This window comes from Muscardinus avellanarius (assembly GCF_963383645.1).
Source record: "Muscardinus avellanarius genome assembly, chromosome: 8".
Classification (NCBI taxonomy): domain Eukaryota; kingdom Metazoa; phylum Chordata; class Mammalia; order Rodentia; family Gliridae; genus Muscardinus; species Muscardinus avellanarius.
Window position 1 is genome coordinate 14,693,362 of NC_137794.1, and position 127,264 is coordinate 14,820,625.

Here is a 127,264-nt window from a genome sequence, read left to right on the forward strand (position 1 = left end):
AAAAAAGGGAAGAGAAAGGAAGAGGGGAAAAAATAAAACCAGAGAAATAAGTTCCCATCATCCACTTTTAGGGCCAAACGGAAAACTTAGTGAGCTCACTTTCACAAATATACCAGAACTGAAGCTAATGAATGGGTTCTCATTAATGAATATTAGCAAGTCTGTTTTTCACTTTGTCTCACTCCTCAAATAATTAACCAATAAAGTCAGTGTTGCTTGAAAGACTATAGGAAAACATCAAATACACGCATAATCTTTCTTCAGGTTTTCAGCAATTTTTTTTTTTCTGGGTCTGGGGATGGAACCCAGGAGCATTTGACCTCCAAGCTACACCCACTGCCCTATTTTTTATTATTTATTTTGAAGCAGGGTCTCATTAAGTTGCATAGGGCCTCACTAAGTAGCTGAGGCTGTCCACAACCAGCGATCATCGGGTCTCAGGCTCCCAAATGCTGGTATTACAAGTGTGTGCCAGCACGCTCCGCTATTCAGCAATGTTTCTTTAGGTTTACAGGAACCAGGAATGCCTGTTGACCTGTGCACAACGAAGAAACTATTTCAAGAGAACTGACTACTGTAACGATTAAAGACCATTCGCGAGCCCACCTGGCTACGAGTAAAACTGGATTCCCTAGAAAAGGAAAAAGATTAGTGTAAGAACTAATGACTAGTCAAGAGTTCATTTGGCTGTGGGTAAAACTGGACTCCTTAGCCCACAAAAGCGTTTGCTTCAGCAACCCTTGACAAGATGGAATTGGGGTGAAAGCCCGCCATCTACCACCTGCTAGCTTAATGCCAATAAAACTTTCTTCTTCTTCTTCTGTCCCTGTGTCCCTCAAGAGTTATTGACTGCATAGCGGTATGGGAGCTGGGCTTTCACGGATATAACATCAAGATACTCTTCGACATCCACGGTATCTTCAGCGCTCTACGAAGGCTGCCGGGGCGCATGCGCCGTGCGCGGGATCCTGTTTCGTGCTTGGCCTCCCACACAGTGGGTGGAGAGGCTGTGCCGAGGCCCAGGGAACTACAGTTCCCAGCGTGCTCCGCGACGCGGGCCTGCAGCGCGGAGCATGCGCAGGGGCGCGTGGGGGGGATTAGCGGCCCGAGGAGGGCGGGTCCTGCTCGCCGGCGGTTCTGCGTCCCGCACTGCCTGCGGCGTCAGCGGCGTCCGCGCCCACGCAGGGGCGGGTCGCGGCGGCGCCGGGCGGTGCAGGGCGGGAAGGGGAGTCGTGGCGGCGGCGCCGGAGGGGGCAGCAGCGACGGCCGCGGCGGCGAGGACGCCGGGCGCGGTGGTGCTGTCGGGCCGTCGGAGCTATGGAGGACCCGGGGCCCGAGGTGAGTGCCGTCGTGGCGGCCCGGGCGCCGCCTCTGCGCATCTCGGCCGGCCCGGCCTGCCTTCGGGCCTGGCGCACGGCTGCGCTCCGAGCCTCAGCAACAATGGCCGCGGCCCCCTGTGGCCGCCGCGCAGGCCGGCGCGGCCCGGCGGGAGCTCGCACCCCGCTCCCGGAGGAGGGAAGGCCCGGCCGCGGCGCCCCTGGGCCTGGCGTCCCCCTCCGCTCGACGCCTGCGCCGACCCGACTCCGCGGCGCGGCTGGAGCCGGGCTTGCGGGCCCGGGGCTCAGCTCTGGAGGAGCTTTTGTCTGCGAGGCTCCTGTAGGAGAAGTCTCTTCTGCCAGCGCGTGGCTGAGTCGATAAGCATGCTTTGGCTTATTTCTTCTAGATGATGGACGCTATCCCCCCAGCCGGACCCGAGGCATCTGCACCAACACCGGACGAAAACGAAGATGACATTCAGTTCGTTAGTGTAAGTAGCTGCTGATGACCGGCTTCTCCGGTCAAAGACTGTGGTAAGCCTTCGTGTGATCACATCTCACCGGGCCATTCATCCCTCGGCAAACAGGGCCGAATGGCGAGTAGGTACCAACCACTGTGGATGGAGCACGGGGTAGGGATAGGACGTTTCTCACAAGAGCTATCTGGGCACCCAATAGCCATCACAGCACACCAAACCAAACCTGGCCTGAAGGCGTACTGTGCACTCGATGACACTTCTCATGCCTTCACTGAGATCCACTTAATGCTTGGGACAAACCTGTGATGTCTTTAAGATGTGTTTTGAAATGGGGCAAGAGCAGGGCCACTGGTGAGGGAGGGAGGAGGAGCAAGAACTTGGGTTGGGGCCTGCACTAACCTCTGAGGTCATCATGACAGCACAGTGCAGCTGTGGCTCACAATGAAGACTCCTGCATCTCCAGGAGCATGCTGTATTCCTCTGTTCCCTTTGGGGCTGTAGTTTCCAAGCATTAATAAGTGTAAACAGGCAGATTCTAGGGCCCCACTGCAGATCTACTGAGTTTGAAATTTAAGGTGGGACCTAGGAATCTTCATTTCAGAACAAGTGCAGGGCACACAGATCTTTGAACACATTTAGTAGGGCATTGGTTTGGAAAAAAGGCATTAGATGGTTTTCCTCTAATTATGTTCTCTTCTGCTGCATGCTGCTCTCCAGGAATACTGTATTTAATTGCAGTTTTGTAATAAGACTTTGCTTTTTACATCCATTGGGTATTTATCGATGTTGTTGGCCAATTCTATAAAAAATAGTTATTAAACATTATCTCCCCGATATTGGGTCATTTTGATGATCCATTGTTGTACAGTGTTTTAATGTGTTTGTTGGGAAGAGAGTCTTACAAGATTTTTTTTATTTTTTCCTCATTGCCAGTGGACATAATACTCTGTCCCCTCCCCCTTTTTGAACTTTTAAGGGTTTGGGATAGGAGATGAGCACATCTCTCTTGCTGTTTTCTTCACTGTGCATTGAAGTATGTTTTTATTTTTATTTATTTTTATTTTTTACTTTTGGTGGTACTGGGGTTCCTGGAAGCCCTTCTGCCTCTGGGCTACACTCCCAGACCTATTTTTACATTTTTATTTGGAAACAGGGTCTCCTAAGCCAGTGCGCGGCTTCGAACCTGCGCGATCCTCCTGTCTCTGCCTCCCAAGCGTGGGGATTACAAGCGTGCGCCACCACACCCGGCTTGAAGTATGTTTTTAGAGGAGAGTGTTGGAGATTGAACCCATGGCCTCCTGCAAGCTAAATATGTGTCTGAAGTATGTTTAATAAGATTCCATGGCTCTTTACAACAAGTATTTCAGGTTATTGTCGAATCTTGTTAGATTTGCGAGCAAAGTATTTACCTTGATGTTTCATGTAGATAGGAATAATACTACCCTTTATTAACCTTTGAGAAAAACAGTCATGATATATAAAATAAGGTTGAAAATATACTTTTGGTTTGTATCCAGTGGAATGAAGAATTGTATTATAGCTTCTGACTAGTTAGGTTTTGTTTATTTGTTTTAAAGGTAATTTGTGAATTGTATTTTAAATGTAAACATCTATTTTTAACTTTTCACGAAGAATAAAGAATGGCTGGATATGTTAGTGCACATCTGTAATACCAGTATTTGGGAGGCTGTAACAGGAGGATTACAGGTTTCAGGAAGAGCCTTAGCAACTTAGTGAGACCTTGTTTCAAATCTAAAATAGGGCTAGGTTGTGTCTGGGAGGTAGAGCACCCCTGGATTCAATCCCTTGTAGTAAAATTTAAAAAAATGTGCAATCAGTTTATTGTATGTTCAACTTGATATAGTCTCATATTTATCCCTATTTCCAGATACAGGTTCAGTGGTTGGATTGCTTTAAGTGGAAATTGAATTTTATGTTTTAAGTGCAATTATGATGCCAGAATAAACCTATTTAAAAATTTCCCTATGTGATTAAGTGGTATCACTTAAATGACAATTAGTGAAAGCTTAATGCTGTTTTAAAATACATTCAGAGACAGAATTCTGTATCTGTCACCCAGTCTTACTCTTGACTCCTCCAGATAATGCTTATCCAGTAAAGATGAAAAAAGTTTTCTGCTTGAATTCTTGAGATAGTACATTATGATGTTACTTCTTCGTTTTGTGGTTTGGATTTCTTAGCTTGTTACTAATCTAATTTTTCTACCTTTACTCCAAATGGTGACTCAGCAGACATTCTGTGGTGTGCAAAATATAGAACCTGAAGTCAAGCACATCATGCTGAAGGAAAGAAATGATAAAATGAGTCCTTTCACTTAAATTTTATTGAACTGTATTGAGCAGTGCACAATTCATTAAATACCCTTGTTCAGTTTTTGGAAAGGCAATAAGTAGACCTGTGTGAACAGTGTTCATATCAAGAAACAGAACATTATGTTAACAAAAACCTTTCATTTAGGTCTGCTGCTTGCATTATCTGTGTAGTAATAATACTCCTTTATTCTGTCATCATCATCATCATCATTTCTTTCTTTGAAACAGATCTTTGATTTGATTTCTTCCAAAAAATTTAGCTAATAGCTGTTGATAGACTTGTTCTCAGTGCCACTCTACATGTAAAGTTATAAGAACTGTCAAAGGAGTCTATTTTAATCTTCATAATAGCACAGGAGATTTAGGTATTAGCTGAGATTATTGGTAGAATATAAAATGATAAAAATGTTAAAATAAGCCAGGCATGGTGGCGCATACTTGTAATCTCAGCATTTGGGAGGCTGAGACAGGAAGATCTGGGTTCCTGGCCAGCCTCCGCTAGTTAGTGAGGCCCTTTGCAACTCTGTAAGACCCCTTTTTAAAATAAAGCATAAGCTGGGCGTGGTGGTACACGCTTGTAATCCCAGTGCTTGGGAGGCTGAGACAGGAGGATCAAACATGTTCAAAACCCAACCATAGCTACTTTGTGAGGCTTTCAGGAACTTAGTGAGATTGTTTCCAAATAAAGTATAAAATAGATCTGGGAGGATAGCCTGGAGGTAGAAAAGCCCCTGGTTCCACTCCCAGTACCACTAAAATAAAATAAAATAAAAATTAAAAAAAAGTCAAAGCATAAAAGAATGGAGCTGGAGGTATAGCTCAGAGGTAGAATGTTCCTGGGTTCCATCCCCAGTACTGCAAAAAAAAAAAAAGTTAAAAAGTTAAAATAATAATAAAAAAATCAAGACATAGCTTCATTAAACTTAGCTGCAATAGAAGAAATTCATGCAAAAATTTGAGTGTCTTTTGGCTGATTTTTTTTTTTTTTTTTTTTTTTTTTTACTGTAATTCACTTATTAAAAAGTGTTCTGCTGGAGCTGGGTGTGGTGGCGTACACTTGTAATCCCAGCTTTCGGGAGGCTGATACCGGAGGATTGGGGTTTGTGGACAGCCTTAGCTACTTAGTGAGCCCTCTGCATCTTAGTGAGACCCTGTTTCAAAATAAAAAATACCAAACAGGACAGGGGATGTAGCTTGGAGGTCAAATGCCCCTGGGTTCCATCCCCAGACCTCCCCCCCCCCCAAAAAAAAAAAGTGTTCTGCTGGGTATGTGGTGGCGCACACTTGTAATCCCATTACTTGGGAGGCTGAGACAGGAAGATCTGGGTTCATGGCCAGCCTTAGCTACTTAGTGAGGTCTTCTTCAACTTAGACCCTGTTTCAAAAAAATAAATCGGGCTGAGGATGTAGCTCAGAGGTAGAATGCCCCTAGGTTCAGTCCCCAGCACCACACACAAAAAGTGTTCACCAATAAATGTATATTAAAAAATAGTGGTGAAGGTCACAGTCTGCAAAAGTCACGAGTTAGGTAGCTTAGATGTATATAGAGTAATTGGAAAAAGATTCTACCCTCAAATGTCAGAATGTCAGTGTAGGTGATGAGATGAGAGAACTGAGTAAATAGATCTAATAGAAAGTTTTTTTGTAGAGTGTACATAGTGCTTTAGAAGGGAAGATAGAAAGGCTTTGCAGTTTGTCACTTTGGCATAGGTGATGATTAATGGTTTGTGTTTTTTATACTTTTATTTGTGCGTTATAGTTTCACATCACAGTTATTTGTGTTTAGAAGGGAATTTTGAGTAGAAGAAAAAGAGATGAAAATAGATAAGCAGGATTCTATACATTGGAGGATAAGGTATTTATTTGATAAGGTATTTACTTGAGGTACTGGGGGTTGGACCCAGGGGCATTCAACTTCTGAGCTACACCCCTAGCCCTTTTTTTTTTTTTATTCTTTATTTGAAACAGGGTCTCACTAAGTTGCAGAATACATCACTAAGTAGCTGAGGCTGGCTATGAACCTGTGATCCTCCTGCCTCAGCCTCCCAAGTACTGGGATTACAAATGTGCACCACTTTATTTGTATTATTATTATTTTTTTGTGTGGGTCTAGGGATGGAACCCAGGGGATTCGACCTCCAAGCTGTAGCCCCTGGCCTATTTTTCTATTTTTTATTTTGAAACCGGGTTTCACTGAGTTGCAGAGAGCTTCACTAAGTAGCTGAAGCTGTCTGCAAACATTGATCCTTGGGTCTCAGCCTCCCGAATTCTGGGATTACAAGTTTACAAGCGTGCGCCTCCACGCCCGGCTTTTTATTTCTATTTTTAAAGTGGGAGAGGAAAGGAAAGGTCAGATGATATTGATCTTGATGCCACACAAATTTTTTTTGTTTTTATTTTGTTTTGTTGTTTTTGTACTGGGGATTGAGCATAGAAGCATTCTACCTCCAAGCCATACCCCTAGCTATTTTTATTGTTTGATTTGGAACTAGGTCTTGCTAGGTTGCTGAGGATGGTCTAGAACCTGTGACACTCCTGTCCAAGTACTGGGATTACAAGCACGCACCACCATGCCCAGCTAAATTTGAATTATAAAGTAAGCAATTAGTCATATGACATTTATTGAACTGATAGGACTGTAGAAATAAAATAGGTTCCTAACTTCTCTACATGGAGGAAAAAGTGAGTTATTTAGTGTTTGGGGTTAGGTTTTTGCCTTTATGCTTAAATCTATACTCATTGTTTTAGAGAATTCTTTTTTAAATTAAGCCACTTTTCTTTTTTTTTTTTTTTTTGTTTGTTTGTTTTGTGGAACTGGGGATGGAACCCAGGGGCATTCTACCTTCAAGCTACACCACCAGCCCTATTTTTGATTCTGTATTTGAAACGCAGGTCACTGAGTTGCAGAGGGCCTCACTAAGAAACTGAGGCTGCCTTGAACCCCATCTTCCTATCTCAGCCTCCCAAATGCTGGGATTACAAGTGTGTGCTGCCACGCCTGGCTACTAGAGCATATTTTAATGTATTGATACTGCTTTTCAAATAGAGTGTTGTATTGGCTTTGAGAATCAGTTTTTTAAGTACAGGAATGAATGTTTTTATTTTGTTAAAAATGTATTTTTAAAGCTTTTGGTAATAACTATGTTGTCATGCCCGTGCATTTCCCTCTGCTGCTAAATTGTGCAACATTGGGAGTTGAATCCTTTGCGTTTGGTATTGGTTTAAGAGGGGATGAAAATGACATCAGTTGGCAGTATATATTCAAATAAATACCATTATTGGAGGACTACATGCATTTACACTTGTTAATTTACACTTGTTAAAGATCAGTAGTCATTATAGATAGTAAAGGCCTTTTTCCTGGCCAGGCGTGGTGTGGTGTACACTTGTAATTCCAGCATTCGGGAGGCTGAGAGTACATCCTCAGCTACTTAGTGAGGCCTTTTGCAACTCAGACTGTTTCAAAATAAAGAATAAAAAATAGGGCTTGGAGTATAGCTGGAAAGTAGAATGTCCCTGGGTTCCATAACCAGTACTGCCAAAAAAAAAAAAAAAAGTTTTTTTTTCTTGATATTTATATTATCAACATTACTTCTTTGGGGGAAATAAGTAATTTTTGGTCATTGTTAAAAAGAGCTTCAGAAATTGAGGCACTACGGGTAATCCGTTTTCTCTTACTGAAGGAAAGGAAAATGTGTTACCTTAGAAACTTAGAAAATAAGCATTTATTTAATAAAATAGGATTTGTACTTTGAGGTACTTCAGAGTTAGAGAGACCTCATGGCCAATTACATGTTTAGAGAAGCAGGTGTAGCTCATTCAGTTTTACCATTTGTTAAATGGGGTAACAATTCAGAATCTCATATTGTATAGTACTGGTGGGAATTGGATGAGATAATGTACTTGAAGCTTAGTACAGTGCCTGGTACAGGGCTCATTAAATCTTACTGAGGAGTAGCAAAATAAATGGAGTACAAAATATTTTGATTTCTTACTCATGATGGTGGAAGTTTTTCTCTATCCACAGTGAAAATTAGCTAAAGTGTACTTTATTTGTGTATAAGTAATCTTTTCTAAGTGAGGCATGGTGGCACATGCTTGTAATTTCAGTACTTGGGAGGCTGAGACAGGAGAATTGTGGACAGCCTCAGCTATTTAGTGAGGCACTTTGCAACTCAGTGAGACCATTTCAAAATTAAGAATAAAAAATAGGGCTGGGGGTGTGGCTCAAAGGCAGAATGCCCCTACTTCCATCCCCAGTCTCATACACACACAAAAGTAATCTTTTCCTTTGGGTATTGGTGTTTGTTTTTCTATCATTTCTTTGTCTTTTTGACAATCTTTAATGTATTTCCCCTTCTCATTCTAGCACTCTATTACTTATAAATTGGTAATTTTTTTTTTTTCCCGTGGTGCTGGCGGTTCTTTCTACCTCCGGGCTATACTCCCAGGCCCATTTTTATAATTTATTTGGAAACAGGGTCTCACTAAGTTGCTGAGAGCCTCACTAAGTAGCTGAGACTGGCTTCGAACCTGCGAAATTCTCCTGTCTCAGCCTCCCAAGTGCGGGGTGGGGGGTGGGGGGTTACAAGCATGTGCCACCACACCCAGCGGTAATTATTTTTTGAATGAGAGGCTGGGCGTGGTGGCGCAGGCCTGTAATCCCAGTACTTGGGAGACTGAGTCAGAAACCTCATGAGACCCTGTCTCCAAATAAAGAAATAAAATCAGGCTGGGGTTGTACCTTGGAGGTAGTCAGTACCAAAAAAAAAATTGTTGAGTGAATGAATATTCTGACTTGTTTGTTGTCAGTTTTTGATTTTTTAATCCTGATTCTTTGATTCTTTTGTCTTAATTATTACAAATCACATGAAATTTTCTTTCTTCAAGTTTAAAAATGGAAGCCTGTTAGTGCAGTGATTTATTGCAATATTAAGTTTGTGGTTGTCTCATCTATTCTTACTGGTCTTTCTATTATTTCTACAAGCTATTTTGTTTTTAGTGAGTGGTTCTTTTGTTTGTTTACAGTGTTGAGGATGGAACTCTTGGCCTTTTACAGGTTATGCAAGTGCTCTTACCATAGAGTTAAAAGCCCCTTGCCCTGCAATGACATCTTTTTTTTTTCTTTGTGTGTGTGTGTGTGTGTGTGTGTGTGTGTGTGTGCGCGCGCGCGTGCGTGCGCGCGCTTACTGGAATTAAACCTAAGGGCATTCTACAAAAGCCCTTTTTATTTTGGGGGGGGCAGGGTCTAGCTAGGTTGGTGAGAGTCTTACTACTTGCTGAGGCTGTTCTTGAACCTGTCTCAGCTTCCTAGGTACTGGGATTATAGGCATGAGCCAACATTCCCTGCAGTAGCTACTTCTTAATCCTGTTTTGCTTTACTTGTGTCCTGATGGCCTTCTTTCCTCTCCCTTTTTTTCTTTACCTACATTTTGTTCTTGAAAATTCTAAAGCACATTTTTTGGAGAGAGCAATCTAAGGTGATTATATGAACGAGGAAAACTATTTTTTTTAATCTTTTACTTTCTTCTTGAGTAGAAATATGATTTTGATATCTCAGTACTGGGGTAAGTTTTAGTCTTAAAATAGGTGATACATTGCTGGGCATGGTGGAGCACACTTGTGCTTGGGAGGCTGAGACTGGAGGATTGTACAGGTTCGAAGCCAGCCTCAGCTACCTAGTGAGGCTCTCAGCAACCTAGTGAGACTCAGTTTCCAAATAAAATATAAAATAGGTCTGGGAGTATAGCCCAGAGGTAAAAAGTCCCCTGGGTTCCACCCCCAGTACCACAAAAAAAAAAAAAAAAAAAAAAAGGTGATATAGCTCTGTTGACTACATTGAGAATGTTTCCTTTTCGTTTTTCTTTCGTTTCCCTCTCTCTTTTTCCCTCTCTTCCTTTTTTCCCTTCCCTTCTTTTTTTCTCTTCCCTCCTCCCTCTCGCCTTTCATTTTTATAACTTGAATAGGAATCCTAATTCCTTTATTGTAGTTCTCTCTGCCCAGAAGTTTAGCCCCTGGTTTGCTTGCTTGCTTGCTTGCTTTCTTTCTTTCTTTCTTTCTTTCTTTCTTTCTTTCTTTCTTTCTTTCTTTCTTTCTTTCCTGGGAATGGAATCTTGGGGCATTCTATCTCCAAGCTACACCTCCAGACTTATTTTTTATTCTTTATTTTGAAACAGGGTCTTACTGAGTTGCAAAGGGCCTCACTAAGTAGCTGAGGCTGTCCGTGAATTGCGATCCTCCTGTCTCAGCCTACTAAATGCTGGGATTGCAAGCGTGCGCCACCACACCCGGCACATACTCGATTTCTTAAAAGAATAATTTTACTGATGATCTTGTCTACCTTATTCTCTCCTTTTTTTTAAGAGCCTGTGCATACTATTTTCTTCAGTGTTCCTCTTTTTTTATTTTAATTTTTTTGGTGATACTGGGGTTCCTGGAAGCCCTCCTACCTCCGGGCAACACTATACTCCCAGACCTATTTTTATACTTTTTTATTTAGAAACAGGGTCTCTTAAGCCAGCACGGCTGGCTTAGAACCTGCACGATCCTACTCTTTCCGCCTCCCAAGCGTGGGGATTACAAGCGTGTGCCACCACACCTGGCCAGTGTTCCTCTTTCAAAAGGATTTTAAAATAACCTGTTGCCAATTCAGTGACATCTTGGTACTCAGTGTTTTTGGCCACATTTAGCACTGACAGTTTTTGATTGATGTAATATTGTTTCAGTTTAGTTCTAAAGTTTAGTAGTCTTCTAGAGGAGCAACTCCCAAATCTCTCTTTCCAGGTACTTTCATACTCCCCAGTTACAGGTTTAATTTACAGCTGTTGGCCAGGAACCTCTGTATACCATGGATTTTTCAGTCTGTTATGTCCAAGGACATCAGTTTTCTGTTTCTGTATTCCAAATTTATAAAAATAGCAATAGTATTCTAAAAACCTGGGTTTAAAACCTCAAAGGTCTCTTTGATTCTGGTTTTGTTTTTCCTTACTAGCCGATCTTTTTCCCATTTTACTCATAATGCCTTGTATATGCACAGAATCACTTTTTATCATCACTGTTTGTTCTGCATTATTATATGCTCATATGATTAGGTATGTGGCCTTCCCTGCTCTTCATACTCTTCTTGAAGCACATCTCAAGTTGTTCCCACTTTATTATTTATTGATTCTCTTTCGCCTGTAGAATAAAATCTAGGCTTTGAAGCTTGGGTCTGGTCTAAGAAGGTGTCAGCATGAATGGGAAAAGGCTGGAGAAGAGTCTGAGTTTGATGGTTTACTCTGTAGGTCCCTCTATGGTTTTTTTTTTTGTGTGTGTGTGTGCAACTGAGGGTTGAACCCAGGTCATTCTACCTCCAAGCTACACCGCTAGTCTTATCTTTTAATTCTTTATGAAATACGGTCTAAGTTGCAGAGGGTCTCACTAAGGTTGGCCCCAAACCTGCAGTCCTCCTGTCTCAGCCTTCCACTCCATGTTTTGGGCTTGTATATATTTTCTTTCTTTGTGATGCTGGTGATTGAACTCAGGGCATTCTGAATACAAGGGAAGTGCTCCACCACAGGGCTACATCCCAGCTCTTGTTGTTGAATACCCTAACCCTAACCTGCCTGAGCCCAGACTGTTGATACCCATCCCACCTGAAAAGTATTGGATCATGGTGTCTGTCCTTTTAGCACTATTCCAGTACTGATTTTTTTTCCCTCCTCAAAGCACTTAGCATGACTTTAAAATTCTGGGGGTATAGGCTCTTTCTTTTAAATACTCTTGAGTTTTTTTTCTGTATCTTTTGTTCTGGTTATTTTATGAACCTGTAAGGTTACCTCTTCAGAATGTGTCACAGCTATAAAAAATCAATTATTTTAAATGTTAGTTTGCTTTAACTGTGCATGACTTCTAAATTTGCCTAATTCTATTATAGGAAGGACCACTAAGACCTGTTCTTGAATACATAGATCTGGTCAGCAGCGATGATGAAGAGCCTAGCACCTCTCATAGTAATGTAAGTACATAAATTTTATTTGCATTTCTTCACTTACGTCAGTTAAGATACCTTTTGTGAAGGGAGTTAACAGATCAGCGATAGATATCTTTAGGAACTCTTGTGCCTTAGAGAATGGCCTACTTTTGTTTGAATGGGCCATAATCTGTAGTTTAAGGAGTCTTTTGCCCAGAGCATTTTCTATTTCCAATTTTGTTTCTCTACTTTAAATGAGGATGTGAAAAGATACATATTTACTCAAGGAAGTTGTAAGCCTTGGGTGATACATGATAAAATAGAAATGTAATAAAAACTACAAGTTTTTTTTCCTCTCCATTTCTTATATTCTCCTCTGGTACCCAGAACTGGATCCTTTTCTTCCAGAACCACAGAAAATTTGTTTTGTCTTTGAAGAAATGATATATGAAGATCCTTAAGGAAATGGAATGTGGGAAAATGTTTATAGCTGATACATGACTTGAGTCTTCATCCCTTTTAACCTCCTCTTTCCCCCACATACTTAAATTACTAATCTTACCTGTGACTTGTTGGTTGTGGGTTTGATCTATAAACCAATACTTCCTTACTCTGAGAATTGAATTAATTGAATCCTTGTAGCAAACTTGCCTTTGTTTTGTCTTTGCTGTAGCCCAGTTTCTGTTAGTGGGCTGCTTTATTGATGGGGAACTTTTGGCTCTTGCTCATGGTCGCCAGAAGGCTTCTTGCTCTGTGAGATAGAGGATTGAGACTTGGACTTGGAATCAAAGTACCTGGGCTTGGGACCCAGCTTCACTCTTTTCTAATTCTGAAAATTTGTATAAATTAAGTACCATTAAAGCCGGGCGTGGTGGCGCACGCTTGTAATCCCCGCACTTGGGAGGCTGGGACAGGAAGATTGCGCAGGTTCGAAGCCAGCCTCAGCTACTTAGTGAGGCTCTTGGCAACTTAGTGAGACCCTGTTTCCAAAAAAGTATAAAATGGGTCTGGGAGTATAGCCCGGAGGTAGAAAGCCTCTGGGTTCCACCCCCATTACCACCAAAGTAAATAAATAAATAAAGTACCATTGACTTTAGTTTTTTTTTTAATCAAGTGAGAATAATACCTACTTTACAAGGTTATTGTAAGGATGAAATGAGATAACAAATAGGCCCTTAAAACTAGAAACCTAGTAGGAATATACAACTGGAAAGTTTTATTCATGGAGAGTGAATGAAAAGTTTTTTTGTTTTATTTTGTTTTTAAGGGGCTTAAAAATGACTCCAAGCCAGGCGTGGTGGCACACGCTTGTAATCCTAGCACTTGGGAGGCTGAGACAGGAGGATCGCACAGGTTCGAAGCCAGCCTCAGCTACTGAGTGAGGCTCTCAGCAACTTAGTGAGACCCTGTTTCCAAACAAAATATAAAATAGGTCTGGGAGTATAGCCCGGAGATAGAGAAGCCCCTGGGTTCCACTCCCAATACCACACACACACACAAAGTCTCCATGGAGTTTTAGAAAACTTTTTTTCTTCTCAGTGAGGCTTTCCTTGAGACTTAAATGTGTTCAGTGGGGCTTTTTATTTTATTAATTGTTCTTACCAGTGGTCTTGCCACCTCATCTTAGCATGGGGCCAAGCAGCAGGCCAGGGTAGTACCAGTTACGCTGAGCTTATTTTTACTCTTTACTTTTTCATAGACAGAGTCCCATATTTATGCCCATAGTTGATACTTGTGATTTTAACTTCTGTTATCTTTTTGCTCACCTGTAGTGGATTGTGTCTTTCTTTTTATTTGTGATAATTTAAAAATTGAATTCTACTTACTGGACATGCATCTCTGCACTTGAAAGTTAACATATTAAAAGCATTTTTTTTTCTTCCTTGGTTTTCTTATTCATGTGGATAACCCAGAGAATGCCTGAATCTAAGGTGCCATCCTCTGAGAATCATCGCCCAGAAATGTGCTCTAGCTGCAGTGGTCCTCTTCCCATTGGAGACAGCAGCTCCTCCTCTGGGAGTTGTGCCAACAGTCCACAAAGGACAGTTTCTCAACCGGGCTCTGTTGAGAACCCATTGGAGAACCAGAAAAATGATCAAAATAATTCAGATATTAAAATCTCTGACCCAGAGATACTTAAACCATCACAAAATTATCAGACTCTGCCTTCGTCTACACTTCTGGTCCCCCAGGAATCCTTGGCTTCTTCTGAGGTCAAAGAGGATTTACCTATAGAGTCATCTTCAGCTCCACAGCATGGACAGGACGCCATCCTCTATCTCCAGACGCAAGTGGCTGAAATGTCCCGAGTGATACGTGATCTGCAGTCCAGGAGCTGTTTTAGATTCCATCATTCTAGGCCAAGTGAGAACTCCTCAGTTCCTTGGGACATTTCTACCTCCAAGGAAGAAAATTTATCCACCGTTGAAGAAGAGGCTGATTATAAATCCCCATCAGCTGATGACAAAGGGCAGCAAACTGACCCCACCCAGTCTAGTTTCACAGGTCTTTTGAAGAGAATGGAACAAAGAGGTGTTATAAAAAGGGTAACTTTGCAATCTGAAGTGGAATCCTACGAAGGAAAGCCTGATTGTGTGAACTCTAAAAAACGTTTGGTTCCTCCATTGCATCCTCTTTTGAGAATTGCCACCACTGAGGTTTTTAAAGACCCTGCTGATTGCCATCCTTCTTCCTTCATGGGACACAGGGTATATCCTGTGGCCAAGGACACCTCTCCTTTCCAACCAAATCCGCCAGCTGAGGGCCCCATTGTAGAAGCATTAGAGCACAGCAAAAGAGGAAATACAACATCACCTCTAGATTCTACCTCAAAAGAAATGGAAGTCATGGGTTGTAGGTTCTACCACGCTGCCTCCATTGCAGCTCGAGCTGCTAGTTACATGGCCTATATGACTCAGTATCAGCGTAAGCTCTGGGAAGATATGGAGGATCTGGTTCATGACCCAGAGTTTGATCGTGGAAAAGCAAGATGTATAATATCTGATGGTATGGATGCAGGTCTCTGGCAGCTTTGTACTACTAGGGACATAATGGACTCCGTAGTCAGAGTTATGGCCATGGCAATAGACTACAGGAGACAGGCCTGGCTCCGGCTGACATCTCTCACCAAGAAAACCCAGGAGAAGATTTCACACTTGCCCTTTGATGGGACTTCCCTTTTTGGACAAGATGTGAATGCTGTTGTTGCAGAAGAAAACAATATTAAAGAAAATGACTATAAGGATCACAATAAATACTATAATCAGCATCGATACTTTTATAGTCATGATCAGAAAGCACACTATCACAATAGAGGATACTCCAAAGGGGATTGGTATAAATCCCGAAACCACCCCTATAGATACAGAAAAAAGGGAGACTCTCCAGAACGCCATGGCTATAAGAATTAATAACCTGCTCATGTTTAGCAAAGTAGTCATCCAAGATCATAACTGTCTTACTTGGTACCACCCCCCAAAACCCCAGGATCTACAGGTAGGAGGTCGTCTCAGAACTGAAAGCATGCCTGAAATGACTATGGCTAGTCTGAATCCTAGACTTTGGGGATGAAGTATATAATTTTTAAAAACTTATACTTTATTGGCCAAGTGAGCAGTGGAGACTTTCCTGTAAGGAGGGTTGGACAGAGGTTTACTACTATTTCTGGTCTAGAACATATCCAGAGGAGAGTACTCAGGAATCTGAATCCTCTTGTGATTTAAAGAAAATATATAGATTTGTTCCTCAGGAAAATCTTGTTTGTAAATTGAGGACTAGCAGATTTTGGATTGGAAACAATCTACTAGATTTTTGTTTACCAAGACCAGAAGTAAATCCTTCATTTTTAGGTCATCAGTGCTTCCTTGTGTAGGCTTCAGCTTGGGAGAGCTTCACAGAAACGACAGATCGTTGTGGTCTCTGTGTCAAGACTATCCACTCACCAAGAGTTCATACTCCTTTCAAGCTCTGTGAGACTTCAGAATCAGCCATGAAGCTCTGTGCCAACTGGAGTTCAAAGCACATTTTGCCAAATCCAGTTTGCTTCTAATCGGGATGGCTAGATGTCACAGGTGCACCATGGGCACCAGCTGGAAAAAGACTTTACTACGTGTAAAATTTCCACAGTAACTGTCTTCATCGAGACTCTGATGGCCATCATAAAGCTACATATGAGATAATTGCTTGTCATCAATCCTAGTGGTCTTTGACCTGTCATGCTCTCACGTCAACAAGGTGTGAGACTCAGTCATAGCAGTTGTCTCTTATAACCTGGGCCTTTCACCAAGACGGCCTTCTTAAACCTATCTTCTAATTCTTTTGAGCTTGATAATGCATCACACTCTAAATACAATAAAGATACGCACATCAGTGCCCTGGAGGTAAAGAATATTATTCACATCATCCAGGCATGCAAATCTGAACTCTTTAAGAGCAAGAATTCCAAACACGCCTGACAGTCTGGTCCCTTTTTCAAAATAGAGGGATGCCATCAGTATAGGTTTTTATTGAGAACTTTAGATTTGAAAGCATAACTGTGGGTGTTGTGAAGAGAACAAGCTACAGAGTTCTGTTTCTGGATAACTAAATGATATTTGTTTAATGATTTCTTGAAAAGCTCAATGGAAGAGACAGTTTACTTTTTTGCTCCCAATAATAGATCTCCACCATATTGGAACTGGCAGCAGATACCTCAGTTACATGTCACAGTATCTTCTGTTTAATCTCACGGCAGTGACTGGTGTACCAGCCCTTAGATCCTTGTCTTCAGTATGACTTTGGGAAGAGATAAAATGTCAAGTTTGAGGGAATATCAGTACATCACTTAGTGTTATTTGGCAACCAAAAAGATTTTTTCTTTACATACTTAGAAATCTTTACCGTGTTGGTTTGTTAAACATCTTTGTTTTTTATCTGCTTGTTTAAAGTGTTTTGGGAATACTCTTGGTGGAATATAGCACTGTTTTAAGGCTGTGTGGTTTGTTTCTCTTTGCCATAGATCTTGTTCAGTTCATTGGCATTTTCTGTAATGCCCCTCTTTTTAGTAGCTTTTTAGAAGCTCTTTCCTCTTCCCCGTCGTAACCATATCCAGCACCCTTATTTTTATCTACCTTTCTTCCTCTTTCTATTTGTGCTTAGAAGTTGAAGGCACAAATTTTCCTACTTGGGAGCAGTTTTATTTTGTGAGGTAATTTTAGGATATTGTATTGGTCTTATTTGTTCTGTTTGTGCAATATTAAGCCTATACTAGTCTTGATCAAGATCATATAGCCAATTTAGCCAGGTTGTTTGTAGAGTTAATATTTATCTTATTCTTCTGTATTTTCCAGAGTTTACTTACAATTCTTTGGGTCTGTGCTGATGCTCTGCAGACTTAGAGACTGACCTCTTAGAAGTCATGCCTAGATTTTTGTAGCTCATAATATCTATTGTACCAGTGAAGCAGTCTGCCTTTGACACTGGCACTGTAGTTGTCTTCTGTGGAGGGATTAGCCCTGGGATATCACCAGAGAAAGACCTTGGAAAGATTTTGTGTGGTTGCACATAGCACTCCTCACTAGTTAAGTCTACTTCAGACTGTTTCATTCTCCCTTTTCTACTTCTTCACTTTCCTTCCCTGAATTAGATGGGATGTCACAAACTTGGTGATTTTGAGATACCCCAATTTTCCAAAAGCTAAACCAAAATAAATGATGTATGAAGATGTGATTCTCTGACACTGCTTTGGCATTACCACTTAACATGCTTCTCACATGCTTCTTTTCTCCCCTCTTAAGTTGTGAAGAAACACATAAAACTTAGCACTTTAACCATTTTTTAGTAAACTATATTCACCTGTGCAGCTCTTTCTTAAATATTTTAAAGACAACATTGCTATTCTTGTGTACTATTTAGGTTTCTCAGTAATAAAGTAGAAGTAACATTGCTTAGCCACTGGGTATTGATAAGCCCAAGCCTCTCCAGAGAATTCAATTCTGGAAGTGAAAAAGTATTAGGAACCATCAAATAGGTAACCAAGTAGGAAATAAAATGAAAGTATTCTACAGTTGAGTGGGGATGGGGACAGAATGCAGAAGAAGGGGAATAGCTTTTAGATGTAGATTAGTTTTGTAACTACAGAAGAAACAATATTCCAGTATTCATAGCCTGTTTAGTTGTTTTTTAATCTGTCATACTTGATCATGTTATCAAACTAAAAGTGGATATTTGGTATAGGGAGACAACCCCAATAGAGTATGAAATTCCTCATAACAGATAATAAATATTGATAGTATTGCCTGCTATGTACAGAGCCTGTGATAAAATTCTTTATTAGGCTAACCCCTGATTTAAAATACCTTTAGGTTTTTTAGGAGGCCTTGGAATAGTTGCAAGATTAATGATTTGGTGATCTGAAAAGGGATATGTTTATTAATCTTTTTTCTTCAAAAGTTGTTTCTTGAGTAGGCATAAAATGTGTATGGAGACAGTATGATTTCTTGTAGTTACTATGTATAGAGAAATACTATTTCCATTAATTGTTATATGAAGTGCCTTTTAAAATTTCACACTTACGTTTTGAACTTAAAATTTTGATGTCTTGAATATTTTGCTGGTATTTATGTGAATTTTGTACAGTGATTTAATCTTTTAGTTTATTATCTACATTATCTTCATTATCTTTAATTGCACTATCTCAATATACTCTTCTTCTGACTTAATTTTTCTTGATAGCAATGTTGATTAATTTCAGAAGATTATAGAGTATATTTCCTTCCCCTTTATTTAATTAACTTCACAGAAGTTTTTAGTTTTTAGTAACTGGATTAAGGCAGCTTTGCTTTCTCTGTATGTTCTAGCCTTTCTGATTGAGTCATTTGCCTCCTATCTAACCCTATACTTTGCTGTTGATAACACAGCTTGTATTTGATAAGTGAATGTTTTTACTTGGTTTGAAGAAGTAAGGACATTTTTAAGAAGTAAATTTGCTGACACTTTACAGGTGTGTGTATGTATATGTGTGTGTGTGTCTGTATATATGACTGATAGCTTCATCACATTTAAGTTTTTTTTAACTGAATGGCAGCTTCCTGATCAGTATGATTCCATTTATTAGTCCTCAGATTGTCGTTTTGGGGGAAAATAAATTCTTTCAGGCTATTTTGATGCTATTTAGTACTCTATATTAGTACTACACTAAAAATGTACAGAATTTAACCTAAGGGACTTGATTGATAATATCCTTAAGTGCATGATATATCCAGTAGAACCTCTTAGGTTCAAAAATCCCTGCAGAATCTCTTCTAGCTATAAAATTGGATACTGAAACAAACAGAGTTGATGCATTCATTATTTTTGAAGATTAACTAATTGGGATTCTGATGACTGCTTGAAATTATGGTTTACTTTATTTTTAAGAAATAGTTAAAAGATTGCAATAGCTGAAAGCTTTTTTTTTTTTTTTTTTTTTTTAATGTGAGACATATTTTGCCCCAGTCTTGCTTAGGTTCCCTTTTGACATTGCTATCATGTGCTTAATGTTAATAGCTAGTCCAATAATTGTCACATCTGTATGCATGTGACAATTATTGGACTAGCTACTAACATTCTATATGGTATAACCTTCTATATGTCAAATCCATTCTCTATGGTGTTTAGTGGATATACAGAACAGTTGGTTTTTCTTTTTTCAGTTAAGAATATATAAAGGTAGAAGTTATTAGCAAACTGATGATGCAGATCTTCTAGTTACTTTTTCAGATATGACAAGTTTTATAAACCATTAAAATTTATGGAATTTCCTTTCTGGATAAATGATGAGAATATTAAATCATTTTTCTCTTACTATTGGAGGATTTTTGTACTTCTTTGTCTTTTCATTTGCCTTATTGTAATGAAAACTTTATTTTACTGTTGATGGCATTGAGGTATATTACTGGAAATTATATTTGCCTTCTGTGGGATTTATCTGGAAGTGGTCACACAGTCTAGTCATGTCCTTTAGATGTTAGAGCATATTGGTTATTTTATCCTTTGTATTGATCTTTTCTTCCCCTTTATACAGTGCTTCTCTTTTTCAAAAAAGGATAGGTGATCTTTCCTTCGATGTAGATGCTATTTTTTATTCTACTAGTATACTTTAGCCAGGATTTTGATGTGCTTTGTATTTGTATATTTTAATATCATGTCTTAAGCATTATTGTGAGAGATTTTCTAGTTTTCAATTGTGCCCTTTTATAAAATCAACCAGTCCAAAGTGTTCTGTGGCTGTGGGAGCTTTCATCAGTTGTTATGCTGTCTTTTTAATGACAGGCAATATTTTCTCATTTCTACATGTTCACACAATGTATTATTTATACATTACTTATGGTCAGATTCATCCTGAAATTTTTGAAGTTCAACACCTTGGACATAGTGATAGTATACCTCTGATATATTACATCTTACAGTTAACTAGTTTCCTCTAGGTCTTGAGGGTTTTACTAATTTAATTGAGGTAACTGACTATTTAAAATTGTTTACTGGATTTTCTGATGATTTGTCAAGAGTTCAGAGTTCTCAGGTTTTTTTTAGGACTTTGAAGATCTCTCCAGTGTATTTTTTTTTTTTGTACTATTCCTTGAATATATTTCTTGGTAGAAGTGAAAGTAAATGTTTTTTATTTGATGACCTTTTAAAAAATTCTACTTTGACGTTAAGTGTTTCAAGTATTACTGTGTTATCAATTCTATTAGTAGTCGTTTTATAAGACTTTTTTTCCCCATGAACATATGCTTTCTTTTTTTTTTTTTTAATTGCCTATAAGAGTGGCTCCACTGTAGGGTTCAATTTTAAGGGCTATAATTAGTTCTTTTAACTCTTTAATCAGCAGTGGCTATTATTTCACACTACTTTAATTTATAATGTTAATTATATGTTAATATGTTTGTGGGCTCTTTATTCCTCTTTTAATTAGTGAAGCAACAGTGATGTTGATGATGGAATAAAACATTACCCAAAGTCTAAACACTTTGTGGTTTTCAGTTACTTTTTTAAAAATGTTGGATTACATTGAGTTATTGCTATTAGATGTGTGGCCCATTCCTTTCTGCCTTGGGTAGAATAAAGCTAATCTGCAAGTAAGTCTCATTTAGGTTCTTAGCACAGAATTACCTGTGTGTTGATATATTTTTTTAATGGCTTATAACAGCTTCTGTATCTTCTGAAATGTTTAGGAACCATCTTGGCAGCCTTGCGTTCGTTTTCTTCCTGCCTGGGAAGGAGGTAGAAGAGAGAATCTACATTATTAGAGCCTATATGTATTCCACATTCTGAATAGAAATTCATCTTTGTTTTGCCTAGTCATTAAGTAGCTTGCTCAAGTAGTGTTACTGAACTTTGATGTAGACTTGCGCTAGAGTCAGTTCAGCATCATACTAGGCTGCCTCCTAGGCTGCCGCTGTGTGGTTTTTTTTTTTTCTTTTCAGAAAGTCTTTCTTCTATGATAAACTAATAAAATATGCTAATCTTCTTCTCTGACCTTTGTGTTATGGGTGTGCTTTCACCCTTCATTATTTGATATCTCTGACTCCTGGTTATTTTACTTGTCATCAGGAAACCTGTCATCTTAGTTCTCCCATTGAGGTTTCATTAATTAATAGTGGCTTTTTTACCGAATGCTTGTTTGTAGTCCATTAATTTTCAATACTGATTGTTTTATTCTTATTATTTTCCCTTTGGTCTATGTACTTTTTTTGTTGTTCTCCATACTCATTTTGTTTCAGATATACACTAATTTTCTTTTTCTCTTTATGGGCATGTTGAGAATATTGGCTTAGAGGAAAGGATGGTGTAAAGCACATGGTATTTGAATGCCAAAGGCTATCAGTATTAGCAAGTCTAATTATTCCCTGAGTCTGTTTTCCTGTTCTCACCGGAGGTAATACCTAGAAGTCCTTTAAAAATACTAAAGCCCAAGTCAGTTTTCTCCCTTCAGTAATTGTGCTGTTTCTCTCCACATTCTTAGATTTTTTATAATTGTGGGATGGTACTTGTTATAGATGGATACATAAATTTTAAAATATATTCAATAGCATGTACTTGTTCATTTCATTCCCCTAAGGTCCTGTTCCTCTTGTTTACATTTTTTAAGGCTGCCTTACAAGCCTAACAATGGACTGTCATTGAAAGACATTGAAAGTAAAAGTCTGTTTTCTCAAGTATGAACTAAGAAATGTTCATAATAAACCTTAAGAATAATAGAAGAGAATGTAGAATGAAGAGCTAGGGTATGTAGGTATGTGTATATGATTTTTTGATGAATGTTCTTTTGTCATTTTGTATTTAAGGTGAAAACAATCAGTTTTGTCAGTCATCTTTTTCAGTACCTGCTATGTGCAGGCAGGGGCTGAGGAAGGTTTGGGAATACTAAGGGTTAGTTAGTATGAGACAGTATATTCTCTTAAGAGAAACAAATCCCAATACAATGTAGTATCACTTAGGTGGAACTTGGCTCTGTTTAGAAGGAAGCCTGAGTGGTGTTGGACACTAAAGAGAGGTCAGGGAAGCTCTTCTACAACAAATGTTTGAGCTGAGTTTTGGAGGATGATTAGCAAAGAGTTGGTTCCTCTGGTGGAGAAACAGGAGCCAGGCATTCTGGTGAGGAATTGGTGTATGCAGAGGTGGAAACATTAGGAAGTGTGTCTGGTTTCAGAATTATGAGGAATAGCCTTTAGGGGGACAGAATGAAGGAGATTAATCTGAAAAAAGGATAAATTGTCCATGTAAAAGTATTGGTTCCTATATGCTCAAAGGGTACTAAGTTTGTATAGCCATTACTTGCAAGGCTATGGAAGTAGTTGTTTAAAAATTGGTTTGGCCGGGCGTGGTGGCGCACGCTTGTAATCCCAGCATTCGGGAGGCTGAAACCTGGAGGATTGTGGTTTGCGGACAGCCTCAGCTACTCAGTGAGGCCCTCTGCAACTCAGAGAGACCCAGTTTCAAAATAAAGAATAAAAACTAGGGCAGGGGATCTAGCTCGGAGGTCGAATGCCTCTGGGTCCCATCCCCAGACCTGCAAAAAAAAAAAAAAAAAAAAAAAAAAATTGGTTTGAACCATAGTTTATTATGGACATCTAGAACAATTCCTTTTTTCCCTGGACTGAACCCCAGGAGGACGCTCATGAGGATACCTCTGGCGGGGTGGGGGGTGCAGATGAGAGAACCGAGGTCCTGGTAGAGAACAGCTTTGAGGGCATCATTCCATTGTGGATCTACAGCTGCATACTTGGGGCACCTGGTGGTACCTTCCTCAGGGTAACTAAACGTGGCTGATCTCCCTCTGTGTTGATTTGTAGATAATTTCTGGGTGATTTGGGAAAGTGAGGGTATTTATAAAGTCGCTGCATCAACATTTGGAAGTATTAGATTGAAGCTGTGGATTTTGTGCCAGTAGTTTTCTCCAGCAGCCCCCAGACACATCTGTCAACTTCCCATTTGCTTTTTTTCTCCTTGCTGCAGTAGCCAAGGATATTTTCTCTTTCCTACATTCATTGTTACTGTTTCTTTCTGTGCCAGGGGCAGTGCAGTGCAGTGGCACTCAAGGTGAAGTAACTCCCCTTTGTCATTGTTTTGTTTTTGTTTTTGTCCTGTAGCATCAAAGTCATTTTCTTAGGAGAGGATTTTTACAGAAAGCGGTAACTTGCAGGTTACTCAGAGAATACTGTCCTAACAGGCTTGGTGGTACTATCCTCCTCAGCCAAATAATGTGCAGAATGGGGTGTATCTGTACGTCCATTTTTAACTTGTTCATATGAAACAGATGTTCTGTGTACTTTGTAAACAACAAATGGGTGGGAAGGACATTGTTTTGTAAAAAAGAGGATTTCTTGGTTCCAAAGTTTGCTGCTGGAGATGGTAAATAAATATTGTACTACTTTAATGTGTTTATCTCCTCTACTTTATCTGTATTTAGATATGAAATTCTTGAGAAAAATCATTGCTCTTTAAAATGTTATTTGGGGTGTAGTTTGAGTTAAGGTTGGGTCGGGGGGGGGCTTCTGGTAAGCAGAACATTTGGTAATACAAACTTAAGATCATACTAGAAACAAATTTTAGAATGGGCAGTTAATAAACAGGCTCTGAAATTAAGTAATATGTTTGTTTCAGGAATTCTCTTCAAATTAAGGGCACTAGTCAGGTAGATAATATGAGGCTCCCTTATATAGAAGATAAACACGATGGAGGAAGTCCTAGCTGACGTTCAGGGAGGTAGAACAATAACAAAAAGCCTGCCTCGCGTCGGTGCACGCGTGTCTTCCTTTATACCATCAGTCCATCCTTCCTACTCTCACGTCTTTCCTTAGAAGTGCCTTTGGTGAGACAGACAGGAAACTAGGTTTGGTGATCACTTCTGGGTAATAAATACTTCTCCAGAGAGCTTCCCATCTTGTATCATCCTGTGTGATAGATGGAACAGAATCACTGTATTTCACAAAGAGGTCTCGTAGCTATATTCGTATTTCCACCAAAGTAATCTGAAAAGCTGGCCACGAGTAATTCCAGCTGCTCAGGAGACTGAGGCAGGAAGATTGAAAGGCCAGTATGGCAACCTAGTGAGACCCTGTCTTAGAAAGGCTCTGGGGATATAACAGAGTGGTAAAGGACTAGCCTAGCATGCAGATGATTCTGGGTTTAGTCCCCCAGCATGCATGCATGCATGTATCTCCCTCCCCCTCCCTCCCTCTCTCCCCCCTCTCTCTCTCCTCTCTTCTCTCTCTCTCTCTACACACACACACACACACACACACACACACACACACACACACGTAATTCTTTAGGAATGCAGAATTTAATCTTGTTAGTTACTCGAACTAAAGTGCTTTTTAGAAGTGAGTAATAAGCCGGGTGTGGGGGCACATGCATGTAATCCCAGCATTTGGGAGACTGAGACCGGAGGATCGCGGTTCTTGGAAAGCCTCAGCTACTTCAGCCCTCCGCAACTCAGTGAGACCCTGATTCAAAATAAAGAAGAAAAAATTGGGCAGGGGGTGTAGTTCGGATGTCAAATGCCTCTGGGTTCCATCCCCAGACCCCCCCACACACAAAAAGTCAGTAGTAATGATCTAAAAATATTAATCCTCATTAAAAATCCACCAATTAGCCAAGCATGGTGGCACGTGCTTGTAATCCTAGTACTTGAGAAACTGAGACAGGAGGATCAAAGGTTTACGGCCAGCCTTTTCAATTTAGTGAGGTCCTCAGCAACTTTGTAAGACCCTGTTTCCAGGTAAAAATAAAATAGTACAGGGGGTGTAGTTTAGAGGTAGAATGTCCCTGGGTTCTAGCCCGAGGATCATACACACACAAAAACCCATCAACTAGTAGAGTGCTACAGGCTGTGGTAAGGTGATTTCACCTGCAAGGCCCTGCTTTTTAATATGTTTTCTAGAAATGATAGCTTTTTAAACTATTTTCCAGGGAGTTCTATTTACAAAGAAAAATAACTCCTTTGAAAGAAGTTGTTTTAATAAAGAATTTTTAATGATTAGTTTATCTTCTCTTAGTCATTCCCGATATTTTAAAGTTTTGATGCCTTGATATTTGATTGACTGGCATGATTGACTGACATTTGTATCTTTGTTCTTAAGAATTCCCTAAAAGCATATTTGATATAAAACTAACTTGAAAAAAATTGCTTTGAAGTAAAATCACAGCCAGGCATGATGGTGCCTGCTCCTCATTATCTAGTAAGCTCCGATAGATATGTTTAAGGTCCAGCATAGTGACTGCCTCTTACACCCTTACTTGACCACGTTAACAAAAATTAATGCCCAATGTGGTCTTTCTGGAAACATGATTAACAAATTCTCAAGCTGGAATGTTTTCTTTAAGAGATTCAAGTAGGGCTGGATGTGGTGGTGTGTGTTTGTAATCTCAGTACTTTGGAGGCTGAGACAGGAGGATCTTGGGCTGAGAACCAGCCTCAGCTGTTTAGGGGGCTTTCTGCAACTTAGTGAGACCTTGTTTCAAAATAAAGAATAAAAAGTAGGGCTAGAGGTGTAGCTCAGAGGTAGAATTTTTAAAAAGGCCACTGTCTTAGTTTTACATTTCTTTTGAGTTGATATTCTTAAAATATTTCTAAGTAACTGATTTAACTAGTTAAAGCCATAAGAAATAAGCCAGGTGTAGTAGCACTTAATCCTCTAATCCCGGTATTTGGGAGGCTGAGACAGGATTGCAGGTTCTTGGCCAGTCTCAGCAATTTAATGAGGTCCTCTCCCAACTTAGTGAGACCCTGTTTCAAAATATAAAAGAGAAAGCCGGGCGTTGTGGTGCACACTTGTAATTCTAGCACTTGGGAGGCTGAGACAGGTTCAAAGTAAGCCTCAGCTACTTAAGCTCTCAGCAACTTAGTGAGACCCTGTTTTCAAATAAAGTATTAAAAGGTCTGGGAGTATAGCCTGGAGGTAGAAAAGCCCTTGGGTTCCATCTCCAGTAAAACACACACACACACACACACACACACACACACACACACACACGTACACATATGTAAATAAAAGAAAAAGGGCTGGAGGTGAGGTATAGCTCAGAAGTAGAATCCTGCTGGGTTCAGTCCCTGTTAACACACACACACACACACACACACACACACACACACACACATATGCAAAAAGAACAGGAAAAGACTTAGATGCATACCTTTTGGGTGAGCAGTTGTATAAGGAATAAAGGGAAAGATCTGTCTGCATTTGATATTTTAGAAAACATTTATGACAAGTTAGAGAAATTTTATTTATTTTTGTGGTACTGGGAATGGAATCCAGGGACATTCTACCTCCAAGCTACACCCCCAGCCCTATATTTTATTCTTTATTTTGAACCAGGGTCTCACTGAGTTGTCTCAGCCTCCCAAATGCTGGGATTATAAGCATGCGCCACCATGCCTGGCTAGAGATTTTTTTTGGGGGTGGGGTGGGGATGGAACCCAGGGGCATTTGACCTCTGAGCTATGCCCCCTGACCCATTTTTTATTCTTTTATTTTGAAACAGGATCTCACTAAGTTGCAGAGGGCCTCACTAAGTAGCTGAGGCTGTCCGTGAACTGCAGTTCTCCCGTCTCAACTTTCCGAATGCTGGGATTACAAGTATGTGCCACCATGCCCGGCTCCCTAGAGAAGTTTTAAATAAAAAAGTTCTCTCAGCATTAGATATCAATGCTGGCCATTACCTGTCCAAGGGGAGCTAGTGAGTGCTTGGCATACAGCTTTCTAAACCATAATGTATTTGATTAGTGCAGGATTGTTCAGGAATAACGTATATGAATTTTAAGAGAAGTCGTGTACTAACTCATCTGAGACTAGTCATGTAGAAATTTAGCTTCTAGTAAAAATTTGCTTTAAGACATAGTTTCCCTTTGAACAGATTTGTTAAGTTTAAAGAGAACTTAGCTTTGTGATTTGAGGTGAGAATTCCTGTATTTATATTCCCCATAGGAGTAGAGGAAGGTCAGGTCCAAGTTAGCTAAACAACTAACTTACAGTGTAGCTGTCATTGAATGTGACAACTACAGTCAGGTTAAGTTTGCGGTATGAGTTGGTTCCTGGTGACATGGTTGTTGCTCTGTATAAAGAGAACCATAAGGACAGTAGCTAGTTTGTCACATGGCTAAATCTGTCAGTATGGGAAACTTAGAGTACCAGTTAGCCTCACATATGTCCTTACTCTTATACTGACCATTGGTATTAGTTTAAAAATACTCTTGACAAAATAAGGCAATTCTATATCTGGCTTTCCGTTTTCTCCCTTAGTTATGTTGACCTATGATTTCTGATACTCCAGTCTAGATGTCTTCCATTTCTGCCCAAGTTGTGTACCCTATTTTCAGCTGGGCCTGTGGCTGTACTTGTAATCTCAGTATTTGGGAAGCTGAGATAGAAGGATCACAGATTAGCCCCAGTAAATAGTGAGATTCAGCAACTAGTGAGTTCCTGTTTCCTTATTTCCAAATAAAAAAATAAAGGGATGGGTATATAGCTCAGAGGTAGAATGCCCCTGGGTTCAGTCCTCCTAGTACTACATTAAAAAAAAAATTTTTTTCCAGGCATGGTGGTGCATGCTTGTAATCCCAGCATTTGGGAGGCAGAGAGAGGAGGATCAAGGTTCGCGGACAGCCTCAGCTACTTAGGCCCTTTGCAACCCAGCGAGACCCAGTTTCAAAATAAAGAATAAAAAATTGGGCTGGAAGCCGGGCGTGGTGGCGCACACTTGTAATCCCAGCATTCAGGAGGCTGAGACCGGAGGATCGCGGTTTGCGGACAGCCTCAGCTACTTAGTGAGGCCCTCTGCAATTCAGTGAGACCTGGTTTCAAAAAAATAAAGAATAAAAAATAGGGCAGCGGGTGTAGCTCGGAGGTCGAATGCCCCTGGGTTCTACCCCCAGACTCGCCAAAAAAAAAAAAAAAAAAAATAGGGCTGGAGGTGTAGCTCAGAGGTAGAATACCCCTGGGTTCCTTCCCTAGCACTGGAAAAAAAAAAAAAAATCTTCAGAGCAAAACAATTTTCCTTCTTGTTTACTTTGAGCCATTTTTGCATAAATTTCATGGACATGTATATTCAGGTTTATACTCAGTATTCTAAATCTGTCATTTCTAGGACACAACCTAAATTTGCTTTGCACATGTTGTACCTCAAGTTTTAAATAAAAATGTAAAGAAATATATTTGAAAATAAAAAGAATTTCAAAGAGACTAAATCAGAATATTCCTTTTAATCTGCTAGCTTTATCTTGTCTTCCATGATAACAGCCAAGTGATAATAACCAAGTGGACTGATAGCTTATCATTGCTGTCAGCATGGACTCTTTAACAAGACTGTGTGTATGTGTGTGTGTGTGTGTGTGTGTGTGTGTGTGTGTGTGTGTGTGTGTGTTACTGGGGATGAAACCAGAAGCTTTCTATCTCTGTGTTACACTCCCAGACCTATTTTATATTTTTGGAAACAGCGTCTCACTAAGTTGCTGAGAGCCTCACTAAGTAGCTGAGGCTGTCTTTGAACCTGAGCAATCCTCCTATCTCAGCCTCCCAAGCGCTGGGATTACAAGCGTGCACCACCACGCCCAGTTTACAGTGTATCTTACGAAGAAGTTAAGTCTACTGAGAGTGGCCAGAGAATACTTCAAGAAGACTGGAGCTCCTGTAGCTGCTAATACTCTAGATGAAACTTTAAGCCTAATATACTCACGGCAGATTCAGAGCCAGTTTTATTCTAATTTGGGAAGTCACATATCTGATTGCCTGTTCTTTCTTAGGAAAAACACTTCAAACCCAAGTGATAACTCAAGCAATAGGCTTTGAGGGAGTTGGCAGATCCAGCCTAAGAAGAGTGGTCCTGAAATTTTACCTAAGGATTTCATATTAAATTGCAGTTCAGCATTTTGGTTCCAGTGGAGTGGAGCAAACTCCCAGTCCTAAGGGTTGAGTGTCCTTTCCTTATCTTAGTTTTGCTGGAAACGTTTAAGATACTTTCACCTTCTGTGAAATCGGCTCACTCTCTCCCCATATCCCTAACAATACTAGCCCTTTGGTTCTGCAGTTGGATTGGTAGCAAGGTGATAGTGAGTTTTCTTTTTTTGCATTCTGATAATTTAAAGTTAGTTTCTGAATGCTGCGCGTGGTGGCACAGGCCTGTAATCCCCATCCTTGGGAGGTGGAGACAGGAGGATCGCACAAGTTCGAAGCTCCTCGCTGGTTAAGAGACCCTGTTTCCAAATAAAAATATAAAATAGGTCTGGGAGTGTAGCCTGGAGTAGAAGGGTACCATCCCCAGTACCACCAAAAAAATCACAATAAATAAATAAATAAATAAATAAATAAATAAATAAATAAAACTAGTTTCTGGACATGAGTAAACTCTCTAACATGTATTTTAATATCATGATCCCGTCTTACTGTTTCCCCAGAACCATAGGAGTGTAATTCAGGGTCATCTAGAAGCCACTCCTCACTGTGTGTCACTATAGTGTCTATTCACGACTTGTTGATTTAACCAGCAACCCTACCCCGACCCCAGCCGGGGATCCAGTCCCAGGGCCTCATGCATGCTAGGCAGGTGCTAACACTGTTCCTCACCCCAGGCTGACCAGCAACTTTAACCCTCAAACCTGCTTTACAATCATGACTGTCATAGTCGGTCTCATAATATTTCCCCTGTTAAAGAAAAATCCCTTTAAAAAATCTCTCTCTCTCTCTCTCTCTCTCTCTCTCTCTCTCTCTCCTCTCCTCTCCTCTCCTCTCCTCTCCTCTCCTCTCCTCTCCTCTCCTCTCCTCTCCTCTCCTCTCTCTCTTTGTGGTACTAGGGTTGGAACCTAGAGGCATTCTACGTCTGAGCTATACCCCCTAGTCCTATTTTTATTCTTTATTTTGAAACAAGATCTCACTGAGTTGCAAAGAGCCTCACTAAATTAAGCTGAGGCTGTCCACAAACTCTGAGCCTCCCAAATGCTGGGATTACAAGCGTGCACCATCACGCCTGGCTGGTGGTGTAGCTCAGAAGTACAGTACCCCTGGGTGTAGTCTGTAATAAAACACACACACACGCACACATGCACACACGAACACACAGAGTAGGCCACAAATAGTTAAATAAAAGAAAAATATTAGTAAATAACAATTCCAAAAAGTTTACTTATTTGACTTTCAAGAGGAGGTGGTCATGATAAATGTTTAAGGAGACAGAAATGCTGATTTCCCTGATTTAATTATTACACATTGTATATATGTATCAAGTTAGCATACTATACCCCACAAATATGTAAAATTATTATTAGTTAACTTTTTATTTCAAATTTAAAAAGGAAAGCCTGAGCATGGTGGCATACACCTGTAATCTTAGTACTTGGGAGGCTGAGACAGGAGGATTGCAGGTTCAGGGACAGTCCCAGTAACTTAGCAAGCCCATTTTGTTTTGTTTTCTTTTGCTTTGTCACTGGGGGTGGAATCCAGAGGCTTTTCTACCTCCAGGCTATACTCCCTATTTTATACTTTATTTGGAAACAGGTCTCACTAAGTTGCTGAGAGCCTCACTAAGTAGCTGAGGCTGGCTTCGAACCTGTGCGGTCCTCCTGTCTCAGCCTCCCAAATGTGGGGATTACAAGTGTGCACCATCATGCCGGGCTAGCAAGACCATATTTTAAAATGAAGAAGTCAAAAGGGCTAGAGGTATAGCTCTGACATAGAATGGTCTTAGGTTCAATTGCCAATATCAAGAATTATAATAATGCTAGGAAGGTAAGTTGTTTAACCCTTTTAAAAGCATCTTAAAAATTATATATAATTACATGTAATTGTAATATATAATTTCCATTATATATTATGCATTATAATTATATAAAATTATATAATTATGTTATGTGATATTTTATATATCTAATACACGTACACACACACACACTGGGGATTGAACTCAGAGCTCAGGGGCATTCTACCTCCAAGTTACACCCCTGGGCCTTTTTATTTGAAAGGGTCCTGCTTGATTGCTGAAAGTCTTTTGAACCTATGATCCTACTTTCTCAGCCTCCTAAGGACTGGGATTATGGGATTATAGGCATTCACCACCACAACCTGCTAGATCTCTTAACCTTATTTTTAAATTAACTTACATTAAATTAGATTTTAATTAAGTTAAATTAACCCTTTTTAACTTGTGTGGCTTTTTATTTGTGTTTAGCTCTAGGAATTGAATTCAGGGGCTTTTGACCTCTGAGCCACACCCCAACCTCCTTTAATTTTCTATTTTTATTTTCATTTTTACATATTTTATATTTGGTACTGGGTATTAATCCTAGAGGCATTCTACCTCCAAGCTAATACTACCCCCAGCATTCTACCCCCAGCCTAATACTCTTTATTTGATAACAGGGCCTCACTAGGTTTCTGGGAGCCTTACTGTGTTGCTGAGACTGGCTTTGAAACTACAATCCTCCTGTCTTAGCCTCCCAAGTACTGAAATTACAAGCATGTACCACTATCCTGGGTCTGTTTTTTATTTTGAAACAGGGTCTTGCTAAGTTACTGAAGGTCTCTCTAAGTTGCTGAGGCTGGACTCAAACCTGCCATCCTCCTGTCTTAGCCTCCTAAGTACTGGGATAAGTACTCTCAAATACAGGTATGCACCAACCCTGGTTACTTTTCTAGCATTACAAATTTATTTTGATAGCATATGAATATAATTTGAAGGTAGTAAAGCTTTGAAAACATACTTTTTTTTTTTTTTTGCCATACTGGGGATAGAACCCAGGGACATTCTACCTCCGAGCTCTACCCCCAATCCTATTTTTTAGTCTTTATATTTTTTGAAACAGGGTCTCACTGATTTGCAAGGGCCCTCACTGGAGGCTGTTGGTGAACCGCAATCCTTCTGTATCAGCTTCCCAAATGCTGGGATAACAAGCGTACTCCACAATACCCAGCTAGTTTTCATTTCAATTTAGGTTTGTATCTAGAATATGTAATTTATTATAGAAACCAGAGAATCATTAATTTTGCTTTAAAGGATACTTTTAGAAGAATAAATATTATGTAAACTTTTCTTGAATTAATATTACTTAAATATTTGAGTGGTTTTGTTGTGGTCTAGGCAAAAGTTAAATGCCAGTGGAATTATTAGGCAGAGGGCAAGACTTTCTAGTTTATCTAAAACATGGCTGCCTTCTTGTCCCCAAAATATTTACACAATATTTCTTGTTACTCTTGAGGAATTAGACAAAATTCCTCTTAAAACCTATTCTTGACATCTATATGGCTGCATAAGTGACTTAATGTAGGAAATATTTTGTTTGGTCTAAGAGTAGCAACTTTTTTTTTTTTTCTGTACTGGGGATGGAACCCAGGGGCATTCTACCTCTTGAGCTACACACCCAGCCCTACTTTTTAATTTTTCATTTTGAAACAAGGTCTCACTGAGTTGCAAAGGGCCTCACTAAGTAGCTAAGGCTGTCCTTGAACTGTGATCTTCTTATCTCAGTCTCTGAAATGCTGGGATTAAAGTGAGCACCACCACAACCTTTTGTTATTTTATTTATTTATTTATTTTGTAGTACTGGTGATTGAACCCAGGGCATTCTACCTCCAAGCTATACCCCTAGCATTACTTAATTAACTATCTAATTGATTTATGTATTTATTTAATGGTACTGGGGATTTAACCCAGAGGCATTCTGCTTTATTTTATTCTACCTCTGAGATACATCCTCAGCCGTTTTTTACTTTTTGTTTTTTGAAGCAGGGTCTCACTGAGTTGTGAAGGGTCTCAAAAGATTGCTGAGGTTGGCTTCAAATCTGCTGGAATACAGTTCTTTATTAGATGTGCCTTGTACATATTTTCTTCATCAGTGGCTTTTCATTCTCTTGGTGCTGCCTTTTGCAGTGAAGTTTTTAATTTTCATGAAGTCTACTTTTCAGTTATTTCTTTTATGGACCATGCCTTTGGTGTTGTTTCTAAAAGTGATTGCCATAACCAAGGCTCTCCAGATTTTTTCCTATGTTATCTTCTGGGATTTTAATGGTTTTGTGTTTTACATTAGTTCTGTAGTCTATTTGGCATTCATTTTTTGTGAAGGGTATTAGGTCAGGGTTTAGCTTAATATTTTTGCTTGAGGATGTCCAGATCAACTGACTATATTGAGGAAGTCTGTTTCTGGACCCTCTATTCTGTGCTGTTGATGTTTTTGTTTATTCTTTTGATGATGCCACATAGTCTTGATTATTGCAGGTTCATAGTAAGTCAAGTAGTGTCAGTCTTCTAACTTTGTTCTTAAATGTTGAGTTTGCTATTATGGACTTTTTGTCCATATAAACTTCAGAGTAAGTTCTCAATATCTACAAAATAACCTGCTTGGGATTTTGATTGCATTGTGCTGATTATACAGACCAAGCTGAAAAGAACTAACATCTTGACAATATTGAGTTGTCTTATCCATGAACAGGGAATCTCTTCATTCTTTTAGTAAATCAGAGTTCTCTTTTATCAGAGGTTTATAATTTTCCTCATGAAGATGTTGTGCATATTTTGTTAGATTAAAACCTAAGTATTTTGTTATGGAGGGTATTAATGTAAACGGCAATATATATATATTTTTTTTGAGAAAAGCCAGTGTAAAAGCACTTTTATTGCAATAATAAAACTGGAAACTCATATGTGGTGTGGGGGAGGCAGGGTACAAAGCAACAATTTCTCCCACCAAATCACTACACAGGACAGCAGAGGGTAAGAAGGGTCTGCGGGAGGAAAAGCCAGGAAACTCTGAGATCAGCAGAGAGCCAAGCATCGCAAAACAGGAGATGCTGAAGTGCCGATGACCAGCGTCGTTTTCTTAGAGCACACTCAAGGATTTGTCAAGATGGCTGGGCTTTCATTGTAAGTCCACACATAGCACCTTCAATTTAAGCTTTCAATTAAAGTTCTTAAAATTTAGGAAGTAGAGCTTGGATAGTTAGGATATTACAAAAGTCCTGAATATTCATTAGAAAACCCAGAGGATGAAAGGAGCAAGAAAAAAAAAGAAAAAGAAAAAGCCAGGTCACAAAGGCTTGAGGTCCCTGCTGGCCCAGGGACAGATACCTGTAGTGTCTAACATGGCAGTGAAAGTGATCTGCTTTCAAAAGGCAGAGCGGTTCAGGGGAGGGTGGATGGGGTTAGCAGAGACAAAGGCTCTCCCCTCTCCCAACTCAGTTTTGAGTAGGGCTTTTAATATAACCCTAAGACATCTCTCATATTAGAGAATAATTCAGCCCTCAACAGCATCTCAAGTCTGCTATGGCTTTGCAGCACAGCAGCAAGAATGTTCAATATATAATAGATAAAAATTTCATCCAAAAATAATAAAATATTCTTGCAAACCCCACCCCAACACCAATTCCTATTCTAAAGTTAACCCATCACTGTGCTGTTATACTTGACAATATACTTCATGGGAAACCTATATCCAAAAGATTGAAACCAAATCTTCACCCCAAAACAAAAACAAAATGATTAATTTGAGGTTTATGGCATATAGTTTAGGTAAACACACAGCTGAGAAGGGGAAGAGGAAATGGGAGTGTGGGAAGCAAAGCAGAGTGACGGACACATTCAGTCGGGTAGATGTTTATACAAAGAGTGCCATGGGACGTCAGAGAAAGCTCCGTATGGATCCATGTGCACGCGTCTGGAGGCACCAGATCCCTCCATGGCAGATCCAAGAACAGGGAGCTGAGAGAGGAGCCACTCTTGTCATTCCAGTCTTAGAAGCTCCACATCAAAGGAGAGTGGTGTATGGCGGGTGATGCCTGGGTGACCAGTGGCGCCGTAGGCATAGTCTGAGGAGATGGTCAGCTTGGCTCTCTGGCCCACACTCATCTGGGCCACCCCTTCTGCCCAGCCTCAGATCACCTCCTGCTTGCCTAGCATACATTTAAAGGGCTTGTTTCTGTCCCGAGAGGAATCAAATGTCTTTATCTCCGAGCATCCGAGCATCCCGGTGTAGTGCACCACCCAGGTCTGGCCGCACCTCGGAAGGCCCGCCCGTCTCCGGGGGAGATGGTCTCCACTGCACTCCCATGGCGGCAGACAAGCAGAGGGCCTGGCGGTGGTTCTGCACCTCTGCTCTGCCCCCCGCACACCCCGCCCTCGGCAATATATTTTAAATTTCAAGTTTTGCTGGCCTATTCCTGGCTTTTATAGGAAAGTAATTGACTTTTATAGGTTAACTTTGTATCCTACATCTTGTTATAACCACTTATTAATTACAGGAGTCTTTTAAAATTTCAATTATTTTGTATTTTCTACATAGATGTTTGTTAACTTATAAACAAGAAATTTTATTTTTCCTCTCCAGTCTATATACTTCTATTTCCTTTTCTCCTCCTATTTCATTATCTTGGAGTTTGATTACAGCGTTGAAAAGCAGTGGTGAGAGGGGAGTTCTTGCCTTGTTCCTTATTTTAATGTGAGAACTTTGAATTTCTTACTATCAAGTGTAATAGTAGTTGTAGATTTTTTGTGCGGATGATCCTTATCAAGGTGAGGAGTTCCCTTCTATTTCTAGTTTGCTTGAAGGTTTTTTATGTTTGCTTGTTTGTTTTTCCTTCCTTTTGGTGGTATTGGGGATTGTACCCAGGGGAATTCTACCTTCGAGCTACACCTCCATCCCTATTTTTTTATTCTCTATTTTGAAACAGGGTCTCACTGAGTTGCAAAGGGCCTCACTATGTAGCTGAGGTTGCGTGCAAATCGCAATCTTCCCGTTTTCAGCCTTCCAAATGCTGGATTACGAGCGTGCGCCACCACACCGGACTGGTTTTTTGTTTTAAATCATTACTGAACATTGGATTAATTTACATGTTTTCCTGCATCTTTTGATATGATTCTGTGATTTTTCTCATTTAGACTGTTGATGTGATAAATTATATTAATTTTTTTTTAATATTGAACCAACTTTGTATACGTTGGCTAAATTCCACTTCATTCTGGTGGTTGATTCTTTGTGTATATTGTTGGGTTTGATTTTAATATTTTGTTAGGGAATTTTGCATTTGTTATAGTCTTTGTGTGTCTGTGTATGGTACTGAGACTGGAACTCAAGGGCCTTCTACCTCCCAGCTACCTAAACCCCAGTTCTGTTTTTATTCTTTATTTTGAAACAAGGTCTCACTAAATTACAGAGTCTCACTAAGTAGCTGAGGCTGTCGAAGAACTGCGATCCTCCTGTCTCAGCCTCCCAAGTACTAAGATTACAAGCGTGAGCCACCATGCCCAGCTTAGATATGTTATATTCATTAGCAATATTTTCTGTAGTTCTTTTAATAGTGCTTTTGGTTTTGTTATTAGTGTAATCTTGGTTTTATAGAACAAGTTAAGAAGTGATTTTACCTAAAGAGTTTGTAGGGAATGTATATAATTTGTTTCATAAATGTTGATAGAATTTACTAGTGAGTCTTCTGGTCCAAGTATTTTCTATTTTGAGAGGTTATTAATTATTGATTTAATAGTTATAGGCTTATTTAGATTTTCTATTTTATGTATGAGTTTTGACAGATTGTGCCTTTGGAAAAAATTGGTCTTATTTTTTCTAGGTTATTGAATTAGTTGGCATAGAGTTGTTTGTAATATTTTCTGTATTATCCTTTGACATTCTGATAACTTTGATTGACCTCAAATCTGCTCTATCTACAGTTAATATAGCTGTTCCTACTTTCTTTTGACTTGTGATAGCAAATATATCTTTTCCCATCTCTTTGCCTTTTTTTGAAGTGGGGTACTGTGATTGAACCTAGGGGAATTTTGCCTCTGAGCTATACACACCAGACCTTTTTATTTTTTTTCATTTTAAAAGCAAGGTCTTACTAAATTGCTGTGGTTTTTTTTTCACTAAGTGGCTAAAGCTGGCCTCTACCCTGTAACTTTCCTATCTCATCCTCTGCTTTTCTTTTCTTCTTTTTTTAAACTCTGATAATCTGTACTTTAGTCAGTATATTTGGCTCATTTGCACTTAAAGAGGTTACTAATATAGTTGGATCTACCATATTTATTACTTTTTTCTTATTTTTGCCTTTTGTGGTATTAATTGAACATTTCATATGATTTCATTTTCTTTTCTTAGCATGTCAGTTATACTTGGCTGACCTATAAAATATCATATAAAGCTGGGCGTGGTTGTGCACACTTGTAATCTCTGTGCATGGGAGGCTGAGACAGGAGAATTGGACAGGTTTAAAGCCAGCTTCAGCCACTTAGTGAGACCCTGTTTCCAAATAAAATATAAAATAGTTCTGGGAGTATAGCCCGGAGGTAGAAAGCCCCTGGGTTTCACCCCCAGTACCACCAAAAAAAAAAAAAAAAATTCACATAAAATAGAGAATACACAAGATAGGTTTTTAGAAATATGATAATAAAGGCTGGGCATGGTGGTGAACACTTGGGAGACTGAGACAGGAGGATTGTACAGGTTCAAAGCCAGCCTCAGCTACTTAGCGAGGCTCTCAGCAACTTAATTGAGACCCTGTTTTCAAATAAAAATATAAAAAAGGTCTGGGAGGATAGCCAGGAGGAAGAAGGCCCCTGGGCTCTATCCCCAGTACCACACACACACACACACAAAAAAAAAAAAAAGAAAGAAAGAAAGAAAGAAAGAAAGAAAGAAAGAAAGAAAGAAAAGTAGCCGGGCGTGGTGGCGCACACTTGTAGTCCCAACGTTTGGGAGGCGGAGACAGGAGGATCGTGTTTCACGGACAGCCTCAGCTACCTAGTGAGACCCTCCACAACTCAGTGAGACCCTGTTTCAAAATAAAGAATAAAAAATAGGGCAGGGGGTGTAGCTCGGAGGTTGAATGCTCCTGGGTTCCATCCCCAGACCCGCAAAAAAAAAGAAAAAAGAAATATGATAACAGAAGCAAATGGTCTTTTGTATAATAACTTTGACAAATGGGTATGTTATCCAAATGCCAATTTTATATTAAAAGGAATGAAAAATTTTTTTTATTACAGGAGAATATTATGCGTAAAGACTATATTGACCATCAGAAGGATAAAGTTGCATTAACTCTGGCTCGTCTTGCCCGCCATGTTGAAGTGGAGAAGCAGCAGAAAGAAGAGAAGAACAGAGCATTCCGGGTATGGGGCTGTTTTAATTGGTGTTTTACTAATTTATAGAATGGATTTTAATAAAGATGTAAAGATAAATCTTTACTCAAAAACATCTATGATTGAATTCAGGTTCAACATGTACCCTAGATAGCTCATCAGATTGTAGTAATTCATAATGGCTTTTTACATCTCTCTTCTAGTTTTTCTTTTTATTCTGATCCCAAATGGAAAAGAAGAAAAACATAAAATTAGTGGAGTGAATTTTGTTTTTAGAAATCTAAAATTATGGGATTTCTCAAACCAGATGAGTGATTAAAAGATTTGGGTTACTGTCATAGGATTGAAAATATTTTATCAGGGGTTTTCTAGAATAAGCTTTTGAAAGGTTATTTTCTACCAGAGTCAAACCACTTTCTCAGACCTAAGTCTTTCTCTCCAAATTAGTTAGTAAAAAGAAGAAATTTTTCTCCAAATTAAATAAGTAGCAAAAAGAAGAAATTTCTCTCCAAATTAAATAGTAAAAAGAAGAAATTCAGAGCAGGGTTTAGAAGAGGTGCTGTGTGCAAAATGAAGACTAACACAGCACCTCTTGCATGGCCCACTTTAGAAGATGCCATAGGCATCACTGGGAGATCTCTCAGTGCGGACAGGCGTCCCTTAGGGGTAGGTCGGCATTGCCTTGAGGATGGTCAAACTCTGGAGTAGAAGTAAGAAACAAGCAATTCTATTTGAAAACCAGTGTTTAGCTGGGCATGGTGGTCCACGCCTGGAATCCCAGTACATCTGAGGCTGAGACAGGAGGATTGCAAGTTCGAGGACAGCCTCAGCAATGTAGACTCTTAACAACCTAGTAAGACCCTGTTTCAAAACACAAAAACATAAAAGGGCTGAGGGGATAGCTCAGAGGTAGAATGTTATTGGGTTCAGTCCCCAGTACTGAGGAAAATAACAACACAACAAAACAAATCCAGTGTTTATAGACTTAATTTGATTGCAGAGGATTCTGAATAATGTATATAATGCATATTAAAGTCCTAGAAATTATTATTTTGTGATTGTACTGTGAACAATATTGTATAGATTTTTTTAGATTAAAATCTTGATTCACTATTTCCCTCTATTTACCCTTCATTATAGAAAATTTTGTTACATTGCTAAGGAGGCTATTTATTATTTTGGCTTGTGTCTCTGGGTCTGTGATATTTTTTTAAGTGTATTTATCTCTCAGTATTTGTAGGGATTTATTTTAATATTAGAATTTTGGATGCTTAAGTCCCTTATATAAAGTGGCTTAGTATTTTCATACAACCTATGCACATCTTCCTGTATACCTTAAAATCTTAAAAGGTTATTTAAAATATTTAATGCAGTGTAAGTGCTAGGTAAATAGTTGTTTCACTATGTTGTTTAGAGAATGATGCAAGATACAGGCCAGAATAAGTGGCTTACTTTGTAATGTAACAAAATTTTCTATAAGGAAGGGTAAATAGAGGGAGATAGTGGATCAAGATTTTAATCTAAAGAAAATCTATACAAAGAAAATCTATACAATATTGTTCAAAGTACAGTCACAAAATAATAATTTCTAGGATTTTCTTTTTTTTGTGTGTGTGTGTGTGGTACTGGGGATGAAACCCAGGGGCATTCTGCCTCCAAGCTACACCCTCAGTCCTACTTTTTTAGTCTTTATTTTTTGAAACAGGGTCTCACTGAGTTGAGAAGGGCCTCACTAAGTAGCTGAGGCTGTCCGTGTACCGTGATCCTCTGGTCTCTGCCTCCCAACTGCTGTGCTTACAAGCGTGTGCCACCATGCCCAACAATTTCTAGGAATTTAATATGCTTTATATACATTATTCAAACTTCTCTGCAATCAAATTAAGGGGAAAAAAAGGAAGAAAAAAGTCTGTACATATTCAGTGCAGATGCAATATTTTTCCAGAAGTTTATAGTCATATTCATGCTGTGGAACACATGGGTATGAAGGGCCAACTACATATAAATCTTTCCAAGAGGCAGTATGAGACACTTGTTTAGTGCACAAATTCTACAATCAGATTGTGAGCGCTTGAATCCTGACATTCTGTTATATATCCTTAGGCAATGTATTTACTTTTTTTGCAGAACTGGGTATTGAACCCAGGGGCATTCTACTTCTGAGCTACACTCCCAGCCCTATTTTTTTTATTTTTTATTTTGAAATAGGGTCTCATTAAGTTGTGGAGGCCTCACTAAGAAGCTGAAGCTGGCCATGAACTTGTGATCCTCCTGTCTCTGCCTCCCAAATACTGGGATTATAAGTATGCGCCACCACACTTGGCTTAGGCAATTTATTTGACTTCTCTAGTTGTACCTCAGTATTTCTATTATAAATAGGAACAGTAATAGTACCTACTTTTTTATAAGGCCATTGTGAACATTTAAACCACTTTTAGAACTGTGCCTGGCACATGGTAGGTGGCAAGTACTAGTTGTTATATACAGCATGGTTAGTATAAAATACCTTTGTGGGTAATGTAAGTAGGCCTCGAGACTTCCAGCAGGTCCGCTACCTGCTTCTGCACATCGACCTTTACTGGACACTGCCATGCTCACTTGTTTGCACACTGGTCTTTGGCTGCTCCTGTGCTACAGCAGAGTGGAGACACTGTCATAGAGCCTGTGTCGCCTGCAAAACTAAAATATTTACTCTCTGGCTTATTTGGAAATGTTTTCCAACCCTTGATCTAGATGGCAACAAATGCTTTATACCAGCATATATTAATTGCTAATGAGTGTCTGATACTAATATTATTCACTGAACAGGTATTTAGCAGGCTCCTCTGTATATTTCAAGTTAAATATAGAAAATTTGAAATGAAAATAATCTTTCATATTTTCATTACCATGTAGAATCTTAATAAAATTTAAAATATGGATCTTAGTTTGTTTCCCCTTTTTAGGTGTAGTTGCATATAAATTGAAATTATTTGTTTCTTTTCTTTTTTTTTTTTTAAAGGGCCTCACTAAGTAGCTGAGCCTGGCTTCGAACCTACGCGATCCTCCTGTCTCTACCTCCCAAGCGCGGGGATTACAAGCGTGCACCACCATGCCCGGCGAAATTATTTGTTTCTGTTTTGCCTCATTTGTTTAGTACAGTTTGGTGATGTACTTGATATCAAAAGTATATTTTCACAGCACTGAAAAGTTTTGGTTAGTGTTTTTAATGATGTCCATTAAATAAATATATCATAATTTATGTAAACAGTACCCTGTTGTTGATGTAGGCTGTTGCAAACATTGAGTAAATGATGTTAGGATCAAAATCTTAGAGTGTGGACCTTTATTTTGATACATGTATATTTTTGGAATAGATTTCTTGATGTAGAATTCTTGGGATAAAGAGTAGTCAGTATTTCATGGTCATTGATATGTCAGAATCTTGTTCACAAGGAAACCAGGTAGTAATCATAAGCCAATTGAATTTTTTCTTAATATCTTTAGGAAAAAATCGATTTTCAGCATGCTCATGGGTTACAAGAATTGGAATTTATTCGAGGACATTCTGATACGGAAGCTGCAAGATTGTGTGTGGACCAATGGCTAAAAATGCCAGGTATTCTTCAGAGATTATATTATGGTTACTGAGCTTCCCCAAAACCTTAAGGCAGAAAGTATGTCTGTTTTATTCAGTTTCTAGCAAGCATATAAGGTATTGCAGTTTAGCTTTAGTGATACTGATACTGCTCATATCGGCCTACTTGACAATGGCCTCCTTTTGCCAGTTGTTTCACTTCTTTGGCACAAGTATATTTTGAGTATAAGCAAAAAAATAATAATCTGTTTATTCATCAATTTAGCTTATTTAGATATTTCATAAAGAAGTGTTCTCATAAAACTCATCTGTAGCATTGGGTTCTTCATTACTCTTTGAAGACCTGAACTTCCTTGAAGGAGCACTGTGGAATAGTTCTTCCCCAACTAGATAATTTGGAATTTTCAAGAACTGATGGGAGAATCCCACTGTGGCAACTCTTCTAGCTTTTTTTGTGGAATAGTCACAGAAACGTTGATTGTAGGTTTTATCTAGGTTAATTGCAAAAATCATCAGAAATAGCTCTGCATGCATTGCTTAACTTTGTTGAACCTAGATATGTGACCACTGTAAAGTTACTTTTCAGAGGACTTTCCTTTGACTACAAACAAGTTACCACTTAGAAAAAAAATTCAAATGATTTACACTTACTGGTATTTAGTAGTTCATTCCTAATGTAATAGTTTTTTGTTTTTTGTTTTGTGGTACTGGGGTTTCTGGAAACCCTTCTACTTCTGGGCTATACTCCCAGGCCTATTTTATATTTTTATTTGGAAACAGGTTTTCCTAAGCCAGCGAGGCTGGCTTCGAACCTGTGCGATCTTCCTGTCGCCGCCTCCCAAGTCCGGGGATTATAAGCGTGCGCCACCACACCCGGCATAGTTTTTTCTTTGACACTCGGCCAGACTCTCAAACTATATTTCCTCCTTATCTGTCAATTTGTCTAAAAGGGGCTTTTCTACCTCTGGGCTATATGCCCAGACCTATTTTTATACTTTATTTGGAAACAGGGTCTCACTAAGTTGCTGAGAGCCTCACTCAGTAGCTGAGGCTGGCTTTGAACCTGTGTGATTCTCCTGTCTCAGTCTCCCAAGCGCTGGGATTACAAGTGTGCGCCACTACACCCGGCCTCCCTACACCTTTGAAAATACATTTTCCATGCCGGGTGTGGAGGTGCTCGCTTGTGATCCCCGTGCTTGGGAGACGGAGACAGGAGGATCACACAAGTTCGAAGCCAGCCTTGCTGGCTTAAGAGACCCTGTTTCAAAAAAAAAAAAAAAAAAAAAAGGTCTGGGAGTGTAACCCGGAGGTAGAAGGGTTTCCACTTTTTTCTTCTTACTTGCCTGTAAAGCTAATCCATGACCCCCAGCATTGCCGCACACTACTCAGTACTGGAAACTGCTGAGTTAGTAGGGCCACTCTATGTGTCTAGTTATGGCTGATGTGTTAAACTTATCTTGATTTATCTTGCATAACAGTAATTGCTCATCCCTCTTTGGTCTCATGGTACTTTATTCATTGCTCTAATAACATATTTATATGCTCTGTTATGTGGAATTGATTTGTTTATGCTTCTCCCTCCCAGAATACAATACATGTGCCCTTTGAGGACAGAGCTTAAGTCCTTTGTAGAGTCAGTTCATAAATAATGGGCTGTAAGTATATACACCATGAAGACAGGGAGAAATCTAGATAATGGTTTTCAAATTTGTCTTTTACCAGTTAAGCAAAAGAATTTTATGACACTCCAGAACTCCTTTACCTTTGGAAAATATGGTAAATAGTGTTGCCTCTTGGGATTTTTTTTTTTAAGTTTATAGTTTTAAAAATTCCCTCTTAATGTGCATTCATGTTTCAGTGAAATAAGTTAGTGACTAGCTCAGTGATTTCACTTTGGCTACATCAGGATCATCTGGGAACTTTTTTTGGGGGGGTAGTACTGGGGTTCCTGGAAACCTTCTTTTACCTCCAGGCTACACTCCTAGACCTATTTTTATATTTTTTATTTGGAACAGGGTCTCTTAAGCCAGCATGGCGACTTCGAACCTGCGCGATCCTCCTGTCTCCATCTCCCAAGCGCGGGGATTACAAGTATGCACCACCACGCCCGGCTCATCTGGGAACTTTTAAACAGAGCTTGGACTCCACCATCCCCAGAGAATCTTCTAGGCATTTATGGGCTTCTATAGTTTTGGAAAGATTTGTAGGTGGGTAGGAAAACAGGCTAGAACTACAACCTTGTATCACCTTTAGAATTTCTTCTAGAAACTGTTGACCTCATAAGTCTTGCACTTTCAAATCCCATCCAGAATGGTTTGGGGGTCAGTAATATGCCCTTTAGATCTAATCCCTGGCCTCCAGATTGTCAAAATATTTTAATGCATAGTAAATTGAATTCTTGAGCATCTGACTATCTATTTTCCTGAATAGAACAAGTGGAAACAAGTTGTTTAACTATGTCTTTAAGGTACTTACAAAAATTGGTATTTTTTTTTTTCCCTTCAAAGCATACCTGGCTTGGTGATAGCAGAAAAGCTTGAGGCTGAAGTTAAAGTCTGTAGTTATGCTGTGTGTGTGTAAGTGTGTGTGTAAAATTTTTTCTTTGGTTCCTGAAACAATGTAAAAATGAAGTTGAGACTATTGTTAGGATAGCTACTTTAGTAGGGGACTGTATAATTACTCTAATTTTGGATAACCCATTTTTGTTGTTTGTTTGCAGTGCTGGGGATTAAACTCGGGGCCGAGTGCATGCTAGACATATATTCTACCACTAAGCCACCTCTCCAGCCCTGGATAATCCATTTTTATGGATCTTTGCAGTTGGACCGCTTTGCATAAATTTAAATATTTACTAATTTTGAAAACAATGCAACCAATACTATTAGTAAAGAAGTTTTCTGCCCTTTTCAAAGACAAGGCTTTTTTTTTTTAATTTATTTTTTGCATTCCTGGGAATTAAAATCAGGGACATTCTGCCTCTGGCTACAACCCTACCTCTATGTTATTTTTATTTTGAAACAGGGTCTCAACTAAGTTGCTGAGGGCCTTGCTAAGTTGCTGAGACTACCCTCAAACCTATGCTTCTCCTGTTTTGGCCTCTCAAGTACTGGGATTGAAGGCATGAACCACCATGCCCAGCTAGAAGGCTTTTTTTTTTTTTTTTAATAGTTTTTTCCACTTAATTTTACCCAGAGTCTCTTTGTGTGTGTGTGTGTGTGTGTGTGTGTGTGTGTGTGTATGTGTGTGTGTGTGTGTGTGTGTGTGGTAGTGGGGATGGAACCCAGGGGCATTCTACCACTGAGCTATACCCCCAGCCCTATTCTTTATTCTTTATTTTGAAATAGGGTGTCACTAAGTTGCAGAGGGCCTACTAAGTAGCTGAGGCTAGCCATGAACCTGTGATCCTCCTGTCTCAGCTTCCCAAGTACTAGGCTTAAGCATGCACCACATTGCCTGGCTGAGAACTCTACACTTGAGTTAAAGATAGGACTGGGGATGTAGCTCATGGTTGAGCACTCAACTTGCCTAGCATGTGTGAGGTCTTAGGTTTGATCCCCAGCAAACAACACACACACACACACACACACACACACACACACACACACACACACGATGTAATCTCACTTAATTCCTCATTAAGACTAAAGTATGGACCTGGGCATGGTGGTGCATGCTTGTAATCCCAGCACTTGGGAGGCTGAGACAGGAAGATTATGTAGGTTCAAAGCCAGCCTCAGCTACTTAGTGAGGTTCTCAGCAACTTAGTGAGACCCTGTTTCCAAATAAAATATAAAATAGGTCTGGGGGTGTATCCCAGAGGTAGAAAGCCCCTGGGTTCCACCCCCAGTGCCACCAAAAAAAAAAAAAAAAAAAAAAAAGACTAAAGTATGATTAATACTCTGCTATTAGAGAACTGTGGAAGATGGCGGTGGCGACCGCAGCAGCATCAGCAGCGGCAACAGCTGGCAGCGGCCGAATAGGACATGTCTGAAAAAGCCTGGACCACAGATTTTGGTTTAATATTTGATTGGGACAACATACAGAGACATTTCCAGCCATGAATTCCTACCTAAACTATAAGAGAGAAGAGATGGATTGAGATGGCGGCGGCAGCCAGTATTTGGGAAAGGCAGAAAGATCCAATCCAGCCTGCCTTGAACTGTTGGAGAAATCTCCCCAAAAATAGACTGCTCCTGCCCCACATGCTCAGGAATTCTGGACAACATACTATGTAAGAAAAATGCTCGGGAGGAGAACCAAGATGGCGGCGGTGGCCAATATTTTGGAGAGGCAGACAAATTAAATGTAATCCACCCTAAACTTTTGAGTCAATCTCCCTGAAAGTAAGACTGCACCTGCTCCACATGCTTAGGGACTCTGGACAACATACTAAGTAAGAAAAAGGTTCAGGGCATGTCAGAGGGAGTCCCGCATATCCAGGCAGCTGGTGCGCTGCATGTCCCGGGAGGTGAAGGTGCTGCGCTCCTCTGCGCAGTGCTGGCAGCCAGGGTGTGCTCCGAGCAGCAGAATCTGCTCTCTGTGGTGAAGCTGTGGGCCTCCACTCTTGGCGGGGAGTCAAAACCCTTGCTGCTAAATACTCGGCCCCCCAACTTCTGCAAAAGACACGTACTGTTTTCTTTCTTTTTTTTTTTTTTGGTGGTACTGGGGTTCCTGGAAGCCCTTCTACCTCCGGGCTACACTCCCAGACCTACTTTTTTTACATTTTTGTTTGGAAAAAGGGTCTCCTAAGCCAGCGCGCGCGGCTGGCTTCGAACCTGCGCGATCCTCCTGTCTCTGCCTCCCAAGCGCGGGGATTACAAGCGTGCGCCACCACGCCCGGCTACTGTTTTCTTTTATTAATGTATATTGGAGAAGGAGGAAGATGGTGGCAGCTGTGGCTGCAGATGCGAGTGACAGTGGCTGTAGACTGCGGCCACAGTGATGACAGTTGGCAGTGGCCGAATGGGACATGCATCCCTCTGAGAAACTCTAGACAACAGATTTTGGTTTAATAGCTGATTGGGACAATATACGGAGACATTTCCAGTGATGACTACTTTTCTCAAATATAGGAGAGAGTGGAAAATGGCAGAATTAAAGGCAAGACGGCAGCATGGTGCTCGCCACTGCAAGAAAAGTGATTTTTGGAGGGACATCCCAGAAGAGATCAGAAAGTAGGCTGTTCCTGCCCCACATGCACAGGAATTAACAACAACAACATACTCTTTCAGAGAGACCAAGAAGGCAGCGGTGGCCAGTATTTAGGAGAGGCAGACAGATCTAATCAAATCCACCTTGAAGTTTTGAAGAAATCTTTCCAAAAGTAGACTGCTCCTGCCCCACACAATCAGGAACTCTGGACAACATACTATGTAAGAAAAAGTTTCATGGAAATGTACCAAGATGGCGGCAGTGGCCAGTATTTTGGAAAGGCAGACAGATCCAATCAAATCCACCTTGAATTTTTGAAGAAATCTCCCCAAAAGTAGACTGCCCCTGCCACACATGCTCAGGAATTCTGGGCAACATACTACGTAAGAAAAATTTCTGGGGTGAGTCGGAATGAGCCCCACTTATATGGTTGGGCTGTTTCGCTGCACCTAATGTCCTGGGAGACCCCAGTGCTCATGGCTGCTGTGCTCCTCTATGCTGCGCTGGGGGCAAGGGTGTGCTTAGAGCAGCGGATCCTGCTCTCCATGGTGACGCTGTGGGCCTCCACTTTCGGTGGGGAGATAAAAACCATTGCTGCTAGAGAATCGAGCTGCAAATGACACATGCTGTTTTCTCCTCCTTAAAAAAAATATGGAAGGAAAAATGGGAATCTCTGTAGATGTTTTGCCCACAGTGACAGGGACTAGAGCCTGCCGCAAGTCGAGGCCAGGTCTAGAGCCAGTGAGGCCAGGCCTAGAGCCTGTTGTGGGACGAGGCCGGGCCCGGAGCCTGCCATGTGGCGGGGCTGTATCTGGAGCCAGCGAGGCCTGCCCTGTAGCCTGTTGTGCGGCAGGCCTGGGACTGGGGCCTGCTCCACAGCAAAGGGCGGGCTGGTGGGTCCCTGCAACCAGGAAGCACTGGAAGCTGCTGTTGCCTCACCTCATCTCTCAGCAGATTCCCAGGTCCAAGTGACCTCTATTAAAAAAAAAAAAAAATTGGTTGTGAGTAGATCTTCTTGTCAAATTTACTTACCTTCTGGCTTTTGGGATTCAGTAATTGGGAATAAGTGTGGAAATTAAAAGAAGGACTTCTAAGGAAGAAAGAAACTGTAATTGATCAGATGTGGAGAAATAGAAGCTCTGATACATTGTTGGAGAGATTGCAAGTTGGTGCAACCACTTTGGAAAACAGTATGGAAGATCCTCAGAAGGAAAACGAACTTACCATATGATCCAGCAATACCACCTCTGGGTATTTACCAAAAAGAATGAAAACCAAAATAACAAACTAATACATTAGCAACCATGTTCATAGCTCCACAGTTCACCATTGCCAAACTGGAACAAGCCAAGATGTCCTTCAATAGATAAGTGGATTTCAAAACTATGGGATATGTACACAATGTAATTTTGCCCAGCCATAAGGGAGAACAAAATTATGGCATTTACAGTGAAATGTCGCACAAATAAGAAATCAGATGCTTTTCCTAATGTGCGAAAACTAGAGAGAAATGGGTAACAGGAGGAGCTCTAGATGAAGAAGAGATCCTATAGAGGAGCAATGAAGGTGACTTATCTGAGGGGATGGGAGGGGGAAGAGGGAAACTCTTTAAAGCACATGATGTGCTTAAACATATCAGAGTCAGTCAGGAAGCCAAGCATGGGTAGGAGGGATGGGGAGGAAAGGGGTTAGGGATTGGGTAAGGGCTGATTGGGTGATGTGTATATGTATATCTCCAAAAGTTTTTTTATCCCATTAAGATATATGACTATAATGCACCAATACAAATTTATTAAAAAATACTATGCTATTCATTATTTGATGTCAGAATGCATTTATAAACATTTAGAGGCATTCTCATAAGGACAAAGACACCAGAGAAGCAATTAAAACCTTTAACAATGTATATCTATTTGGGGATTTAAAAACTAGATTATGTTTAAGGAATAATTTTATTCTAGCTAAATACTTGTATGAATTGGAGTAAAGATAAATACCTGGTTTTCCATTATGTTGAAATATTCAAGATGTTTGACTAAAACAGTCTACAAGAGACAATAATAAAAGGGAGATGATAATCAAACTTATTGTACTAGAATCCTTCTGGCCATTTTATTATTCTTTTAATACAATATCATTCTAAAATTTTCATCATCTATCAAGTGTTTGGCTAGGGCAATTAGTCAACAACAGATCCATGACTGTAACACCAAGATTATAAAGAAAGAAAGGAATAAAAAAAATGGATTCAGATAAAAAGGGATTAAAAGAGGATAATGATGGGCAGACTATTTTTTCTTTCTTTTTTTGTACTGGGTATGGAACCCAGGGCCATTCTACCTCTGAGCTACACCCCTAGTCTTATTTTTTATTCTTTATTTTGAAACAAGGTCTCACTGAGTTGTAAAGAGCCTCACTAAGTAGTAGCTGAGGCTGTCTACGATCCTTGATCCTCCTGTCTTAGTCTCCCAAATGGTGGGATTACAAGCCTGCACCACCAACGCCCATCTGGGCAGTCTATTTTCTGATTGAAATTTTAAAGGGAAAATTGGAAGGGACAAAATAGAGAAAAGAAAAAGGGGCCAGGTGTTGTGTCGCATGTAAACCCAGTGTGTGGAAGGCTAAGACAGGAGGGAGGATTGCAGCCTCAGCATTAGTGAGACTCTTGGCAACCTATTGAGAACAAAATATAAAAGGGGGCTGGAAGTGTGGCCCAGAGGCAGAATGCCCCTGGGTTCAGTCCCCACCCCTCTAAAAGAAAGAGAAAGGAGAGAGATGACAACAGTACCTAAGTCCCTGCATTTGTCCTTACTGACACTTGTGCAGATTTGGTGGTCAGGTGACTGGATTCTTTAGAACGCAACACTCCCGAGACCCCTGCCTCTCTGCCCTTTTCACTCTAGTCCTCACCTCAGTTGCATGTAACATAATTTTCATAGAACCTGCATCCTTTATAAGTTACATCAGCCATATCATGCATTTAAGATAGTTAAGTGAGAAAATAGGAATTGAAATAAATGATTTTTGCCAGCTTAAATAAATGAAAGGAAGGGATTAGGGGCTTAATTATTTAATATATTTTATCTTCAACTTTTCTTGGCTGTTGAATTTATTCAAATAGATTATTTTTCCCTCGAGAATACGACTGAAAGATTGTTAAGAGCTGTTTTATTCCTAAAAAACGATTTACTTTTAGGTTATCAAATATTTTATAAGATAAATGCTTAATTATGCTTAGGATTACCCAGTTGATTATATGTCCTAATTTTCATTCTTTTGTCATAATTTTGACTACCAGTCCAAAGGACAAATAGCTGAAATAGTAACTTAAGAATTTGTATTCTGATGATGCAGGACTGAAAACAGGCACAATTACTGGAACAAAAAGGTCATTCCAAAGAAGGGGAGGCCAACTACAAAAGTGTGGAAAACCAATTTCATGTCCTATAATGCATTGTAACAAGGAATTTGACAATGGACACCTCCTTTTGGGACATTTGAAAAGGTAAGTAGGATATTCAGAATAGTGGATGGATGACCAGACACATAGTTTGGAAGTCAAAACCCAAGGTCTTGTGTGTGCAAGGCAAGCACTCTACGAGTGAGTTGCACCGCAGCCTCCAAAGTGACGGTGTTAAATGAAAGTGCCAGTACCTCTTATAGTTCTGTATTTGAAATTCAAGTTGTTTTGTACTGTTTCAATGTACTTATTTCTAATTTAAATTTACCTACGAGGCTTGGTGAGGTCAGACTTTTCTAGTGATACTCTTTGTTTATTAATGTGGCCTTTAAGTATGTATTTTCCCCTAACATGGTTCATAAAATTCTGAACAGACTTTTAATATTGAAATGCAGTTGGATTAGTTTTGCCCGTAAATGTAAATTTCAAGAGACACAGCGCTTATGGATATTTGCTCCATTCCACAGAAGTCAGTATGAAATTACAAAATAAATACTAATGGAAAACAAGTAGAAGTAAAATTAACAAAGAAATACTTTCGCTGTAAAACCCATTTTATCAATTTGTTGAGATTTTTCTTAGTAGAACAGGAGAAAGTAGCTATCGAGGGAAGGTGGTATAAGGGTATGAAACATTCTTTTCCCCACGATATCCCTTTCAGATAGATGGGAGATGGGAATTGAGAGTATGGAGTTCCATGCCTTTGCCTTTTCCAGATGTTTCACTGCCTTACCTAGCTTTTTTTGTTTATTTGTGGTACTTGAGGTCAAACCCAGGGGCATTATACCTCTGAGCTATACCCCTGGCCTTTTAAAATTTTTGTTTGGAAACAGGATCTCACTAAGTAGCTGAGGCTAGTCTTGAACCTGTGATCATCCTGTCTTAGCCTCCAAGCATTTGGATTATAGGTGTATACACCTGCAAACTTTTAAAAAGTCTTTAAGGCAGTTTAAAAATGACAGTAATTTAAGTGGTCAAAATGAACATTGAAAGGATTAAACACTGTTTATAGGAAACAGATGTGCCCCAATTTTCCTTTTTGTCTGTGTGTGCCGTGCTGGGAATTGAACCTAGGGCCTTGTGTATGATGATAGGTAAATGCTCTACCACTGAGCTACATACCAAACCCATGCCAGAAATCTTAACCTGAGATTATTACTGCAGTGACTCATTTAATTTTGTGGCTGGGAGTGGTGGCACATGCTTGTAATCTCAGTACTTGAGAGACTAAAATAGGAGAATTGCAGATTTGAGAATAGTTTCAGGAAGTAGGAAGACTTTCAGCAGCCTTTTGAGACCCTGTTTCAAAATCAAAATAAAAAATAGTAGCTGGGCATGGTGGAGCTTGCTTGTAATCCCAGCATTTGGGAGGCTGATACAGGAGGATCTGGGTTCGTAGCCAGCCTCAGGTACTTAGGCCCCCTGCAACTCAGTGAGACCTTTCAAAATAAATAAATAAAAAAATAGAACTGGGGGCTGAGATAGAATGCCCCTGGGTTTTACCCCAATACTGTGAACAAACAAACAAACAGTGCTGGGAGTATAGCTCAGAGGTAGAAAACCTAGTACCATAAAACAAACAGACAAATTCTTTGTGAATCTTAATGGTAGTCAAAGCCAGAAGGAAAAACTGATGGGCTTGTAATTCTGAAACTGGAAGTTTACTAGTTTGGCAAGAAATGCTTAAATCTATTTTACTGGATATTTAGGACTTTTCTGAAATCTGTTGATGAAATCTAACAGTGAGTTAAATATTGTTCTCTCACTGTGTGAAGAGATTTTCATATGGAAGTGTCATGGAATTTCTTGAATTTAAAGAACATTTAATATTTCAGTAGAAAAGTGTAAAACATCTAACTTCACAGATGAAATAGTTCATCCCATAGAATGTAATCTTTCTAATATTCCTTCTTTTTTGCTGAGTAGGTTTGATCACTCTCCATGTGATCCAACAATTACATTACATGGACCTTTCGCCAGTTCCTTTGCTTGTGTAGTATGTTATAAAAAATTTGTCACTCAGCAGCAATATAGGGATCACCTTTTTACTAAGGTAAGAATATGTTCTAAGAGTAGATGTTCTTTTTCTAGGTAAGCATGGAGTTTGGAGTTGAGTGTCAGGTTATTTCATGCTTCTCTTAAGCTTGCAGTCACTAATGATGCACCTGAGAATACAACCAGCCAGACACCATGGTGCACACCTATAATCCTAGTTCTTGGGAGGCTGAGACGAGGATTGCAGGTTCAAAGCCAGCCTTAACAATTTAGTGAGACCCTCTTTCAAAATAAAAACTTCTGCAGGTGGAGCTCAGAGTTAGAATGTTCCTGTGTTCAATTCACAATACAAAAAAAAAAAAAGAGAGAGAGAGAGAGTAAAAATTACTATCCTCTATTGAAAACAAAGTCATTTGGAGCTATTAAATTATTTTATACAAGTAAACTTGATAGCTTAAAGCCAGCAGTTCTAGAGATTGTCATTGAAGCCCTTCCTCTCATGGAATTTCTTTATGAAATTAAATTATCTTGTTGAAGATGCCTTATTTGTTACTGGATGCAAAATAGAGCCCTATTCTTAAGTCCATCTATGAAATTACCTTGTTGAAGATGTCCTGTCGGTCACGGGATAAGACATTCCCCATTCTTAAGTCTGGTACCTTTCACTGTGTCGGGTAGTGCATAACAAATCCCTTATTAGTGTCAGGATTGAAAAAGAGGGATAGCATTTATTTATTTGTTTGTTTATTTATTTATTTTGTGGCACTGGGGATGGAACTCAAGGACATTCTACCTCCAAACTCCATCTCAGCCCTGTTTTTTATTCTTTATTTTGAAACAGGCTCTCACTGAGTTGTAAAGGGCCTCACTAAGTAATAGCTGAGGCTATCCCTGAACTGCGATCCTCTTGTCTGAGGCTAGGACTAGCATTTAAATGACAGCTATCTAACTCTTACTAAGTGTTAAATTGATAGGTAATGCAGATCCAGGGTGCTGGTGATGTACTCATTAGTAGAGGGCTCACTTAGTATTGATATGCCAATCCACATAATAGAGTAGTGTGTTAGGTTTTTCCATATTTGATAGAGATATCACTAATGACTTAATAACATTACAAAACTACTGCATTTGTAGATTGAATAAAATATAGAGAAAAATGTTTGTGTCTGTACTGTTTATGTAAAAACTCTCTTTGCCTTCTGATTATGTACCAAACAATACAGTATAACGATTTACATAGTATTAGGTATTACAAGTAGCATAGAGATGATTTACAGTAAATGGGAGGATGTGTGTAGGTTTTATATAAACACTTCACCATAGTCTATAAAGGACTCAAATGAGCATCAGCTTTTGACATTGACAGGGAGTCTGGGAACCAGTCCTCACCAAATATCGAGGCATGTCTATCTTCATTGTAGAAAATATTTTAAACATTAACACAAAGGAAATAAGAACTCCTCCTTACTTTCATAGAGATAACGTCACTGATAATATTTTTTGCTTTTTTTGAGTGTTTGAATTTTATTTATTTATTTATTTATTTATTTATTTATTTTTATTGATAGACTATAATTTCACATCATAATGTGGATCATATTGACAGTGGCATACATTCACACAAAACCTGAAGAAATACTAAATACATATGTACAATAAAGTTTCTAATTGATGATGAAAAATGCCAATGTAAGCCAGGTGTGGTGGTGCACACTTGTAATCCCAGTACTTGGGAGGCTGAGACAAAAGGATTGCAGGTTTGTGGCCAGCCTCAGGTACTTAGTGAGGTTCCCCGCAACTTAGTGATGCCCTGTTCTTTATTCAAAATAAAGAGTAAAAAATAGGTCTGGGGAAGCTGGTTGTGGTGGCGCACGCTTGTAATCCTAGCATTTGGGAGGCTAAGACAGGAGGACCATGGTTTGCAGACACCCTCAGCTGCTACTTAGTGAGACCCTGTTTCAAAATAAAGAATAAAAACTAGAGCTGGGGGTGTAGCTCAGAGGTACAATGCCCCTGGGTCAGTCCCCAGTAACACACACACACACACACACACACACACACACACACACACACACACACACACAATGTATTGTAAACATAAAGCCATAAATAGTAAGTAAATTCATACACTTCCACTTTTTTTTGTTTTTGGTGGTACTGGGATTCCTGGAAGCCCTTCTACCTCCGGGCTACACTCCCAGACCTATTTTTTATACTTTTTATTTTTGGAAACAGGGTCTCTTAAGCCAGCGCATGTGGCTGACTTCGAACCTGCACGATCCTCCTGTCTCCGCCTCCCAAGTGCGGGGATTACAAGCGTGCGCCACCACGCCCTGCACACTTCCACATTTAAAACCAATGAATAGTATTCTATATGAATATGTTATAATTAATTTTCTTTAGATATAATTGTCTAATTATTTTCTTTTGTGGTACTGGGATTAAACCCAGGGGCATTCTATCACCGAGCTACACCCTCAGTTCTATTTTTTACTCTTTATTTTTAAATAGGGTCTCACTAAGTTGCTGAGAGCCTTAGCAAGTAGCTGAGGCTGGCCATAAACCTGCAATTCTTCTGTGTCGCTTCCTACATACTGGGATTACAGGCGTTCCACGCCTGGCTTAATTTTTTTTCTATCATTAAAAACAGTATCACATTAAATATCCTGGTAGCTGAAAACCTATGAGAAGACCACATTTAATGTGTTTGCTGAGTAAATATTAGGTTTGCAGTAGTAAAGTACTAATGTCCAGAAACCAAAATCAATAGGGTTTTCTTTTTTTCCATTATTTATTTTGAAACAGAGTCTTGCTAGGTTGATGAGAGTCTCACTACTCACTAAGGCTGCCCTGGAACCTGAGATCCTCCTGTCTTAGCCTCCCAGTACTGGGATTATAGGTGTGGATTACCATACCTAGGTTCAATAAGTTTTTTAAAAAATCATTTAATTTAAAAAATTAATTAATTAAATTAATTTAAAAAATTAATACAAGGTAGAGCTAGGGTTCTATGTAGGTTCATAGCAGAGAATTAAAGCTTACACTCTGAAGTATATGATTAAGTTCTGTAGTCCTCTCATGGTCTTCTCTGGCACCAGAGAACATTTTTAGAACAGATGTGCTTTTTTGAAGCAGATTTTGTTATACAAAATATGGTCATATGGTCTATAGTATAAGAAATCAACCATATAAAATACAGAGAGCTTATGCTGTAGAATGAACAGTCTTATTGGCAAAAAAAAAAAAAGAAAGAAAGAAGAGAGAAATATCAGAAAATTTAGTTGCATATTCTGAAAGAGAATAGATCCTGCAAGGATTAGATTTGGGATGATGAGAAGTACAAGTGATGGAATCAGGGAAGGCTGAAGATCCTAAGCAGGATAGTGACTATGGGACTAGAGAGTGCGCAGAAAAGAATTAACACAGTAGGCCTGCCACTACTGTCCTTAGAAAGGCTTACTTGCATTGTGGGCCTTTGGCTGGTGTCTAGGAACTTAGATTCTGGGAGAGTTCCCATCCTCCTCCTGATAGGAGTGGCTCACTGTGCCTGAACTGCACAGACATTATGGTTCATGCTGACCACCTGCTTTCCTTATAGGAATCTGGAATTTTGGTACATGCTAGAGCCAAGTCTGCCTATATGACTCTGTTGAGAAAGACCACTTAGAATCTTGCACCAGTTTCTTCTGGATTTTGCCCCATCTGTTTGTCCCTCTCTTGATTTTGTTCTGTATCTTTTCACTATAATAAGTTTTAGCTATGACTATGATGATGTTTTGTCCTGTTAGTTCTCCTAGCAAACCATTGGACCGGAGGGTTAGTCTTGGGAACTCCCAACATAGATAGTAGTCTGTTGTAAAGGTTCAGGATTTTAAACTTGATATTGATGAGCGGGAACCATTATAGATGAAACACGACTATAGAACAATGCCATGATGATTGATTTGTGTCTTTAGAGCTAGAAGTACTTCAGTTCCTTCCCACTTTCGTAGGACACCAAAAAGACTATGTAGTATTAGAATGGCAGCAGTGTTCATAGTGGTTCCAAAAATACAGATGAGAGACCAGTTTAGGTGACTTTGCCTTAATTTAGATTTGAAATGAGAAAAAGATTTGACTTAAGTGACATTTAAAATGAAGACCTAGCCGGGCGTGGTGGTGCGCGCTTGTAATCCCAGCGCTTGGGAGGCTGAGACAGGAGGACCGCACAGGTTTGAAGCCAGTCTCTGCTACTTAGTGAGGCTCTCAGCAACTTAGTGAGACCCTGTTTCCAAGTAAAATATAAAATAGGCTTGGGAATGTAGCTCGGAGGTAGAAAAGCCCCTGGATCCCACCCCTAGTACCACACACACACAAATAAAAAATAAATAAATAAAATGAAGATCTTAAAGTGAAGCCAAAATACATATTGAAGAAAAAAAATGGTAAGGGTATCTATTGTCAGGACAAATGAAAGGTTTGGAAAAGGATAAATGGCACAAGATAACAAGTATTCCATAGTTTTTTTAATGTTTGTAGTAAGTCATTAATATTTATCTTTTTCAGAACTAGAATTTTTTCAGGGCATGTTTCCCTATTCCATACTACTGAAAGTGTTTCTCGCCCTCTCCCCACCTCTCTCCCTCTCTCTCTCTTTTGTCTGTGTCTATCTCTCTGGTTCTGGGAATCGAACCTAGAGGCATTCTACCTCTGAGCTACACCCCAAGCCCTTTCTTTTTGTTGTTTTGTTTTGTTTTGTTTTGTTTTTTTGTGGTATTAGGGTTCCTGGAAACCCTTCTACCTCCAGGCTATACTCCCAGACCTATTTTTTTAATATTTTTTCATTTGGAAACAGGGTCTCTTCAGTCAGCAAGGCTGGCTTCGAACCTGCGCAATCCTCCTGTCTCTGCCTCCCAAGTGCGAGGATTACAAGGGTACAACACCATGCCCAGCTCTATTTTTTATTTTGAAATAAAGTCTTGGTAAGTTGTTGAGGCTGGCTGGACCCTGCAAGTCCTCCTGTCTTAGCCTCTGAAGTACTGGAGTTATAAGTATACACCACCATGCCTGGCTAGTGTTTTCTCTATTAAAATGAACATATTCACCTTTCTTCTTTAGTAAATTTAAATAGGTGGCTTAATCTTAAGTGTATTTCTTTCATTTGTGTTTTCCTAAATGTCATTAAGTTGTTCATTTTCTTAATGGGAAATCACATGTTCCATGTTATTTTGCCCTGCGTTTTACCTTTTTTCTAGGAAATAGCTTTGTGTCATTCAGCCTGCTGAAAAGTAGTGTGGTAAAATAGAAAGAGCAAAGGCTTTGATGTCAGACCTGGCTTCCACTGTCACTTTTAGTATCTATAGGTATTTAGCAAGTTATTGTACTTAAGCCCTAGCTTGTCTCTAAATGTTTTACTTACATACAGTGATGTTGAGGGAAGATAAACACTCAGTAAAGCAACTTGGGTCTGACCCATACCCCTCAGTAAATGCTCTGTTGCATGTCTTGGTATGTCTGTCATGGAGACTCTGATGGAAACTAGTATACCTTGGGTTGTAATTGTTTTTCAAATCAACTTGAAAAGGTCACCAAAAGATTGTATAAGCCTTATTTATTATTCATGCCTGTGAATTCTGTTTTGTAGGCATCTTCCAGGGAAAGAATCAAATTCTTCACAATTTTTATGGTTTCCCTCTTCCTTCTCATTCATATTTCCAGTGTCTTTCCTTGAGGCCAGGTCTTCTTAAATTTTAATATGAACATGAGTCACTTCAAAATGGTTTTATTTATTTATTTTTTGGTGGTACTGGGGTGGAACCCAGAGGCTTTCTACCTCCAGGCTATACTCCCAGACCTATTTTCTATTTTATTGGGAAACAGGGTCTCACTAAGTTGCTGAGAGCCTCACTGAGTAGCTGAGGCTGGCTTCGAACCCGTGCGATCCTCCTGTCTCAGCCTCCCAAGCGCAGGGATTACAAGCGTGCGCCACCAAGCCCAGCAAATGTTTTCAAATGTAAGGTCTGGTTCAGTAGGCCTGGGATGGGGCCTTACGTTTATATTTCTTTTCTTTTTTTTTTTTTTTTTTTGTGGTACTGGGGATGGAACCTCAGGGGCGTTCTACATCCAAGCTACACTCCTAGCCCTATTTTATTTTTTGTTTTGAAACAGGGTCTCACTAAGTTGCAAAGAGCTTCACAATTTGCCACGAACCTGTGATCTTTCTGTCTCAGCCTCTCAAGTAGTGGGATTACAAGTGTGCACCACTATGGCCAGCACTTATGTTCATATTTCTAATAAGCTTCAAGCTCCTAGACAATGCTGATGCTGCTGATCCTTGGGTCACACTTTGAGTAGCAAGTTTTTAGTGACTTTTGACGTTTAAGACATCCAGTGGATCTTATATTACCAGATAGCCCCACCCCCAGCACCTTTTTGTGATGGCAGTAGTGAATCACTGTATACACCTGTGTGCTTCTGTCATTTGTGGGTCAGTTGGAACTATTGCTCTTTATTCTGTTTTTAAGGTTACTGTGTCAGCAAAAGTGATTTTACTCCCTCTGGTAGCCCATCCTCCCCAACCCCAGGCAGCTACTAAATTACTTTCTGGTCTACTCTAGACCCCTAATATAAATGGAATACAACAAATACTATGTGACTTTAGTCACTATAGTCTTTAACTTACTTTAATGTTCTCAAGGCTTGTCTGTGTTGTGACATATATTAGTACTTCATTTTTATTGCCAAATGATATTTCATTGTATGGATATGAGCCACATTTTATTATTTGTTGGATTTGGGGGTTTCTACATTGCTACTCTTATGAATAGTACTTGTATAAGTAAACATCTAAGTCTGTATGGATATGTAACTACTCTAACAAGTTAAATAGCTGGGTCCTATGGTAACTGCCTTGCCCAACTGTTGTCTAATACTTTATTCCACCATTTTACTTTACTCCTAGCAATGGGTATAGATTTTAATTTTTCCACATCCTTGCCAGTGCTTTTATCTGTTGTTGTTTTTTTTTAAATAAAAATATCTTGATCAGGATTCTTACTGGTATACTCCAAACAACCGACCACACAACTTAGAGGAAGAAAGGTTTATTTGCTCACAGGTTTTTTTTTTTTTTTTTTTTAATGTTTTTTGTTTTTTGTGGTACTGGGAATGAAACCCAAGGGTGTTGTACTTTGCGCTACCCCTGCCCATCCCTAGTCTTTATATTTTTGAAACAAGGTCTCACTGAGTTACGAGGGGCCTCACTAAGTAGCTGAGGCTGTCTATGAACTGTGATAATCCGGTCTCAGCCTCCCAAATGCTGGGATTATAAGTGTGTACCACCACGCCTGTCTTGCTCACAGTTTTTGTATATTTCATTTCAGTCCATGAGAGGCTGCGTCTGCTATCTCAGGGCATAGGAGCATGAAGCAGAGAGAGGAGAGCAAGAGTTCTGTTCTCACATCAGAGTCCGGAAGCAAGATATCGGGGAAGCAGGGGATTCAAAGATAAATGCACAGTCGTTAAGGCCACATGCCCAGGGCCCACCTTCCCCAGCCACAACCCACCTGCCTAGTTTACCACCCAGTAAATCCATCATAATGGGCTTGTCCACTGATGAGATTACAACCCTCATGACATTACATCAGTTCTCAGTAGTAGTGCTTGAGCTCTTCAGGGGACATTATGTATCTAACTATAACAATAACTGTCATTGTAGATATGAAATGTCATTTTATTGTGGTTCTACTTTATTTTTTGGTACTAGGGATTGAACCCAGGGATGTTCTACTTCTAGCTATACTCCCAGAGTTTTGAATTTTCTTTTAGTTTGAAACAGTCTTGCTAAGTTGCTAAGAGTCTTACTAAGTTCTTGAGGCTATATTCAAACCTGTTTTCTATTTTATTTGGAAACAGGGTCTCACTAAGTTGCTGAGAGCCTCACTAAGTAGCTGAGGCTGGCTTCGAACCTGTGCGATCCTCCTGTCTCAGCCCAAGTGTTGGGATTACAAGCGTGCGCCACCACGCGCAGCTTATTTACTTAGTTTTAAAGCTCTTCAAGTAGGAAAAACTTGTATAAGTTATTGGGTAATAAATACCTTTATTCCTTTATTGTTCTCAGTGTGTGTCTTTGTGTTTGTTTACTGGGAATTGAACCCAAGGTCATTCTAATGTTGTACTACACCCTCTGCCCTATTTTATTTTATTTTATTTTTATTTTGAAGCACAGTCTCACTAGGTTACTGAATTTTGCTAAATTGCTGAGGTTAGTCTTGATCCTGCAATCCTTCTTTCTCATTCTCCTACGCACCGGGATTACAGGAGTGTGCCAATATGCCTGGCTTACTCTTATCATTTAGATATTTTTCATTGGAATCCAAAATTTCCCCTTGGGGGCTTCTTTTGTGTGTATGGCTTATCAACTTAAAAGAGGAGCAGGTACTTGATGGACTGTGTGTGTGTGTGTGTGTGTGTGTTACTGGGAATTGAACCTGGGGTGGTTTTATCTCTGAGCTACACTTCGAGTCCTATTTATTTATTTGTGTGTGTGTGTGTGTGTGTGTGTGTGTGTGTGTGTGTGTGTGTTACTGGGAATTGAACCTGGGGTGGTTTTATCTCTGAACTACACTTCGAGTCCTATTTATTTATTTATTTATGGTACTGGGGATGGAGTCCAGGGGCTTTCTACCTCTGGGCTATACTCCCAGACCTATTATATTTAATTTGGAAACAGGGTTTCGCTAACTTGCTGAGAGCCTCAGTTAAGTAGCTGAGGCTGGCTTTGAACCTGTGTGATCCTCCTGTCTCAGCCTCCCAAGGGCTAGGATTACAAGCATGCGCCACCATGCCCAGCTAGTTATTTTTTATTCTGAAACAAGGTCTCAGTAAGTTGCTGAGGCTCACCTTGAACCTGTGATCCTCCTGTCCCAGCCTCCCAAATACTGGGATTATAGGCATGTGCCCATACCCAATTTAAGGTTTTGTTTTGTTTTTGAATGAGGATTAAGTGGATAAATGTTCAGAATCTGAGTGTGGTGCTTGACATATGCTAAATATAAATGTGAGCTTTCTCTCCCTCTTCCTGTTTTATCTCATAAGCACCATGTGAACTGTTGTTATATTCTTTAGGTTAATACTAGTAAATTTAAGAAGGCACAATATAATTTTTAAGACTATTACTCCAAAGATCATTAAAATTATAACAAGCACATGCTCATGGATAAATACACACTTTTTCAAATTCTATTTTTAGGATAGAGGAGGCTCTTAACCAAGTTTGGAAACTTAAATACTAGAAAAGACACACCTATTTGACTATCAAAATTTTAAAAGTGATCATGAATTAATAGGTTTCTGGAAAAGATTTTCAAAGTGGAGGATCAGATAGAGGAATTCATTTCAGTAACAGGATGGGTAGGTATTGAACAGGAAAGAAAACAAAACAAAAAATAAAGTGGAAGGATATGGGAAGAAGTTCACAAAATAATATATTTAGATAATGACAAATGTGTGAATAAATGCTCAAACTCAATTATAGGTAGTAATGCAAATTAAAAACATTAAGCATTATATATGGTAGACTGACAAAAAATGAAAAGATTCATAATCTCTGTTTCTACCAGGCTCAGTCAGTACTAGGGAGTATATGAATTGGTAGTGCCTTTTTGAAAAATTGAGTATCTTTTCTTTCTTTTATTTGTAGGACTGGGGATGGGACCCCAGGGATATTCTACCTTCGAGTGACACCCGTAGCCCTATTTTTTATTATTTTGAAACAGGGTCTCACTGAATTGCAGAGAGCTTCACTAATAGCTGAGACTGTCCACAAACCTTGATCCTTCTGTTTCAGCCTCTCAAATGCCAGGATTACAAGTGTGCATCACCATGCCTGGCTGAATATCTTCTAATATTCAAATATGTATGCCCTTCCACCCCATAGAGACACTCCTGATAATGAAAAAAAGGTACCTATAATTAAGGTACCTGCTATATCAGGTGTGATCACATGCTTGTAATCCCAGTACTTGAAGGCTGAGACAAAAAGATCACAGGTCCTGCCTCAGCAACTTAGACCCTCCACAACTTAGTGAGACCTTCCTTATTTCAAAATAAAAAATAAAATAGAGCTGGGGATGTAGCCCGGAGGTAAAATGTGCCATGTTTTATCCCTAGAACCACACACACACACACACACACACACACACACACACACACACACACACCACTGTTTATAGTGTGGAAAAAAATCCTACCTTCCAGAAAATAACCCTAGAAATAAAAGGTTGAATCATAATAGATTTATACTATGGAGTACGTTATATCTAATAAGCAGTATGAATTGGAGCTGTACTTAGAAGGTTTTTTTAAATAGATTTCCATTATTTATTATGGAGTCAGCCAATGGGCAGAAGAGTCTATAAAAGGACAATGTTTGATAAAACAGTGCTGTTCCCCTGTTATTTCTCTTTTTTTGTGGGAGGTACTGGGGATTGAACCCAGGGACATTCTACCGCTGAGCTTTACTCCCAGCCCTTTTTATTTTTCATTTTTAAACAGGGTCTCACTAGGTTGCTTGAGTGTCTTGCTAAGTTGCTCAGGCTGTCTTTGTTTGAACCTGTGATCCTCCTATCTCAGCCTCCTAAGTACTGGGATTGCAGGCGTACACTACTACGCTTGTCTGTTTATATCTTTGTAAATGATTAAGCATAGAAAAGTTTATAGAAGAATGCATATTTGTAAACATCAGTTATATTTCAGGATAGAGTTTGAACAAAGTAAAACATGAGCAAAAGTATGTGCTGTGATCAGATTTCTGCATCATTATGTTATATGTGAATGTGTATGTAAGAAATAAGTACAAGCCTGGCATGGCGCACCCTTGTAATCCCCGCACTTGGGAGGCTGAGACAGGAGGATCGCACAGGTTCGAAGCCAGCCTCAGCTACTTAGTGAGGCTCTCAGCAACTTAGTGAGACCCTGTTTCCAAATAAAATAGAAAATAGGTCTGGGAGTGTATCCTGGAGGTAGAAAGCCTCTGGGTTCCATCCCCAGCACCACACACACAAAAAGAAAGAGAGAGAAATACATAGAAAGTAAAGATTCTTTTATATTATCACAGAAAGATTATTGTTTTTGAGGGATCAATTCAAATTTCACATGTGGTATATTGTTTATGATAAAAGTTTCATAATTCACACTCAGGGAATAAATGTTTTCATGTTAAAACTGACACACAATTTTCCAAATAAATAGGAAATTTTGAAAGTTAAAACTTTTAAAAATTGAGTATTGCTTTTACTTGTCTGTAATCCAACTTTGCCTTACTTTCTAGGAAGCTGCAGATGATGGACATAACAACAACCTCCTCCCTCAAATTATTCAGTGTTTTGCTTGTCCAAGTTGCTTCCTTCTTTTTAGCAGCAATGATGAATGTTTGAAGCATATGTCTGGAAAGAATCATTTTCATCAGAGTTTTAAGCTGGGTGGTATGTTAGTATCTCTTCTGCTCAAAATTACTAAACCATTTAAATATTTCTAATTTATCTTGAAGGTACTTATCCTCATATTAATTTTAAAGCCAATTCTTTAATTATTGTGCTTTTGAGTAAGAGTTACTTATGAGTGAAGAAAAACAGGGAGAAAACATTTATTGAGGAAAATGTTTTTGTTATATCTTGGATATCTTGGAAGTTGAGTATTTCCCTGCATTTAATACTCAGCTTTCAGCTGGGTGTAAATCACTTTACACACACTTGTAATCCCAGTACTTGGGAGGCTGAGACAGGAGGATCACAGGTTCAAAGCCAGCCCTGGCAAGTTAGCGAGGCTCTCTGCAACCTAGTGAGTGAGACCCTGTTTCCAAATAGATCAGGCTGAAGGTGTAGCTTGGAGATAGAGTGCCTCTAAGTTTAAACCCCAGTACCAAAAAATAAATAAAAGAAACCCTCAACTTTGAATTCGAGTACAAGGCATCCTTTGTTATATTTAACGTTAGAAAATGGCTTCCTTTAGATCTTCAATACATTTAATCCAACTGATAATGAGAAAGGGAAAGGGGAGATGGGTTGGGTCACTCTTATTTAAATGACATTGCAAGTTATGGTTTATTTTGTCTTTCAGATGACAGGGGAATAGTACATCCAATACCGTTTCCATCCTTTGCAAAGAAACTTTTGATCTCTCTGTGCAAAGATGTTCCGTTTCAAGTCAAGTGCGTGGCCTGCCATCAAACACTGTGCTCCCACATGGAGCTGACTGCCCATTTCAGGTGTGTACAAGCCTCACCTAAGCCGTAAAGAATCACGATGTGTCTGCCATTCACCAGTGAGAGGATTTAGCAGATACTTACCTATTCAAATGTTTTGCTTTTATTTCATTTTATTTTTTGGTACTCTCATTTGAACCCAAGGGCATTCTACCTTGTAGCTACACCCAGCCTGTTTTGCTTTTTCTTTTGAAACAGGGTCTTGCTGAATTGCAGAGATTGGGCCTTGAGCCTACAGTCCTCCTGTCTAGCATCCCAGGTACTAGGATTACAGGCATGGGCCACTGCCCTTATTTCTTTGTTTTTAAAATGAGGAGCCTAGTGTGATGGCACATACTTGTAATCTCACTTGGGAGGCTGAGAGAGGAAAATCCTGGGTTCAAGGCCAGCCTCAACTACTTAGTGAGACCCTGTTAAAAAATAAGGACTAGGGGTGTAACTTGGAGGTAGAATGCTCCTGATTTCATTCTCTAGTACCAAATTAAGTCAGTTGAGTGAAATTATGCATTTTTTTGGAAATTAACTAGATTTGGCTTAGTGAGAAGTTTCACGTGTGGGGAAAAGTGGAAATGGCAGTATTTCTCTGTTAGTAAACAAGCTATTCTAAGTTCTGTGGGTGTGACACAGGAGGAAAAAGTTCAAATAGCACATTGGCCTTAAGTTAATGAACATGGAAAGTGTCCTATCCTGTGGAAAATTAAAGTCTTAATGACAGGCTAAATTTATCAAGTAATAAGAAAGGATTCCGATGTGATTTTTCCTTTGTCATTACAATGAAAATTTTTAAGCATTATACAAAAGTAGAGAAAATAGTATCATACATATCACTGTAATTTCACCTAGCTTTAGTAGTTATTAATGTGTGACAGTCATGTTTGACTTATATTCCTGTCTCCTACATCTGTTTTGAAGCAAATGCAAATCTTTTTGTTCTGGGGATTAAACCCAGGGCTGTTCTACCTCCATGATATACCCCCAGTCATTTGTTTGTTTTGAAAAAGGGTCTTCCAGTCGGGCGTGGTGGCACACGCTTGTAATCCCAGCATTTGGGAGACTGAGACCGGAGGACCACAATTCGTGGACAGCCTCAGCTACTTAGTGAGGCCCTCTGCAACTCAGTGAGACTCTGTTTCAAAATAAAGAATAAAAAATAGGGCAGGGGGTGTAGCTCAGAGGTCAAATGCCTCTGGGTTCCATTCCCAGACCCGAGAAAGAAAGAAAGAAAGAAAGAAAGAAAGAAAGAAAGAAAGAAAGAAAGAAAGAAAGAAAGAAAGAAAGAAAGAAAGAAAGAGAGAGAAAGGAAAAGGAAAGGAAGTCTTAGGGCAGGGGGTGTAGCTCAGAGGTCAAATGCCTCTGGGTTCCATTCCCACACCCGCGAAAGAAAGAGGGAAAGAAAGAAAGAGGGAAAGGGAAAGGAAAGGAAGTCTTCCAAGTACAGGTACTTAATTATCAAAATTCTTTGATTATATCATGAAGTTTTGTATACTTGGGTTGTTAAAATCTCAAAACTCTTTTTTAAAAATGTACTAAAAGAACTGGGTGTGGTGGCACATGGCACATATTTGCTGAGACAAGAGGATCTCAACATAGCAAGACCCTGTTTCAAAACAAAAAATAAAAAGGGCTTGGGTAGATCATGAAAGTAGAACATACCTGAATTCAGTACCTAGTAATAAACACACACAAAAATACACACAAATTGTTAGCATAGCCCTTCAAGTAAAACACGAGGCAGGAGACTAACAGTCTTGGTTCTCTAATTTATGTTCATGAGTTCAAGTCCTGGTTCTCTCTTTTTTTAAAAAATTTTTTTATTGGTGCACTGCATTCATACATCATAGTGGGATACAAAAAAACTTTTGTAGACATACATGCACACATCGCCCAGTCAGCCCCCACCCAATCCCCACCCCATTCCCTCCCCATCCCTCCTTCCCATGCTTGGCTTAGGGTTGACATCTAGTATTATAGCAATTTATCCAAAATTAAAAATGATAATCTCACATAACAGTTTCATTTGTCTGATACCAAGCTTTTGATAACTTAAAGATAACATTTTAATATTTCTTTTTGCTTTCTTTCTTACCAGAGAATATTTTTTTCTTTTTTTTTTTTTTAGGTGAAACTATCATATATTGTCAAGTTATTTTTGACAAGGTTTCTACGAACATTAGGTGGAGGAAATAATAATCTTTTAACTAAATATTGTTGAAAAATAATAATTACATGAAAAAGAATAAAATTGGACCCTTACCTAATCCCATATACAAATATTAACTCAAAATAGATAAAAAAAACTAAATATAAATCTTAGAGCAGCACCATACTGCTGGCGGCAGCGGCAAATTCACCGAACGGCTACAGCAAGCCGAGGTGAGCCACTGCGGAACAGCCAGGCGGGATTTCTCGCCGCAGGTAAAATCTAAAGCTCCCAGTGGCTGAGCTCAGCACACGCGGCAGGGATTCAGTGTGGAACTCAAAACCAAGAAGAAATACGCCAGCCTCACGGCCAAGGGCGTAGCAGCGGCGCCATATTGCCACCGGTGGCAGCAGCAGAGAATTCACCAAATTCAGTACAGCTACATCTGCGTACTCAAGAACAATGAGTCAAATTGCGGGCCACAGAGGAGAAATCCCAGTACTGTACTCCCTGGGACTTGACCCAGTGGGGGAGGGGCTGTGGCAGAGATATCACACCATAGGAGAACGTGCAACCTGGCATCCCCCACAGTCTAAAGCAGCCTCTATTGACTCTCTGGGTCGGAGACTCTATGATACAACCCAGTAAAGGAGTAGTGGGGTCTGAGGTACTACTGACTCGAGATCCAGAACACCTTAAGTGAAGTAATAGTGACCCAAGGGAAGAACCCAGAGAAGGCACAAACTTCCGAAATCATGGGAAAGAGGAATAACACTGGAGCAATGAATGCCCACAACCCCACAACATCAGAACCTGATAAAACAGAAAATCAGAGATTTCTAGAAGATCAAATCAGGAAAATAACTGTAGAAATAATAGAGGTGCTTCGAAAAGAACTCAGAGAGAGCCAAAAAGAGATAAAGGATGCAATTAATGAAGTAAAGGCCTCAATTCAAAGTACAAACAACCGATTAGACCACATGGAGAACAGAATCTCGCTCTTAGAAGATGAGCACTCCAAAAATGAACGCATAGTTTCTAATCTAGGAAAAAATATCCGACAGCAGGAATCTGATATTGAAGAAATATGGGCCCATCTTAAGAGAGCTAACCTAAGAATAATTGGAATAGAGGAGGGAAAAGAAAGTGAAACCAAAGGGATCAACAATCTCTTCAAGGAAGTAATAGCAGAAAATTTTCCAGACATAGAGCAAGAGGTTGATACACAGGTCCAGGAAACTTATAGAACTCCCTTTAGACAGGATCAGAGAAGAGGATCCCCACGCCACATAATTGTCAAAATGACCAATGTGGAAGCCAAGCAGAGAATCTTAAAGGCAACAAAAACAAAGGGCCAAGTGACATTCAGAGGCAAACCAATTAGAATCACTCCAGACTTCCCAAACCAAGTCATGAGAGCCAGAAGGGCTTGGAGTAACATATTCCAAACTCTGAAAGAAAACAACTTCCAGCCAAAAATTTCCTACCCAGCAAAACTTTCTATCAAATTAGATGGAGAAATAAGAAGCTTCCATGACAAACAGAAACTGAAGGAATTTATGTCTTCAAAACCAGCACTAGAGAAAATACTCAAAAGAGATTAACTACAAAGAAGAAATAGGTAACACACATCAGAACTAGAGAAACAAGATTTCCATCCAACAGACAACTAAGATTGGTTATCTGTGGAGATTCATTATTTATGTTAGTCTTTTACCTATCTCTAAAGGGTATTGTTTGCCTTTATTGTTGTTAATTTTTAGGATTTCTAGTTGGAATATTAATATACCTTCAGATATAGCATTTGGAAATATTTTATCCCATTCTATTAGTAACTGTTAACTCTGTTTACATTGTCTTTGGATATACAATATGTTTTTTTATTTTTTAGGGAGTTTGTATACTCTTCTGTTGCCTGTGCCATTGAAACCATAACCAAGAAATCACTGCCAATTTCAATGTTGTGAGGTTTTATGACCCAGATTTTCTCCTAAAAGTTTATAGTCTTAACATTTATATTTAGGTCTTTTATCTATTTTGAGTTAATATTTATATATGGGATTAGGTAAGGGTCCAATTTTATTCTTTTCCATGTAATTATTATTTTTCAACAATATTTAGTTAAAAGATTATTATTCCCACCACCAAATGTTCGTGGAAACCTTGTCAAAAATAACTTGACAATATATGGAAGAATGTATCTCTAGGCTTTTATTTAACTCCAATGGTTTATATATCTGCCTTTAGAACAGTACTACACTGTTTCAATTATTGTAGCTTTATATGGTTTGAAATCAGAAAATATATATCTTCTAGCTTTGTTCTTTTTCAAGATCGTTTTGGGTATCTAGAGTCCATATTCCATATTAGGATAGATTTTTTTTCTGAAAAAGAAATATATAAATATATGATAGTTTCACCTAAAAAAAATAGAAAAAAAAATATTCTCTGGTAAGAAAGAAAGTAAAAAGAAATATTGAAATGTTATCTTTAAGTCATCAAAAGCTTGGTATCAGACAAATGAAACTGTTATGTGAGATTATCATTTTTAATTTTGGATAAATTGCTATAATACTAGATGTCAACCACTAAGCCAAGCATGGGAGGGAGGGATGGGGAGAGAATGGGGTGAGGATTGGGTGGGGGCTGACTGGGCGATGTGTGCATATATGTCTACAAAAGTTTGTATCCCACTATGATGTATGAATACAGTGCACCAATAATGAATAAATTAAAAATAATAAAAAATATATCTTAATACTATAAACTTTTAGAAGAAAATCTGGGTCATAAAACCTCACAACATTGAAATTGGCAGTGATTTCTTGGATATGATTTCAATGGCACAGGCAAAAGAAGGGTATACAAACTCCCTAAAAAATAAAATGTTGTATATCCAAAGACAATGTAAATAGAGTTAAAAGTTACTGATAGAATGGGATAAAATATTTCCAAATGCTATATCTGAAGGTATATTAATATTCCAACTAGAAATCCTAAAAATTAACAATAAAGGCAAACAATACCCTTTAGAGATAGGTAAAAGACTAACATAAATAATGAATCTCCACAGATAACCAATCTTAGTTGACTGTTGGATGGAAATCTTGTTTCTCTGGTTCTGGTGTGTGTTACCTATTTCTTCTTTGTAGTTAATCTCTTTTGAGTATTTTCTCTAGTGCTGGTTTTGAAGACATAAATTCCTTCAGTTTCTGTTTGTCATGGAAGCTTCTTATTTCTCCATCTAATTTGATAGAAAGTTTTGCTGGGTAGGAAATTTTTGACTGGAAGTTGTTTTCTTTCAGAGTTTGGAATATGTTACTCCAAGCCCTTCTGGCTCTCATGACTTGGTTTGGGAAGTCTGGAGTGATTCTAATTGGTTTGCCTCTGAATGTCACTTGGCCCTTTGTTTTTGTTGCCTTTAAGATTCTCTGCTTGGCTTCCACATTGGTCATTTTGACAATTATGTGGCATGGGGATCCTCTTCTCCGATCCTGTCTAAAGGGAGTTCTATAAGTTTCCTGGACCTGTGTATCAACCTCTTGCTCTATGTTTGGAAAATTTTCTGCTATTACTTCCTTGAAGAGATTGTTGATCCCTTTGGTTTCACCTTTTCTCTCCTCTATTCCAATTATTCTTAGGTTAGCTCTCTTAAAATGGGCCTATATTTCTTCAATGTCAGATTCCTGCTGTTGGATATTTTTTTCTAGATTAGAAACTATGCGTTCATTTTTGGAGTGCTCATCTTCTAAGAGTGAGATTCTGTTCTCCATGTGATCTAATCGGTTGTTTGTACTTTGAATTGAGGCCTTTACTTCATTAATTGCATCCTTTATCTCTTTTTGGCTCTCTCTGAGTTCTTTTCGAAGCACCTCTATTATTTCTACAGTTATTTTCCTGATTTGATCTTCTAGAACTCTCTGAATTTCTGTTTTATCGGGTTCTGATGTTGTGGGATTGTGGGCATTCATTGCTCCATTGTTATTCCTCTTTCCCATGATGCCTTCTCTGAGTTCTTCCCTTGGGTCACTACGACTTCACTTAAGGTGCTCTGGACCTCGAGTCTATGGTATCTCAGTCACCACTACTCCTTTACTGGGTTGTATCACAAAGTCTCAGACCCAGGGAGTCAATAGAGGCTGCTTTAGACTATGGGGGGTGCCAGGTTGCACGTCTCTGCCACCACCACTCCCCCACTGAGTCAAGTCCCTGGGAGTCAGTACTGGGGTTTCTCCTCTGGGGCCCGCAATTTGACTCACTGTTGTTGAATATGCAGATGGAGCTGTAGTGGACTCCGTGAATTCGCTGCTGCTGCTGCTGCCACTGGTGGCAATATGGCGCCGCTGCCGCGCCCTTGGCTATGAGGCTGGCGTATTTCTTCTCTGTTTTTGAACTCCGCTCTGAGTCCCTGCAGCGTGTGCTGAGCCCAGCCACTGGGAGCTTTAGATGCTCCCTGCGCCGAAAAATCTGCAGAATCCCGCCGGGCTCTTCCACAGAAGCTCACCTCGGCTCGCTGTCCGGGCTCTTCCGCAGCGGCTCACCTCAGCTCGCTGTCCGCCGCTCCTCTCTGGAGCCTGGTGGGCTGTTGAGTGCGTTGGTCTGTAGCCGTAGCTGTCCAGTGAGTTCGCTGCTGCCGCCGTCAGTAAGGCGCTGCTGCCGCGTCCTCGGCCATGAGGCCGGTGTATCTCCTCCGTGGCTCTGGGCTCTGTTATGAGACCCCCTCTTATCTGGGGCTGGTGATTTTTTTGTTTCTCTGGTGATGGTGTTTTCTGACTATGAAAGGAGCTGATTTTGTGGTAATAGAGATTGGTTGTTAGCGGGGCTCTTAAGCCCCGCTTTTCTCGGTCGCCATCTTCCTGGAACCCTGGTTCTCTTATTTAGATTTTTTTTTTTTCTTTTGGGTCTGGGGATGGAACCCAGGGGCATTTGACCTCCAAGCTACATCTCCTGCCCTATTTTTTTATTCTTTATTTTTAAACGGTCTCACTAAGTTGCGGAGGGCCTCACTAAGTAGCTGAGTCTGTCCGCGAACCACAACCCTCTAGTCTCAGCCTCCCAAATGCTGGGATTACAATCGTGCACCACCATGCCTAGCCTGCAAATTTTTCTAAAGAAATTTCCCCACTTTACATTTTCTTCAGCAAGGTATGAAAATTCTAGCTTCAAGCCAGGTGTAGTGGCACACACTTGTGATCCCAGCATCCTGGAGGCTGAGACAGGAGGATCGAGTTCGTGGCCAGCCTCAGCTACTTAGGTCCTTTGTAACTCAGTGAGAACTTGTTTCAAAATAAAGAAAAAAATAAAAATAGGGCTGGGGGTGTAGCTTGGAGATAGAATGCCGCTAGGTTCCATCCCCAGTACTGCACAAAAAAAAAAAAAAAAAAAAAAAATTCTAGCTTCATCTTTGCCAGCATTTATGTTTCAGATTTTCCATTTCATCTAATCTTTTTTAAAATTTATATCTCCATTTTTGGACTTTCTAAAATTGGATATGATCTGTCACCCAGAGACGTGTATCCTGGAAGCTTGCGCCCCTGAAATGTTATTGAGAAGTAATAGAGCCTTTAAGAGTGTGACCTATGGGGAGTAATTAGGTCAAGAGTGCGCCCACTGTCAGGGGGAACTGATGCCCAGCTCACCAGAGTATGTAGTTCTTCTGGGACCGGATCAGTTACCCTGGGAATGGGTGGTTACAAAGTGAGGCTACCCTTTGTGTTTGGCCTCTTTTCACCATTCTCTTTCACAAACACTCCTGCCTCTATTAGATGCAACTATCCAATATGAACTTCTCTGCCCCAGAATTGTGAACTAAATAAACATTTATTTATTTATTTATTTATTTATTTATTTATTTATTTATTTATTTTATTTTGCAGTGCTGGGTTTGAACCCAGGGGCATTTTCCAACCTACACTTCCAAACCTATTTTTTATTTTGAAAGGGGCCTCACTGAGTTGCAGAGGGCCTTACTAAGTAGCTGAAGCTGACTGCGAACCTGTGATCCTCTGGTCTCAGCCTCCCAAGTACTGGGATTACAAGCATTCACCACCACTCCGACATTTTTGTGTGTGTGTGTGTGTGTGGTACTGGGGGTGGAACCCAGAGGCTTTCCTATCTCCAGGCTATACTCCCAGACCTGTTTTAAATTTTATTTGGAAACAGGGTCTCACTAAGTTGTCGAGAGCCTCACTCAGTAGCTGAGGCTGGCTTCGAACCTGTGCGATCCTCCTGTCTCAGCCTTCCAAGTGCGGGGATTACAAGCTTGTGCCACCAGGCCCCGCTTTCTTATTTTTAATAAAGTGCCCAGTCTCAGGAATTTTGTTACAGCATTGGAAAGACAATATGAATATTCTTGAGGAAAAATTCCCAGTCTTATGAATTGCATATTTATATTATGAATTATATCTTTTGATAAACAATATTTTAATCTCAGTAATTTGTATTTTTCCTGTCTGAGAGACCATTACTATTCTTTCTTCAGGCATATCCTTCCTTCCTTCCTTCCTTTCTTTCTTTCCTTCCTTCTTCCTTCCTTCCTTCCTTTCTTTCTTTCTTTCTTTCTTTCTTTCTCTCTCTCTCTCTCTCTCTCTTTCTTTCTTTCTTTCTTTCTTTCTTTCTTTCTTTCTTTCTTTCTTTCTTTCTTGTGGTACTAGGCGTGGTGGCACATGCTTGTAATCCCCGCCCTTGGGAGGAGGAGACAGGAGGATCACACAGGTTTGAAGTCAGCCATGCTGGCTTAAGAGACCATGTCTTCAAATAAAAATATAAAATAGGTCTGGGAGTGTAGCCCAGAGGTAGAAGGGCTTCCAGGAGCCCCAGTACCACCCCCCCCCCAAAAAAAAAAAGAAAGAAAGAAATATGCAGTTTGGTCAGGAATGGTGGCACTCTTATAATCCAGTACTTTCTTGGGAGGCTGAGACAGGAGGATTGTAGATTTGTGGCCAGCCTCAGTGACATGTAATTCTCTACAGCTTAGTGAGACTCTGTTTCAAAGTAAACAATAAAATAGGACTGGGGGTGTAGCTCCAAAGTAAAATGCCCTTGGGTTTAATCCATTGTACAACCCCCAAAAAATGCATCTTTGATTTTTATGTTTATTTCTTTATGCTGTGTTAAAAATTTTGTTGATTTTTAATACAACTAACAGTTGATTTCACAGACATTTCTCTGTTGTTTGTTCGTTTCCTAGTTTATTAATTTCTGCTCTTTAAACTTTGAGTTTAATTTGCTTATCTCTTTCCACCTTCTCAAAATATAAGCTCAAGTTAACTTTGGATTTTTTTTTTTTTTTTTTTTTTGCGGGTCTGCGGGTGGAACCCAAGGGCATTTGACCTCCGAGCTACACCCCTTGCCCTATTTTTTATTCTTTAATTTGAAACAGGGTCTCACTAAGTAGCCGAAGATGTCCGCCAACTGCAATCCTCCAGTCTCAGCCTCCAGAATGCTGGGATTACAAGTGTGTGCCACCATGCCCAGCTAGTATCTTCTTTTTGATATTAACATTTAAAGGTATAAATTTTCTTCTAAACATGGTTTACTGTATTCCACAGGTTTTGATGTTTTGTTTTCATTTCATTTAGTTCAAAAATATTTTATTTTTTTCTTCCTTAAATAATTAAATAGAGTTACAGTCTGACCTAGCAATTTCCACTTTTAGAATTACAGCCAAAAAATAAAATAAAATAAAATAAAATAATGAAAACATATCCACACAAAATAATTATAGCTTTATTATTCATAATATCTGATAATTGGGAAGAACCCAAATGTCCATCACCTGACAAATGAACAAAGTGTGGCATATTCATCCAGTGAATTATTATTTGACCACTAAAAGGAATGAAGTACTGATGCATACTACAACCCCGATGAACCTTGAAAACATTATGCCAAATAAAACAAGCCAATTACAGTAGTCTACTTAATATACATTATCATCATTGAAATTCCAGAGTAGGGAAATCTGTAGAGAAAGAAAATAGGTGCATAGGGCTCAGTGATTGCTTAGGATTGAGAAGTGTGTCATTGAATTCCAAACTTACTAATTTATTGTCCCCTTTCAAAAAATAATTACTCTGCACCCCTCCGGGTGCTTCCACCATCCTCTCATTTTTATTTAACACCCCTCATTTGCATCTGAGGCCACTACTAATCCCAGATCTTTCCAGTGCCTCCCCCCACCCCGGGGATGGTATTGCAGACTTCAGGAATCTATGGGCAGCTAAAATATAGATTTCTTTTTTCTTTTCTTTCTTTCTTTTTCTTTTTCTTTTTCTTTTCTTTTCTTTCTTTCTTTTTTTTTTTTTTTTGTGGTACTGGGGTGGAACCCAAGGGCTCTTCTACCTCGGGACTGTACTCCCAGACCTATTTTTATATTTTATTGGGAAACAGGGTCTCACTGAGTTGCTGAGAGCCTCACTAAGTAGCTGAGGCTGGTTTCGAACCTGCGCGATCCTCCTGTCTCAGCCTCCCCAGCGTGAGGATTTCCTTTGGATGTGACTCAGTGTTCTAAAAAGGACTGTAGTGAGGGTTGTACATATCTGTGTTAGTCTTACTGAGTTTTATTCTTACATGGCTTATTTTTTATGTAAAACTAATCATTTCATTAAAAATAGATACAAGGTCACCCTTAATTTTATCTTAGTGTTCCTCTATATAGTATAACTACCTTGGGGAGTCAGATTTTCTTGCATCTCTGTCAGTGCTTCTGGTACTGAATTTTAAAAGTTTCAAGTTTACCTGAGTATTTCTGATTTTGGTAATATAGGTAATATTCAGGTATTTTGAGATGCTAGAATATCATTAAATCACCTACATCTTTATTGAAAAGTATCTGTTAGTGCTTATTGGTAGTGTTGGTTATGTTAAAATTTTTGTCATAAAAAGCAGAGATGGTATCTTTAGAAAACACTTAAGAGTCTTTTTTAATCCAATTTAGGGTTCGTTGCCAAAATGCTGGACCTGTAGCTGTAGCTGAAAAAAGCATCACTCAGGTTGCAGAACAATTCATAGTAAAAGGATATTGTCCAAGTTGCAACCAAGTCTTTATGGATGAAACCAGCACCCTAATTCACAAGCAGTATTTCAAACACAATATCCAAGTCATTAACTCCGTGGAAGAATCAGTCTTACTCTATTGCCACAGTAATGAAGGGAACAAACAGCCTTCTGACTTGAACTTACTGTTAGGTCAACCAAAAATTTCATCACTTAAAAGAACTATGTCCATTAAAGAATCTAGTTCACAGGATTGTAACACCATTCCAGAAAAGAAGATGCATTTAGACGAGAAAGGCCATGGCGGTGTTCAGAAGCAGAAGTCAGTTGTTAAAGCCTGGTTTTGTGAGTGCAGTCAGCGATTCCCAAGTGAAGATGCAGTGGAAAAACATGTTTTCTCAGCAAACACAATGTGCTACAAGTGTGTGGTCTGTGGAAAGGTGTGCGAAGACTCAGGGGTCATTCGTTTGCACATGAGCCGGATTCACGGAGGGGCACATTTAAATAATTTTCTTTTTTGGTGTCGGACATGTAAAAAGGCATTAATCAGAAAGGAAACTATCATGGCACACGTGACTGAGTTTCATAATGGACACAGATATTTTTATGAGATCGATGAGATAGAGGAGGAAACTTTGCCATCCTCCTCCAGGGTGAGTGATTTGACTGTTAAGAAACCACCGTCAGCGGTTGCTATTGTTGATCATTCCCCGGCAAGCAGCACTCCCAGGGGCAAATGGCAGTGCCGCATTTGTGAAGATATGTTTGATTCTGAAGACTGTGTAAAGCAGCACTGCATGGCTTTGGCAAGCCACCAGTTCCATAGATACAGCTGTGCCCACTGCAAGAAGAGTTTTCATAAGCTGGAAACATTACATCGACATTGCAGCGATGAACATGGCAGTGACATAAAGATTAAATACTTCTGCGGGCTGTGTGATCTGATCTTTAATGTGGAAGATGAATTTCTGACTCATTATAAGGAGTACCACAGCATAGATTATGTGTTTGTGTCAGAAAAAACGGAAACTTCAATTAAAACCGAGAATGATTTTACAATAATAGAGACCAGTGACCTCTTAACCTGTGGATGCCATGAGAGCTACATCTGCAAAATCAACAGAAGGGAAGATTATAGTAGGTGTCTGCAAACCATGTTAGAAAAAGGTAAACTGTGGTTTCGATGCAGTTTGTGTTCAGCAACAGCACAGAATTTAGCCGACATGAACACTCACATCCATCAAGCACACAGAGAAGAGAAGAGTGAGGAGGAGCAGCAGTATGTCATCAAGTGCGGCATCTGCACCAAAGCGTTCCACAATCCTGAGAGTGCGCAGCAGCACTTCCACAGGAAGCATGGCTTCTTACAGAAACCCAGCGTGGCTCACTTTGGTTCAGAAAAAGGAAGCCCGTACAAGTTTACTGCCAGTGCCACACACACCGAGAAGAAACTGAAGCCAGCCGTGAGCTGTCAGAAAGACTCGGACACAGTGAAAGGAGCTGAGAATGATCTAAGCTGTCTGACTCTAGGTATGCTCTGTGCAAAGTTCATTTGCTAATATGAAAACTTACGTGCTGTGCACCCAGAATTTTTGTTAAAGTTAATGATTCAATTTTGAAGCAAGAAACATGATAGGATGACACATTAGTTAATAGCTCCAACAGATACTTTTAGGGATTTATATTTCTACTATTTCATTTATTCATTTTCTAAACTTAAGGAGTAAAAGAAGATATGTTTCTGAACTGAAGGGGCAAAAAAGAAATAATATATACTTTATATTTCATTTTCTTTTTACAAAAGGCATGAGGAATATAAGTAATAAAGTGAAGAGTCTTTCTGAAAGATTTGAAAGGTATTCTGGACCTTAACACTTAGATTTTCCCTTATGATATTTAGGTTCATTTAAAAAAAAAAACACACAGATGGCAGGCGTGGTGGCCCAGGCTTGTAATCCCAACACTTGGAGGCTGAGACAGGAAGATCGCACAGGTTCAAAGCCAGCCTCAGCTACTTAGTGAGGCTCTCGGCAACTTAGTGAGACCCTGCTTCCAAATAAAATAGAAAATAGGTCTTGGGAGTATACCCCAGAGGTAGAAAAGCCCCTGGGTTCTACTCCCATTATCACAAAAATAATAAATAAATAAAACAGATGAGTTCTTTTTAGCCATATTCTTTACTTATGTAAAATCTTAAAGGTAATCTCATCATTTGTATATTTTGGTTGTGATTTCCTTGAAAATAAAACTTTTAGCATATATTTTGTATATGTTAAAATAACATAGTTTATTTTGTTGTCATAATTTTTCTTTTTGTGTTTTGGTGCTGAAGATTGAACTCAGAGACATTCTGTCTCCAAACTACACCCCTAACTCTTTTACTTTTCTTCTTTTTTTTTAATTTTGAAATAGGTTATCACTAAGTTGTACTGGGTTTCTAAGGCTGGCCTCCCCAAACTGTGATCCTATCTTTTCAGGCTCCCAAGTATTGGGATTATAGGAATGCACCACCATGCCTGACTTAACATATAATTAAATAGCAATTAGATGCCCCCCCCCAAAAAAAAAAGCCAAACAAAAGAGTTGTAGCAAGAAACTAGGGAAAACAGATATTTGGCTTGATTTTCTTCCATGTGATAGGATTAAATAGTATAATTTTTTTTTTATAATCGTGTAGTCAGTGTAAAGAGTTGGAGATGGTGAGAATTTGTGAAAATTTTGGCTGACATAATTTTATGAAATTTTTATGAACTGTTGAATTTTTATTTTATTTTGTATTTGTTTTTGAAATAGGTTCTCTCTTATGTTGTCTAGGCTGATTTCAAATTCTGGGCTCAAGTGATCTTCCTGCTTCAGCCTTGCAAGTAGCTGGGACTACAATACCCAGCTGAACCATTGGATTTTAATAAGCTTGTCTTACCCGCACGTAGATCTCAGCATCACCTGTAGTTGTGCAAGTTGTAGATGAGGAAGGATTAAGTCATGTCCAACCTGGTCAGCTCTAGTGCTCTAAGTGCAAAATGGCTGCCACACCCTCTATGTTCTCCTGGGCTTTGCTCTTCTCATTACTTTTTGGGGGTTTGTGTTAGTCTGTTCTCAACAGAAGATTATCATCTAAATCTAGAATTATTGAAAACTTGAAGAAGATGTAAAGTGGCATGGAAACAGATAGGGATGGCAGTAGTTTATTTCCAGGAAACTATTAAGCAGTATAGAAACAAAGGGTTTTTTTGTTTGGTTTGGGTTTTTTGTTTGTTTGGTGGTTCCGGGGATTGAATCCAGTTGTATTTTACTTCAGAACTACACCCCTAGCCCTAGTTTTGTTTTTATTTTGAAACAGGATCTCACTAGATTGATGAAAGTTTCACTGCTTGCTGAAGCTGTCCTTGAACCCTCAATTCTCCTGTCTTAGCCCTCTCAAGTACTGGGATCCCAGGTGTGAGCCACAATACCTGATGGGTGATTTTTAAAATAACTCCACATTTTGTGGTTTGTATTACTACTACTGTAAGCTTTAAGGCCTTGTCAAGGTGGAAAAGTATAAAATAAGGAGAAAGGGATGGAAAATGAGAGAGAATGAAAGAACTTGAGAGTGCCAGAAAGATCTGTTTGTAAGGGGAGGTATTAGTGTGCCTGTTTCTCGCACTCCTTTTTGACATCAGGGTTATATGGGTTATCTTCCTTTTGCTCTCCAGGGTGTTTAATCATAGAACCAGATGGCTAATTATAAATCAGACAAGATAGCTGGGTGTGGTGACACACACTTGTAATCCCAGTACTCTGAAGCTGAGATAGGAGGATCACAGGTTCAAGGCCAGCTTCACCTACTTAGTGAGGCACTCTGCAGCTTAGTGAGACCCTGTTTCCAATAAAGAATAAAAACTAGGGCTGGGGATGTCGTTCTTCAGTCCCCAGTACTGCAAAAGAAAAAAATCAATCAAGATTAGAAAGAGAACTAAATTCTGATGGCAGGAATGTTCTTAGTAGGTACTCTTGAAATTTTATTTTGATGGATGGTGTACATTATAAGTTCTGGTTATTTAGCCCTAAAACTTGATTTTCTAGTTTTACTCCTACATTAATTTGTTAAAAATTTCTCTTTAGCCGGGCGTGGTGGCGCACGCTTGTAATCCCCGCGCTTGGGAGGCAGAGACAGGAGGATCGCGCAGGTTCGAAGCCAGCCGCGCGCGCTGGCTCAGGAGACCCTGTTTCCAAATAAAAATGTAAAAATAGGTCTGGGAGTGTAGCCCGGAGGTAGAAGGGCTTCCAGGAACCCCAGTACCACCCCCCCCAAAAAAAATTTCTCTTTATATAATGTAGCAAAAAAATATTTAAAATTCTTTTTTTAAATGACTTAATTGCTGGGCATGGTGGTACATGCTTGATGCCAGTACTTGGGAGGCTGAGACAGGAGGATTGCAGGTTTGTGACCAGCCTTGGCAACACAGTGAAATGCTGTTTCAATATATAAAAAAAAAATAAGGCTGGGGGGTATGGCTTGGGGTAGTATGCCCCTGGGCTTTTGTGTGTGTACAATACACACACAAAAAGACTTAATTACTTTAGGCCCAATGCATTTAGAAAAAGGGTATGTAATTTATAAAAAGGATATATAGGTAGAAAGCCCCTGGGTTCCATCCCCAGTACCAAGGAAAAAAAAAAGATATATAATCAAGTATTAAATATTCTGGATTTTTTTTTTTTTTTTTTGTACTGGAGATTGAACCTAGAGGCATTCTACCTCCAAGTTATGTACCCCCAACCTGATTTATTTCTTATATGGAAACAGGGACTGTCTTACTTTGTGGAGGGCCTAGGCTTCAAACATAACCCTCCTGTCTCAGCCTCCCAAGTCCTGGGATTACAAGTGTGTGTCCATCATGCCTGGATATTCTGGATATTTTAATCTGATTTAATTGTAAACTGTGCCATGTACAGATTTGGATTACATAAAAAGTTTTATATAGAGATGAATTGACATGCAGAATTAATATTTTTTCATACTAGGCCTATACTCTTTTTCAGACTTGATGATTTAGAATGTTTATGGCAAATTGTAACTGAGTTCATGTTAATACTTTTGTGTTCCCAGAGGAAGAAGTCGTTGAGCTTCCAGACGTGGATTACCTGCGGACCATGACTCATATAGTCTTTGTAGATTTTGATAACTGGTCAAACTTTTTTGGTCATCTACCAGGGCATCTTAATCAAGGAACATTTATTTGGGGCTTTCAAGGTATGATAAATAAGGAAAACATTTGAGATCCCCTCCCTACCAAATATGATTTACCTTAAAAGTTTCCTCTTGAACTCTCCTGAAAAGGACATAATTTGAGTATTTTTTTCCATTATATGTATAATTTCTCTATGGAAACATTTGCTCTATTTGGTGACCCAAAAGTTACGCAGCGTGTGTGTGTGTGTGTGTGTGTGTGTGTGTGTGTGTGTGTGTGTGTGTTCAATACTGGGGATTGAACCCAGGGGCGTTCTACCTCTGAGTTATACCCCCATGCTTACTTAGTTTCTGTAACTTTTGATAAAGATTGAGAAAAGACTTTATTGAATACCTAAAATGTGCCAGGCACTATCGCTTGATACAAACATGGTTAGTCCGTGTGTGGTGGTGCATGCTTGTAATCCCAGTAATTGAGAGGCTCAGACAGGAAGATCGCAGGTTCACACGCAGCTTCTGCAACTTGGTGAGGCCCTGTTTCAAAATAAAAGAATAAAATTGGGGAATAGGTGTAGCTTGGAGGTAGACTGTCCCTGGGTTCCGTCCCCATAACACACACACACACACACACACACACACACACACACACGCCAGGCATGGTGGCACAGGCCTGTAATCCATAGTACATAGGAGGCCGAGAAAGGAGGATCACAGCAATTTAGGCCATCCACAATTTAGTGAGACCCTGTTTCAAACTAAGGAAATAAAATAGAACTAGGAGTATAGCTCAGAGGTAGAATGCCCCTGAGTTCAATCCTCAGCACGAAAAAAAAAAAAAAAAGTAGCCTGAGGCATTTGTTTATTTAGTTATAACTAATAAAAAGCAGAGTTAGCTTTTGAACATTGGTCTTTTAGCTACAGCACTAGTGTTATTTTCAACACCTCCCAACTGCCCCTTCATCTCATATGCTGCTATTCATAAACGTGCAACTTTTAGCCAGGCATGGTGGTGCATGCTTGTAATCTTAGTACTTGGGAGGCCTCACAGACTTAGTGAGGCCCTCCACAATTTAGTGAGACACTGTTTCAAAATAAAGAAGAAAAAATAGGGCTATGGGTGTAGCTCAGAGGTAGAATGACCCTGGATTCAATTCCCAGTACTGCAAAAGTGTAACTTCATTTAAATCTCTTTACAAACCATTAATTAGACATAGGGGAGAGGATTCTTTGTTTTACAGAGGCTTAGTATACTATCATGTTTTAGAAGGAATAGTATGTAAAGAGTAGGATTGGAGCTGGGTGTGATGGCCCACACTGGTAAACCCAGTACTTGGGAGGTGAGACAGGAGAATCACAGGTTCGCGGCCAACCTCAGTTACTTAGTGAGACCCTGTTTCAAAAATAAAAACCATAGTGTTGGAGGTATAGCTTGGAGGTAGAATACCCTGGGTTCATTCCTGTTGCTGTTAAAAAAAAAAAAAAGGATTGGGGATTAAAGGTAGAAACATACTGACCTGGATAAATTGGTGAGTATAAAGGTTCATTAAGTCTAAAGCTTTTTTGATTGCCCAGTTTCTAGCTCTGCCCACCCTTGTCATGTTTGTGAAAAACACTCTTTTTTGTCCATGTAGAATGATGCCATTCAAAGAATTTGTTCTCACATTAGTTTAGATTTTGTGTGGCCTCACTGAGTTTTCAGATGTAGGCAGACTTGGGAAAGGTGGTTTACTTTTCTCAAGGTTGCAAAGCAACAAGGTGCTGATGACTATGCTTGGACTGAGCTCTCCCACATTCTAATCTAGGACTTTGCCTCAAGAAAAAAAAAAATTAAGTCTGCATTTTTCCTTGATAAAGTTTTCTGTGGTTTCCCCTGGTTTGACTGCCATGTGTACCTTTCCTAATATTAATAGGAGGAAACACCAATTGGAAGCCTCCACTCAACTGTAAGGTCTATAATTACTTGAACAGGATTGGGTGCTTCTTCCTTCATCCTCGATGCAGTAAAAGAAAAGATGCTGCTGATTTTGCCATATGTATGCATGTGAGTTGTTGTTTTCTTCAGAATCTAATATGAACCTAGGATTCACCTGGGCTTTTTTTTTTTTTTTAATTCATTTGAACTGTAATGATAGTAAGGACCATCCTTTGGTACTATATTTTTTATAAAACTTGTATAGAGTGCTACTTAGGTCTACTGTGAGGGTGGGGGACCAGAGTATTTTTATTTATTGTTCCTCAATCCTGAGCAAATCCTCAGCTACAGCCGGGTGTGGTGGCGCACGCTTGTAATCCCAGCGTTCGGGAGGCTGAGACCTGGAGGATTGCGGTTCGCGGACAGCCTCAGCTACTTAGTGAGGCCCTCTGCAACTCAGTGAGACCCGGTTTCAAAATAAATAATAAAAAATAGGGCAGGGGGTGTAGCTCGGAGGTCAAATGCCCCTGGGTTCCATCCCCAGACCCGCAAAAAAAAAAAAAAAAAAAAAAAAATCCTCAGCTACACAGAGATACTTAATTATTTATAGAATAAATGACCAAGATAATACTGTACTTGGATATATGCTGAGGTACTTTAAAATTTCGTATCTTTCAAACTGAGAAGCACATTAGCAGTCAGTGTGGGTGGAGGTAGAAATTACATCAGCCAGGAACCTAGAGAAACTACGATCTGGTGCCCACTTTATATACAGTTCTCTGCTTGAAGACTTTTGTGTCACACTGATAAAGTGAATGTACTCTGCAAGAATGATGTTTATAATTCAAAACACAAGAGATTTTCTTTTCCCTCTCTCTAGTGTCAAGACTGAGTCATGCAAATTACCTTGCTTTTCTTACACTGGGGGATAGCCGTTTGGTATTCTGCTTTTATTCAGAGGCCTCCTTTTGGACGTCATTTAGGCTTTTTCTGTTTCCCTAATGGTGCATAAAATAGCTCATCTTAAAATTGACTATGGGGCATGTTTCATTATGAAGCAGGGGCTAAGGAACAAGCTAGATAGACTTTTCTAGGTATGTGTTCATTGTGAAGTATGTGCAACTTAATGAAACGCATGCTGATTTTTATCAACTCACACCATTTGTTCCAACTTAGGCTGGCCGTCTGGATGAACAACTGCCCAAACAAATTCCTTTCACCATCCTCTCAGGAGATCAAGGGTTTCTGGAGTTGGAGAATCAATTTAAGAAGACTCAGAGGCCAGCTCATATACTGAACCCTCACCACTTAGAGGGAGATATGATGTGTGCCTTGCTAAATAGCATTTCTGATACTACCAAAGGTATGCAGCTACAGTCCCAGGGCAAACCACCCAAGAGGAGGAGACTTCATTGCTGAGAGACACCAATAAACTGCTGTCCGCTAGTGCACCGCTGCTGCTCCCTGGCCTGCTTTCTCTCGCCCTTCTACTGTCCTCATCTCACTCATTCTTTGCTGTTTCAGAAAGACAATTCATTGTAGCTGAGTGTGGTGCCACATTGTAATTACAGGCTTGTGGCCAGCCTCCACTACTTAAGTGAGGCCCTCCACAACTTAGTGTGGCATGTTTCAAAATAAGAAAGCCGGGCGTGGTGGCGCACACTTGTATTCCCAGCATTTAGAAGGCTGAGACAGGAGGATCGTGGTTCTTGGACAGCCTCATCTACTTAGGCCCTTTGCAACTCAGTGAGACCCTGTTTCAAAATAAAGAATAAAAAATAGGGCTGGGGGCTATAGCTTGGAGGTAGAATGCCCCTAGGTTTCATCCCTAGTACCCCCAAAAAAAGGAAAAAGAAAAAATAGGGCTGGGGGTGTATGTAGCTCAGAGGTAGAATGCCCCTGTGTCACTTTTTTTTTTTTTTTTCTGTATTGGGGATGGAACCCAGGTGCTTTCTACCTCCTGGATACACCCCCAGACCTATTTTATTTGGAAACAGTGTCTCACTAAGTTGCCTAGAGCCTCACTAAGTAGCTGAGGCTGGCCACAAACAGGCTTTGAATCTGTGTGATCCTCCGGTCTCTGCCTCCCAAGTTACAGCCTTTTTTTAACTCAGACAAAATCCTATATTAATGTTCATAAGATACATACTCCTAAGTTAAAATATGTAATAATTTTAAAAGCTCACAATTTGAATAGTCACTTTGTTTCTAAAATTTCAAATCATGGGTTTTTTAGAAAGCAAATGCTTAAAACTGGGCGTGGTGGTGCATGCTTGTACTCCTAGTACTTAGAAGGCTGAGAGAGGAGGATTGCAGGTTCATGGCCAGCCTTAGCTGCTTAGTGAGGCCCTCCACAACTTAGTGAGACCCTTAGCTGCTTAGTGAGGCCCTCCACAACTTAGTGAGAATAAAAAAAAAATTGGGCTGGGGGTGTAGCTTGCAGGTAGAATAATACCCTTGGGTTCAATTCCCTCTTACCATAAAAAAAAAAAAAATAAGCAGATGCTTATAGATGAAAACCAGAAAACAAGTACTAATAGCAATACTAAGAAAAAAATAGGCTGGGTATGGTCGTCACCTGTCTGTAATCTCAGTGTTTTGGAGGCTGAGTGAGACAGGAGGATCATAGATGCTCAGCAACTTAGACCCTGTTTCAAAATAAAATAGGACTGGGGGTGTTCACAGGTAGAATGCCACTGGGTTCCATCCCCAGTACCACACGAAAAAGAAAACAAAAAAGACCATTCAAGAGGTTGATGGTAACAAAACCTGATAAGCCTGTAGGCCCTTGGAAAAGATTCGTACCCTATTCTTTCCCCTGCTCTCCTCCCAACCCACTCCACTACTGGGGATTGAGCCAGGTCAAGCGCATGCTAGGTAAGTACTGTGCCACTGAGCTATACCCTCAGCCTTTTTATGTTTCATTTTGGGTCTCAGTAAGTTGCTGGGGCTGGCTTTGAATTTTGTAGTCTCCCGCCTTAGACTCCCAGGTCATTGTGATTATAGCTACTGACCTTTAAGCACCTAATTTTTATAACTTGTACTTTCTTGTCTACCCTTGTGAAATTGTTCAATAAAAGGAGTGCTGATGTTCCGTTTTACTGCCCATCATTTAAGAAACGAGGTAGTCCTTTTTTGTTTTGCTTTTGCAGCACTGGGTTTGACCCAGGTCGCCACACATGCCAGGTGAGTGCTTTGCCACTAGGTCGTATCCCCAGCTCTTCTTACATTTTCCTATTCTGAAACAAGGTCTTGCTAAGTTGTCCGGGCTGTTCTCAAACCTGTGATTCTTCTGCCTCACCTGCCGAGCAGCTGGGGTCACAGCCACGTGTCAAGTGCTCAGCTCAACAATTGTATTGATTTTCATAATATCTTAAGTAATATGAGTAGAACAGAAAAGTAGGGGTTTTTTTTGTTGTTTTGTTTTTTTATGGGTCTGGGGATGGAACCCAGGGCATTTGACCTCTGAGCTACACCCCCTGCCCTATTTTTTATTCTTTATTTTGAAACAGGGTCTCACTAAGTTGTGGAGGGCCTCACTAAGTAGCTGAGGCTGTCCGCGAACCGCAGTCCTCTGGTCTCAGCCTCCTGAATGCTGGGGTTACAAGCGTGTGCTACCACACCCGGCTTTTGTAATGATATTTTGATTGAAACTCATGAAGAATCTTTCCCTGATCACTAGTTATAGTAGATTGTTCATGTCTGCAAAATTAGGAATTAGTAATCTGTTTAGTACAACTATACTCTTTAAGTAGAATAATGATTCAGGATTATAAAAGTCAATGGACTTGTCTGTAATGTTTGTTACCATCCATTGGTTCTTCCTGTCTTTGACTTTTATTTATTCTTTTTTTTTCTTTCTTTTTTTTTTTTTTTTTTTTTGCAGTACTCCAGATTGAACCCAGGGGCATTCTACCTCCACTATGACCCCCAGCCCTATTTTGTATTCTTTATTTTGAAATAGGGTCTTACTGAGTTGCAAAGGGCCTCTCTAAGTAGCTGAGGCTGTCGACAAACCACGGTTCTCCTGTCTCAGCCTCCCAAATGCTGGGATTACAAGTGTGTGCCATGCCTGGCTTGGCTTCCTCTTAGAAACATTCTTTTTCTTCCACTCTGGTTTTTCTTTCCCTTATCCTCAACAACCTCTATTTAGTATCCTACAAACATTTTACCTTTGCCACAATAGGCCTATTTCCTTCTCTTAGACTGCTGCTTTGGGAAATATTTCTTTTATAATTTAGAATGTAAAACCTTATGGGGTTGCCTCTATTTCTGTTCTGTTTGGAATGAAGGCTGCATATGAATTACGGTATTATTAGGGTTGGAGTAAGTTATTAGTGGTTTGCTTTGTTTTGGTATTGGAGACTGAACACAGGGGCATTCTACCCCTAGTCCTATTTTATTTTAAAATAGGTTTTCATGCAGTGTGTGACTTGTAATCCCAGCATTCGGGAGGTGGAGACAGGAGGATCATGGTCTGCGGACAGCCTCAGCTACTTAGTAAGGCCCTTCACAACTCAATGAGACCCTGTTTCAAAAAAATAAAAAGACTAAAAAATAGGGCTGGGGGTGTATCTCAGAGTTAGAATGCCCCTGGGTTCCACTTCCAGTACTGCAGAGAAAGAAAGAAAGAAAGAAAGAAAGAAAGAAAGAAAGAAAGAAAGAAAGAAAGAAAGAAAGAAAGAAAGAAAGAGAAAGGAAAGAAGGAAGGAAGGAAGGAAGGAGAAAAGAAAAGAAAAAGAGGAAAAAAAGGTTTTTACTAAGTTGCTGAGACTGGTCTCAGACCTGGGGTCCTCTTTCTCAGTCTTTCAAGTACTGGAATTATAGGATGGGTGCCACCACATTCATCTAAGATACAGGTTATTGTTACCTGCTGATTATGACCTTCTGAATGGCTCTTAGGCCCTAGGTATTCTCTTTTTATTGTCTATATTTAATACACCCAGTACTTGGGACGCTGAGACAGGAGGATTGTAGGTTCACAGCCAGCCTCAGCTACTTAGTCAGCTACTTAGCCAGGTAAGACCCTGTTTCAAAATAAAATAGGGTTGGGGTGTAGCTCAGAGTAGCTCAGGGGCATTCAGATAGAATGCCCCTGGGTTCAATCCCTAGTACTGCCAAAAAATAGAAAACTCACATTTAATATCTTTAATCAACTCTGCCATTTCAAGCTTGTGCCACCAAGCCCTGCTAGTTTTCTTTTTCTTTTTTTTTTTTTTTTTTTTTTTGGTGGTACTGGGGTTCCTGGAAGCCCTTCTACCTCCGGGCTACACTCCCAGACCCATTTTTACATTTTTTTTTTTTTTTTAATTTGGAAACAGGGTCTCCTAAGCCAGCGCGCGCGGCTGGCTTCGAACCTGCGCGATCCTCCTGTCTCTGCCTCCTAAGTGCGGGGATTACAAGCGTGCGCCACCACGCCCGGCTAGTTTTCTAATTTTTTAATCAGAAAGATGATTTCTTTTTTTGTCAGAAGCTATAAACACTTGCTTGTGAGAGTTCTGGTATTTTATTTCTGAGTCACATCCTCAGCCTTTTTTTAAATTTTTAGTATGTATGTATGTATGTATGTATGTATGTATGTATGTATGTATGTATTTATTTAGTGGTGCTGGGGGTTAAACTCAGGGGCATTCTATCTAAGCTATGCCCCTAGACCAGTTTTTATTTTGAAAACAAGCTCTCGCAAGGTTGACGAGTCTCACTACTTGCTGAGGCTGTCCTGTAACTTTCCATCCTCCTGTCTCAGCCTCCCAAGTATTGGGATTACAAGCACGTGCTACCACACCCGGCTTTATTTTATTTTTATTTATTCATTTTCTTGTGTAGTACTGGGGATGGAACCTAAGGACATTCTACCTCCGAGCTACACCCCCACAGACCTTTTTTATTTTTATTTTGAAAGAGGTTCTCACTAAGTTGCAGGAGGGCCTCACATGGCTGAGGCTTATTATTTATTATTATTATTATTATTATTATTATTATTATTATTATATTATTATTATTATTATTATTATTATTATTTGAAACAGGGTTTTGTTAAGTTGCTGAGGCTATCCTCAAACCTGAAGTCCTCCCACCTCAGCCTTCCAAGTTTTGAGAGTAGAGATGTGGGCTACCACACCCAGCTAAATCAGCATTCTTTAGAGGCTGCTCAAGGTGTTGGTTCAGTAATTTGAAGCACTCCAGTGAGCTCTGAGTACTGCATTGTATGGTTCTAAGAAATTTACTAGAATCCTCTCTCAGGGTCTCCTCCACCTCTACTCAATGTAAATGTTTCAAAATAAGTAGAAGTTAGTATAGTCAGTGTTTGGCCAAGTGTTCCCACCCTTGAAAATGAGGTACGATGAACAAGATTCAGCTAGCTACAAGATACTTTTTGTTGAATCTGGGCATACTACTCAGATGGTCTGCTTTATGGGCCTAAGACTTTGGTATACGTTGGCGATACCTTCACTGTGGGGGACTGAGGTGGGAGCATGTGAATATGGTTGGTGTCTATAAGTCATACAGGTTCCACAGACTTTGAAGTCCTGGAAAGGTGAACGTGCAAGTTCATGGTGCCGTGAGCGTGCAGGGCTCGGGCAGCATGTGCTCTACACAGTCAGCATAAAGCTTTTTATTTGGTCCTGGGGATGGAAGCAGGGTTTTTGCATTCTAGGCAGTGTTCCAACCACTGAGTTACATCCCCACCCCTTCTTTTTTAGGTGGTACTGAGGTTCCTGGAAGCCCTTCTACCTCCGGGCTACACTCCCAGACCTATTTTTTATATTTTTATTTGGAAACGGGGTCTCTTAAGCCAGAGAGGCTGGCTTCGAATCTGCACAATCCTCCTGTCTCTGCCTCCCAAGCGCAAGGATTACAAGCGAGCGCCACCATGCCTGGCCCCCTCCCCTTCTTTTTTTTTTTTTTTTTTTAGTGGGTCTGGGGATGGAACCCAGGGGCATTCTGCCTCTAAGCTACACCCCCTGCCCTATTTTTTATTCTTTATTTTGAAACCAGGTCTCACTGAGTTGCAGAGGGCCTCACTAAGTAGCTGAGGCTGTCCATGAACCACGATCCTCCGGTCTCAGCCTCCCGAATGCTGGGATTACAAGCATGAGCCACCACGCCCGGCTCCCCCTCCCCTTCTTGAACTCAATCCGAAAAGCCTATCTGTAGCTATCTGTAGCCCAGTGTGGTGGCACATGCTTGTAATTACAGTACTTGGAAGGCTGAGACAGGAGGATCACAGGTTCAAGGCCAGCCTCAGCAACTTAGTGAGGCCCTCCGCAATTTAGTGAGACCCTGTTTCAAAATAAAGAATAAAAGGGATGGGGGTGTAGTTCGGATGTAGAATGGCCCTGGGTTCAATCCTTTATTTTTTTTTTTAAAGCAGCCTATCATTTCCTTAGTCTATTAATGAGCTTATAGGTTATTGCTTTGGGCACCAACCTAAATGGCTGAATGGCACAATTCTGTGTAGAAGCCGGGAATGATGGTGTACGTTTGTAATCCCAGCATTTGGGAGGCTGAGACAGGAGGATTGCAGGTTTGCAGCCAGCCTCAGCTACTTAGTGAGGCCTTCTGCAACATAGTGAGCCCCCCACACACACCCTTGAATGACCCTGGGTTTTATCCTCAGACCCACAAAAACAAAAAATTCTGTGTAGAGGTACTGAATACAGTAAAAGGAAAGAATATTCATGGTTTTCTCTATTCTGTAGGTGGGATTGATTGAGACAAAAGAAACCTTTTATAAAGTTTGCAATCCTAACCCTTGTGATTCAAATCTGAAGCCTTGCCTTGGGCCTTGCATGCAATGATGAATTGTATGGATCAGCTGTGACATGTTACTTTTGACCAACCTTGACTCTAAATTGTAGTAACAGAAGCTGGAAATGGTGGCACATAATTGTACTCCCAGAACTTGGGAGGCTGAGACTGGAGGATTGCAGGTTTACGGCAAGCCTCAGCTACTTAGTGAGGTCTTCTGCAACTTAGTGAGACCCTCCTACCCCCCCCCCCTTTTTTTTTGTGATACTGGGGATAAGACCCAGGGACATTCTACCTCCGAGCTACAACCCACCCCAGCCCTATTTTTTTTAGTCTTTTGAAACAGGGTCTCACTGAGTTGTGAAGGGCCTCGCTAAGTAGCTGAGGCTGTCTGCAAACCGGTCTGTCCTCAGGTTTCTGCCTCCCAAATGCTGGGATTACAAACTTGCACCACCAGGCCCGGCTAGTGAGACTCTTTTGCAAAATAAAGAATAAAATAGGACTGGGAGTATGGGTCAGAGATAGAAGGCTCCTAGGTTTCATCCCCAGTACCCTTCCCCAAAAACTGTAATAGAAACCCCTGGGTTTTCTTTTTTTCCTCTTTGTTCTTGTTTTTTTTTTGTTTTTTTTTTTTTTTTTTTTTTTTTGGTGGTACTTGAGGTGGAACCCAGAGGCTTTCTACCTCCGGGCTATACTCCCAGACCTTTTTTATATTTTATTTGGAAACAGGGTCTCACTAAGTTGCTGAGAGCCTCACTAAGTAGCTGAGGCTGGCTTCGAACCTGTGTGATCCTCCTGTCTCAGCCTCCCAAGCGCGGGGATTACAAGAGTGCGCCGCCACGCCCGGCTTCCTCTTTGTTCTTAATGTTTAGAGACTTAATTATGTTTTTGAAGCTGTAAACAATATTCTCTTTTTCTAAAAACATTTCTTGAATTACTTGAAGTAGTTTTCTGGAATGGCAAAAGATCACTTAAATTTTGACAACAAAGAAAAATAATGAAATAGAGTTTTATTTTTATTTATAGGTAATTGTACCTCTTTAATTTTTAATATGTATTTTGATTTTTCACATTTGCAGAGAAGCGAATATATGTCCATATGACTTGTATTTAGTTATTTAAACTCTGATTTCATTCACTGTGATACATAAATGTGCATAGATGGTTACAAATCTATTTATATTACATATTAACATAAACTGACATATATCAATTTAAACTTTCAGCTAAAAGTGGTTAGCTAAATACTAGGTCATCAACAGTACCATGGCTCAAATTGTAAGTGACTTTTGCAACACTTGGCAAATCATGTCTTCTTACAGATTTTATTCTTCATTAGGAACGCATGTAAGATAAGGTGAGTGTGTGCCGTGCAGTAGCATTACTAATTAAAACCGAGGCTTGCATCTGTATAGAAATGGATGAATATGATCTTCAAAATATAGAAAACTTTGTCACCATTGTTAATATTATTTGATAAATATTTTGAAAAATCAAACTTGCTGGGTAAGTGGTATAATATTAAGGAATTGAAACTGGTAAGCTTGGGTATAAGAGAAGTCATTGAAACTAATATTGTTAAGAATACCTAACTTACACACAATAGCTTTTTCAGAAACATATTTGCGTTTATTGGTTCTTTCTTACAGAGTATGACAGTGATGATAACATGGGTGTGAAAAGAACACCTGGAGAAGAATTGTGTTCCACAGAAGGTAACCTAATAGCTCAGTCTTTTTATTTTTTAAATTTCTCTGTCTTTCAACCTCTCCCTCTTTTAAAAAATTAAAGATTTTCTCAGTTTAAAGGATAACTTGAATTTTCTCACATGAGATCATTGATTTAAGAGTAAACCTAGTTTGGAGGACAGAATAGGGGTCAGCCCCTTCTGGCCTTTGCACCAAATTTACTCTGCCACCTGGTTTTATAAATAAAGTTTTGGATGTGTGGCAGTTTTTCCTCTTAAAGGAAACGCTCTTTCGTAGGGAAAAGAGAGGGTTTATTGTGTGTGTCACTTGACATTGTATTGTTACTGTAAAACCACTTTTTAATTTTGGCTCTTCAATAATAGACTGTATTTTCTTTTTTTATTTTTCTTTTCCAGTACTGGGATTGGAACCCAGGGGCATTCTACCTCCAAGCTACACCCCCAGCCCTATTAAGTAGCTGAGGGTGTCTGCAAACAGCAATCCTCCTGTCTCAATCTCCCAAATCTGGGATCACAAGCAAGCCTGGGGTTCCTATTTTTTATTCTTTTTCTTTTTCTTTTTTCTTTTTTTTTTTTTTTTTTTTTTTTGGTAGTACTGGGGGCAGCACTCAGGGGCTTTCTACCTCCTCCAGGTTATACTCCCAGACCCATTTTATATTTTACTTGGAAACAGGGTCTCACTAAGTTGCTGAGAGCCTCACTAAGTAAGTAGATGAGGCTGGCTTCAAACCTGTGTGATCCTCCTGTTTCAGCCTCCCAAGCGCGGGGATTACAAGCATGTGCCAACACGCCTGGCTCTATTTTTTATTCTTTATTTTGAAGCAGAGTCTCACTGAGTTGCAAAGGGCCTCACTAAGTAGTAGCTGGGGCTATATGCGAACCGTGATCCTCCAGTCTCACCCTCCCAAATGCTGGGATTACAAGCGTGTGCCATAACCAGGAAGGAAATGAGATTATGGTTCTCGGGAAGTACTTTTAGGTGCACTGAAGAAATTGAAAGCATTACATTAGTATATTTGACATTAAAGGAGAACAGTAGGAGTCTTCATATCCGTTTCAGTATAGTATAGTATATGGAGGTTTTATGTAGGAATGTGGAGGCTGGAAAAGCAGGAAAGGAAATGTCACTAAACACAAACAGAATGGCTCAATAATGTGTGTTCTGTGCATTTACATACAGTTCTCATCATACATTTAGTTTAACTCAAGAACACACTAGAGCTTTGTGCTATGAGGATTTGGGGGATTTGAGTTTGTGGCAGTGGGATGGATATATCTTTTTGATTAAGTAAAAAACTGATCTTTCTTATAGCCAGATTCATTGGTTAAACTAAGCTGGTAGAAAATCAACACCTAAGTGGAAGCAAGTTTTTTGTCTAACTTGGTTTCATAGTTTTCTGGGCTTCTAGCTAACCAGGAAATCTGCGATGTATAATTGGATATGTACCAGAATGTCTATCATTTGTTAGCTATGTAATGCATTTTATGGTTTGGAAATTGAGATTTTACATTTCTATGATTCTTTAGTTTGGAAAAAGAAAACATAATACTTTAAACACTTCATTAGTTGTCATTTGAGGTGGTGACATAAGGTTAATTCCAAGAAAATTGAAGGAGCACATATGTGTGTGCTTTCTTTTACTTCCTGATGCCTTTATAAAATTAAGTGTGAGGACCACACAGTGTTTCATGCAAGTTAAGGAATATGGTCTCTGTACTTTGTTCTAATACCCTTCTTTTTTTCTTTTCTCTTTACCCAACAAAAGTAGCTCAAGTGTCATCTCTTAGGCTGAACAATATGGAATTACTGTTTTTGTAGGCAATTTTGTACGGTCACTGTCTTCTAGATTTTCAGTCTTTAAACAGAGCTAACTGCTGCCTCTACTAGGCTCCCACTGTACCTTATCAGGTGGATTCAAAGTATTTTTGTCTGCATCTCATCTTTACTGAGTTCCGCAAGAAATTAAGATCATGTTTTATCTATCTTTTCTTCAGCACCTAGCACAATACCTGGCTATTAATGAGTACTCGTTGAATGAATAAAGTTATAACAAATTTTGGACATGTTAGATCCACTAGGACCCATCTTCCTGTAAGTGGATAAGGAGAATTAAGACAGGCCATTTATCTTGGAGAATATTAGGTGGTGGTGTTGGCCCTGCACTGCAGGCGTGTAGCAGTGCTCCTGTCCCCATGATGATAAAGCTCAGTTTGTCTCTTACAGCTCTTCTCACACCTCCCACCCAGCGCAGCACTGTGACCGTGTGGCCAGTGATGGCCAAAGGCAGCAGCATTTGCTGGTAGCTTTGCCTTGGAGGAATGGCTAACTCCTCCGTGATTTGTCTCCTCCTGGTCACCAGGCCAATCATAGCAATTCTCTATAGTTAATCTGTTTTGTGAACTAGAGGGGGGAATAGAAGGCACATAATGTGGTAGTGAAGAGTACAAACACTGCATCCAGACTGCTTAAGTTAAAGTTAGCTCTGCTCCTTAGAAGTTGTGTAATATTGGGAAGTCTAACTTGATACTTCTTGCTCTTTTATACTGCTTTTTGTTGTTGATAATTGGGTATTTTAATATTGTAGTTTGAAGGTTGGGGATGTTGGTCAGTGGTAGAGTGCTTGCCTAGCATGCGCAGTTTGGTACCTCTGAAATCAGGTTCTGTTTCTCGTTGTTGAATGCTATAAATGTGACTCCAACTTCACCGTGCTTCAGTTTCCTCATTAAAAAAATGGAAGAACTGAGCCGGGCGTGGTGGCGCACGCTTGTAATCCCAGCATTCGGGAGGCCGAGACCTGGAGGATCGCGGTTCGCGGACAGCCTCAGCTACTTAGTGAGGCCCTCTGCAACTCAGTGAGACCCGGTTTCAAAATAAAGAATAAAAAATAGGGCAGGGGGTGTAGCCCGGAGGTCAAATGCCCCTGGGTTCCATCCCCAGACCCGCAAAAAAAAAAAAAAAAAAAAAAAAAAATGGAAGAACTAGTATAACTATCTTGTTATACTAGTAATGGTAACGTTGCTTATTGTTACTGATAGTATGATACTGATAATCATTACCGAATTCTAAGCCTTCAGTAGTGTTCTTAGCTTGAGAAGTATTGAAAATTCATTTGTACATAGTCTTTTAACTCCTATTACTGTTATTTTTCTTATTCTGCCACAATTACTTCTTTCAGAGAGTATAATTAAGGCAGAGAGAAAGAGGAATAAGTGGAACATAGACCAGCGAATAGAAAAAGAAAAAAAGACGGAAAATAGGATTTCAAGTTACTGCTTTAGACCCTTTAGTTTAAATCTATAGGATTCCCTTTAGCATTTCTTATGTGATAGGCCTACTAATAACAAACAGCCTTAGGGGTTTTTTTTTGGGGGGTGTTTTTAGTTTGGAATTATCTTAATTTTTTTCTTCATTCTTGAAGAATAGTAGTTTAGCCAGATTTTTTTTTTAAATCTTGGTTGAAAGGGTTTTTTTTTGGGGGGGGGGATTTAAATATGTCATCCATAGCCTTCTGGCCTCGATGGTTTCTTAATGAAAAACCAGCTATTAGTCTTACTCAGGATCTCTTGTATATAATGATTTACTTCCCTCTTGCTACTTACGTTGTCTTTGACTTTTTTTTTTTTTTATGGTGGTGGTACTGGGGTTCCTGGAAACCCTTCTACCTCCGGGCTACACTCCCAGACCTATTTTTTATATTTTTCTTAATTTGGAAACAGGGTCTCCTAAGCCAGCAAGGCTGGCTTCAAACCTGCGCGATCCTCCTGTCTCCGCCTCCCAAGCGTGGGGATTACAATCCTCAGTACCACAAAAAGAACTAGAAAACGGATTGTTAAGGGGTGATGAGGTCATAATGGCTTTACCCTCAGAAATGTATTATTGTTATCTTGGGAGTGTTTTTTGTTTTTTTGTTTTTTTTTTATCTTTTTAGTGGATTGTTTTAAAAATAAAGTTCAGCCCTCTGTTGCCTTTTTTTTTTTTTTTTTTTTTTGGTTCTAGTCATTCTACTTTTGAGCTTTACCCCAACTATATATCTATATCTATATATCTGTCTATCTATTTATCTATTTATTTTTTGGAAACAGTTTCATTAAGTTGCAGAGGGCCTAAGTTGCTGAGACTGGCCACAAACCTGTGATCCTCCTGTCTCAGCCTCCAGCTACTGGATTCCAGGCGTGCGTCACGGCCTGGCTTCTCTCTGGCTGTGTTGTGCACATGGTCTCTTGCCCTTTTGCCTTTTGCTATGGGAAAATGAAGCAAGATGGCCTTCACCAGCTGCAGACCCCTTGACCTTAGACTTACTAAACCTCCAAAATGATAAGAAATAAGTTTCTTTTTTTTTATAAATTGCCCAGTCTCTCATATTCTGCTATAGCAACACAAAATGGACTAAGATATAGGGGTTAGGAAATATCTTTTGGAAAGACAAAACAATTAACCAGTACTGTAGAAATATGTCCCTTGTGCCCTCTTCTTACGTCCCCTGCTCTCCTTTCCAAAGTTTAGTGACCATTATTGTGACTGAAACACTGTAGTTTAGTAGTGGTTGACTTTGAACTTAATGAGATCATGTGAATTTTCACTAGTCCAATACAACTTCTGGTGATGATGAAAACGATTTGAATCTGCACTCTCAAGAGTGGTTGCTGCCAGTCCACATGGCTATTAAGTACTTGAAATGTAACTTGACTGAGGAATTGAATTTTAAATTTAATTTAGTTCTAATTGATTTAAATATAAATAGCCACATATAATAATGTCCATTATTTTGGACAGTCCACATATGGACTAAATTCTTTCAGGTCTGGTTTCCTTTCATCAACAGTATGAGAAATTAATCTGTATTTTGGCACATAGCTTTGTTTCTACTACCTGTCTAATAGGAGATGTGTAATCTATAATCTGTGTATCTACCATAAGTTATTTGTGCTGTTTGTTACAAGTAATTCAGCTATGAACATTCCCGTACATGTCCTTTTTCTTTCTTTTTCTTTTTCCTTTTTGGTGGCTCTGGGAATTGAACCTGGAGTACTGTACTGCAGAGCTACATCCCTGTCCCTTTTTTTAAAGACAGGGTCTTACTAAGTAGTCCAGGCTGACCTTGAACTTACAATCTCCCTGCCTCATTTTCCCAAGAAGCTGATGCTACAGCCGTGTACCACCATGCCCAGCTCATACATTCTTCTTGATGTATATATTCCATCTTTCTGGGAACATAGACCTAGGAATGGCATTGCTGGTATTTAACTTGAGTAGATGGTGTCAAACTCTTCCAAAGTGATCGTACCAAAAATTCCAGTAGAATATATGTGTTCCCATTGATCTACAGCCTCACTAATTGTCGAAGCCATTTCAACATTTTAATTTTGGCTAGTCTGATGAGTAGGTACTAGTATTTCTTTGTGGTTTTAATTTGCATTTTTTTTGAGGAGAGATGATGTATATTTCTGGGCTTTTTGCAGTGCTGGTGATCAAACCCAGGGTCTCATATTTACTAGCCAAGCTCTGTACCGCTGAGCTACACCCCTGGCCCTGATGAACAATACTTACAGTATAATCATTTGTAGCCGGGTGGTGTTACATGCTTGTAATCCCAGTACTTGGGAGGCTGACAGGAGGATCACAGGTTCCAAGCCAGCTTTGGCAACATGAGACCCTGTTTCCAAATAAATAAAGTTGGGCCAGAGGTGCAACTCAGAGGAAGAATGCCCCTTGGTTCAGTCTCCACGTGCACACGCGTGCATATGTGTGATTTGTGAATGTCATCACAAGAGTTGGGCTGCAGCTCAGACAGAGAATGCCTTTGGGTTCAATCCCCAGTACTCCTCCCAAAAAATAGATCCTGTTTCCTTACTATTTTGCAGTGCTGCCTTTGTCCTAAGTCAAGTGTTCATAAACGCAGGGGTCTGTTTCTGAGAGAAGCATGCTGTTCTTTTAGTCTGTTTATCTGTTCTACTAGAACTACTCTTAGGTAATTTCATAATAAATTTTCATATCTATTTCCAGTCTTATCACCTTGTTCTTTTTGCTGAGAGTATCTTGACTCCTGGTTAACTCATCCCTTTGAATTCATCTTAAAGCATTTAACCCTAGAAAGTAGCTTTAATACAGTTTATACTATCTTGCAGTACTTTAATTAAAGATAACATAACAAGCAGTGTCCTTGCTCAGAGGAAAATATGGCTGCATCTTAGAGCGATTACACTGGTGCTTGTAAACCAAGGAGGCTAGGACAGACTGTGGACCAAATGTGATAGATAAATCTGATAGGCCTGGAGAATCACAGTTCACAGATAGCCTGAGCTACTTGGTGAGGTCCTCTGCTACTTAGTGAGACCCTGTTTCAAAAATAAAGAATAAAAAATAAGGCTGGGGATATAGCTTGGAGGTAGAATGCCCTGGGTCCCATCCCCACTGGGGAAAAACCAAAAAAAAACTAACAGAGGCCAAGGATTTGACACCTAATATTCTCCTCCTGGGTTTTGTGTCATTCCAGGGAGGAGCTGGAGACCTGTGAACTCAATTATATCATCTTGTCCACTTTGTATTCTTACTTATGGAATGTGATGGGCATTCAGTAATATTTGTTAAATGAGGTGTGTGTGTGTCACATGCTTCAGGTGACATGACATGGCCATGAGTTTCACTCTCTCTCCCTTAGGTGTTAGCCTACAGCTTATGTTTTCCTCATGCTTTATTGAGGTATAACTGACAAAAATGCTAAATTTTTAAATGGCCTGTAAGATTTTGCTATTTTAGAGTAATGCCTTTATGTTTCTGTTTTATATCACCTCAAGTCTTATTGAAATAAAAGATTAAAAAGTCATGATTTTTTTTTTTTTTTTTTTTTTTTTTTGGTGGTACTGGGGTTCCTGGAAGCCCTTCTATCTCCGGGCTACACTCCCAGACCTATTTTTACATTTTTATTTGGAAACAGGGTCTCCTAAGCCAGTGCGCGCGGCTAGCTTCGAACCTGCGCGATCCTCCTGTCTCTGCCTCCCAAGCGCGGGGATTACAAGCGTGCGCCACCACGCCCGGCTTCGTCATGATTCTTTTAAAGTTTGTTGACTTTTTTTTTTTTTTTTTTTTGGTGGTACTGGGGTTCCTGGAAGCCCTTCTTCCTCCGGGCTACACTCCCAGACCTATTTTATATTTTTGAAACAGGGTCTCTTACGCCAGCACGGCTGGCTTCGAACCTGCGCGATCCTCCTGTCTCTGCCTCCCAAGCGCGGGGATTACAAGCGTGCGCCACCACGCCCGGCTGTTGACTTTTTTTTTTAATGTAGCACTGAGGATGGAATCCAGGGGCTTTCCTCTAAAAAGCTCCCAGCCCTTATTTTACTCTTTTCTTTTGTTTTCTTTATGTGTATGTGATACTGGGGTTGGAACCCAGGGGCCTTCTACCTCCAGGCTACACTCCTAGACCTATTTTATATTTTATTTGGAAACAAGGTCTCACTAAGTTGCTGAGAGCCTCACTAAGTAGCTGAGGCTGGCTTCAAACCTGTGCAATCCTCCTGTTCTGTCCTCCCAAGTGCTGGGATTACAAGCATGTGCCACCAGCCGGGCTTATTCTTTTATTTTAAAACAGGGTCTCACTAAGTTGCTGAGGATGGTTTATTGACCTATTACATCCCTAAGCTGGGCAAGGTAGCCATAATCCCAATACTTGGGAAGCTGAGACAGGAGGATCGCAGGTTCAAGCACATCCTCAGAAAATAGTGAGACTCTTATCAACCTAGTGAGACCTTGTGTCAAAATAAGAATAAAATATGATTGGGGATGTAGTTCAGAAGTAGAACACCCATGGTTTCAATGCCCAGTGCCAAAACAAAACAAAAAATACATCCCTTAATAGAAATAACAAGTGTCCTAGCACATTAAGTTCATATATATAGTTAAATCTTACCCACATTCTCATATTTTGAAATACTAACATTTTATTATGGTTAAAATAATACATCCTAAGTTGTTTTTTTTTCCCTTTCCTTCTGGAAAATATGCATGTAGTTGATAGATATATCAAATATATTTGATACATGTTGACTAGTTTACTGCCCTAAGTTTTAAAATTCTGTTTTTTAATACAGATGAGGAATTAGAAGAAGCTATTAGAAGAAGTCTTAAGGAAATGTAATTAAAGATATTACCACACAACATCAAGTGGCCATGAAGAGACTCCGGATATGAATTCTTGAGTTTGTTTTCTAAAGGAGACCAGAAACCAGGACAAGTGTATCATGCTTTTGCTTTTATATGTTCAAAATCTCATATTTGCTTTGTATTTTTGTGGTACTGTACAAAATTTTATGGAAGGAGTAGAATACATGTTAATGCAAGTATAAATCATGTGTTCTAATATGCAGATATCACAGTTTCCCAGCTAACATAGAGTTTATATATTTGTTAAAAAGATTAAACAAAAAAGGAAAGTTCTTGACTGTTGCTTATATTTAATAGCATTGGGTCTTTAGTTTTATTTGTACAGGTGATTCTAGCTTATTTTTTTAGAAGTGAAAATGAATATAAATAAAGGTGCCATAACTCAAGTTTTTCTATAAATTCTTTGTTTCATCTGGCACTGATCTATAATACCTTTGAGATTGTTGTTCATGACTATTAATAGAGGGTAATGAAAACTTATCATGGGAACAGATTAAAGATTTTTTACCAATGATGGTCTTCGTGGTATCACACAGATACATACTCTTGCTTTAATTAGAGCAGTACATTGCTAGAATAAAAACATGCCCTTTTTTGCAAAATAATGAAAATGAAACTTTTCCTAATCCTTTTACCTGCTTAGACTTTTATATGACTTGTACGAGCTACAGTTTAAAGGGAATGATGTCAAAATACATGCATACAATTAAACTTATTTTTAATAATGCAGTGCTTTTAAACCAGGTGTGGTGGCACACTCTTGTAATCCTAGCATTTGAAAGGCTGAAATAGGAGGGTCATGGTTTACGGATAGCCTCAGTTACTTAGGCCCTTTGCAACTCAATGAGACCCTGTTTCAAAAATAAAGAAAAAAAAATAGGGCTGGGATATAGCTTGGAGGTTCCATCCTTAGTACTGCAATAATAATAAAAATAAAAATAATAACAATAACAATATAGTGCTTTTATATATTTGTGTAAGCATAATTTTCTTTAAAATTTAATGTGGCTGTGGTGGTGCATACCTGTAATCTCAGCAATTTGGGAAGCTGAGACAGTAGGATCGGAAGTTCAAGGCTAGCCTCAGAAATTTAGACCCTGTCTCAAAATAAAGAGGGCTGGGATGTAGCTCAGTGGTAGAGTCGAGCATACTTGAGACCCTGGATTCAGTCCTCATTACAGCTACTTAATACTGTTGAAGGTCTCCTAAGGAACAATTATCCTTAACTCTTTAAAATTTTTATTCCCTATTATGAGTTTTTTGTTTTGTTTTGTTTTGTTTTTTGTTTTTTTGTTTGTTTGTTTGTTTTTTTGTGTGTGATGCTCGGGGTGAAACCCAGAAGCTTTTTACCTTCAGGCTACTCTCCCAGATCTATTTTGTATTTTATTTGGAAACAGGGTCTAAATTGCTGAGAGCCTCACTAAGTAGCTGAGGCTGGCTTCAAACCTGCGCCATCCTCTTGTCTCAGCCTCCCAAGTACTGACTGGGATTACAAGCGTGTGCCACTATGCCTGGCTTATGAATAATTTTTTAAAATTACATTTGTGGGCTGGGCATGGCGGATCATGCTCCTAATCATAGCATTCGGGAGGCAGACTGGAGGATTGTAGTTTGCGGAAAGACTCAGCTACTTAGCCAGGCACTTTGCAATTCAGTGGTGGTGCATGCTTGTAATCCCAGCATTCAGGAGACTGAGACTGGAGGATCACAGTTCATGGCCTGCCTCAGCTACTTAGTGAAGCCCTCAATCACTTAGTGAGACTCTGTTTCAAAGTAAAGAATAAAAAATAGGGCAGGGGGTATAGCTTGGAGGTCAAATGCTCCTGGGTCCCATCCCCAGTACCACAAAACAACAACAACAAAATAGGGTGAAAGGAGTAGCTTAGAGGTAGAATGCCCCTGGATTAATTCTCCAGTAAAACACACACACACACACACACACACACACACACACACACAATTTTAAAATTATTTTATAATTTAAACTTAGTTTAGATGTGAGATGTAACTAGTACATGACAGAGAAATATTGGTTATCAAACATAAATGTGCCAAGCATGGTGGCACATGCATGTAATCCCAGCATTCGGGAGGCTGAGACCTGGAGGATCGTGGTTCTCGGATAGCCTCAGCTACTTAGGCCTCTGCAAATCAGTGAGACGCGGTTTCAAAATAAAGAATAAAAAATAGGGCAGGGGGTGTAGCTCGGAGGTCAAATGCCCCTGGGTTCCATCCCCAGACCCGCCAAAAAAAAAAAAAAAAAAAAAAAAAAAAATATATATATATATATATATATATATACACACACACACACATATTTTCTTTCTTTCTTTCTTTCTTTCTTTCTTTCTTTCTTTCTTTCTTTCTTTCTTTCTTTCTTTCTTTCTTCTTTTTTGGTGGTACTGGGGTTCCTGGAAACCCTTCCACCTCCGGGCTACACTCCCGGACCTATTTTATGCTTTTTTTTTTTTTTTTGGAAACAAGGTCTCTTAAGCCAGCACAGCTGGCTTCGAACATGCATGATCCTCCTGTCTCCTCCTCCCAAGCGCGGGGATTACAAGTGTGCGCCACCACACCCGGCAGAGGCTTCCATTTTTGATAGGGAGATTTGTTAGGAAAGATCTTATAGCAGGTGAACTTGAGCAACAACCTGTTACTGGTTGACTTACTATTTTGGGGGTTCAGGATGATGCAAAAGCCATATGCCTTTGGGAAAAATTGCTCTTTGAACTCTCCTCTTGACCCAGGGTAAGGGCTGTGGCAACAGGCACCAGCTCTACTAGCCCATCACAAGGGTCAACGGTGCAGTGTGTTGCTAAGCAACAATGTTTGATAATATATATATTTATAATATACGTATATTATATATATAATATATATAAATATGTAATATATATATATATAAATTGGTTTTTTTGCGGGTCTGGGGATGGAACCCAGGGGCATTCAACCTTCAAGCTATACCCCTGCCCTATTTTTTATTCTTTATTTGAAACCGGGTCTCACTGAGTTGCAGAGGGCCTCACTAAGTAGCTGAGGCTGTGTGCGAACCGGGATCCTCTGATCAGCCTTCCAAATGCTGGGATTACAACCATGCGCCACCATGCCCCGCTGTTAAATGCATTTTTGATGCATAGTATTTTCAGGTTACTATAGGTTTGTCACAGTTTAACCACATGCTAAATGGGCAGTATCTAGAAGAGTGTTCCAGATGGAAGATGGCCTAGAAGGTATATTCAAGGAAAAATAATTACACTAGTATGGCTAAAGCAGGTGAGTGTTAGTAAGAGAGGTCATCCTTGAGGTTTTTCTGAGGACCTCGGCTTTTACTGAGATGAGGACCTTCAAGTGTACCGAGAGTAAGTGGTGTGAGCGCCCGACTTGGCTGCTGTTTTGAGAGTGCGCATGAGGTGAGAGTAGAGCAGGGAGGCCAGTCAGGAAGGACTGCAGTGGCAGAGGAATTGGGAGGACCCCAGTGTGCTCTGAAGGTAGAGTTGATGCACTTTACCAAAGAGTTGGATCTCGGATGTGAAAGAAAAAAGTCCAGAATGATTCGAAAGTCACTTGGTAGGCTTTCAAGCGGATGTTGATGCCGAACCAGTGGGTTCTTGTACTCTATCAGAATTAGTCACAACTGCAAAGGGAACAAGACTGTGTGTGTGTGTGTGTGTGTGTGTGTGTGTGTGTGTGTGTGTGTGTGTGACAGACAGACAGACAGACAGACATAAATCTAGAAGCATTCTAACCCCCAAGCTGTACACCTCGCCTTTTCTTTTTCTTGGTTGGTTGTGGTCCTGGGGATGGAACCTAGGGACACTCTAGCTCTGAGCTACACCCACACCCCCAGCCCTATTTTTTATTCTTTATTTTGAAACAGGGCTTCACTCAGTTGTGGAGGGCCTCACTACGTAGCTGAGGCTGGCCGTGAACCTGCGATCCTCCGGTCTCAGGCTCCCTGTTTTCTTGTTTTGAAGCGGTCTCCGGTTCTGATTGTCTCAGTATTCCGGAGGCCGTCCTGGCACCTGCGATCCTCCTGCTCTATTGGGAGTTGTTTATGAGAGCAGAAGGGAAGTGCAGCACCAACAGAGAGTGAGCGCTAAGGAAAGGACTGCTGCCATTTTGAGGGCTTTTAGCAAGGGGAGCTAAAGGTTTAGCAGTGCTACTGCCATTGGCTGCGGTTCTGAAGGTCTTTGTCTCCCCCTGTGAAGGGGACTTTAACTTATGAGGAAGTTTAGTGTGTCTCCCTGGAGTCTAGTAAGTTTCTCCTGTTGTGCCACATCCTGATTAAACTGCTTGGTGATAAGGGTGAGTTCTGTAGCTAGGAGAGTTCAAGGGGAGGAGAGGGAGGAAGGGCCAGTCTTGTTAATTAATAAGGTGAGGGACCCTGGGAACTCCTGGGCTTCTGAGCTGAGACGCAGCGGTCCCCAGCCTTGAGTAGGTGTGAGCTGTGGAGCAGGCCCAGGCGTGCCTTTGCCCATTGGCCCTGTTGGGGGTCCCTGTCTCAAAACTGTAAAATGTGTTTGAGCAGGGGCGGTGATGCACATCTGTAATCCTAGTGCCTGGGAGGCTGATATAGGACACCGAGCCTCAGCAACTTAACAGCAGGCCCAGCAACCGAGGGAAACCCTGTTTCAAAACAATAATTTAAAAAGGGCTGAGGGCATAGCTCAGAGGTAGAATGCCCTGGCTTCAATCCCATGTACCACCAAAAAAAAAAAAAAAAACCCACAAAGTTTTTGAGATGACAACATCTGTTTAATGAGGTCAAGTAATCCCGTACACCAGTAGTGTTTAGGATGTGTTGAGGTGGAGTTGGGATCCCAGCCTAAGGGCCTGTGTCTGATCAGGCAATTTAAATGGCTTTGATCTCTGACTAAAGGTTGTACTTCAGCTTCAGACTTATGATCTGTCATTTTCTGTGCCTGTTCATTGCCTTGGACTACGAAGCATGGCTTTCATAAGAGGGGAACAAAGCGCAACTTTTTATTTTCTTATTTTTGTAATCCTAGGGAGTAAACTCAGGAATTCTACCTCTGAGCTACACTTCCAGCTTTCTTATTTTTAATTTTGAGACGGCATCTCAGTGAGTTTCAGGGGCTGGCTTCATTCATACTCCTCATTCTCCGGTCTCAGCCTCCTGAATACTGGGATTATACGTGTTCCACCAAAGGCACAGGGTTTTTTTTTTTTTTTTTTTTTTGAAGTGGGGATTGAATTCAGGGGTTATGTATCTGAGCTACACCCCAGCCCTATTTTATTTTAGACTTTTTAGTTTGAAACAGGGTCTTACTAAGTTGCAGGGAGACACTAAGTTGCTGAGGCTGGCTGGCCTTGAACATGTGTCCTCTTGGCTTGGCCTCCCAAATGCTGGGATGCGTGTTCACCACCAGGCACAATTTTTTTTTGTTGTTGCTGTAATGGGGTTATGGAACCCAGGGGCATTCTACTTCTAGGCTACACCCTCAGCCCTATCTTTTATTTTTTATTTTGAAGCAGGGTTTCACTGAGTTGCAAAGCGCCTCACCAAGTAGCTGAGGCTGTCTGCGATTTTAACTACACAGATCTTTGTATCCCCAGCCGTACTTACCCTTACTGACCTTTACATTGCCCTCCGGGCCTGCTTACTACATCTTCTTATTAACATGCTATAGGTTGGGTGTGAAGTGGCCTTCCTAATTTTGCCAATCATTTCACTCATTCCCACAGGAATCACATTTTAGTTTGAAAAAAAAAAAATCCCGTAATTGGGTGGAAACGAAGTCCCCACATCTCTCTAGGTGGGGGAGTGGCCCTCCTTTCTCTCTGCCTCCATCACTCCGTCCTCCCTCCTGGGCGCCCTCCTCTCCATCACTGCGTCCTCCTGCAATGGGCGCCCTCCTCGCCATGGCTCCGCCCCCTCCTGCTGGCGTCACAGGGGGCGGTGCCTGCGGTGACGGCGGCGGTGACGGCGACGCCGCCCGCGCCACTCGGTGCCCAGCCCGGTGACCTCGCCGCCCGCCCATGGCTCAGGCGAAGATCAGCGCCAAGGCCAACGAGGGCCGCTTCTGCCGCTCCTCCTCCATGGCCGACCGCTCGGGCCGCCTGCTGGAGAGCCTGGACCAGCTGGAGCTCAGGTGCGGCCGGGGTTGGGGCTGCGAGGGTCTCGCCGGGGACCAGCGCTTCCACTCTCCCCCAGGCACTTGTGAGGGAGACAGCAGTTTCCAGTGACTCCCGGTGTGTTCTAAGTTTATTTGCTCCAAAACACTTCAGAGCAATAGAAAAAGGGAAAAAATAATCCAGGAATCCCTCAGTCAGGAGGGCGGTGGGTCGGAGGGCAGCCGGGTGCTGCGCTCGGTGCACTAGACAGCCCGGTACTGTGCCCAAGTGCTCTCGGTGGGGTACGTGGGTATTTGCTGTGCGCCTCTTCAGAGAGCACCCTGACTCCTCTTGAAAACGTGGCCACAGCTTTCCTCCTCTTTCCCGGCTCACAGCTGTATAGAGCTTATAAATGGCTGGATATTAATGTGATACTTTTCCCCCTTAACAGTCTGTGGAAATTTTATGTACGTTATGTACGCCTTTTGTAGAGTTGCTGTGTGAATTTGAGTGTGTGCGGGTATAAAGGAAAGTCTTGCGGTCTGCCTAGAAACTGTAGGAGTTGGTTCCATAGTTTCCACCAGGCTCTGGATAAGTAAGAGTAGTGTGAGTCACAAAGCTCAAGAAGGCTGCCTTGGGGAGCTTCATCTCCTGCGTCTCTACCGAAATGCCAGGAACTGTCTGTTTGCCAGGGTAACGACCGTAGTGTCACTTAGCAGTTGAGGCGTTTATTATTACTGCCGAGGAAACAGCCAGAAAGGGAGAGTTTTTCCGCCCACAACTTCGTGGAAACCTGAGCCCTCTAGCAGGGTCTGGGATTCTGCTCAGAATGAGACCAATGCAAAAGAGGAGTCCTGCTGCCTGACAGGTTCCCCGGAGCTGGCACATACTTCAGGCGTCAACCGCCTCCCGGAGAAAGCGGAGCCTCGGGGGGGATCACTGGGGGGACCACTGGGGGGACCACTGGGGGGATCACTGGAGGTCGCGGCTGCTCGGCCCTCCGAGGAATCTGGCTTCGCATGCAGCAGCAGAACGTCCAGGGTCTTGAGACCTGTGAGAGCAGAGCCGCGGCAGGCTCGCCCCTGGTCAGAAGGGAGCCTGCGTCCTCTCACCCCCTTTCCTCTAAGCTGAGTCACTGTCCTCACACCTGAGGACTGCCTCACATGTGGCCAGGACACTCCAGCGCTCCCTTTGAAAAGAAAGCCTCTGCTTTTGAGTATCTTTATGTTCCACTGTTTGATTAATATAAGAATAATTCTGATGAGAGCACATAAGTGATTAAATTGCAGCTTGCTTAATTAACACTTGGGCTGAGGAAGAAAGCCTGACTAATAAACATCTGATTGTTCATTTCAAGGACTTTTCTTAAAGTATTACTGATTGAAAACTAGGGCTGCTTTTACTAAAGCTCTATTTTATTTATTCTTTTTTGTGATGCTAAGAGTGGAACCCAGGGATATACTACCTTTGAGCTTCAGCCCTAGCCCTTTTGATTTTGAAACGGGGCCTGAGTAGCTGAGGCTGGCTTTTAGCCTTCCAACCTCCTCTCTCAGCCTCCCGAGGGCTGGAATTATAGGCATGCTCCACCACGCCCGAATTGTTTTTTGTTTTTTTCAAACCCTACAGCAGGGTCAGATCTAGATTCAGATCTAGATTCGTAGCTGGGCGTGACAGTACATGCTTGTTAATCCCAGTACTTTGGGAGGCTTTTTTTTTTTTTTTAAGACCTGGGGGTTAAACCCAGTGACATCTACCTCTGGGCTACATCCCCAGTCCTGTTTTTTATTCTTTATTTTGAAACAGGGCCTCACTAAGTATTTGAGGCTGTCCACGAATCATGGTCCTCCTGTCTCAGACTCCCAAGTACTGGTATTACAAGCTTGCACCACTACTCCTGGCTGGAGATTGACTTTTAAAAGAAAACATGAAACTGGGTACATTGGCACATGCCTGTAATCCCAGTACTTGGAGGCTGAGGCAGGAGAATCACAGGTTCAAGACCAGCCTCAGCAACTTGGTGAGGCCCTCTGCAGTAGTGAGGCCCTGATTCAAAATAAAAGAAGAAAATAGGGTTAGAGTGTAGCTCAGAGGTAGAATGCCCCTGGATCCAATCCCAGTACCAAAAATAAATAAATAGCCGGGTATGGTGGCACATGCTTGTAATCCCAGCATTTGGGAGGCTGAGACTGGAGGATTGCGGTTCACAGATCCTCCAGTCTCAGCCTGGAGGATAGCGGGCCTCAGCTACTTAGGCCCTCCGTAACTCAGTGAGACCCTGTTTCAAAATAAAGAATAAAAATTGGGCAGGGGGTGTGGCTCCGGAGGTCAAATGCCTCTGGGTTCCATCCCCAGACCTAAAAATAAATAAATAAATAAAGAAAGAAAGAAAGAAAGAAAGAAAGAAAGAAAGAAAGAAAGAAAGAAAGAAACATGAAATTCATATGTAATCTTATTCCTTTAGTTTGGTTTTATATTAAGTAGACTAATGGAGTAGTGAAATGGGTGAAGTAAAACGTTAGTTTGTTCTTAGTTCCACAGCCACACTGATTTGGTTGGTTGTGAAAGGAACTTCTTTCTTTTGAAACTGTCAACAGGATAATACCAAGTGCTTTATGACTTGGAATAGAACTAGCCTCTGATGTCTAAAATGCCTTATACTGCTTGGCCACATTCTATAGACTTAAAGAATTTCTATTTGTTTCTAATATTTTATCATTATAATGGCCCTTAAAAGTCCTCTTTTTTAATTTTATTGTATCTCATCTCCTTTATTTCCTTTTAAAGAAGTGATTCCTTTCTCTCTCCTTTCTCATGGCCAGTTCTATGGAGTCTGAATTTTGCATTTGTCCGTGGCTCAAGACACCCTGCTTATTGTTACTTTTAATAGTAATCTTAATTTATAAATAATGCATATTAGTATTTATTTATTTAATGAACTCTGTCAGCTGGGTGGGGTGGCACAACCCTGTAATCCACACATGTACTTGGGAGACTAAGACCCGAGGATCCCGGGTTTGAGGACAACCTCAGCAACTTAGTGAAATCCTATTTCAAAATAAAAAGGGCTGGGGGTGTAGCTCGGAGATAGAATGCCCCGGGTTTAATCCCTAATACCAAAAAAAAAAAAAAAAATTCTGTTTTTCTGCCAGGCTCTATGTCTTTGTAAAAGATACTGTTATCTTCATTCTACACATGAGAAATGGAAGCTCACAAATAAATGACTTGTCTAAAGTCACACAGCTAGAGAATAGCGAACTTCAAGTTTAAACACAGGGAATACTAGTTCTCCAGACTTTTAACACTTTATGTCTGAATTTTCTTAATATGTGTCCTGTTTCAAAATGTTGAGCCAATATGTCATTTTATGGAAAGAGATGAAAACTCTATTTATTCATATATTTTTACTGGTACACTGTAATGAACATCATGAAGTTCAGATTGATAAAGACATGTACGCTCATAGCACTTAGTAACCCTCCCAAACAAAAACTCCATTTGAATCAGACGGCTGAGGCGGGGGAACCTTGTGAGACCCTGTTTCAAAATTTAAAAAGTAAAATAAGTTTGGAGATGTAGCTTAGAGATAGAAAGCCCCTGGGTTCAATCTCTGTAGCACAAAACAAACAAACTAAAAATAAACTAGTCTTTGATTCAGTGAGTATAAGCCAACTGTGTGCCAGGCATGGGTGGTTCCTGGAAGGCTCACCAAGGTGAGGAGGATGTTTAAAAAGGGTACTGGAGCCGGGTGTGGCGGCGCACGCTTGTAATCCCTGCGCTTGGCAGGTGAGACAGGAGGATTGTGCAGGTTCGAAGCCAGCCTCACTGGCTTAAGAGAACCTGTTTCCAAATAAAAAAGTATAAAATAGGTCTGGGAGTGTAGCCCAGAGGTAGAAGGGTTTCCAGGGACCCCAGTACCACACACACACACACACACACACAAAGATGAGTACTGGAGCCTGGCGGGGGCGTGGCAGGTCTGGCACATCCCCAAAACTGATCATCGGGTCTTCTTCCCCTCCTCCCAGGGACCAGCTCAGCCAGGAAAAGAAGCGCTGGAAGGAAGGGTGACTCAGTTGCTCAGGCTTTAAGTTTCTCCTTTCCTGCACCAGGACTTGGGGAGCAAGATGGCTTGTAGTTTATGTTGTGTGACAGCCTATAATTTAAAAGAGCACTTTCTATATACATTGTCATTTAAACTTACAAAACCCTTGGAGGTAGGAGTTATCTCTTTTAGAAATGTTGGGAATTGAGGGATTAAGTGGCTTGCCTCAGGCCTTACCACTGAGACTAGCTATTAACACTTAAAATACCCATTCCTTTTTACACCAGTATCTTGATAATGAATGAAATTTAACATTTTGATGATTAGAAAAGCCTTTCAAAAATTTTACACTGCCAGAAATATTTAATATTTAGGGAACATTGTGGTGATGTGTGTGTGTGTGTGTGTGTGTGTGTGTGTGTGTGTGCGCGCGCGCGTATTACTGGGGATTGAACCTAGGGGCATTCTGCCTCTGAGCTATACCCCCAGGCCTATTTTTTATTCCTTTTTCTTTTTTTGTGGGTCTGGGGATGGAACCCCAGGGCATTCAACCTCCAAGCTACACCCCCTGCCCTATTTTTTATTCTTTATTTTGAAACAAGGTCTCACTAAGTTGCAGAGGGCCTCACTAAGTAGCTGAGGCTGGCTTTGGACCTGTGCAATCCTCCTGTCTCAGCCTCTCAAGTACTGGGTTTACAAGCATGTGCCACCACGCCCGGCTTTTTATTCCTTATTTTGAAAGAGAGCCTCACTAAGTAGCTGAGGCTGGCTGTGAACCCGCGATCCCCCTGTCTCAGCCTCCCAAGTACTGGGATTACAAACGCACCACCATGCCCAGCTTGTAACCGTTTCATACATGAATATCAAATAAGAGGACTATGAGTTTAAGAACCTGTTTTTGAAATTATTTCTTTTACATAAGTCCATGATGTGACTACTTGCCATTTTCTCTCCATTTTGTGAAAGCACAAATTCTTATTATTGATAAATGACCTTGTGGTCGTGATAGTAAGAACCTAATAACTACTCTGAACCTAATGTATGTCAGCATCAAATCTAGACACATCATATATACTAAGCCATATAAACATCACACGTGTTCTAATTTATATATATATGTCACTTTTGCCACTCATTGTGAAACTCTTGAGTTACACCCACCAACTCCTGATTATCTCTGTTTCGTAAGTGAGGAAGTTGTGGCCGAGTGTGTAAATATTCAAAGCTACTCACTAGCAGGTGAGAGCGCGGTACAGTTTCCACGGCGTACTGTATTGGCTGTCAGCCGTAGCCACAGTCTAGGTTTTCACCTCTGCTAAGTCTCCACCAGTTTGTCCTTTTGATACCCAGGCTGCAGAGGTTTGGATGGTGCTAAGACCTAGCTGGGCCTGCCTGTGTTCCAGTTTGCCCTCAGGAATATTCTACTGATTTTTTTTTTTTGTCGAAGCCTACTTAGTTGTGATTTGATGCCATTTTCCAGGAACACAGCCCAGACCAGCCTGAATGTGAGGATGAATTCTTTCCCAATTTGGGCATGTAGCTGCTTCCAAGATCTGCTAGTAAAGTACAGAGCTGCCCTTTGCTACCAAGAGAAGTGCTGTCAGATGAAAGATTAACAAACAGGAAGGATAAAGTGAGATGCTCCAGCATTTGCCTAAGCAGTGTTTCAGATGAAAATAATAAAAAAGGAGGTAGGAAATATTCAAAGATATAATAGCTAAGAATGTTTTAGAACTAATAAAAAAGCTATCTTAAAAATATAAATTGAATTTAAGGACAGAGCTCTTCTGTCAAGAGCTGATAAACATTACAGATACTCTTTAAGCTCAGTAGAGATGTAGGTTCAGCTTTGTGTGTGTGTGTGTGTGTTGTACTGGGATTGATCCCAGGGGCAATGTCCCTTGGAACTGTACCCCCTCACCCTTTATTTTTTCTTGCGGTACTGGGGATTGAACTGAACCCACAGACATTCTACCTCTGAGGTACATCTCCAGCCCTCTTTTTTACTCTTTATTTTGAAACAGGGTCTCACTAAGTTGCAAGGGCATAAGTACCTGAGGCTGGCCGTGAACCTGTGATCTTCCTATCTCATTCTCCCAAATGCTGGGATTATAGTCATGTACCACCACGCGTGGCTCTCCACCCTTTTTTTTATTTTTTGTTTTGAAAAGATTTCATCAAGTTACTAAAAGTCTCGCTATGTGCTGAGGCTGCCCTTGAGCCTGTGGGCCTCTTGTCTGAGCCTCTTGTACTGGGATTACACGTGTGCAACGCCATACTTGTAAAGGTTCAGCTTTTTTTCCTGTGATTCTGGAGATTGAACCCAAGGGTATTCTACTCCTGAGCTATACCCCCAGCCCTATTAATTTTTTTTTTTTTAAACAGGCTCTCACTAAGTTCCTGAGGGACTCACTAAATTGAGGCGGGGCTCAAACCTACAATTCTACTACCTTCAAGCTACACCCTGGCTCACTCTTTCTTTCTTTCTTTCTTTCTTTCTTTCTTTCTTTCTTTCTTTCTTTCTTTCTTTCTCTCTCTCTCTCTTTCTCTCTCTCTCTTTCTTTCTCTCTCTCTTTCTTTCTTTCTTTCTTTCTTTCTTTCTTTCTTTTTCTTTTTGGTAGTACTGTGGATGGAACTCAGAGGCTTTCTACCTCCAGGCTATACTCCCAGACCTATTTTATATTTTATTTGGAAACAGGGTCTAAGTTGCTGAGGGCCTCACTCAGTAGCTGAGGCTGGCCACAAACCACGATCCTCCTGTCTCAGCCTCCCAAATGCTGGGATTACAAGCGTGGGTCACTATGCCCGGCTTGGTTCAGCTTTTTAAAGGAAAAATAAAATACATGATAGTCCCTTTGCTAGACATGTGAACAATGCCAAAAGAGGTATTGATTGTCCCCAAGGTAGAGGAAAGGTGAGTTGCTAAGGAAATGGTTCCTGCCAAAGGGGGACTGGGTTCTGAAAGATCACCTCAGACTATAGGGCAGGAAGACAGGGTGTTGCAGGAAGAAGGACCAGCAGATGACAGGCCCATGACGCTAATGGCCCTGGAACCATACATCTGAAAACTACCTTTCTATGAAGTAAGAAAAGGGAAACATAATAGTGTATACAAGAAACGCTAAAGCTGGGTACCACCAGCCTCATACTATTTAGTGAGGCCTTCTGCAACTTAGTGAGACCCTGTTTAAAAAAAAAAGAATAAAAAATAGGGCTAGATGTGTAACTCAAGTATAATGCCCCTGGGTTCCATCTCTAGTACCAAAAAAAAAAAACAAAAAAAAAAACAACTCTCTATAAAAGATGAGATCTGTTTTTCACAGGAAAAAAAAATCCCTGGTAATTGTTTTTTTCCTTTAAATTTGTTTTCTTACCAGCTCCATAAACTTACTATTGTAACTTTTTTTTGTTTTGTTTTGTGGATCTGGAGATGGAACCCAGGGCATTCGACCTCCAAGCTATACCCCCTGCCCTATTTTTTATTCTTCATTTTGAAATAGGATCTCACTAAGTTGCAAAGGGCCTCACTAAGTAGCTGAGGCTGTCCACGAACCGCAATCCTGCGGTCTCAGCCTCTGGAATGCTGGGATTATAAGCATGCGCCACCATGCCCGGCTGTAACTTTTAATTGTAAAGGAAGCCTTCCTTTTTAGAACAGCTCTCAGTTCTCTTTATCATTTGAATATAAACTCAGGTTGAGTTGAAAAACTAACTTCTTTCAGCATCTTCTCATTTACCCAACATTATTCTATGTTATTCATCTAAAAACTAGAGTCATGGTTTATGTTTTTAGTATAAATATTTCATATTAGTGTCAGCAGTCTCTTTCACATACACGGCTCCCTAGCTTATCTGTCGGACTTTGTTTATTTAAAATATTTGAACAGGAGCCAGGCATGGTTGAGCACGCTTATAATCCCAGTACTTGGGAGGCTGGGACAGGATCACAGGATTGCGGCCAGCCTTAGCTACCTAGTGAGGCCCTCTGCAACCTAGTGAGATCCTGTTTCAAAATAAAGAATAAAACATTAGGCTGGGTTGTAGCTCAGAGGTAGAATGCCCCTGGGTTTTATCTCCAGTAACACACACACACACACACACACACACACACACACACACACACTGGAAGAGGCCCTGATGTATTGCTACTGCCATGTGGAATCTTGTATTTGATAGTGTTTTCCAGTCCAATTTGTCATACAAAGTTCTCACCAGCTCTTTGTTCTTACTGGCTCTTATAAACAGAGTTCCACATATATTTTGTATCTTGAAGTACAAAGCCACGCTTGGCGTTACGGCCTCTCCGTGCTATTTTGGGGTGTAACAGATGGGTGGTAGCGGGAGAAGCGCATGTGTGTGGCTGGGGTGAGGGGCCTTTTATGGACTGACAGGTGCTGAAACGCGGGTGAGGTGGCTCCTTCTGTGCCCATTTAAGGCAGCAGTCTGCATGAGACCATCCGTGATCTTATATTTTTAGGATCATCCAATTCTGTGAATAAGTCTGACACTATCTCATTTTGCAAAAATTGGCAACTTATTTACTGGTGCTTATTATACGAGAGTGCTGCTGAAATAGGAAGCTTTTAAATATGCAAGTTATTGCCGGGCGTGGTGGTGCACGCTTGTAATCCCAGCATTCGGGAGGCTGAGACCTGGAGGATCACGGTTCGCGGACATCCTCGGCTACTTAGTGAGGCCCTCTGCAACTCAGTGAGACCCGGTTTCAAAATAAAGAATAAAAAATAGGGCAGGGGGTGTAGCTTGGAGGTCAAATGCCCCTGGGTTCCATCCCCAGACCCGCAAAATAATAATAATAATAATAATAATAATAATAATAATAATAAAATAAATATGCAAGTTACTTCTTTCTCTTGCTGTCAGGAGCCTCCAGCTTCGATCTTGGCTAGTGGGTGCGTGCGTGTATATGTGCACACTGCGTTTGTGTGTAGCTGGAGGAGGCAGGAAAAGAGTGCTTCTTGGTTTTCCCAGGGCTTTATACCCAAAGCTTGCGGAAGCTTTCCCCCTCAAACTGGGGAAAAGGCAAAGGTTCCCTGGACACGACCATTATTTAATATGGTACCAGAGGACCTTAGCCAGTAATATAAAAAAAATAAGCAACTGGCCTGGAAAGTAAAAGACAAAACCTATCATGTTTTGCAGATGATGTGGTCATTAAGCTAAAGGAACTGCTAGGACCAACAGATTGACCATTAACGTTAGTAAGTGTAAATCACGCGCCAGGTACACATCTCACCTATGAAAATAGCATTCCTCAAACCAGCCGTGATTGACTAGGAGATGCAATTGAAGTTATTCACGATAGTAATAATTATACCTACAAAGTATCTGAAACACTCAGAGTCCTCAAGACTAGTATGAAGCATATTTCAAAACTAATAAAGAATGTAGAAGATCTAAGTAAGTGAAGAGATATATCATGCCCTTACATGAAATACTGCTATTACAATAAAGCTGTCAAATTTCTACCAATTTTTTGAGGAGCACAGTAAACTTGCCAGAGTTCATATGAAGGAATGACGGTCCATAAACCAAATATTAAGGCACAGTTCAAGGCTGATGCTGCTTGAATAATGGGTATTGCTGGACATGCTGGTGAATGCCTATATTTCCAGTACTTGGGAGGCTGACGTAGGAGGATCGCAGGTTCGAGGCTAGCCTGGGCAACTTGGTGAGACCCTGTCTCAAAAACTGAAAGGAACTGGGGGAGTAACTCAATGGTAGAGCTTGCCTGGGTTCAATCCCCAGTACCCCCAAAATACATACACACACATCTAAGGGAGAAGATGTATTATCTGGTAAATAAAGTAGGAGAAAATGACTATTTGGGTATAAATAAAGTCCACCACATATAAGAGTAGATTATAAACCAGGCGTGGTAGCATGCAAGCACTCGAGAGGCTGAGACAGGAAGATGACAGGTTTGAAGACAGCTTTACCAACTTAGACCCTGTTTTAAAAAAAAATAAATGTCTGGGGGTGTAGCTTGGAGGTAGAATGCCCCTGGGCTCAATCTCCAGTATAACACACACACACACACACACACACACACACACACACACACACACACACCACGGATTGTAGCAGTTTAAAAATATGAGAAAGGACTATAGAGCCAGTGGAGGAAACTCTCTTATGGCCTGGGGGTGGGAAAGGCCATTAGGCAAAGCTTCCAAAGCCTAAACCATAGGCAAAGCAAAGCAGTGAACTGACCACATCAAAGTAAGGTGTGTGTGTGTGTGTGTGTGTGTGTGTGTGTGTGTGTGTGTGGTACTGGGGGTGGAACCAAGGAGCATTCTACCCCAAGCTACACCCCAGCCCTATTTTTTATTCTTTGTTTTGAAGCAGAGTCTCACTGAGTTGCAGAGGGCCTCACTAAGTAGTAGCTGAGGCTGTCGCAAAGCGCCGTCCTCCTGTCTCAGCCTCCCAAATGCCGGGATCACAAGCGCGCACCACCACGCCTCTTTCTTAAGTGCATCCAATGGCAAGCACCTAGCTGCTCAGAGGCTGAGGCAGGGGATCTAAGTGTGAGACCGGCCCGGGCTACTTAATGAGACTTAGAAAGAAAAGATAGAGAATCTTTGTTCAGTGAAGGCCATCCTAGACAAAATTCACAAAGGACAAGAGAAGATAATTGCAATGTCTGTTGCCGACAAAAAATTAATATCTTGAGTATGCGGCTCGCACTGAGGCCCACCAGGGACAGGTGGTGACCGGAGTGTCGTCGGCCACGATGTGCGTGCTCAGCCCGGGGGACGGGAGGTAACAGCAGACGGGTGTTCACACGGTACTCTGCGGCGGTCAGAAGCCGCCGCGTAGACGGGCGCGGAAACCTGCATGGGCCTGAAAAACGCTGAGCGAAGCAGCAACAAACCCAGGATGAGATGTAAATGAAGACTCTGCAAATGGTGACAGGTGTTGTAAAAACAAGTAGATGGACACTGGGCACACCAGTCGGCCTGTGAGCAGGGAGGAAAGCTGGGGCGCAGCCAGTAGGTAAGAAAGAATAAAAACATGGGGTCGCTCTCAAAAAGGAATAAAGGATTTTTGAAAAGCATCCCTAATGATGCTAAAACTTGAGCGTGACTGGATGAGAGGTGAAGAACATCGTGCAGTGACTCTTCTTTTCTCACCGTACACAGGGTCGAAGCCTTGAGGGAAGCTGCGACCGCGGTCGAGCAGGAGAAGGAGGTCCTTCTGGAGATGATCCACAGCATTCAGAACAGCCAGGACATGAGGCAGATCAGCGACGGTGGGGCCTCCCGGCGGGCCGAGTGCGCTCGGCTGCAGCCCCAAGTGCACGTGGACTGCAGGGGGTTTAAAACAGAGGAGGGTGAGAGTGGAGGCAGAGAAGTAAAGAGAAAGGGTGTAATTTAAAGAGAAGAAAGGGAGCGAATTCAGTCAAATTATAGGATTAAAAAACCATGAGCGCGACTGCCGTGCAGCCTGGGCCTGTGCTTTGCTTCCGTGGGCACTGGGCTCCCTCGCAGAGTAAGCCTGCGACCTGCACTGCTGCTGTGATAAGCAGGCCAGCTCCAGACCTAAACTGCGGCCCCACAGTGGGTCCTGATCCAGTCTGTGTTCACCATCCTGGCCAAACGTCAACAGATCAGGAGATGGCTCCCTTCTTGAGCTGAATAGTGAAATGCCCACAGCGCTCCTTACTGGCCTGGCCTTCCTGTGTGGGCCCAGCCAAGGCCTCTGACTGCCTCAGGCTGCCTGGAGGGGTGAGGTCCATGCCTGGTTTTGAGGCCAGCTTATCCTCTACTCTCACTGCTATGACTTTTGTTTATTCTTTTGTGGGGTGAGGATGGAACCCAGGGGCATTCTAACTCCAAAGTACATCCTCAGCCTATTTTATTTTTTATTTGGAAGTAGGATTTTGCTAAGTTGTTAAGAACCTTGCTAAATTGCTGAGATTGGCTTCTAACCTGGGATCCTCCTATCTCAGCCTCCCGAGTACTGGGATTACAGGTGTGCACCACATCTGGCCTTTGCTATGGCGTCTCAGCCAAAATTTGAGATAATGTAGCCTGCTAAAAGAAACTGATCTCTGTGTTAAGACTTTATCTCCACATCCCAGTTACAAATGCAAATCTGCACACACTCATGAGACACTTGAGCTCGAGGAGCCAGCTGGATCACTATATCTGACTGCGGATATTTTCAGCGAGACGCATTCTACAACTCGTCTCTAATCCATCGCTTCATCAGTTAATCTTGGGTTAATCATTTTAGCTTTTACCTTATTTTCACAGAAGTGTTTGTAAAACAAATAAAGTTAGGACAAAGAATGTCTTTGCGTTCTTGACATGGATACATTTATGTCTCATGTTGATTGATATTTCAAAACTTTCTGTGTTTAGGAGAAAGAGAAGAATTAAATCTGACTGCGAACCGTTTGATGGGACGAACCCTCACCGTTGAAGTTTCTGTAGAAACGATCAGAAGCCCCCAGCAGCAAGAGTCCCTGAAGCATGCCACGAGGATCATAGACGAGGTGGTCAGCAAGTTCCTGGATGACCTGGGGAATGCCAAGAGCCACCTGATGTCGCTGTACAGCGCGTGTCTGTCCGAGGTGCCGCCTGGGCCTGTCGATCAGAAGTTCCAGTCCATAGTAATCGGCTGTGCTCTTGAAGATCAGAAGAAAATTAAGAGAAGATTAGAGACTCTGCTTAGAAATATTGAAAACTCGGACAAGGCCATCAAATTACTTGAGCATTCTAAAGGAGCTGCTTCTAAAACTCTGCAACAAAATGCCGAAGGCAGATTTAATTAGTCTTCAAACCCAAGGGTACTTACAAGTAATGATGTAAAAATGACAAAGTTCTATTTTATTTGAAACAGTAATTCTTTGTGTTAGACATAACCACTTGATACTGACAGTTTGTTTCAGATAAGGAAAACACTCCAGTGTCAACAGCTTTGCAATTAAAACTAGAAATATTTTAATTACCTAGAAGTTTTTAGATTGAATTCTTGTCTTGTACTAGGACCTAGCACTGTATATTTTACTATTTTGTGGATGGTATGTGCGGGAAAATAAGTTCAACTTGAGCTCTGCGTCTTACTGCTTTTTCCTAGACTTTGGCATGGAAATACACAGGCACCTGGGGCACGAGCTGAGACGAATCCCTACACACACACACACACACGCACACACACACACACACACACACGCACACGCACACACACACGCACACACGCTAACAAAGTACTGTGCTTAGGATAAAATGAACCACAAATCAAATTAACTTGAATTTAAGACTAATGCATCTCAATATGAGTAGATTTTAATACACATGGGGGCTGGGTGTGGTGGCTTTTGAGGTACTGGGGATGGAACCCAGGCTCATTCGACCTCTGAGCTACATTCCCAGCTCTATTTTTTTTATTATTTATTTTGAAACAGGGTCTCACTGAGTTGCAAAGGGCCTAAGTAGCTGAGGCTGTCCACAAACTGCGATGCTCCTGTCTCAGCCTCCCAAATGCTGGGATTACAAGTGTGCACCTCCACACCCAGCCTTAATTACTGCAACATATTTATGTACATAGAGCTTTATCTTTGTTTTTTTTTTTTGTGTGTGTGTTTCTTTTGTGTGTGTGTGGGGGTCTGGGGATGGAACCCAGGGGCATTTGACCTCTGAGCTACACCCCCTGCCTTATATTTTTTTATTTTTTATTTTGAAACCGGGTCTCTCAAGCCGGGCGTGGTGGCGCACGCTTGTAATCTCCGCGCTTGGGAGGCTGAGACAGGAGGATCACATAGGTTCGAAGCCAGCCTCAGCTACTTAGTGAGGCTCTCGGCAACTCAGTGAGACCCTGTTTCCAAATAAAATATAAAATAGGTCTGGGAGTATAGCCCGGAGGTAGAAAGAGGTAGAAAGGTTCCACCCCCAGTAAGAAACCGAGTCTGAGTTACAGAGGGCCTCACTAAGTAGCTAAGGCTGTCTGCGAACTGCGATCCTCCGGTCTCAGCCTCCCAAATGCTGGAATTACAAGTGTGCGCCACCACGCCCGGCTTTTATCTTTGTTTTTGATCTTCTTTATATAAATTCCAAGAATTGGAGTTTATTGGGTCAAAGAGCATATACATGTTTTCATGGCCTAACATATATTTCTTTGTAGAAAAGCTGTATCAATTTATACTGTCTTCAGTAATTAAACGGTAGCCATTTCACTAAGATCTTTCCAGCACTGAGCATTATTTTTTTTGTACATTAGACTTACACCTTAGTGTAGTTTGCATCTTGTTTACTAACCCAATTGACTCACGTATTGATCCTTCTATTATCAATACTATAGAACACTTAACTTTTAAAAGTTAACTGGTGCTGTTTCCAAAAACCTCAACAACTTCCCCAAACACTACTTTGAAACAAATGCTTCAAACCAGTTTTTATTAGAATGTAGCCATTCTTTACATGAAGAACCAAGATCCTGATTGATTTTATAGATTTCTTAACCCAAACAATAGTAAGCTGAATGCTGTGTACAAAAACTGCTGAGCTAGCTAGTCTTTTATGAAAAACAATGACAATCTGAGGACATTCGTGGCTGCTTTCTCCATCAGCCCCAATGCCATCCGCCTCATTAAGATCTCTCCGTCCACGGGAAACTGAATTCTCTCTGTGGCGATGAGTCTGGGTTCGTCATCAGGCTCACTGTCAGGTGAAACTTTCTGTGCCACCTTGTCCATTACCGGCTTTGTGGAGATTAGTTAACAGGCTGTTGAGTCTCCCTCGGTGTCTCAACCATCGCTGTCAGCCTCTGGGACCTGCCCCGACCCCTCGCTCCTCAGCCCACCATCCGCTCCTCAGTCCAGGGCCTTTTCTACCACAAATTACTCTTGTGCTGCCTCCCTGGCCCTTGGTATTGTTTTCTTCTCCATTTTTTGCAAGGGGCTTTTACTGTAGATCTGTCATTTATCATAGAAGGAAGACACACGATCCATCTTGAAGCTGCCTGCGGTCCCTGTTCTGGTCCCAGCCCTCGGAACCTCCCGGGCAAGCCGCATGGACGGTAGAGTGTCAGGGCATTTAGAATGTACGTGTTCACCCCATTCTATACAATGCAAGTCTAGGATCGCCAGCCCTCCTGCCATTCCTTGTTAGAACCGCCTCCCGGCAAACCTCCTTGTCCAACGCCCCTCCTCGAAGCCCACTTCCTGCTTCACCTTAAGGACAAGCTTTCTGAAGTGTAGCTCGCAGGAGCCGCCATGGAGCCAGCTGACTCCACGGAGCTGCATGGAGTTTCTGAGCTCTGACTCCATTAGCTGAGGACGGAGTGAACCCCACCCAGCTAAAAATAGAGACATTGTAGAACTGAAACTTGTGGTGCTTGAATTTAAGGACCCCTAACCTTAGAATAATTCCTGAGGCTTTCAGAGGACCTGGGAGGAGGCTGCTACAGGAACGAGCTTGAACTTCTGGGGCGTCTCCTTTTCATCTAATTAAACACTAGCCAAACAAGTACCCTGCACTGGGACAGAACAGTGAATGCAGCCATTGTCCATTTTTGATTCAGCTCACTCTAACCTAACACACATCACAGTGCCTAGAATTCAAGGTGATCAATTCATGAAGACCTGTTTCATAATTTATTTTTTAAATTTGGTACTGGTGATTCAATCCAGAGGTGTCCTACTTCTCAGCTAGATCCCGGCCCAATTTTATTTTTGAAAAAGAGTCTTGCTAAGTTGCTAAATGTCTTCTTGCTAAGTTGCTGAGACTGGCCTTGAACCTCTGATTCTCCAGTCTCAGCCTCCCAATTACTGGAATTATAGGTGTGCACTACCATGTCCAGAAGCTTTAACATTTTATTTTATTTTATTTTATTTTATTTTGCAGTACTGGGGATGGAACCCAGGGTCATTCTACCTCCGAGCTATACCTCCTATAAAAAATATACCTATTTTTTATTCTTTATTTTGAAACAGGGTCTAAGTTGCAGAGGGCCTAAGTAGTTGAAGCTGAATCACCATCCTCCTGTCTCAGCCTCCTGAATGCTGAGATTACAAGCATGTGCCACCATACCCAGCTCAGGAGCTTTAGCATTTTAAAACTGGAAAGCAGAATAGAATTCACCAACCACTGGAAGCAGCAGAGTGCTTAGCAAACTGAAAATAATGCAATGATTTAAATGACAGACTGTGATAAATGCTTATGCATTTCAAGTTACATATCCATGAATCTATTTTTGAAGGCTGGATTTTACAATTATCCAAAGACACAAAACAAGGCTAAAGAAATGAGAATCTTGAATGCAGGCCGACCTGCATGAGCTCCCACCCCACCTCCTACCAGCAGGAGGCGCCACACACTAACTTTTCCATCCGTCCTTCCCCTATTTCAACCTCAAGTAACAGTAGCAGTGTTCCTCTGTTAGGAAGTGCTGATGACAGTGCCTGACAGAGGCACTTGTGAATTGGATTAGAAATACTGTTTTATATCACAGGACAAAGTAAATGTAAACATTTGGGGGCCCAAAGCCTCAAAACAAAAGACTAAAACTGATGAAATTTTAAAAGAAACTTGGTTTCCAGGGCAAAATTATTTAAAGCAAAATGCATTAAATAACCACTACACTAAAATGAGAAACTAACTCTGACTCCATTAGTTGAGGACAGAGTAAAACCTCACCCAGTTAAAAACAGAGACAATGAGCCGGGCACGCTTGTCATCCCAGCATTCGGGAGGCTGAGACCAGAGGATCCCAGTTTGTGGACAGCCTCGGCTACTTAGTGAGGCCCTCCACAACTCAGTGAGACCCTGTTTCAAAATAAAGAATAAAAAATAGGGCAGGGGGTGTAGCTTGGAGGTCGAATGCCCCTGGGTTCCATCCCCAGACCCGAAAAAAAAAAAAAAAAAAAAAAGACAAGAACTGAAACATGTATTGAATTTAACGACCTCTACCGCTAGACTAAATATTGACAAAGTACCAGAAATATATGCTCTTAGAGTATTATGATTTTTAAAGAAGTCACACATATTACCTTTTATTTAGTTCTACATTACTGATAAAACATCACACATCACACCACAAAATTCTAGATTTGAAATGCATTTATTTTTTGATTATTGAAATTCATCTTCATTGAAATTTAAGTCAAGTAGAATATTTTAAGTTAAGCTCAAGGGCATATCTGCAACCCAATACGAATACATACAAGTGGTTTTCCACTTAAATTTATAAAAGCATTATTTATTAGTAACAAAAATATAGAAAGGGTTCAGTTTTCCTTCTAATCCAGTTTTTTATTTTTAAAATACCATTTAGCAACATCCTACTATAGATGTTTCAAGAGAAAAACAAAAAGGAACATTAGATAATCATTGTTATAACCATATCACCCAGTCACCAGGGAACTTGGATGACTGGGTATTCCAGAGTTCTAAATAGTTTCTGTTTGCAAATAAATTGACTTGTTGGATAGGTTTATGTTTTATATGTGAAAGCCTAGAAAGTGACAAGAGAACATAATCATCATCATCAATAATAATAATAATAGTAGTAGTAGTAGTAATAATAGCTTTATTATTATTTGTGTGTGTGGTACTGGGTATTGAACCCAGGGGCATTCTACCTCTAATACATACCCAGAACAATTTTAGTTTTTGTTTTGAAGCAGGGTCTCACTAGGTTGCTGAGTCTTGCTATGTTACTAAAGCTGTCCTCAAACCTGCAATCCTTCCTGCCTCAGCCTCCCAAGTACTGGGGTTACTGGTGTGTGCCACCAGGCCCCATCATCATTAACTACTAACCTGAATAAATCTCCCTGCTCATTAACTGTAGTAGGGAATAAACTTTCACCCCATTAGTTCCTTTTGTTTTCCAAAAAGCAGATACACCAATGGTATAGCAGGAGCACTTCAGCAGGTTACCAGCAACTAGTTCAAAGGTTTCGAGAAGGATCTAACGATATCTTGCATTAAAACAGTACAACACGTTAAGTTGGGACGGTAAGCTTTAAGGCCAACTTGTCATTCTAAGATGTTTAGAAAAGGTCCCGGTCCCTAAAATCACAGGCACAGTGGAATACACAGCACTGGGAGTTCTTGGCACTGCACTGCCAACTCCGAAACAGCCACCTAACTTCACTCCATGTGGAGAAGGCAGTCCTCCTCTCCTTTTGGTGGTGTCGACTTTATTTTGAAAAAAGCACACATGTACTATCAACTTTGGGCAGATAAAAAGGAAACCACTTACTCTATTTAATTAAATTGCCTTATATGGGCTATTTTGTATAATATTTAATTCAGAGGCAGAAACCAAAAAAGGAAAAGGAAACCTGAGGAGCTCTGAAATATGGCAATGATTCCCCTGCTCTATGACTTTATGCTAAAAATGAGCCGTGATGTAAAGAAGGTTAGAGCACAAATGTGCAATAACCTGGCATCTGGGGAAAGTTCTTAGTATCTATGGTTTCATTATAAATTAATGATAGTTATCTAAAAGATTTAAGAGCCACAAAGGGAAAATGTTAATTCTGAAGATTTTAGGATTGATAAACTGAGAAATTATTTAATATATCACTGATTTTCAGACTGTGGTTAGTGTAAAATATAGCAATGCAAAGTAAAACTTCAAATGTGTAACAAAGATCTCTCCAGTTCTTCGAAGACAAAAAGGATAAAAGCAAGTACATAAAATTATATTACAATTATTAGAGGAACTGCAACCACATTGGAGATTATAAATTTTATATAGAAAAGTCACATATTTTTACTCACATCTAATTAATATGAAATAGAAGTACAACACCTTATATAACGAGGGACTTTTCTGCTAATGAAGATTGTAAAAATAATTTGCCAGAAAATATATTTTGTGCAAAAATTAAAGAGACTGTATTTCAAGACTAAGAAGATGAATCACGAGCAGGTGTCCATCTGAGGAACTGGGCTTCCCCCAACACTCAGCCCACTGCCGGCAATGGGAGTAACAGCTAATGACATAAAAATAGACGTTTCGTGTTACTTTGAAATAGATAATGCCAGATGATTTCAATAATAGGAAAAGCAAACATTCATTCTTGACTAATCAGGACACACCCCATGAAATAATTCTATTATATTCTCAACAATCAACTGGGTAGGAAAATGAAGGTGGTGCAGATGAGAGACTAAAAAAACAAAGATAAAACATATAAGAGAAATACACAAAACATTTATGAATTTAGTACAAATAATAAAAAATGACACCATGACATATTTTCCAAGAAAAGGTATTTTTACATATTTTGAAATCCTCTAAAGACCAGATATACTGAAAGGGGTTATTTATACATTAAAAACAAAAACACTGACAAATGATAATCAGTTTAACCGAGTCCATGAAATTATCTTTTTTTTGAAGGCTACTATCCCAGGTCACAAAACTTGTGGTCTGATACAACATTGCATATTAGATCATCTCTTACTTTGTATATGCTGCTGACAGAGCTTTTGAGAAAGTGTTATATAAACAAAAGCTATAGAAATTTTTAAGCAATAATCTTAAAATACCATACAAAAATGTGTAAACAAAAGGATGCTTTGGAGCTGTGGAGCATTATAAAATCCATAGCTTAGATTAGGACTGAAGATCGTCTTTTGTGCATCTTTAAAAATGGTTAGCATAATCTTAAAAATTCAAAGTCGGGTTCCCGGTCAGCAGCAAAAGGTGCCAGCTGCACACACGCCGTGCGCGGCCCCTGGCATGACTGCAGGCGGCTCGGGCCTTCTGGGACTCTACCCTGCAGCAGCCGGAGCTCACCACGCTGACAGCGGCCGCGCACAGATCTGCGGGACATCTCAGCAGAAACACGCTCCAACACTAAGATCATTACACTCCTCTTTATCTACCCTGTCAGAGAAAGAAACTACTTTTGAAAAGACATTATAAACAATATAAATTTTGATAGTAAAGCACTGTAAAAACTACGTATATTTTTGGCACAGAGCACAATTTAAGTCCGAGCTATTTTGCAAAGTTTATGTCTGGAATTTCTTGTTTGCAAATAAAAACATAAACAATATGCAAATGGTTTTACAAATGAATTAATTAGACTCTCTACACCTTAAATACTGCACATCCCTTCAGTTTGGTCCAGTACCAGATGCTGCATGCATACTTCCACGTTCTACACTGTAAAGATATTGCACAAGTAATATTGCCAAAATACAGACTAATGCAGCCTGGCAGAATTTAGGGTTTTCCTAAGTATTCAGA

At 40.4% G+C, this 127,264-nt stretch overlaps 3 protein-coding genes across 3 annotated transcripts; 2 read left to right on the forward strand and 1 right to left on the reverse strand.

Annotated features, from left to right (window-relative positions):
- Positions 1 to 1,726: 1,726 nt before the first annotated feature.
- Positions 1,727 to 100,891, forward strand: LOC308266004 (E3 SUMO-protein ligase ZNF451-like; the record flags this gene model as incomplete). The annotated part of the gene is made up of 14 exons (XM_080700068.1): positions 1,727 to 1,807; positions 12,044 to 12,124; positions 38,558 to 38,683; positions 42,137 to 42,248; positions 50,733 to 50,883; positions 52,765 to 52,891; positions 64,142 to 64,295; positions 64,930 to 65,077; positions 76,153 to 77,741; positions 81,304 to 81,447; positions 83,295 to 83,425; positions 84,473 to 84,659; positions 92,698 to 92,763; positions 100,845 to 100,891. 14 exons carry the CDS (start codon positions 1,727 to 1,729, stop codon positions 100,889 to 100,891), a joined length of 3,144 nt encoding a protein of 1,047 aa, XP_080556194.1.
- On the reverse strand, positions 35,306 to 36,539 carry FKBP1C (FKBP prolyl isomerase family member 1C; the record flags this gene model as incomplete). The annotated part of the gene is given in 4 exon segments (XM_080700565.1): positions 35,306 to 35,455; positions 35,459 to 35,592; positions 35,595 to 35,700; positions 36,510 to 36,539. Coding segments are annotated over 4 exon segments (420 nt in total).
- A 6,026-nt stretch (positions 100,892 to 106,917) lies between the features above and the next one.
- BAG2 (BAG cochaperone 2) lies at positions 106,918 to 119,831 on the forward strand (the record flags this gene model as incomplete). The annotated part of the gene is made up of 3 exons (XM_080699845.1): positions 106,918 to 107,030; positions 118,195 to 118,304; positions 119,419 to 119,831. The coding sequence occupies 3 exons, from the start codon at positions 106,918 to 106,920 to the stop codon at positions 119,829 to 119,831; spliced, it is 636 nt and encodes a 211-aa protein (XP_080555971.1).
- Between the last annotated feature and the right edge of the window lie 7,433 nt (positions 119,832 to 127,264).